The sequence below is a fragment of the Manis pentadactyla genome (assembly GCF_030020395.1).
Source record: "Manis pentadactyla isolate mManPen7 chromosome Y unlocalized genomic scaffold, mManPen7.hap1 SUPER_Y_unloc_3, whole genome shotgun sequence".
Classification (NCBI taxonomy): domain Eukaryota; kingdom Metazoa; phylum Chordata; class Mammalia; order Pholidota; family Manidae; genus Manis; species Manis pentadactyla.
In genome coordinates, this window is record NW_026644608.1 from 388893 (window position 1) to 533071 (window position 144179).

General features: G+C 40.6%; 1 protein-coding gene, 1 long non-coding RNA gene and 1 pseudogene across 2 annotated transcripts; 1 reads left to right on the forward strand and 2 right to left on the reverse strand.

The window, feature by feature from the left end:
* Positions 1 to 24461: 24461 nt before the first annotated feature.
* LOC130682311 (uncharacterized) lies at positions 24462 to 32513 on the reverse strand. Its single transcript, XR_008995537.1, has 3 exons — positions 32461 to 32513; positions 28501 to 28593; positions 24462 to 25024 (listed from the first exon to the last, which is right to left on the reverse strand). It is a non-coding gene; the product is annotated as an uncharacterized LOC130682311 (long non-coding RNA).
* A 12822-nt stretch (positions 32514 to 45335) lies between these two features.
* On the reverse strand, positions 45336 to 80954 carry LOC130682307 (vesicle-associated membrane protein 7-like). Its single transcript, XM_057496694.1, has 5 exons — positions 80852 to 80954; positions 65480 to 65634; positions 52413 to 52470; positions 50204 to 50321; positions 45336 to 45346 (listed from the first exon to the last, which is right to left on the reverse strand). Exons 2-5 carry the CDS (start codon positions 65623 to 65625, stop codon positions 45336 to 45338), a joined length of 333 nt encoding a protein of 110 aa, XP_057352677.1. The 5' UTR covers positions 65626 to 65634; positions 80852 to 80954.
* On the forward strand, positions 74149 to 74769 carry LOC118929500 (cysteine dioxygenase type 1-like; annotated as a pseudogene).
* Positions 80955 to 144179: the final 63225 nt, after the last annotated feature.

The window sequence follows — 144179 nt, forward strand, 5'->3', positions numbered from 1 at the left end:
CACACACACAAACACACAGATACACACAGCCGGAAGACATTTCTGACCAAACGTAAACCGAATAAAATAGATCAGACGCACACACACACAAACACACACACACACAAACACACAGAGAGAAATAGCTCAGACACACACACACACACACACACATAAAAACCGGAATACATTTCTGATGAAATGTAAACACAATAAAATAGCTCAGACACACACACACACTCACATACACACACACACACCCGGAACACGCTTCTGATGAAATATAAATACAATAAAATAGCTCAGAAACGCGCACGCGCACACACACACACACACAGTAAAAAAGCTCAGCCGAACACACACACACACACACACAACCCGGAAGACATTTCTGATGAAATGTAAACACAATAAAATAGCTCAGACACGCGCACACACACGAACACACACACACACACACACACACAAACGGAAGACATTTCTGAAGAAATGTAAACACAATAAAATAGCTCAGACGTGCGCTAACACACACACACACACACACACACCCGGAAGACATTACTGATGAAATGTAAACACTATAAAATAGCTCACACACACAAACACACACACACACTCGGAAGACATTTCTGATGAAATGTAAAAGGAATAAAATAGATCAGACGCACACACACACACACACACACACACACACACACACAAAATCCAGAATACATTTCTGAAAAAATGTAAACACAATAAAATAGCTCAGACGTGCGCGAACACACACACACACACTCACAGAAAAAAATTCTTATGAAATGTAAACACAATAAAAAAGCTAAGACGCGCACACACACACAATAAAATAGCTCAGACACACGCACACACACACACATGCATGCACAGACAAGGAAGACATTTCTGATGAAATGTAAACACATTAAAATAGCTCGAACGCATGCACACACACACACAGTAAAATAGTACAGATGCACACACACACACAATAAAATAGCTCAGACAGACACACACACACACGGAAGACATTTCAGATGAAATGTAAACACAATAAAATAGCTCGGACGCACACACACACACACAACCTGGAAGACATTTCTAACGAAATGTAAACACAATAAAATAGCTCAGACACACACACACACACACACGCACACACACACATACAGCCGGAGGACATTTCTGACGAAATGTAAACAGAATAAAATAGATCAGACGCACGCACACAGACACACACACATAGTAAAATAGCTCAGACACACACACACACACAAACAAAACCCGAAATACATATCTGATGAAATATAAACACAATAAAATAGCTCAGACAAACACACACACATGCACACACACACAAACACCCGGAAGACATTTCTGATGAAATGTAAAGACAATAAAAAAGCTAAGATGCGCGCACACACACACACACAATAAAATAGCTCAGACACACGCACACACACACATGCACGCACAAAGAAGACATTTCTGATGAAATGTAAACACACTAAAATAGCTCGAACGCACGCACACACACACACACAGTAAAATAGTACAGATGCACACACACACAATAAAATAGCTCAGACACACACACACACACACACAATCCATAAGACATTTCTGATGTTATGTAAACAAAATAAAATAGCTCAGAAACACACACACAAACACCCGGAAGACATTTCTGATGAAATGTAAAGACAATAAAGTAGCATAGACACACACACACACACACACAACCGGAAGACATTTCTGATGAAATGTAAACAACAAAATAGCTCAGACGTGCGCACACACACACACACTCACGGAAAACAGTTCTTATGAAATGTAAACACAATAAAAAAGCTAAGACGCGCACACACACACAATAAAATAGCTCAGACACACGCACAAACACACACATGCATGCAAAGACAAGGAAGACATTTCTGATGAAATATAAACACATTAAAATAGCTCGAACGCACGCACACACACTCAGTAAATTAGTACAGATGCACACACACACACAATAAAATAGCTCAGACACACACACACACACACAACCCATAAGACATTTCTGATGTTATGTAAACAAAATAAAATAGCTCAGAAACACACACACACACACGGAAGACATTTCTGATGAAATGTAAACACAATAAAATAGCTCGGACGCACACACACTCACACAAACTGGAAGACATTTCTAACGAAATGTAAACACAATAAAATAGCTCAGACACACACACACACACACACACGCACACACACACACACACAGCCGGAAGACATTTCTGACGAAATGTAAACAGAATAAAATAGATCAGACGCACGCACACAGACACACACACACAGTAAAATAGCTCAGACACACACACACACACACACACACACAAAACCCGGAATACATATCTGATGAAATGTAAACACAATAAAATAGCTCAGACACACACACACACACACACAAACACCCGGAAGACATTTCTGATGAAATGTAAACACAATAAAAAAGCTAAGATGCGCGCACACACACACACACAATAAAATAGCTCAGACACACGCACACACACACATGCACGCACAAAGAAGACATTTCTGATGAAATGTAAACACACTAAAATAGCTGGAACGCACGCACACACACACTCACAGTAAAATAGTACAGATGCACACACACACACAATAAAATAGCTCAGACAGACACACACACACAACCCATAAGACATTTCTGATGTTATGTAAACAAAATAAAACAGCTCAGAAACACACACACACACACACACGGAAGACATTTCAGATGAAATGTAAACACAATAAAATAGCTCGGACGCACACACACACACACACACAACCTGGAAGACACTTCTAACGAAATGTAAACACAATAAAATAGCTCAGACACACACACACACACACACACACACGCATACACACACACACAGCCGGAAGACATTTCTGACGAAATGTAAACAGAATAAAATAGATCAGACGCACGCACACAGACACACACACACAGTAAAATAGCTCAGACACTCACACACACACACACAAACAAAACCCGGAATACATATCTGATGAAATGTAAACACAATAAAATAGCTCAGACACACAGACACACACGCACACACATACAAACACCCGGAAGACATTTCTAATGAAATGTAAACACAATAAAAAAGCTAAGATGCGCGCGCACACACACACAATAAAATAGCTCAGACACACGCACACACACACACATGCACGCACACACAAGGAAGACATTTCTGATGAAATGTAAACACACTAAAATAGCTCGAACGCACGCACACACACACACAGTAAAATAGTACAGATGCACACACACACAATAAAATAGCTCAGACACACGCACACACACACATGCACGCACAAAGAAGACATTTCTGATGAAATGTAAACACACTAAAATAGCTGGAACGCACGCACACACACACTCACAGTAAAATAGTACAGATGCACACACACACACAATAAAATAGGTCAGACAGACACACACACACAACCCATAAGACATTTCTGATGTTATGTAAACAAAATAAACCAGCTCAGAAACACACACACACACACACACGGAAGACATTTCAGATGAAATGTAAACACAATAAAATAGCTCGGACGCACACACACACACACACACACAACCTGGAAGACACTTCTAACGAAATGTAAACACAATAAAATAGCTCAGACACACACACACACACACACGCACACACACACACACAGCCGGAAGACATTTCTGACGAAATGTAAACAGAATAAAATAGATCAGACTCACGCACACAGACACACACACACAGTAAAATAGCTCAGACACACACACACACACAAACAGAACCCGAAATACATATCTGATGAAATGTAAACACAATAAAATAGCTCAGACAAACACACACACACACACTAGGAAGACATTTCTGATCAAATGTAAAGACAATAAAATAGCATACACACACACACACACACACACACACACACACACACAACCCGGAAGACATTTCTGATGAAATGTAAAAACAATAAAATAGCTCAGACACACACACACACACACACTAGGAAGACATTTCTGATCAAATGTAAAGACAATAAAATAGCTCAGACCGGTACACGCGCGCGCACACACACACAGAAACACACAACCCGGAAGACATTTGTGATGAAATGTAAACACAATAAAATAGCTCAGACACACACACACGCACACACACACACACACACACACACACACACACACACACCCGGAAGACGCTTCTGATGAAATATAAATACAATAAAATAGCTCAGAAACGCGTGCACACACACACAGTAAAAAAGCTCAGGAGCACACAAACACACACACAACCTGGAAGACATTTCCGATGAAATGTAAACACAATAAAATAGCTCAGACGTGCATGAGCACACACACACACACACACACCCAGAAGACATTTGCGCACACACACACACACACACACACACACACACACGGAAGACATTTCTGATGAAATGCAAACACAATAAAATAGCTCAGACACACACACACACACACACACACACACACAAATAAAATAGCTCAGACACACACACACACACACACACAAAACCCGGAATACATTTCTGATGAAATGTAAACACACTAGCTCAGACACACACAGACACACGAACACACACACACACACTCGGAAGACATTTCTGATGAAATATAAATACAATAAAATAGCTCAGACGCGCGCACCCACGCGCGCACACACACACACACACACACACACTACCCGGAAGATATTTCTGATTAAATGTAAACACAGTAAAATAGCTCAGAAGCGCGTGCACACACACACACACACACACACACACACACACACCCGGAAGACATTTCTGATGAAATGTAAACACAATAAAATAGCTCAGAAGCGCGTGCACACACACACACACACACACACACACCCGGAAGACATTTCTGATGAAATGTAAACACAATAAAATAGCTCAGACGTGCGCACACACACACACACACCCGGAAGACATTTCTGATGAAATGTAAACACAATGAAATAGTTCACACACACATACACAAACACACGGAAGACATTTCTGATGCAATGTAAACACAATAAAATATCTCAGACGCACACGCTCACACACACACACACACACAGCCGGGAGACATTTCTGATGAAATATCAACACAATAAAATAGCTCACACGCACACACATACACACACACAATAAAATAGCTCAGTCGCACACACACAAATAAAATAGCTCAGACACACCCCACACACACAGACACACACACATGGAAGAAATTTCTGATGAAATGTAAACACAATAAAATAACCACATAAAGAATCACTTGGCCATACAAAGCTTTCCTCGCCTTGGTCTCCAAACATGGAATCTGGGGGTTTGGGGAGCTGCTGTCCACTGATCACTTTCAGGATGAGCTGCTTTTTGGGTTTGGCAGGAAGTGGATCACCTGAGAAAGGGTTGAAAGTACCTAAGCCAAGTAAAGTGGACGTCAAACTCTAAGGTTGCAACACACACTCTTTCAGCTGTAAAATGCAAATACTACAAATGCTGAATTACTAATGTTTCTTAGAGCAAAGAAATTATCACACAACTACTACTGTGGTTTGCTTAAAGGCAACGCCAGCTGGCATTTCCACCCCATGGTTTTTGTTAGAACCCATGCCCCCGAAGGTCTGAGGAATGCACCAGTACCAATTTCAATCAGGTGTCTGCGTGATTATGAGAGGCAAGGGGAAAGAGCAATAATTTATTTGAATAATATAGAGAAGAGTCAATAGAATTGAGAAGGGGAACAGTTATATCAGATTCAAACAATTTTCTAAACTAAACTATTTCAAGTACAGATGGCAAAGGAAAAAACATACATTTACAAAGCATACAACCCAGATGGCATATCTGTCAACAATTTTTTTACCTGAATTGTTAAAAATCCCATTTGGAGAATTTTAATGAGCAGAACCAGAAGAACGTGTTTTTTTTAATCTAACACTAAGTTATCTTTTCTTTCTTATTAGCACTGTTTTGTAATTGAACTACACTGACTAAAAAGGCTTGATAAAATTATTTCAGGTAGTTATTTTAATTTTGCCATCAGGCTTCAGACTCACACACCCTAAGAGAGCTTTGCTTTTGTTTGTTTTCTCTAAGGATAGCTATAAAACTTTTTCTTCTTAGTGTGATCTATAGTTCAGGACTTTTCTTATAAGAGTCTCAGAAAGATACGACTCAGGCCATAGGAGGCAGTACGATTTTGTAAGTAATGCCCAGTGAATATCATGCCTGGGCACTGGATTTCAGATAACATCCCATTGCTATCCTGTCCATATTTATATGCATAACTTAATGGAAGAATTTTAAACATCATGCTAAACAGTTGTGTGAAAGAGTTCTAATTTATATTCCAACACCTTAACCTATCTCTTTGGTAAAAAATCAGGTTGCAAAATACTGGAACATCATACTTTACAGAGAGTTCCTTCAATAGAGGGTCCCTGCACTCAGACAAATGACTGCAAAATTGACACACACCTTTGCACATTTGCTGGGGTTTGAGGACGTAGCCACAGATGCCATTTGTCTTGAATTTGGCTCGATTTAACTGCATCATTCATCCTTCAGACTGGTAGTTCAGTGCCACTGTGCAAGTTCAAAGTTTGAGAGAATTAGGCAAGACAGCAGCACCGAGTCGAGACAGAGAACTGTTCCTTTGGGCGGCATACACACCGAGCTGGCAACCAGCATTCCAGGAGGGCAGAGGATTGAAGTTCCTGGATTCAATGCAGTAGGCGGAGGGGTAAATCCTTGTGAGCAGCTTTTGGTTAAATCATGAATTGCTCTGATTTTTGATGAACCACCTGATGTGCTCTCCTTTCATTGAATGATAACACATTTCCTGTGGTTCCTGGCAGTTTTTAATAAAGAAAAAAGCAAAGTGAGAACTACAGCCAAAGAAACACTAGTCACAAAAGACCTCATAATATGTCAGAGTATACCCATACTAAAAGGCAGAGCAAAAGACTGAATTTGAACACAATAGAGGTAGCTCTTCACTAAGAAAGACCATAAAATCCCATCTTGTGACTCCTGCCATTTTGAGGCCCAATCAGAGTTGTGCATCATGCTGGGATAACTGCTTATTTTGGGGGTCCGTATTCTCTCAAGTGTTCAATCATCTCTCTCATTCATGTCTATCTGGCTAGTATGAAGAAGGCAGGCAGGAGAATTATTTTCTAGGTGTATGATTCTAACAGAACAGCTTTGATAGATATAGGCAGTTATGGATAAATAAAATTATCTTTGTAACTTATTCCTGATAATAGGAAGATATTCATTGAAGGCATTTATCTAAAAAGCACACATGTGAAACACATCATAACAGACAGCATTCAGGGTCCAAGAAAATAAAGATAAAAATAAAAGCAATTCCAAAAGTCAAATATTGAGGTTTAACATTAATTTGAATAGAATTATGGAATCAGTCAAAATTTGTTTGGGAGAAGGAATAATGATAGAAAAGGAGCTCAAAATAATACAAAAAAATACAGTTTCAAAACAAGAACAATCATCAGCCAAGCCACGCTTATAAACAATGGAAAAAAGAAAGGAGGGAAAGTAACAGGAAACCTATATTCAAGTTTCTGCCTGGACAATCATTGGGCAGGGTCAATCCAGGGCCAACGAAGCTGAAAGTCTGCAGGTCATGATGGAGTATACCTCCATATATTTAACATTCTACCTTTTCATCCAACCCCATCTTTTGTTCCATGTCTACAATGCCTCACACCTCCAACCCCTTCACTAAAAATCAACAGTCCACCCCAAAAAAGTCCACCGGTATGTCCTCTGGACCAGTCCGAAGAGGCCAGGCTTTTGGCCTACAGACCCAAACTTTCCCAGAGCCCCATCCCATTCCAGCGCATACTATGACACGCTGAGAGTGTCAACCCAGAATGAGGGACATGGCCCACGAAACTGGGGAGTTGAACTTGAATCTTGCTGGGCCAGCTGGGCCTGAATTGTACCCAGACTGCATGCTTATTAGTGAAAATAGTCTCCCTTGGCCCCTAATACATTCAGGGATATATCCCCTCAGACAGTAAATGCTGGCTAAATAACTAACCCTAACCCTATCCTAACCCAATCCTAACTAACCCTAACCCTAATCCTAACCTAATCCTCATAACCCGAACCCAAACCCGAACCCAAATCCTAAGCCACATCTAAGTTACCCTAAACCTAACCCTCAGCCTAACCCTAAATGCTAAACCATGAACAGGAACCCTAAGGTTCACCCTAACAACCATATCCCGACCCTGAACCTCACCAACATGTTAGCCCAAAGCTAATCATAACACCCTAACCCTAACCCCTAATCCTAACTCAAACACTAACCATAACCTAAGCAGAACCCATACCCTATCTGCAACCCTAATGGCAAACCAAACCCTTACCCATAACCTTCACCCTAACCCTCACCCACTTGTTATCCTAAAAATAATTCTAACACTCAGCAAAACTCTGAATGCTAAACCTAACTCTAAAAAGTAAACAGCTCACCCTCACATGAAGACTAAATCTCACCCTAACCCTAACCATATCTGCTGACCCTCCCCGTCACCCACACCTCAGTGAGCTGAAAGCTAAACTTAAAACTCAACCTAACCCTAATTCTGAACCCTATCTCAGATCCCAACTTCACACTAGCCCCAACCCTATCCCTTACTCTAACCCACTCACTCCAACCTTCACCCTCACCCACTTCTACTGGTTACTCTAAAACTAAACATAACCATCAACCTAACCCTGAACACCAAACCTAACTCGAAGCCTAACCAGAAGCTCACTCTCACCCTAACCCTAACCCAACCCTGTCCCTATCTGTAACTGAAAATTTAGCCCCACACCTTTATCCTAACCCTAACCCACATCTAACCATTACCCTAAACCTAAACTTCCCCCAACCCTAATCCTAACTCTAAGAGTAACCATAACCAAACAGTCACCCACACCCTTACCCTTAGCCTAACCTTAACCCTAACTATAACCGTTAACTCACCCTCACCCACACCTCACTGTTAGCTGAAACTAAACTTAACCATCACTCTAACCCTAATCCCTAGCCCTAACTCAATCCATAAACATAACTTCACCGTAACCCCAACACTATCCCTAACCCAAACCCAAATCCTAGCCCCTCACCTTCACCCTCACCCTCAGCCACATCTAGCCATTAACCAAACCTAAACCTATCCCTCCTAAACCTAAATACTTATCCTAATTCTAAGCCTAACCATAACCTCACCCTATCTTATCCCTAACCCTAACCACCAAACCCAAACCCATATCCATACCCTAATCATACCCCTACTGTAACCCAAACTCCCAATACTAACCCATAACCATAACCCTTATACCTAACCTTCTAAATGGAACCCTAACCCCTCCCACCCTTAACCTCAACCTCTTACCCCTAACCCATCCTCTGAACCATAACCCCTCCTCTAAATCCTACCCTCATCCTAATTCAAACCCCTAAAGCCAGATCCTAATCCTCACTGTGGTCCAAACCTCTATCCCTTAAAATCTAGGAATTAGTATGCAAATCCTAATCTAAATCATTAAATCCCAAAGCTCTGAACCCTTAAATTCCAAAATTTAAGCTAGTAAACTACCTGAGCAAAGTTACAATAAAAAAGACCAGGGCACAAGCATGTTTTATTGGTACACATTCACAACGAGTAATCTCAAAGGCAATTTATTTAAATTCCGTATTTTAAAACATCAACATTAATAAAATACTTAGGAATAGACTTAAGGTGCAAATCTTGTACATTGAAAATTACAGAACACTGGTAATTTAAAAACTAAAGAAAGCTAAATAAATGAAAGGTCCACCAACAGTGATGGAACACTTAATATCACTATGATGGCAATGGCACAAATGCAAACTACAGATTCAGGGCGATTCCTGTGAAAAGTCCCAAAGGCTTTTGGAAAGAAACATGCCAGCTGAACGTAACACATATGGAATTTCAAGGGACCCCAAATAGCCTTTGAAATCAATCTTGAAAAAGAAAATCAAAGCTGGAGGCTCATGCTTCCCAACCTCAAATCTTAGTACAAAGTAACAGTAAATAAAACACTGTGACACCAGCAAAAAGATACACAGTTGACCCTTGAAACAGTGTGGACTCCGCAGAAACTCAAACATAGAATTAACATATGATTTATTCCATTTCAGGGAGTTTGCACAAATGACACAAAAGCAGGGACTTAGATATTTGCACACCCATGTTCACAGCAGCATGATTCACAGCAGCCAAAAGGTGGAGACAACCGGGTGTCCTCAAGCAAAGAGGTGAACAAAGAATTGTCTCTACACAGTGTAGTAAACAAGGAAGTCCTGGCACCTGCTGCACGGATGGACCCTAAAACCACTATGCTCAGGGAAATGCACCCCTCACAGAAGGACAAATATGTGATCCCACTTACGTGAGGTGTCTAGAGTTCCATTGAGGTAAAGTCTGCAGAACAATTTCATAAAAAGGAAACAGAAACAGAATGGAAAAACTTGTGCATACAGTTGGGGTGGGCGGTCACAGCTGTGGTGAGTCTGTGCACTGGATCATCATGTGCTGACCCTAAAGCTTCCCTCATTTGGGATCAGGTGGTGGCTGCCTGGGAGCATGACCCTGCTTTGGGTAGACATTGCAGCATTTTTTGTGAAGACGCAGGTGTGATAAATTGGGACAGCTGGGGAATTCAGAGATAAAGAGTATCTAAATTGACACTGCAAGTCCTCTGTACACGTGAAATTCCCAGAAAATAAATTACCACTTTGCAAAACAACCATGTCAGCCCCGCCCCAGAAAAGCAGGGCAGACATCACACCTGGTCCGAGAGGCCAAGCCCTCCTCGGTCCAGTTCACCCAAAGTGGGGCGCTACTCACCTTGCAGGGGTTCAGGGGTCATTAGGAAGCACCTGGGAGTCGTCCCCTGTGGCTACGAGATCTTGGGTGTTGGTAAGGCCTGGGGCAGAAACAGGACGCAGGGAGGCCCTTCCGCAGGGGGACGTTCTTTGGTGGTTTCGGGCCGCGGGGTGGGGCGGGTCCAGGGTGATGCTCGCGGCATCCAGCGCGTCTTCAGGAGCTCGTCTCTCCACGCCGCACACCCCAGACCCCAAGCAGGTCTGTCAGCCGCACCTGCGGGTTGACTTCTGGGCTCTGGCTCCAAGGATCCGAGTTAAGCATCCCCGCCTCATCCCACACCCCGAACTCGCCAAAGACCCAGGTCTCCACTGCAGGCACTTCCTGCCCGGTCCCTCAAGGCGCTCAGGAAGCTTCTCCTCACACGCCTCACTTCTCCCCACTTCTCTTTTCCTCCCACGCAGGCACCTCCCTGTGTCCTGAGGAGACCAAACACCCGTCAGCACGACACGGCCCCCGATTGTCCCCAACCCGAAAGAAACCACGGGTCCTGAGGAGACAAACTGTCAGCCCAACGCAGAGCCAAGCCCGGGAACTGGGCGCATGCGCCGAGCTGATCAGCGTTCTGCGGCGGGCGCCCCCTGCGGGCCCTGGGGGCAGTACAGACTGGGCGATCCACAGCTCGGAGGAGGGGTCGTTCCTGCGAGCTGTGCACCTGAAGAAACGGGAAAATCAAACTGACAGGGAGCCAAACATCCTGTGCCTTCTACACATACAGTTGATGAACAACTCAGGGGAAGCCATATGGAATGAAATGAACGTTGACACAGACTTAACAACTTACACAAAAATTTACTCAAAACTATTCATACACACATTTAAATTGCAAAACTGCACAAATTCTACAAGAAAACAAAAAAGGAAAGCTGCAGGACCTTGGGCTTGGTGATGAGTTCTAAAACCCAACACCAAAAGCCTGTCCACAAAAGAGAAAAATAACATGGACTATGTAAAGTTAAAATGTATCTCTGTAAAAGACGTTGTTTAGAGAACCTAAATACATGCCACAAACTGGAGGAAACTGTTTGCAAAACATATATGATAAAGGATTTGTACTCAGAATATATAAAGAACTTTAAAACAAACAACCCCATTAAAAATGGGTGAATATCTGAACACACACCTTGCCAAGGAGACACAGATGAAACATGTTCAACATCACTTATCATTTGGGAATTACAGGTTAAATGGCAATCAGCACTGCACACCTGTGAGAACTGCTCATCTCAAAACCATGACACCGACTGATGGAGTCCCCCAACTGACAGCAGGGGCTACCCCCACTGCTGGTGGGGCTGCCTGCATGCACAGCCACTTCGAGGACAATGTGGAGCTTAGGATGCAACAATTGCACCTCAAGTATTTACACAACTGCTTTGAAAATTTGGTTCCATACAAAAACCAGTATGGATTTATGAACAGATCTGTTCAATGTGGCAAAAAAAGGTAAAGTAAGGATGTCCTTCAATAGATGAATACATAAATAAATTGGATACATCTGTTAGAGAGCAAGAATTTTCCTCTGCCTCTCAAGGTTCCTCTAGCTGGTGTTAAGAATCAAATTAACATGAGAAAAAATAAGTTTAATTGTATTTGTACAGGGAATCCACAGACATAGATTTCTAAGGCAGTTAGGAACAATGAGGTACTTTTGTCATCCTGAAGAAAGCAGAAGGGGGTAGGAGTCTGAGACTTCAAAGGAAAAGAGAAGCAATTCACAGGAATATGAAAGAGTAAATATTTGGTAAACAAATGTTTGCTGGGCCACACAGAAACCATGGGACATAGAGAGGAACTTCAGCACTCTGCCACATCCCTCCCAGACTACCACACCCAGGTAATAATATGATGTAGCTCTCTATGATGATAGCTCTCTTCCTGAAGCAGGTCCTCTACCGGAAATCTTTTCCTTCAGCTGAGGGAGGCATCTTCTTCTTTCTGAGTCTTTGGGTCTTTATTGTTTTCAACTCTGAAATAATCTGCACATCACAATGGCATAAGTCAGGGCAGCATGCTCTTGGCCCCTACACATCCATGTGAAGGAGAGAAGACTATGCCACCCCAAAACAGGCCTCTGTGGCTTAAGAATTATTTTTGATCTGGTTAACTTTTAAAAATAGCAGACATGAGAATCTCTGAAAACCAAGTGGAAAATACCCTTTCGTCAGTGAAATCTACACCAGGGAAATCTCCCTTTTTAAAGGTGTCCCCCTCACTAATCCAGGAGTAGAAGGGTGACTGAATCTCAAGACACTGATCAATGGAGAAAGCCTAGATCTGCTTAACAACTATGTCCTGGTTTATGTGCTTTGCCAGATAACCTCCCACAACTGGCTTCCCCTCCCTCCAACATATTTTTTTAGCTCAAAATGAAATTAAAGGTGATAGCTTGGGCTATTTCAGGGAGTTCCTAAGTTTTCCTGGGCACCTCTCACAAATACAGGGGGTATACATGTTATTAATCTTCTTACTGATGTAAAATAAATTAATAATATCTTTAAAAATAGAAGTGAACAACTGCAAAAGTCAAGTCTGACTGGATTTGGGTGTGGCAGGTCCAAGGGCTCACACTCTCCCAGTGTGAACTGGACCCTCTCCAACCCTCTGCCCTGCTAAGTGCCTTTGGGATGGCCACATTCACAGGCACAGTCTCTCTCTGTGCATCCGGGGCCTCCAGCAGTTCCAGGTTGACACTCACTCACCGTTCATTCTACCAGGAATGGTTTCTCTTTCCCTAGGGAACCATAAAAAGCCTTGAATTTAGAAGCCTTTTGCCTGGTTTACACATTCCCATCCCTGAACCCATCAGGGAACCCAGAGGATGGAACATGCGGGTAGCTAAACTTGGATCACACACGCATCTTCAGGGCAAGCAGAACATGGGGCAGAACTGCTTGGACTGGAGCAGGGAGACATAGTTCCCAGGAAGCTGAAGTACTGGAGTGGGCATGATAAAGATGCTGGGCGGGGAAAGCAGCAGACTGCACGTCACTGGCGGCCCAGTGCACATCTGAAGCCCAAGAGGAAGGACTCGCTTAGGGCTGTGCCTGCGGCCACCCATCTGCTGCTTCTGGTGTCCTCCCACAGCTGCAAGAAGCTCTCTGACTACAGAAAAAGCAGTGCTCCTGGAGGTGGTAAATACAAAACTCCTACCTCAGGTATAGGGTCCCGGCATCTGAAGGTCCCGTGGGAAGGCACAGACCTCATCCACATCCCTGGGAGCTAAAAACTCTGATCCCTGACACTTGACCCCAACCCAAATCCCTATTTCAACTAATTCTTGAAGCATAAAATCACTTCGGGGAGTGTCTTGCAAATGGATTTCAGCCCCGGGCAAGTTCACTATGGATTCAGTGTGACCAAAGAAATGACAGTACATTCTTGGGGTGAAAGGGTTATACCCAACTTTGTTCCCACGGTGGCAGGTCAAGCACCAAAATCCCATTCATTGAGAGCGAATCTACATGCAGTAAGCCGGTCTCTGCCCCTGGGCCTCTCTGCCTGCACAGCCGTCCCATGCTCTGTCCTCGGCGCTGCCACCACTCCAGCCTCTGCTCTGCTCTCCTACACTCTTGCAGATGTGCCACCATGTGGCCAGATCACTGGGCAGGGATCTTTATATATGCATTGTCCACACGTGTGTAGTGAGCTAGCCAACCAGGGCCAGGTGAGAATCCGGGCCACAGGAACCTTCATTTTATCCACACTCCACCCCTCCAGGATTCTTGCCTCTCAATTTATGTGCCCTCAGTCCTCTGCAACGGTCCCTGTGCAAGGAAGCTGGAACACTGTAACCAAATTCCATAATCTACTGCAATATACAAATAACAAAAATTACAACAAATTATAATAACCCTCAAGCCTGATGAGATCCACGGCCACCAAGTGGTTATCCTGGCTGTATTCAAACCAGTTCTACTCAAATGAGTTAACCAAAAGGACCATGGGTGAGCCTTACAATACCCACCTTCTCCAGCCTCTCCAGGGGAAAGTTGTGCAGACACACAGGCTGATCTTGTTGCTTTATCTCTGCCTCTGCTTCATCCTCAGCAGCCAGAACCGCTGCTCTGGTCTGTTGTTGCCACAGCTCCAGTCATCCAATTTCTTTGCTCCTGCCTTTTTATCTGGGTCCTGGGGCCCTTTAAATTCCTTCAAGAAGCAGACCGTATTTCCTTTTGTGCTTGAGCTTGAGGATAGAAGCAGAGCATGGAGTGCTGCACAACCTGAGGAGGAGGCTGCACTTCTCCTGAAAGAAGCTGCAGTTGCCGAGTCCTTCTGGCTTTCCACCAGGTGGGGTCTCAACCAAGGAGGGGCCGATGCCTCTGGCACTGGCAAGGACTCCATCCCCACCCGTTAGTGAAACCTCCACTGCTCCACTTCTGGGGCTGACAGCTCCACTACATCTTTCTCTTGCCCCACAGCACCTGGCAGCCTGCACTCCGACACTGCTTCTTATGCTGCTCTTTCTCAGGCTGCTTTCTCTTGGGCCACAGAACTTCACAGTGACACCATTTCAGTTAGCTTTCTCTTGGGGTGGACCCCAGTCCTCCACCCCTTCACAGTACCACATGTCCACAGGGGATACTCAAATGTCCCCCCGTCCATAGGTGCAGCCTGCTGAAGCACTCCTTCTAGGAGGGCAATCTGTTCATTTTTCTTCAGTCACCAATGAGCCCTACCAATTGTCACCAATTGTCTTGCCAATGGGTTTCAGCCCTGGACAAGTTCACTATGGATTCAACGTAACCAAAGAAATGAGAGCGGAATGTTCTTGGGGTGAAAGGGTTATACCCAACTTTATTTCCATGATGGCATGTCAATCACCAGAATCCCATTCACTCAGAGCAGGTCTGCATGCAGCCAGCCAGTCTCTGCCTTTGGGCCTCTCTGCCCACACAGCTGCCCCGTTCTCTGTCCTCAGCACTGCCACCACTCCAGCCTCTGCTCTGCACTCCTGCAGCCTTGCAGCCATGCCACTGTGTCATCCAGAGCACTGGGCAGGGCTCTTTATATATATAGAGTCAATAATGATACATTGCCCACACATGTAGTGAGCTAACCAACCAGCCCTAGGTGAGAATCTTGGCCACAGGAACCTTCATTTTATCCACAATGATGATCATATATGTGTTGTAGCATAACAACCCACCCCCAAATTTAGTGGCACAAGCTTGTCCACACCAAGGCCAAGATACTACAACCAAGCAGAAGCTCTTCCCCAAGGCCAGGTGTTTGTGAGAGCTCACATACATGGAACAGAATGGAGAAACTATACAACTGCTGCAAAGATCGCTTTACTTTCACAAAGAAATCCAGGACATATCATTTTATGGAGAATAGGGCATGTGTTGTACGAGCAGAAAAGCAATGTCAGTCCATCCCGTAAACATGTATTTCCCCATCATCATCATCCCACTTGAATGTACTGTCCTGCCCCTTCCTGAATTTTCCATGGAAATTTCCCATAGAATTTAAAAAAAGAGGAAACCTACTGAGAATATTGAGGTCCTTGTCTCCTCCCTCTTGACGAATGCAGAATCATTCCATTTTAAACATTTCTACATGTTCCCCACCCCTAACCCTGCACACTCTGGCCCACATCTCTTGCTTTTTGTCTGGAAACAGACCAGGTAGTGATGTATGAGACAGTCCCCGAGGTTTTGTCTCCTGAGTCCCTTTAAAGAGGACAAGGGAAATCACTCTGTCCTGGGGAAGGGCAGATAGAGACCTCCCGTCTACTACCCCTCTTACGTCCTCAGAGCCTCCCGCTTATAAAGCAGACCCCAGTCTCAGGCTGAAAGCCCAGCCCTGGGCAGGGGAGCCCCAGTCTTCTTCTCACCAAGAGCCCCTCACAGGATGATAGGTGTCCTGAGGCTGCTTCCCAAGGTAAGTGTCTCTGGGACTTTAGGAAAGGGACCTGGGCATGCAGTTTATGGTGTGCTGACTGACAATGATGCTCCTTATTCCCAGGTATCCTGTCCCAGGTGCAGCTGCAGGAGTCAGAGTGTGGCCTGGTGAAGCCCTCACATACCTTCTCCTTCACCTCTCTGTCTCTTGGTTCTCTTTAACCATCTGTGGTGTGAGCTGGATCTGCCAGGCTCCAGGAGAAGACTGGATTGGGTTGGTGTGATATAGGGTGATAGAAGCCAAACTATAATCCCCTTAAGTCCTGAATCAGCATCACCAGGGACCCTCCAAAAGCCACATTTATTTAACACCACGCAGCCCCAGAATGGAGGACACAACTGTATGTTACTGTGAGAGACACAGTGCAGGGAAGTCACTGTGAGTCCAGATGCAAACTTTGCAAGGAGACTACAGGATGCTGGGCTGAAGTGGACACTCAGGACGAGGGGTATCTCAGGACCACCAGAAAGTATTCAGGACCACTAGGGTACACTCAATACTACCAGGTGAAGCTCAGGACACAGCAAACACAGAGACCAGCCCCAGAAGAGGTTTGGAGGGGAGTGAGCATTTCCTGTTGAAGTACTGGTTTTTCCTTGCTACTGAGCTACTTGTGAGGGCTTTCTTCCCATTTGATTAATGATTTCATGAAGAGACTCAGTACTTTCATCAATTTTTTGGACCCACTCCCTATGCAGAGTGAGGGCCTCCTCCAGCCCATATGTCCTCTTCCATTTCCTTCCTCCACTAAAGGTCTATTTGAATTTTAAGGGTACTTTCTAAATGTTTCCCAGATAATTGTATCTTTTTCCTTCCTACGTTTGCTCCAGTCATTCAGGCTTTACAAGTAACCTGAGTGTAATAAAATCCCCTACATCAATCATCTTCCATCCTCCTAGAGCAGAAATCCAACCTTCAAACTGAAGGCAGTGTGAAATGATCTTATATCGTGTGTACCTGGCCCATTCAGTCCTTTTACATTACCAGAGATAAGCGTTTCTCCCTATTCTACATGCACATTCCCCCATCAAAATAGCCTGTCTAGGCATTGGTGACAGCCTCACTTTGAGCAGACAGCACAGTGCAATGATGTTCACCTCTGACAAATGTTCAAAAACATGATCAAGGTGCATAGTCAAGCATCAGTGTGACCAACTCAGTGCAAACTTGTCTGAGTCTGTAGTGGGCTCCCTCAGGCCTCATATCGAGTAAGGGATCATAGGATCCTGCCTCAGGGAGATGATCTTATCAGACCACAACTGAATGGAGAAGCCTCTGGATGAGACCTATGAGACCTTGACATGAGAAGACACTGGGGCCAGGACAGCTGTGTGGAAATGCCTGGTATGCAAAGACCCTGAGATGGTGAGAGGAGAGCTTGCCCTCCATCTGAGCATCACCATTCCTTCAATTCTAGTTTCTGGGCCTCCAGCACTTCCAACACCACCCCAGCTTCATGTATTTTTGTCTCTGAAGCTCAGGGATAGCACACCTTCAGAAAGTCAGTATCTCTGCCAATTAGTAGAAAAAGAAATGATGCTTACTGCCATAGCCTCATGCTCTCTGATGCTTCTGTTCTGGAAGGATCTGTGAAAACAGAAGCTGTGTTCACCCTGAATCACAGCTAGCACCCTCCTCCCCAGACAGTCCCAGACAAAGGGACCAACCACTAACCCTTCCAGGCTTTATGTACAAACATGGCATCCCACACAAATAATGCTCTGGGACCCATGGTGAAAACAAAGTACCTCTGCTACTCAGTCATCTTCCTGGATAAAGTTCTCTGGCTTCCATGTGATTTATCCAAAAGAACATGAAATGCTTCTGTTTATTCCTCCTCTTGGTAATACATCTCAACCGTGAGCAACTCTGGATCCTAAGAATGGTGGTGAAGATAAAGTCTGTCAAGTGGGTGGCTCAGTGTTTCTCCTGTTCTGCCTGTTCTGTTCCAAGTACAGTTGTAGGAGGTGGGCCCAGGACTGGTGAAGTCCTCCAGACTCCCTCACCTACTGTCTCTGGAGTTCCCGTGACAGTAAGTGATTACTGTTGGCATTGGATCTCCTAGCCACCAGGGAAGGGACTGAAGTGGATGGAGTGCATGGGTGCCAATGGAGGGAATACTTTAGCCCATGCTTCCAGAGCCACACCTCCATCTCTACAGCCATACCCAAGAACTATTTATCCCCACAGCTGAACTCTACCACTGCTGAGGACATGGTATCTTGTATTATTGTACAAGATACACATGAAGGGACATCAGTGTGAGCCCAGACACAAACCACCCTGCAGGGACCTAGGAGGGGTGAGCTGCAGGAGGCGCTCAAGACCCACCAGGGAGTTCAGGACTACCAAACACAGTGGCCCAGATCAGGAGCAGGTGCCCAGAAGCAATGGGGAGGGGCTTCCTATAAGGATCATTGGCTTCCTCCCCACTTGTAGCTCTCAACTGCATCCTGAGACATTTCACGGTTTTTTCTTTGTGTCTCTAATTTCTCACACTCTCAATGTACCCATTAAAGTGCAATAACTCTGCCTGCATTTGACTGCTCACTAGGGTCCTTATTTTCACCATATTCCTATGTTATGTTTTTCCTGACTGACAAACCATTCTACGGATTCTCAGAGTGTTCATTGTGAAATATTTCCCCAAGCTACAGAGCAGTGCTGTGCCATGCATCTGTGACTGTGCCTTCAGGAAGGCAAATAACCCCACATGAGCAGGATCAGCCCCCACAATTTCTGCCTCTTGAGGATCCCTGTCCTTCTGGGGGCACTTTAGCCTCTTGCTTTTCACCCACAAGGATGAACATTGATGCTCAGGGTTTGACACTTTTAGTGGCTGTCCCTCAGTCTCTTGGATGGAGAAGGATTGAACTTGAGAACCTCACATGGCTCTGAGAATTCTCCACGAAGCAGTCAGAAGGGCAACAACTGCAAAATGAAAACCTGTCATAGTCCTGCTGGGCCATGTTCTGAGACAGGTATCTAAAAGCAGTCCTGGGGACTGAGCCCTAAGACAAGTCTCTCAGCTTAGAGAATCCACATGGATAATAGGAACTAGGTGGAATAGATTTCTGATGCCTGCCTACCTTTTGCTGTCCCTCAGAACACCCGCCCCAAATCATCCTGTTTTCTACTGTCCAAACTCTCACTAAATCTGCCACTGAGCTCCATGAGGTTGAAGCCCTTCTCCCTTCTTCCCAACTTTCCCTTGAGTGCCAGGTACAGAGGGGAGCCTTGCTAAAGTTGGGGCATAAAGGTATCCCCACTTCATCTCGTAATACCCATCTCATGCAGTTGTCTATCCCTGAGCTCCCCAGGGCAGGCTACACTCAGGTGGCCTGCAAATGGCCTCTACCACCCTACTGAGCCCACATTTTGTGCACACATGATTCCTGGTCACATAGCTTCTATTGCAGAATAGGCTTGTGTTAGGTGGAGACAGCGCTGGCTGCTGATCTCAGGGCACCTCTAACTACTCACACATTATTCTGCTGAGAGAACCTCCAGACTGTCCCATGAACTGCAGAGCATCAAGGGTGGACAACCCCATTGGTGACTGAGGTCTGACAGAGGTCAGAGAATGGTCTGGTTGGCCTTCTCATTCCAACATCATCCATGTCCCTATTGACCATAGTCCAAATACACAGGCAAATATCTGTAAGCCTGGAAGTGTAGGAACAGACCTAAAGTGGAACTGAGAGGAATCCACAGATTAAAATCTGTTAGGGAAAATTTAATAAATAGCAAAAAGAAATGATCTAAGAAATGAGCTCTAAGAAGCTGGACAAAAGATAAGGTGTATTAATGAGTGCATGTCTTAGTTTAAACAGTAATCCTGTTGCTTTTTATTTATACTCACATTCTCTAAAAGTACCAAATAGGTTATACACCTACTTTGCAAAAATGAAATCAGATACTTCCACTAGTGTAACTAATAAAAACACTACAAATGTTGCAAGGTATTCATCCTTTTCGACCTCCTGTTCCTCTCTTCACAGAGTCTGCGGTAGAGGGTAAGGCACCTGGGTCTCACACATCTGCATATCTCATAGTGACCCCTAGGGGACACTGTCACCTCCAAAATCCTGTACCTGCACATCTCCAGAGTGGTTTTATTAGCAACCTACCCTGGAGAAGCTTCAAAATCCCACTTCTTATCGAAGCGATAAGTATCTACTACTCTTGATAGAAAAACTACTAGAGTTGAGTAAGCAGCAGAGTTAACCCTCAGCATCCAGTCCCAAGAATCCTTTGCCACCTGTAACTCCATGTAATCCCGAGGCAGTGGAGGCACAAGCCTTGCTGGGCAGCGCATACAGGTCCCACCAGGGAAAGACATGCAAATGTTCCCCCCGATTCATGAAAATCAGCTCACCTCCTGTCCCTGAAGATCCTGCTGAGCACTCATTCCCAAGTCTGTGCCCTTCCTCAGTGTCCATTCCATTGGGTCTGTGCTGACCTGGGCTTCCTTTCTCATCACTGTCAAAAGTGAGTTCTCTGAGCCTCTCATACAGAGGGTACACAGGTCTGCCAGCTTCAGGGCAGGGACTGGAATGGGTGGCACAAGTAGCCAACCAACCAGAAAAAGTCCATGGTAAGCTCCATCAGTTCAAGGAAGATTCACAATTTCCTGAGACAACCATACAAGCAGTTTCTCTTAAAACAACCAACTTGAAATCTGAACAAGGATATGTATCACTGTGTTAGAAGCATGGTGAGGGAAACAGACACAAACCTCTCTGCAGGGAGAGAAGAAGGGGCTGGGCTGCATGGGGTGCTCACATTCACTAAGGAGGCTCAGAATACCCAGGGGGAGATCAAGACCACCAGGGGTGCTCAGGACAGACTGAACACAGGAGCAGGTACAGTGTATATGCAAGGCTTCATTTTACACCCTGGTGTTTCCTGTCTCTTAAGCAAAAGTTTTATCCAGAATTCTTGTTTTCTCCATTGGTAACCCTGGTTTCCCACTTAACAGTGGATACTGGAGAACAAAAATTAAATTCAATTCTCTTTATATAATGATGAAATTCATATACCATTAGGTTCAATATTTAACCATTTAAAATTGTACAATTCAGTGGTCCTTAATATACTGATACCATTCTGTTACTATCACCACTATCCACCTGCAAAAAAATTTCTTCCTCCTCAAAATGAAATGTCATACTGTACAAGCAATCACTTTCCATTCCTCTCACCCAAGCCTCTGGAAACCATTCATCTGCTTTCTTTCTCTAGGGATTTGCCTCTTCGGGATATTTATATGTGACCTTTTGCATCTGCTTTCAACCAGTATGTTTTCAAGGTTGTCCATCCTATAAGCAATGCCTGACCCCTAACCCAGACTCTAGCACTGACCTCGACCTAGACCCTGAGTATCTGTTTCCAAGAGCCAACAGTGCCAGGGTTCAGAAACCCTGGTCTAAGCAAGACCTTTCTACTCTACCTAATACCATGTGAGTCAGGAAGTTTACCAGTCCATCTGGTGGGTACAGGCAATATTCCTGGTCCTGTATGAGTGTAGGATGCTGGTCCAACCTTTTCTGAGTTCCTTCCTTGGCACTGGGTAGTTTCTTTAGATCTCAAGTCCTCTCTCTGCAGCTCTCTCCTCTCCAGTGCCCTGCTGTGCAAAGACAATAGTCTTGGAAATCTCAGTCATGTGTGAACCAAGGGAATTTGCCAGGCTCTTCCTTGATTCTTCCTTACTAGATCATGGCCTGGATACTCTCTCAACATAGCAAGCTGTGGCTATCGTTGGGTTCACCTCTTTAAAGTATCACTGCCCTTCACAGCCAGGAGTCCAGTGTCTTAAAAAGTGCTGTTTCATACATTTTGTTATTTTTTTAAGTTACTTAAGGCAGGAGGGTAAATACAATCCCTGTTTCACTCCCTCTTGACCAGAAGTGAAAGTACAAAAGGGGTGTACTCTTGAATTTAATGTTTTCTCCTTGTGCATGAAACTCTTTAAAGTTTTCTTTATGCTTTTCTAAAGTTGGAATCAGAATAAAAAAGGTAAGTCAGGGTATGAACCTGTAAACATGACTTTCTTATATTGTCATGGTTTTCATTCTCTTTGGAAAAGAGATGTAAAGAGTTACAACATATTTCAGATTTAGGTAATGTTTTGGTTTAATAAATAATAATCCACGAATCCAAAATAATTTTGTACAATGTACTCTAAAAAACAATGTTTCAACTTACCCAGAGGGCCCCTCTGTTTCTCAGAGATAAAAGCAGTTGAACTGATCTAATGAAGAAATTAGATTCCAGGAAGAAATTCTAAAACAAAAACTTACTGTATTACTCTTAAATTTTATTAGTGCCTTCAGTATGTGCATCATTTAAAACAAGGTATGTGCTTTCAAAAGCATTCTTATACATAAATAGACCAAGGGACGGTTAAGTAACTTATCCCTAAAACATGCACATCATTTTTAGTCAGGTGTGTATAAGAAAGGGAAATAAACTTGAAGGTTTTTTTCTTTGGATTAAAGACATTTGGGAATTCTTATTCAGGAATGTCAAATGTTTTCCTATAACAAACGTGTTTTCCAATAGGAAATGGTAATGTAATTAAAAAGCACTAGTGTTGATAAAAAAAAGACTGAAAAATATTTTCACTATGCATGATCATCAGGAAAAGTTCCACAGGGCCTAAAATATATGTCAAATAAATCAATCAGGTGGTATGAATTGAAAGGTTTGGATGGAAGAACAGGTAACATGAGCCAGATTATGTATTCAAGGCACATGACTAGGCTAAACAGGTAGGTAGGTTTTATAGACTAAGTTATTCTTTCATTGGGAAAATAGTCAAATGTAATATAATTTCCATTTATTCATAAGTAAATGCAATTACAACTAGGGTAGCAAATGTTCTCTATTCAGATACACACCAAAAATACATACTAGCTAACAGATGCTACAGTTGCTGAAGCAGCATGATTATACTCCAGTTTTCTCACACTGCAGTTGAACAGATGTTAAACTGTCTTACATTTCTTTTATACATCATACTGTCTACTCTCAAGTTTCACAAAAGAAGTCTTCAGATTAGGCAGATTAGAGAACTTATTCAACCACAAAAGGATGCTCAAACTAGTATTCAACAGCAGTCAAATACAAACCTCGCAGCTGACTGTTAACTATGTTCAATTTGGACCTTGCCCAGACTGAAAAAAATTTCCCTCACTACCTCCCTTCATACATCTAAAATGTTAACACATCCTGTGTTTCTCTTCTTTTCCTTCGGTGAACCAGAGGAATTTGCCTCTCCACCTCCTCCAACACCTTAATACCCACCAAAGAAAAAGAAATTCATAAGAAAAAACAACCTTCAACAATATTTAAACCATCATCTCAACTCAACTGCCAATGGGGAAACAGAGGAAATCAAGTTCCACAGGTTGTAAATGGTCAAAACTTTCTTCCTGAAAGTGAGTATTAGAACAAGGATAATTCTGTGTGCTTCTAAGGGACTAGTGAAATGTTCCCCATCTGACTGAGATAAAATGTTGAGTACTTACCTGTCTGGGCTCTTAGAAATAAGCAGCACCAGCAACTCAATTACAATTCCCCAAATAATGATTATCCATTTATATTGTTTTCAAGCACCTACAACTCTTCAATAACAAAAGACATTAAGATGAGATGTTAACAGTTTTATCTCTCCTGAATACTTCTGTGTGCACATACAAAGTTTATCCACAATTTAGCTCTTAAGACTAGTGGTTTCTATCTTGGTGCTAGCTTTGTGCAATGACAAACAAAAATGTTTCTCTAAGCAGATGACACTAGTTAACAAACCCAAGAAACAAACAAAAAGCCTTTTTAAGAATATCGCCACAATAGATGGTTCAATCTGAAGTGCACTGGAGTAAATTGGTTAACAGGGCAAAGATAAATCTGGAGGCATAGAACAAGATTTAAAAAAATAAAAAGAAGAGGGTTGAAGAGACTGGCAGATACCATCTGTCAGTATCAAAAGGCCTGAATCACAAGGATTGCTTTTAACTCCTCATTCTCTCATATCCTTGGTTAAGGAGAACTTTCTCTTATTTTTATTTCTTCACACAGCTTGGCCACGTAAATCCACCACACAGAGGTGACACAATGGTATAGATGAACACCTAGAGGGAGGGGGAAGGCAATTTTATTTTCTTGCATCTATCACATGTTCTTAAATAATACATAAAGCAAAAACCTATTAACAAATACTGATTCCAATAGAGTAGCAGTTGTATAATAATACAAATACACTAATCAAGTATTTTCAAAGGTAGAAGTGGAGTTAAAATTATCCTTTCTGATACAACTCTCACCCACTTGAATTCCACTGTGCTTTCTTCAGTTGCAGAGAAAGTAATGGGGTTGCTTTTCTTCACTGGGAACTAGGCAAAATCAAGGTATATGAGCAACTCTTACCAATAACAGAATTAATAGTCATCAAGATCACAAGTGACCAAAACTTCCTGGAAGAATTATTTTATTATTAAGTACATTTTTACTTTGATACATGGATTAATTTTTCGTTATTGGAACGATAACATTAAAAAGCATGAGTAGAGACTCTACATCTCTATCACCTATGAGCAAGAATGTTGCTATGAACATTTCAGTGACACAATAATTATAGTTACCAAATGAAAGGAAAGCTGATGATACAAATAACACAGCAAAAATGCTAGTCCTATTATAGATGTGTTAGCTTTTAAATTATAGTATTGTAATTTAAAATTATGATATCTCAAAGTTATATACTTGTGCACATTAATATATTCCAAAAAATTGATTTATTTTAAACATAAGGTTCATTAAAATAGTCATTTTATTTTGCTTGACATTACAACTTTTGAGATCTTTAAGTGACTGGTTTCATTACTCACATGCTTGGAAAAAAATAGTTATGAATTCCATGACCCCTCGCAAAAGTCAGCAAGGTTGTTTGCCTTACTTCTCTATAAATGTTGGGGGTAGGGGTGGGAGTTACAGCAAATTCTGGTCATTAATGAATGAACAGAATAGTATGTCATATTCATGTATGTGTGCATGCATGCATACGGCAGGTGTGTGCACACACACATGTACATACACAGATAATCTGATTGGCTATAAAGCTATCTGCCACAGTTGAAAATACAAGGATTTTTAAAGCTGAAGTACAAGCTAAAGTGACAACACCTTATGGCAAAGATTGATAGTGCATGTAGAGCAGTCTTCTGCATGTAATAAGTAATAAATATAATCTGAATTTAACAATAATCCAGCTTCACAAATCAATCTAAATTCTCAGACCAAAGAAGAAAGAAAAAGGTAACCTGAGAAAGCCTAGAAAGTACCACCTGAGTATTCTGAGCAAGAAGACCTTCAAGGCCATGGCATAATTTCCAGTATAACATTCATAGATCTATGGCTGCCCCTCTCTGTTAGGTAGACCCAGCTGTCTAAGGTGGAGGACCTTCAAGGGGGAGTTGAGAAGTGGAGCTGAGTCAGAGGTACCTGCCCAGAGTTAACTTTGGGCTTCTGCAAATGACAAGAGGACAGGGAGGGAAGGCTGCTTTGTCCAGCCACAAAGTACTCCCAAGGAAAAGCACATACCCTTGTTTAGACCAGCAGCTCTCACTTTTGGTTTGGGACCTCCTTACACTCTTAAAAATTAGGACTCCAAAGAGCTCTTATATTTAGGTGGGTTATAACTATCAACACTTACCACATTAGAAATGAAAATTTAAAACATACCTATATAATTCATTTAAAAATAAAAATAATAAATCTATCACATATAAACATAACTGTATTTCTGTGAGGTCAGTTTTATCTACCACCTTGGCTAGGCTACAGTGTGCAGTTATCCAATCAAACACTATCTAGGTGTTGCTGTATTTTGTAGATTTGATTAAAGCTCATAATCAATTGATTTTAAATCAGGCAGATTAGCCTACATAATCTGAATGAGCCTGATTCAATCAGAAGGCCTTAAGAGCAGAGCTGATGATTCCTCAATGAAGAAGAAATTCTACTTGTGAATTACAGCTCTGCTCCTGCCCTACAAGTCCAGCCTGCCCTTCCTAACAGCCTGCCCTACATATTTCAGACTTGCCTAGCCAGCTCCCACTATCACGTAAGCTAATTTCCTGTAATGTATCTCTTAATATATGTCCAGAGAAATTCAAGAGGGCACATCTGTTAACAAGTTCCATGAAAAAAAGGTTAAACTAAGAGTTCTTAGAAAGTTAAAGCATGGCTGTGAAAAATAAATAAGCAGAAGAGTTGGACAGCAGAATGAACAGAGCTAAAACTAAAATAACTTTGCTGGAAGAGTTAGTGGAATGATTCTTCCAGAATTCAATGCAAAAAAGGGAGTGTAAACATATTAAAAAGGTTATTAGACATGCAAGATAGTTCCAGAGGTTCAATATCTGTTCATGTAGGGGTTCCAATAGGATAATAGCATATAGACTAATGTATATTTAAAGACAAGAGAGCTACTAAATAAATATTAGCAAATTGAACTCATGATGAATTAAAAGACTACATAATGACCTCTTAGTATTTATTCCAGAAATGAAAGTTAATTATATTTATTAAAGTTATTGAATACAATAATATCAAATGTAAATAGTCACATTATCAGTTCATTGGGTAGAGAACTATCATTTCCTAAAATCAAATGCCCAACCCTGATAAAAACTTTTAGCAATGTAAATAGAAAAGTAAAGTTCTTTAACTTGGCAATAAAAATCTAACAAGAACTTATAGTAAGTATCACTCTTACAAATGAAACATTAGAACCATTCCAATTAAAAGCAGGAACTAAATAAAGATGTTCATTGACACCGCAATTATTCAACATTGCTAGTAAATGCAATATGTATGTATGTAATATAAAAAATTATATATACTGTGTGCAGGTATGTGTGTGTACATATATAAAATCATTAACAGACTTATCATAATTTCATGTACCTATAGCGCTGGGGTCAGCTAACTACAGCTCTTGGACTACGAGCTAAGAATGGTTTTTATATTTTTAAAGGGTTATTTTTTTAAAAAAAAAGACTATGTAACAGAGACTGTATGCAGCACTCAAAGCCTGAAATATTTACTATCTGGCACTTTACAGAATGTTTGCTGACTGCTGACCTACAGCATACAGAAGAATCAACTGACAAAACTATTAAAAGTAGTAAGAGTTTTGCAAGGTTGCCAAACACAAACAGATCAACTATAAAAGAGAAAACAGAAATAGAGAATGGAGTCAACTAGAAAATATAAATACAATTTAAAAATATGGAGTCATTTAGAAAATGTAACTTTTAAAGAATCCCACTTTGGTAGAGACAACATTAAATATCCAAGTATATTTGAAAAGCCTTGCATGACTCCTTACATACATACAAGAATTTTCAGTAGGGAAATGGGGTTTAAAGTAGTGATAGTATTTCGTAGTGACTTCATAGAAAAGCTACTGCTTGGTTCATGTATTTCACCACTAAAAGTTATATGTAGCTCATTTTATAGTGCTAATCATTGAGAAAGAATTCCATAACCTAATTTCTTAGAGATTGAAAAAATAAACTCACACACCAAAAGAACAAAAACTTACGACTGATACAATGATGACAATGATAGTGAGCTTGAGATTCTTCATAGACATGGCTCGGGCAAGATTTCTGCTGGTTGTTTTGAAGGTGACAGACTAGAAAAGAAGCAAGAATTGTTTGATCTCTGGCACTGACTATATGATTGATTCACAGTAATACCTGTTAAATTTCTACTTTTGTTAGTCCTGTTGAAGTCTTAACATTCTTGACCCCTTTTCTTTCTTCACAGTTACAGACTGGCCATTCATAATCATTGGTTCCCCAAAGCATGAATCCGCCAGTCTCTGGCAAGCAGTATGAGCCCACTGAAAAGGCTTCCTTCCCTCCTTTTGCTTCACCATTGAAGCAATACACATGACTGATGTTAAGCAACAGAAATGGCTCTTCCTGCTAGTGGAATCCTTTCCCTCTTTATGCTTCCAACAAGAAAGGCTCCTTCTAAGCCAGCTGCCTGCAAATACATTTGCTTCTTCTGCTCAGTATAATCCTGGAATTTTGAGCCATAAAAACGTGCTCAGTTTCCGGACAAACTTGTAGTTGGTATTAGAATTGAGGGTAGTCTTGGGGACTGTGCCCTCTAAACTGTATATATGGTGAACTTCTTAGTTGCCTAAACCCTGCAATTACTCACAAACTAAACCACAGTAAAGAACCCAAGAAAAAGGAAAATAATGTGGATGAGAAATAGTAGTGAGCAATGAAAGTCATAAAACTAAATATAGTCATGTGATTCAATAGGTTGAGGTAACAATTCCTCCACAGTCCTTAGGTCAATATTTGAACATTGGCAAATCACCTATATAAAACCAGTTCAGCTATAAAGTGCAAGTATTACACCTTACCAAAGCTTCCCTTGGGGATGGGGTGGGATGGATAGAAGAGAACAAGATAGAAAAATAACTGTGAGGATGACAAGGGCAAGCTGACCAGCCTGATGGCCTCTTCAATTCTTGTAGATAATTTCATTAGCACCTGATGATACCCTATTAAAAAATGGGCAAAGAACTTGAATAACTTCTCCAACAAAGATGTAAAAATGGCCAATAAGCAAATGGGAAGATGCTCAACATCATTAGTCATCAGGGAAAATGCAAGAAAAAACCACAATAAGATACCACTTCATACCCACCAGAATGGCTATAATAAAAAGATGGAAAATATCAAGTGTTGGTGAAGATGTAGAAAAACTGGTACCCTTGTACATTGTTGGTGGGAATATAAAACAATGCAGCAACTACGGAAAACAGTTTGGCAGTTCCTCAAAAGCTAAACAGAATTATCATATGACCCAGCAATTCAATTCCTAGGAACAGACCCAAAGGAACTGAAAGCAGTGACTCCTACAGATACTTGCACACTAATGTCCATAGCAGCATTATTCACAATAGCCCAGAGATAAAAACAACCCAAAGGTCCATCAGCAGATGAATACATAAAATGTGGTATAGACAAACAATGGAATATTATTTGCCCATAAAAAGAAATGAAGTTCTCATACACGATACAACATGGACGAAACTTGAAAATATTGTGCTAAGTGAAATAAGCCAGATGTAAAAGGTCAACTACTGCAGGAATCCACTTACATCAGGTACCTAGAAAAGGCAAATTCATAGAGACAGGAAGTAGATTAGAGGTTACAAGGGGCTGGGGTACAGGAAACAGGGAGTAATTATTTAATGGATGCAGAGGGTACATCTAGGGTGAAGAAGTTCTGGAAATAGATGGGTGTTGGTTGCACACCACTGGAACTGTAACTAATGTCACTGAATTATATGTTTAAAAATGGTTAAAATGGCAAATTTTGTTACATATATTTTACTACAACTTTAAAAGTTATAATGTAATATACCAAAACCCACTGAACTGTACACTTTAAATGGGTCCACTGTATGTTCTGTGAATTATTTACCAATAAAGAAATAATTCAATAAGGCAGTTAAAAAAACCAAAAGGTGATAAAATTAAACATTTTAAAATGAAAAAGAAAGAAAAATAAGGACAAAGAGGACAGGACAAATAAAAATCAAAGAGCAACAAAACTTCTTAAATCCAACTCTATCAATATTTACATTATATGTAAGTAGAATAAACATTTCAATTATAAATCTACTTCATATATTCAAGAAGGTAGGGGAAAGCAAGCACCTGGTAAGGAAACACATGGAAGATCCAGATCAAACTTCTAGAGATGAAAAACACATGAAATGGGAGTAATAGCATATTATAAACTACAGAAGACAAGATAAGTAAACTTGAAAACAGCAATAGAAACTATCCTAAATGAAACACAGAAAGACAAAAGAGGAAAATGGATAAATTATAGTATGTAGATTTATACAATGGAACAGTACAATAAAAAGGAATAAACTATCAGTATATTCAACATGGATGAATCTCATAGGAACAATGGTGAGTGAAAGCAACCAGACATGAAAGAGTATGTAACATATAATTCTATATACATTTTAAGAATAGGCAAAGCATTATCTAGGATGATGTAAGTCAGAAAAATGGTTACCTCTTTGGGGGATTATTAACTAGAAGGGGTATGAAGGAGCATTCTAACGTACTAGAAATGTTTTATACCTTGACCTAGGTGGCGATTACATGGGTACAGACATATGTAAAAAAAGTTACTGAGCTGCACAATTAAAAGTAGCATACTTGCTGTATTTTATTGTATATATGTTATTCCTTCATAAAGAGAAACACCTGTTAGTTAATGACTACCTTTTATTATTCTGTGTCATGTAGTCAACAAAATTAAAGTGATTTTTCTTTGGAAAGTACAAACTATATACTACTACTAGTCAAACACAGACCATTCCACTTAAACAGGGTAATCTTCACAGATTAAGAGTAGCTAAGAAATGGACTGGAAGTACCAAAGAATTTGGTCTAAAGATCTGGGATCAGATACATCTTTGCCCTCTTTGCCCCCCAGCAATGGGTTACAAAGTGAGCCATTATAGAACCCCAGTGTTTTGACTTGCTGTATGGTGCCATCCTTCTTCCAATGACCATGTGCTTTGATGAAAAAAACTGTTATTCTCCTAGGACCTACTGTTAATAGATGTCCCTGTGAAATCGACAATAACAGTAAACATTTAAATGGCTCTTACTGTATTTTACATGCATTATCTGATTTAACCCTTGAAACACTATGAAGTAGGTACATTTCCATTTTACTAAGGCATAAAGAGGTTAAATAACTTGTCTAAGGTCACATAACTAGTTAAGTGGCAGAGACTGGATTCAATCACAGGCAGCCTAAGTCTAAAACTTGTGCTCATAACCTTGAAAAACTCACTGATCAGTTTCAAAGTGTTAATTTATCTGCATTTAAATTTGTAATTGTGTAGACCTAAGCTATAACTGATCTATATGCCCTCCTTCTATTTCCTCTACATCTATCATCTTTCTTAAAAACCTTCATCCACTTAAACCAGATGGAAAATGCAAAGACACATCTAACTGTAGCATAAGTAGGTCACAGGGACACAATGATTCCTTTAAGACTCATCAGCCCTTCCTAATCTCTGACTCTTGCTTGATACAAGGAAAGCTCAAGCTATCACAATAAGCAAAAGACTGAGTGAACTGACCAGTTTTCAGGATTCACAGTGGGTGGTAACTTTCTTTTGTTTCGTGTTTTAAAAGATGTACAGAAACAGCAGTGTATGCAACTTAACTGCTAAATTATGTAAGCATCATTCCAAAGCTTAAAAAAATTGTTTCTGTATATTGACTATGTTTTCCACAAAAAAACTTTCTTAATGGTTTGTGGATTTTTTTTCTATTCCTCATTATTGTCCTCATTATCACAATTCAAATTACATAATGGAGGTTAGAGAGAAAAAAAGCAGTATTAAATTTAACACATTTTCCTATTAAGTTAGCCATCAACCATAGTTTCTCTACTTCACAACCTGAAAAGTGTTATTATATCCCATACTTACTGAATCCATGAGATTTTCTGTTTTATCTATCAGTAATTCCAATCTTTCTCCTCACTGAGCTACCAGATCTGAAAATGTTGGAAAAACAGAAAATATCACGTTCATATTACAAACCTGCTTTTATCATTAAGCAAACTCTGATTTTAATTACAGTTGGTATTCTTAACAACTCACATTTACTACAAAAGCACTTATATATTTAATTAATAAAAGACTTTGTTAAAGACTATCAACTAAAGTATGATTAGCAGTTTTTTTCCCTGTAAAGGGCCAGATACTAAAGATTTTTGGCTTTGTGTGACAAACAGTCTTGGTCACAATTACTCAACTCTGTCAGACATAAAGTGTATATGAATAAGTGGGCATGACTGCTTTCCTACGAACCTTTATGTAGATTTGACCCACAAACTATAGTTTGCAAAACTCTAAATTAAAAAGGTATGATCTGGTCTTGGGGAGAGGGGCGGAAGATGGCGGCGTGAGTAGAGCGGCGGAAATCTCCTCCCAAAACCACATATATCTATGAAAATATAACAAAGACAACCCTTCCTAGAATAAAGACCAGAGGACACAGGACAATATCCAGACCACATCCGCACCTGAGAGAACCCAGCGCCTCGCGAAGGGGGTAAGATACAAGCCCCGGCCCCGCGGGAGCCGAGCGCCCCTCCCCCCAGCTCCCGGCGGGAGAAGAGCAGGCAGAGCGGGAGGGAGACGGAGCCCAGGGCTGCCGAACACCCAGCCCCCGCCATCCGGGAAAGAGCGCAGACACAGTGCGTGGGCAGGGGGCCCTGGATGCTAGGGAAACAGGGCAGCAGGACCGGTGAGCGGGCATCGGAGGCCGGGCGCCGGAGGACATAAGAAAAGCGAGCGACCAATTTTTTCTTTTTTTTTTTTTTTTGCTGTTTAGTTTTGGCGAGCGCTTCTTGGAAGTCTTAAAGGGATAGGGACCCCAATACTAGGGAAACAGGGCAGAAAGAGTGGTGAGCAGAGGACTGAGGCTGGCACTGGAGAATAAAGAAAAACGAACAACGTTTTTTTTTTTTTTATTTAAAATTTTTTTTTTTTTTTTTTTTAATGGTCGTTGTTTTGTTTTGTTTTGGCGGGTGCTTCTTGGAAGTCTTAAACGGGCAGGGCGGGTCACTTAATCCAGAGGTAGGGAATCTGGGATCTCTGGGCACCCTAACCCCTGGGCTGCAGGGAGCAGGGAGGCCCCTTACGGAGATAAATAGCCTCCCAGCCGCTCCTGCTCCAACGCGACTCCACCATTTTGGAGTAGCTGCCCGAGCCAGGCCACGCCCACAGCAACAGCGGAGATTAACTCCATAGCAGCCGGGCAGGAAGCAGAAGCCCTGTCTGCGCGCAGTTGCCCAGCACAACCCACTAGAGGCCGCTGTTCTCCCAGGAGAGGAGGGCCACAAACCAACAAGAAAGGAAGTCCTTCCAGCCGTCACTCGTCCCAGCTCTGCAGACTATTCCTATCACCATGAAAAGGCAAAGCTACAGGCAGACAAAGATCACAGAGACAACACCAGAGAAGGAGACAGACTTAACCAGTCCTCCTGACAAAGAATTCAAAATAAGAATCATAAACATGCTAACAGAGATGCAGAGAAATACGCAAGAGAAATGGGATGAAGTCCGGAAGGAGATCACAGATGCCAGAAAGGAGATCGCAGAAATGAAACAAACTCTGGAAGGGTTTATAAGCAGAATGGATAGAATGCAAGAGGCCATTGATGGAATTGAAATCAGAGAACAGGAACGCATAGAAGGTGACATAGAGAGAGACAAAAGGATCTCCAGGAATGAAACAATATTCAGAGAACTGTGTGACCAATCCAAAAGGAACAATATCCGTATTATAGGGGTTCCAGAAGAAGAAGAGAGAGGAAAAGAGATGGAAAGCATCTTAGAAGAAATAATTGCTGAAAACTTCCCCAAAGTGGGGGAGGAAATAATCGAACAGACCACGGAAATACACAGAACCCTCAACAGAAACGATCCAAGGAGGAAAACACCAAGACACATAATAATTAAAATGGCAAAGATCAAGGACAAAGAAAGAGTTTTATAGGCAGCTAGAGAGAAAAAGGTCACCAGTAAAGGAAAACCCATCAGGCTAACATCAGACGTCTTGACAGAAACCCTACAGGCCAGAAGAGAATGGCATGATATATTAAATGCAATGAAACACAAGGGCCTTGAACCAAGGATACTGTATCCAGCACGAATATCATTCAAGTATGATGGAGGGAATAAACAATTCCCAGAAAAACAAAAGCTGAGGGAATTTGCTTCCCACAAACCACCTCTACAGGACATCTTACAGGGACTGCTCTAGATGGGAGCACTCCTAGAAAGAGCAAAGCACAAAACACCCAAAATATGAAGAATCGAGGAGGAGGAATAAGAAGGGAGGGAAGAAAAGAATCTCCAGACAGTGTATATAACAGCTCAATAAGCGAGCTATGTTTGGCAGTAAGATACTAAAGAGGCTAACCTTGAACTTTTGGTAACCACGAATTTAAAGGCTGCAACGGCAATAAGTACATATTTTCAATATTCACCCTAAATGTTAATGAACTGAATGCACCAATCAAAAGACACAGAGTAATAGAATGGATAAAAAAGCAAGACACATCTATATGCTGCTTACAAGAAAATCACCTCAAACCCAAAGATGTGTACAGACTAAGAGTCAAGGGATGAAAAAACATATTTCAAGCAAACAACAGCGAGAAGAAAAAAGGGGCTGCAGTACTAATATCAGACAAAACAGACTTCAAAACAAAGAAAGTAACAAGAGATAAAGAAGGACACTACATAATGATAAAGGGCTCAGTCCAAGAAGAGGATATAACCAGTCTAAATATATATGCACCCAACACAGGAGCACCAGCATATGTGAAACAAATACTAACAGAACTAAAGGGGGAAATAGACTACAATGCATTCATTGTAGGAGACTTCAACACACCACTCACCCCAAAGGATTAATCCACCGGGCAGAAAATAAGTAAGGACACGGAAGCACTGAACAACACAGTAGAGCAGATGGACCTAATAGACATCTATAGAACTCTACATCCAAAAGCAACAGGATATACATTCTTCTCAACTGCACATGGAACATTCTCCAGAATAGACCACATACTAGGCCACAAGAAGAGCCTCAGAAAATTCCAAAAGACTGAAATCCTACCAACGAACTTTTCAGACCACAAAGGCATAAAACTAAAAATAAACTGTACAAAGAAAGCAAAGAGGCTCACAAACACATGGAGGCTTAACAACACGCTCCTAAATAATCAATGGATCAATGACCAAATCAAAATGGAGATCCAGCAATATATGGAAACAAATGACAAGAACAACACTAAGCCCCAACTTTTGTGGGACACAGCAAAAGCAGTCTTAAGAGGAAAGTATATAGCAATCCAAGCATATTTAAAAGAGGAAGAACAATCTCAAATGAATGGTCTAATGTCACAATTATCGAAATTGGAAAAAGAAGAACAGATGAGGCCTAAGGTCAGCAGAAGGAGGGACATAATAAAGATCAGAGAAGAAATAAATAAAATTGAGAAGAATAAGACAATAGCAAAAATCAGTGAAACCAAGAGCTGGTTCTTTGAGAAAATAAAGAAAATAAATAAGCCTCTAGCCAGACTTATTAAGAAGAAACGAGAGTCAACACAAATCAACAGTATCAGAAATGAGAAAGGAAAAATCACGACAGACCCCACAGAAATACAAAGAATTATTAGAGAATACTATTAAAACCTATATTCTAACAAGCTGGGATTCCTAGAAGAAATGGACAACTTCCTAGAAAAATACAACCTTCCACGATTGACCCAGAAAGAAACAGAAAATCTAAACAGAAGAATTACCAGCAACAAAATTGAAGCGGTAATCAAAAACTATCAAAGAACAAAACCCCCGGGCCAGATGGATTTACCTCGGAATTTTATCAGACATACAGGGAAGACATAATACCCATTCTCCTTAAAGTTTTCCAAAAAATACGAGATGAGGGAATACTCTCAAACTCATTCCATGAAGCCAGCATCACCTTAATACTAAAACCAGGCAAAGATCCCACCAAAAAAGAAAACTACAGACCATTAACCCTGATGAACGTAGATGCAAAAATACTCAACAAAATATTAGCAAACGAAACTCAAAAATAGATCAAAAGGATTGTACACCGTGACCAAATGGGATTCATCCCAGGGATGCAAGGATGGTACAACATTCGAAAGTCCATCAACTTCATCAACCATATCAACAAAAAGACAGATAAAAACCACATGTTCATCTCCATAGATGCTGAAAAACCATTTGACAAACTTCAACGTCCATTCATGATAAAAACTCTCAGCAAAATGGGAATAGAGGGCAAGTACCTCAACATAATAAAGGCCATCCATGATAAACCGAAAGCCAACATTATATTGAACAGCAAGAAGCTGAAAGCATTTCCTCTGAGATCGAGGACTAGACAGGGATGCCCACTCTCCCCACTGTTACTTAAGAGAGTATTGGAGGTCCTAGTCATGGCAATAAGACAAAGCAAAAAAATACAGGGTATCCAGATTGGTAAAGGAGAAGTTAAACTGTCACTATTTGAATATGACATGATACTGTACATAAAAAACCCTAAAGACTCCACCCCAAAACTATTAGAACTGATATCGGTATAGAGCAAAGTTGCAGGATACAAAATCAATACACAGAAATCTGTGGCTTTCCTATACACAACAATGAACCCACAGAAAGAGAAATCAGGAAAACAACTCCACTCACAATTGCATCAAAAAAAATAAAATACGTAGGAATAAACCTAACCAAAGAAGTGAAAGACTTATACTCTGAAAACTACAAGTCATTCTTAAGAGAAATTAAAAAGGACACCAACAGATGGAAACTCATCCCATGCTCGTGGCTAGGAAGAATTAATATTGTCAAAATGGCCATCCTGCCCAAAGCAATATACAGATTTGATGCAATCCCTATGAAACTATCAGCAACATTCTTCAATGAACTGGAACAAATAATTCAAAAATTCATATGGAAACACCAAAGACCCTGAATAGCCAAAGCAATCCTGAGAAAGAAGAATAAAGTAGGGGGGGATCTCACTCCCCAACTTCAAGCTCTACTAAAAAGCCATAGTAATCAAGACAATTTGGTACTAGCACAAGAGCAAAGCCACAGACCAATGGAACAGACTAGAGAATCCAGACATAAACCCAGACATATATGGTGAATTAATATTTGATAAAGGAGCCATGGACATACAATGGCAAAATGACAGTCTCTCCAACAGATGGTGCTGGCAAAACTGGACAGCTACATGTAGGAGAATGAAACTGGACCATTGTCTAACCCCATATACAAAAGTAAACTCAAAATGGATCAAAGACCTGAATGTAATTCATGAAACCATTAAACTCTTGGAAGAAAACATAGGCAAAAACCTCTTAGACATAAACATGAGTGACCTCTTCTTGAACATATCTCCAAAGGCAAGGAAATCAACAGCAAAAATGAATAAGTGGGACTATATTAAGCTGAAAAGCTTCTGTACAGCAAAAGACACCATCAGTAGAACAAAAAGGAACCCTACAGTATGGGAGAATATATTTGAAAATGACACATCCGATAAAGGCTTGACGTCCAGAATATATAAAGAGCTCACACGACACAACAAACAAAAAACAAATAACCCAATTAAAAAATGGGCAGAGGAACTGAACAGACAGTTCTCCAAAAGAAATACAGATGGCCAACAGACACATGAAAAGATGCTCCACATCGCTAATTATCAGAGAAATGAAAATTGAAACTGCAATGAGGTATCACCTCACACCAGTAAGGATGGCTGCCATCCAAAAGACAAACAACAACAAATGTTGGCGAGGCTGTGGAGAAAGGGGAACCCTCCTATACTGCTGGTGGGAATGTAAGGTAGTTCAACCATTGTGGAAAACAGTATGGAGGTACATCAAAATGCTCAAAACAGACTTACCATTTGACCCATGAATTGCACTCCAAGGAATTTACCTGAAGAATGCAGCAATCAAGTTTGAGAAAGACCAATGCACCCCTATGTTTATCGCAGCACTATTCACAATAGCCAAGAATTGAAAGAAACCTAAATGTCCATCGATAGATGAATGGATAAAGAAGATGTGGTACATATACACAATGGAATACTACTCAGCCATAAGAAAAGGGCAAATCCTACCATTTGCAGCAACATGGATGGAGCTGGAGGGTATTATGCTCAGTGAAACAAGCCAAGTGGAGAAAGAGAAATACCAAATGATTTCACTTATCTGTGGAATATAAGAACAAAGGAAAAACTGAAGGAACAAAACACCAGCAGAATCACAGAACTCAAGAATGGACTAACAGGTACCAGAGGGAAAGGGAGTGGGGAGGAGGGTGGGTAGGGAGGATAAGGGGAGGGGAGAAGTAGGGGGGTATTAAGATTAGCATGCATGGGGGGTGGGAGAAAAGGGAGGGCTGTACAACACAGGGAGGCAAGTAGTGATTCTACAACATTTTGCTATGCTGATGGACAGTGACTGTAAAAGGGTTTATAGGGGGGACCTGGTATAGGGGAGAGCATAGTAAACATAATATTCGTCATGTAAGTGTAGATTAGTGATAACAAAAAAAAAAATGGCAGTTCCTGTGTGGTAACCTCCAATGAGTTCTACACAAGGGTATAAAGGGCATATAAAAGTGTAGGCAAAGGGCTTGTTTGTGTTTATACAGAGGATCAAAGCCTAATTGGGCTACCCCGAATATGAACTAAGACACGATATGAAAAAGAACTTCCAACATCAGCACTCTCTGGAAGACTCATGACAGAAGATGATCATCAAAAAACCGCAACAAAGATGCACGCACTGCTACAGCTGTAGATGCACTCATCCCACCAGCTCCTGGACTTGCCATGGGAATGAGGAAGGAGATATCTAAGCTGGCCTGTGCATACAGTAAAACAAAAAGTTTGACTGGATCTATACTGTTGGAACTCAACCAAGAATTAGGAGAAGTGCAAATTGTAGTGCTCCAAAATCTTACAACTACAGACTATTTACTGTTAGAAGAACATAAGGGATGTGAACATTCCCCAGGAATGGGTTGTTTTAATTTGTCTGATTTCTCTCAGACTGTTCAAGTTCAGTTGGACAATATCCACAATATCATAGATAAGTTTTCACAAATGCCTAAGGTGCCTAACTGGTTTTCTTGGTTTCACTGGAGATGGCTGGTAATTACAGGTGTGCTTTGGTTATGTAACTATACTCCTATTATGTTAATGTGTGTGCGCAATTTAAGTAGTAGCTTAAAAGCTATACATGCTGAAGTTACTCTACAAGAAGATATGTCAAAGAAATAATCAATCTTCCCAGGTTTTCTGCTGCCTGCTACTTCTATAGCTTTTCTTCTTCCTTCCTAATTACAATCCTTAAATAGAATTCGTGCCTCATATCAAATTTACCGAGTATCATAATTCTTCCAAGTGGTAAAGATACCTCAAGACAAATGCTGGGCATAGAAGCCACAGGGCATAAATATGCAAAGAAATAAAAAGCTAAGCATTTCAAACAATAAGGCTTCTCTCTCACTTACCAACTTTACATTTCCCTGTATGCCCCCGGAAGATGACTGGTTAGCCAGAGACGGGTAAGATTCCTCAAGGGAGGAACAACCTAAGACAGGCACAGTCGCAGGGGGTCATCAGGTGAGAAATTGGGGATCAACAGAGGTGTGGCTTAGAACCTCACCCCGCCCATTCTGAGAGAAATCTTCTGCATATGTGGATGTTTTATTGCCCTTGTCTAGCTTGGATTAACACATAGTCTACAGGCACACACCTGATCATCTACATTTGCTCTCTTACAACACTAAACTATATTTTCTACCATTATCTTGTATCTACCTACCACTTCAGCATTTTATTAAAAATAATAATAATAAAGAGAGAAATGTTGTATCCACATATAAATGAAGTATAAAAATCAAATGAGTATTCATATTTGAATTGACTCTTTATAGTTCATAATGCATGAGCAAAAATCGAAGGTTTCTGTGATGACTGCCCTTGTACTGTTCACCATGTAACTTATTCACCAGGTAAGAATTTGTTCTCCATGTAACAACTTGTTTGTTATGCCTCAGAAGATTGGAGACTGATGAAAATTAGGCTTGGGGTGGATTAATGATTGTGCATTGAGCATTGACTCCCCTATACAGAATTTTATTGTTGTTAACAACCATTTGATCAATAAATATGAGAGATGCCCTCACAAACAAACAAACAAACAAAAAAGTACACACTTCCAATTGTAAAATAAATAAGTAACCGGGATGTAATGTATAGCATAAGGAATATAGTCAAAATATTGTAACAACTTGGTATGGTGATAGGTGGTACCTAGAATTATCATGTATATAAATGTTGAATCACTATATTGTACACCTGAAACTAATGTAATGTAATACTGTGTGTCAACTATCCTTCAATAAAAAATAATTATCTACAAAAAAAAAGGTACCATCTATGACTAAAAATATATGTGTATATATATATATATATATATATATATATATATATATGTATATGGAACCCTGAAAATGAGTTAGAGTTGTGCACTTCTAGAATCAGTGTGAAGAAGCTCCACCAATCCTCTCTCCAACAAAACCACCATAACTGGCCAAAATTATAAAGACAAACAGCCACCATTTAAAGTCTGTGAAAACCATGAATGTCCTATGGGCATTCAGCAAGTAAGAAACATTTCTACAAGAAAATAAACTAACTCTCAGTAAGAACAGTGAAAACTCTGGCATTTGAGCCATGACCTGCTCCATCCCTTAGCTCACTGAGATGGAAGCTTTAATTTCAAGTAAAGCCTAAGGGCTCTCTTCCCCCTCCAGGTCCCAGTGAAGGAGTGCTTTCTCCCCAGGAGGGCAAAGTCAGCGGCATTTCTCCTCCCACCTCACCCCATCCTCAGCCCCATGATGCAGAAGCTCTATTCCAGGCAGGTATGACTGATACATCTGGGGTTCTCTTCCTCCACCAAGCCCCTACACACAGGGCAGAGGCTCTACCTCTGGTGGCAAGCCAAGAATACTGGGCCTTGATTGCCCCTGTACCAACTTACTCATGGAGTGGAGATATCATGCAGGAAAGGCAAACCATGGTTACCCAGCACTCCACTGGTAGATCATGCATGGGTATCATTCCCACAGAAACAGTCCACTGTCCCTATCCACAGCTCTAGAGCAGTGGCTCAGAAGTTGTTCCCAGGGGAAGAGGCAGGCCTTAGTAACAGAGGGCTTTCACAAGAAATACAGACTTTATTTTGAGAAGAGTATGGGGACATTCAAGCCTAAGGGTTGGGTGGAGACTCTGAAGGTAAGCAGTTAAGATGAGACGAGGAGCTTCAAGAGAACTAGCTAAGCCACAAGCCAGCTAAAACTTTAACTGAGAGGACAAGGGGGTAAAGAGAGCTAAGAACTCTCCTGCGGTCAGAACAAGCATCTAAGATTGGTCTCAAAGACAAAGGAGCCCAAATCTAATTAGATCAGACTGGAGCAATTTATGTCTAGGGACCCTGTCAGGGAAAAAATAGAGCAATTAGACTGTAATTAGCAGAGGCTAACAGCTGAATAAGACACCAAGAGAGGCAGACCAGCTAGAAGCTTAACAGGAAGATCAGGAAAACAGATACTCCAAGAGAGTTGTCATTCCAAGGTGACCATGCACATGCTCGAGGCTGTTCCCTTTGAAAATTGACATTAAAGGCTATATACTATGGGAAAATTTACTTCAAGAAAAATGTCCAGTCCAGTCACAAAATAATAAACAGGCACACAACAAACTGTGGGGGGATGGGAATCAGTATCTAGAGTTGCTATAACACATTATCTAAAATGTCCAGTTTTCATCAAAGAATTATGAGGTAAAAGAAGAAACAGGAACGTATAACCAATACACAGGAGAAAGAGCAAATAAATTTACTTTGAGGGGCCTCAGCTGTTGGACTTGGCAATGGAATGAAATTAGAAATTACTAATAAAAGGAAAAACTATGGGATGAAGCAAAAGCAGTAACAGAAGAACATTTATAGCAGTAAACACTGATGTTAGAGACTGGATTGTGTCCCCACAAATAAATATATTGAATCCCTAACCCCCAATGTGATGGTATGTGAAGATGGGGGCTTTGAGAAATTATTAGATTTAGATAAGGCCATGAGGGCTTATGACAGGATTAGTGCCCTTAGACACCAGAGAACTTGCTCTCTGTCTCACTTTCTGTCATGTGAGGACAGAGAGAAGGTACCATCTGCAAGCTGAGAAGAGGGCTATCACCAGAATCTGACCATGCAGGCACCCTGATCTCAGACTTCCAGCCTCCAGAACTGTGAGAAAATAAGTTTCTGTTGTTTACGCCACCCAGTTTATAGTAATTTCTTATTGCAGTCTGAGAAGACAAAGACAAAAGATCTCAAATTCTACCTTAATGTAATTGAAAAAGAAGCACAAACTACATCCAAAGCTAACAGAGGGAAGGAAATAGTGATTAGAGCAGAAAAAAATACAGAAGAACAATAGAGAAAATAAATGAAACCAAAAGTAAGTTTTTTGAAAATATCAACAAAATTAACATACACCTTTGCATAAATTAAAAGACTCAAATTACTAAAGTAATCACTATTAATTTCATACAAATGAAAGTGATCATAAGAGAATACTATGAATAAGAGTATGGTCAACAAATTAGGTAACTTAAATGAAATGGATAAATTCCTAGAAAGACACACAACAGATTCAAGAAGAAATAGAAAATCCGAAAAGAGCTACAACAAACAGACTGAATCAGTAATTTTTAAACTTTGCACAAACAAAATCCCAGGCCCAAATGGCTTCAATGGTAAATTCTACCAAACATTTCAAGAAGAATACTTCTTTTTCACAAACTCTTCCAAAAATAGAAAAGGAAGGAACACATCTCAAGTCATCTTATCAGACCGTTAATACTCTAATAACAAAAACAAAATACATCACAGCAAAAGAAATCAACAGATCTCTTGTAAATACAGACATAAAAGAATCCTCAATTCCCTAAATTGACCTATAGATTCAACACAATACCTATCAAAATTTCAGCTACTATTTTTGCAGAAACTGAGAAGATCATCCTAAAAGTGTTCTGGAAATGAAAGGTACCCAGAATCCTCAACAAGTATAACAACGAAGCAAAACTGAAGGAACAACATAGCAGCAGACTCAAAGATTCCAAGGTACTAGCAGTTACCAAAGGGGAGCGGGGGAGAGGGAGAAGGGGATTGTGGGGTATCATGATTAGTGCACATGGTGTGTGTGGGGTCACGGGGAAGACAGTGTAGGTCAGAGAAGACAAATAGGGTCTCTGTGGCATCTTACTGCACTGATGGACAGTGAGTGCAATGGGGTATTTGGGGGGACTCGAAAATAAGTGTGAATGTAATAATCACATCATTTTTCTTGTGAATCCTTCATAAGAGTGTCTATCAATGATATCTTAAAAAAAAAAGAATCCTCAACAAAATACTTGCAGAATGAATCCAGCAATATATAAAAAGGGTTATACACCATAAGAAGTGACATTTATTTCATAAATGCAAGGTTGATTCAACATCCAAAAATCAATTATTGTAATATGCTGTATTAACAGAACAAAGGACAAAAACCATATGATCATTTCAATTTGTTGTATGATTTTCCAACAAATGCAAAAAAGTACTTGACAAATCCAACACCTTTTCACTATAAAACCACTCAAAACAAAACAAGAAACAGAAGGAAAGTTCCTTAACCTGATAAAGGGCATCTATGAAAGACCCACATCTGACATTCTAATTTACTATAAAAGACTCCCCCTAAGATCAAGAAAAGACAAGGATGTCTACTCTTGCCATTTTTATTCAACATTGTACTGGAGGTGCTAGCCACAGCAATTAGGCAGGAGAAAGAAATGAAAGGCATACAGACTGGAAATGAAGAATTAGAATAATCTCTTTTCAGATGGCATAATCCTGTACATAAAAAATCAGAAGGAACTGACTAGAAAGCTATTAGAAGAAACAAATTCAACAGGGTTGTACACTACAGGATCAATATACAGAAATCAATTTTATTTCTATACATTAGCAATGAACAATTCAAAAATGAAAGAAAAAATACATTTACAATAGCATAAAAAATACTTGGGAAGCAAAGTAAGAAAGATGTTCAAAGAGGGACACTATTAAATAGAAATTATTTTCACACTCCTCAAAAATAGTAAGGAAGGAAACAATAACGATACGTTCAAAGTGTTCAAAGCAAAAACTGCCAACCAAGACTACCATAAGCAACAAAGTTATCCTTCAGATATGAGGGAGAAATAAAGATGTTCCTAGGCAAACAAAAAAAATGAATTCAACAACAGATTAATATGATCATATGCCATGACCAAGCGGGATTTATCCCTGGGATAGAAGGGTAGTTCAACATATGTAAATTAATATATGTGAGATATACCACATTAATAAATAAAACAAAAGATAAAAATGTATGACTATCTTAATAGGTACACGATATAGAAAAATTGACAAAATACATCATTTCACTATAAAAACCCTCTAAAACTTGATCATAGAAGGACATAATTCAATATAATAAAGGCCATATACGACAAATCCAGTTAATATCGTACTCAACAGTGAAATATAAGTCCAAGGACTTACACATCAAAGGTAGACGATGAGGAACTTGATCAGCCATCAAGGGTGATCAGCTATCAAGGGTATGGGATTGACTTAGCTGGATTCTTTGACAACAGGCCAAAGACAAAGTCAAAGAATGAGGCCTAATCAAAATGACAGCTAAGAGAGGCCTAATGTTTGGTGAAGGAGAAAGTTTTTCTCATGTAAGATCTGTACATTGAAAACTACAAAACACTGTGAAAAAAATTAAAGATGACCTAAAGAAATTAAAAGACATCTCATGTTCACAGATCAGAAGTTTGATATTGTTAAACTGGCAATGTTCCCTAAATTTATCCATAGATTCAACACAATTCCTATCGAAATTTCAGCTACTATTTTTTCAGAAACTGACAAGACCATCCTAAAAGTCTTCTGGAAATGAAAGGTACCCAGAATAGACAAAGCAATCTTGAGAAAGAATAATAGAGTTGGAAGATTCATACTTCCAAATTTTTAAAACTTACTATAAACCTATAATAATCATACAGTGTAGTACTGGCATAAGGACAGACATATACATAAATGACACAGAACTGAGAGTACAGAAATAAACCAATGGATAATAGAAATATTATCTACTATATTATCTATTATATTATCTATATTATCTATTATCTATAAATATTATCTATCTATCATAGAACTAAACCTATGGATAACTGATTTTTCATAAGGGTGAAAAGAACATTCAGTAGGGAAAGAAGTCTTTTCAACAAATGTTGCTGGGACACCGGGATATACATATTTGAGGGAATTAAGTTGGAACCCTTCCTTACCTTATAGACAAACATTAATTCAAAATAGATCATAGACCTAAATGTAAGAACTGAAACTACAAAACTCTTTGAAGAAAACACAGGAGTCCATCTTTGTGACCCTGGCTTAGGCAATAGTTTCTTACATATGACATCAAAAAACAGAGAGAAAAAAAAATTAATCGAATATCAATATTTAAAACTTTGTCCTCCAAAGTTCACTATCAAAAAAGTGAAAAGACAACCAATAGACTGAGAGAAAATATTTGCATATCATGTATCTGGTAAGAGTCTAGCATCCAGAATATACAAAGTAGTCTTACAGCTCAACAATAAGACAAACCACTTAAGAAATGACAATGGATTTTGAACAAATATTTCTCCAAAGATATACAAATGGCCCATAGCTCATGAAAAGATGCTTAACATCATTAGTCATCAGGGAAATGCAAATCAAAAGCACAATAAGTTACCACTTCATACATACTAAATTGGTTATAATAAAAAAGACAGATAATAAATTTTGGTAAGGATGTGGAGAAGCTGAAATTCAAACACTGCTATTGGGAATGCACAATGATGCAGTCATATTAGGAAAGTATGGCCTTATTCAAAATGTTAAACATGGAGTTCCCACGTGACCCAGCAATTATACTCCCAGGTATAGACCCAAGGGAACTGAAAACATATGCTCACACAAACACTTGACAAATGTTCACAGAAGCACTACTCATATTACCCAGAAAGTGGAAAGTACCAAAATGCCAAACAAATGATAAATGCCTAAATAAGACATATCAATATATGAAATACTATTTAGCCATAACAAGGAACCAAGTACTGAAACATACTACAACATGAATGAATCTCAAAATCATCATGTTAAATAAAAGAAGCCAAGATACAAAAGGCCACATATTATATGATTCCATTTATATGAAATGTTCAGAGTAGGCAAATCTATTGAGACAGAAAGATTAATTGTTGCTAAGGTCTGGAGATTGAAGGAAAGAGGAATGATTATAAATGATTGCTGGATTTCTCTTTTTGGGGTGATGTTCAAAATGTTCTAAAACTGATTATGGTGATGATTGCAGAATTCTGTGTATTTACTAAAAACCACTGGACTGTATACTTTAAAGGGGTGAATTGTATGGTATGTGAATTATACCTTACTAAAGCTGTTGAAAAGTCTAAGGGAGATGATTAAAAATGTTTCTGCTACATTTTTAATTTCCTGTTTTTGTAACTATAAAAATAAATAAGTTGTTTAAAACAAGTTGATTAAAAAATTAATTTTTGGAGATTCAAGATGGTGACATGAGAGTTGAGACAGAGAACTCCCCCCGAAACCACAAATAGTATGAAAATATAGTAAATGAATACAACTAACCCTAAAACAGCAACAGGAAAGAAGGCTGAACCAGACTGCATACAGACCTCACGAAAAGAGCAGACCTCACGAAACAGGGTAACGTACCAAAGCCTTAATATGGTGGGATCCAGGCCCTTCCTCCACCCCAGCTCACCGGTGGGAGTAAGAGAAATGAAGCAGGGAGGGGGTGGAAGCCTGGGACGGCTGAACACCTAGCCCTGGAGATCTGCTTTGGAGCACAGACCTACACTGTGTGGTGCTCTGGAGGTTGGTGGGGTTGGGGAGCTGGGACAGGCAGAGTGCTTGAGAGACTGAGATTCCAGCCATTTGTGGAGGATGGGGATCCACATCTGGCCGCTCTGGGACAAAGGAAAGGTGGGCGGCCTGAGAGGATTCCTAGCAGCTAGGCAGCTACTGAAGGGGTGGGGTTTGCACAGAGCTTGCACTGTGGGGGAGGGGAGACCTGAACAAGGTTGCCTGGGTGTGCTCTTCCCAGCTGGTTGGGAACTTTCAGGAGCTTCAGGCACCCATCCCCCTGGCTGCTCAGCTCCGAGGCCCCCCACTGTGACATGCAGCCTGCTGCACCTTCCTCCTAGCCTGCTGGCACCAGTACGCAAACCAGCAATCACTGCGCTGGCGTCAGACTAGCCAGAGGGAGGCCCCGCCTACAACAGCTAGAGATGCAAAGTGCAGAGGCTCACACCTGTGTGCTCGGCCCACTGGCTCTGACACTGGAGACAGGCAGGGCACACGGGAATCAGGAAACAGCTCTTTCCTCCCCCCAGGCACCAGCTCCGCTCCCCTACGACCCCAACCTCACTCTAGGGGCTGAGCAGCTCCAGAGACTGGAGCTTCTGGGCTCTAGTGGGCACCACACAGAAACAGGAAGCGTCAAAAGAACGTGGTTCAGACCAAAATCTCACAAACCCCAGATAAAGGGCCAAATGAACTGAACTCACCAATCTGCCTGAAAGAGAGTTCAAGATAAATATCATAAACATGCTTATGGAGATACAGAAAAATGTTCGAAAACTCAGGAACAAAATTAAGATGGAGATTCAATCATTAAGAGATTCCATATCTGAAATGAAAGATACAATGGAGGAACTTAAAAGCAGATTAGATGTAGTAGAAGAGACGGTAAATGGAAGAGAAATTAGAGAAGAGGAACGCAAAGAAGCTGAGGCACAGAGAGAAAAAAGAATCTCTAAGAATGAAAGAATATTGAGAGAATTGTATGACCAATCCAAATGGAACAATATTCACAATATAAGGATTCCAGAAAAAGAAGAGAGAGGAAAATGGACAGAAAGTGTCTTTGAGGATGTAGGTGCTGAAAACTTCCCCAATCTGGGGAGGTAGATAGTCTCTCAGGCCATGGAGATGCACAGATCGCCCAACACAAGGGACCCAAGGAAGACAACATCAAGGCATATAATATTTAAAATGGCAAAGATCAAGGATAAGGACACACTTTTAAAAGCAGCTAGAGAGAGAAAAAAGATCACATACAAAGGAAAACCATCAGGCTCTCACCAGATTTCTCAACAGAAACCTTATAGGCCAGAAGGGAGTGGCATGATATATTTAATGCAATGAAGCAGAAGGGCCTTGAAACAAGAATACTCTATCCAGCAAGGATATCATTTAAATTTGAAGAAGGGGTTAAACAATTTTCAGATAAGCAAAAGCTGAGAGAATTTACCTCCCACAAACCACCTCTACAGTACATTTTAGAGGGACTCCTATATATGGAAATATTCCTAAGGCTAAAGAGATGTCACCCAAGGGACAAAGAGTACAGAATATGATTCATAACATACAAAGAATGGAGGAGTAAGGAAAAGGAGGGAAAAAAAGAACCTTTTGGTTGTGTTTGTAACAGCATACTGAGTGAGTTAAATTAGAGTATTAGATAGTAAGGGAATTACCCTTAAACCTTTGGTAACCATGACTCTAAAGCCTGCAATGGCAATAAGTACATACCTACTGATAATCACCCTAAATGTAAATGGTCTGAATGCACCAATCAAAAGACATAGAGTCACTGAATGGATAAAAAAATAAGACCCATCTATATGCTGCCTACAAGAGACTCACTTCAAACCCAAAGAAATGCACAGAATAAAATTCAAGGGATGGAAAAAGATATTTCATGCAACTAATAGGGAGAAAAAAGCAGGAGTTGCAGTACTTGTATCAGACAAAATAGACTTCAAAACAAAGAAAGTACCAAGAGACAAAGAAGGACATTACATAATGATAAAGGGGTCAGTCCAACAAGAAGGTATAACTATTATAAATATCTATGCACCCAACACAGGATCACGTACATGTGTGAAACAAATACTAACAGAATTAAAGGGGGAAATAGAATGCAATGCTTTCGTTTTTGGAGACTTCAACATACCACTTACTACAAAGGACAGATCAACCAGACAGAAAGTAAGTAAAGAGACAGAGGCACTGAACAACACACTACAACAGATGGACCTAACAGACATCTACAGAACACTCCATCCAAAAGCAACAGGATACACATTCTTCTCAAGTACACATGGAACATTTTCAAGAATCATATATAGACCACAAAAAGAACCTCCATAAATTTAAAACAACTGAAATTGTACCAACCAGCTTCTCAGATGACAAAGGTATGAAACTACAAGTAAATTACACAAAGAAAATGAAAAATCCCACAAACACATGGAGGCTTAATAACATGCTCCTAAATAACCAATGGATCAATGACCAAGTAAAAACAGAGATCAAGCAATATATGGAGAAACTTGAGAACTCACTATTCATGGCATATGGGAGTGCTGTCTGTGCTCTTGAACCATATGTAGTCTGGAACCTCTTCCTTATCTCATTTAGAAAATTAAAGGCTCGGGAACGCTCAAAATCCTGAAAAGAGACCAACACAGAGTTCACATTAGAAAGGAAACAAAGATGATATGCATGCATGATTAACAACAACCGTAAGAACAAATAACATTTACTGAGCAATGGTTCTATAAAGAGGAAGTAGCACTGACCTCACTTTATAGATAAGGAAGCAAAGGTTCTGAAAAGAAAACTAACTTGCCAAAGGTCAAACAACTAGTAAATGAAAGAGCTGAGTGTCCACTCCAGATATGTTTGGTTATTGCCACCTGAAAATAACAACACCTAGGTTAGCTTCCTGAGAGATGGAATTGGGTTTTACTTCCTCCATATCTTCCATGGGATCTATTATTAGAAGGCCTAGCACAAGATGATTAATAAATCCATAATAATAGTCTTTCACACATTAAGATAACACTACTGCCATAAAGTGTGAAATAATTTTTATCAATAGTGTTGGTACATTTAAAAAGAACAAGTGATGTACTCTTGCCTACTCCCAGCCATTCAAAAAGTGTGTGTGTGTGTGTGTGTGTGTGTGTGTGTCGATCAAACAATAGCTCAGAAAAATGTAAGGCTAATCCACCATCCCAAATTTAGTGATATTTCTCATCTACTCTAATTTTTATATCAGTTATTTCAGATATGGCTGGATTTTTAAAATAATTGAATCCAGGAATAAAAATCATTGAGATGATCACTATGATTGACACTCATCTCCATTTCACCCAAGATGATTAGTCTAAGCCAAGGGTTCTTGAACTGGGGTCAATGGTCCAAATTCATGGGGCCAATATACTTAGATAGAAAAAAAATTACACTGTAATTTTCACCATCTTGAAATTTCAATTGTGAATGTAGGAAACAAATCAGAGTAGTATTACACAGTACCTATGATTCTGTCACCAACAGAAATCTTTTTTTCATACACTATCAGCTTTAGACATCTTGAAATATCATTTATACTCATTACCACTTCAAAATTATTAGTTACTAGACTCATAATTAGATCTTATTTAATGAATTCATAAAGAAGCATCACCATATCAATTTTTAGAATACTTTGACTTCAATATAATTGGTTGCACTGATAAGCATGTGCTTTTTTTTATTAGGGTATAATTGAAATACACTCTTACGAAGGTTTCACATGAAAAACAATGTGGTTGCTACATTCATCATTATCGAGTTCCCCTCCCCCATATCCCATTGTAGTCACTGTCCATCAGTGTAGTAAGATTATAAGCATGTGTTTTATTTCAAACATTTTAAGACATTCTGGGAGGGGTCCATGAGTATCAAAGGTGTCTATGACAAAACAAAGGTTAAGAACCCTGACCTATGGTAATCATGCAAATTTCATGCCTCTTGTCAGTGATCAATTAAGAAATAAGCATGTAACCTATTCCCAGCCAATAAGACATGAAAGGAAGTCCATACTGAAGGCAGGCGTGTACACTGGGAGAAGTTTCCTCATTCCTACAATAAGATACTCGGGAAGACATAGTCCCTCTTCTCTGGACATGAATAAATAAGCACGAAGCTCCATGCAACCATAAGGGGAATGTGTCTAGGAGGAAGCTGACACCAACGATACCAAAGAGAAAGGACCGTGATGGTGCTGTTAAGTTTTTGAGCATTTTGGATCTAAAACCTACAAACATTCAAAAAGCAACCTAAAAATGTGACAGAATTATAAAGCTGACAATGTATTGTGATTTTGATTTCCCCAAATCTACATACATTAAAATATTCATTATTAATTAGAGTATGAAATAATATATTTAATATTTCAGATAAATTTAGAAATGATTTGATACCAAAGGGTCATAATTATGAACATCAATTCTTACTACATGAAAGGACAAATGTGGAAGTCACAAGAGGTTAAGCTAAAATTCTACCGAAAGTGAGCTGATTTGCATATAACCAGATTATCAACTTTTCTTGTCATTCGCTGCTCTATATGATAAATGCAAAGTATAGAAAAAAATTTCCAGCTATGGACAGTTACATTCACATCAGCTTTACCCACAACAGATACAGATAATTAGGAAACTGACTCTATTAACAGTAACATGTTAAACAGCAACATGTCTTCAAATTACTTACATCATCAGTGATACAAAGATACACAATCCTGTCTTGGCAGATGTAATGAAACAAATAACTGTAGAATAAAAGACATAAAACTTATTGTGGTTATAAGCAATATCTCTTTCACTTCTATCTTTTATATTGTAAGCAAATTTAGGACTGTCAAGGTGACCATATTATTTACAGATATTGTCTATTCTCTTTCCCTCTCCTATATACCTGTTTACCTCAAATCAAACTGATAGGAATAAGTAAGAAATTAAATGGTCTCTACCCTAGGTATATAGCACATCACCCCTTAAAATGGTAGCTGAAAGTGTATAATTTGGACTCTGAAGGCCTGAACAACAGATGACATTTCAGAAGGGACATATAATTAAAATTAATCTCCAATGGGCCATGAGGTCTTCCTTGCCTTCTTCTAAAATATCAAAACAAAGACTTTTTCTACCAAATACTTAATAACATTTGTTTGGTATATACTTTGAGCCAGTTACTGGGCTGCATCTAAGGATACAAAATATGCAAAACCATCAGTCCCTGTCTTCACAGAGATCACGGTGAAGAGATTACAAAGAAGCATGGTAATGAGGATGATGGAGAGTTAAAAAGACAGTACGTGGAGCTCTGTGAACATACAGGAGGCACCTAATAGAGTTAAGGGTAACATGGAAGACATCCTGGAGCAAGTTTTGTCTGAGCTGAGACCTGAAGAATGAGTAAGAGATAGCAAAGTGAAAAGCAAAAGAAGAGCGTTCCAGAGTGAGAGACCAATAAGCATAAAGGCCTGTAGATAAAAGAGCACATAATGGGTTTAGAAAGTAAAACTAGTTTCCATTACTACAGTATAGAGCTTTGACGAAAAAATTAATTGCCTGTGACACTAGAGAAGTAAGCAAATACCAGGTTATACAAGACTATTAAACCTCAGTATGCATTATCCTAACAATAATGAAAAAGCATCAGAAGGTTTCCGCCTGGGGAGAGTGTGATCAGATTTGCCATATAAAAGAATACTTTGGCTAGAATGTGGAGAACTGACATAAAGGAAGACCAGACAGGAGACTACTGCAGCACTGCAAGTAAGAAATGATAAGACAAATAAAGAAGAGACAGAGAAGAAACAGAACTGAACTTGGTGATTGGCTGTTGGAAGATGCAGAGAAATAACTCGTTTGCTTCCCAGATTGCTACCTTGGGCAAGTGGCTAGACAGGAGTACTTGTTGAATTCTATTATTAATGTTCACATAGAAGCTTGCTAAGAATTTCGAGGAAGCATGGGAACTCAGGCAAAATGTCTTCCCTTATTACTCTGAAACTGTTTACATCAGTTACACCAATGACTTCCACACTGCCGTATGGCTCTCTCTGAAACGTATAGAGTTCACTACTTCTTTCTTCTGCAAAATATTTTTCTCTCCACTAGATTCTTTATACCAGGCTTGCCTGGTTTATGCAGTAGTCTCCCTCTTTGTTGATGTTTTCCACTATCCTCAGCCCCCTGGCTTTTCTAACAAACACTCCCTGGGGGCAGCATCCTTGCTCATGTTTTATTGTTTGTTTTCAGCTACCACAATTACAATCATAATTCTCAAATCTGTATCTGACTGAAAGGAAGACCAGACAGATGACTACTGCAGCACAGGAGACTACTCCTGAGCTTCAGGCCTGCATATGCCACTGTCTACTACCATATCCACCTAGGCATACCACAGACAACTTAAACACATGTCCAAAATGGAAGTCATCATGTTCCCCACAAAAGTTTTTTGTCCTTCCTGGGAATAACTTGGTGCAAAAATACCAAAAGCAATGAGGTATGGTCCCTGCCATCAGGAAGCCTATAGTCAGGAAACAGAGAAAAAAAATAAAGAGAGACTTCAATTCTAATACACAGTGGTAAGTGCTACAATATGAATAAACACAGGATGCTATGGAGACAGAAAAAGGATGCACCTGACCCAGTATTTGAGTTCAGGGGTTTCTAGAAAAGGAAACATCTAAGCTCAGGAAGACAGTCAAGTTTTTTGTTTTTTTATTGTAGATAATTATTTTTAATTGAAGGGTAGTTGACACACAGTATTACATTACATAAGTTTCAGGTGTACAACATAGTGATTCAACATTTATATATATGACAATTCTAGGTACCAGCTATCATCATACCAAGTGTTACAATATCTTGACTATATTCATTACATCCAGGTTACTTATTATTTTACCATTGGAAGTGTATACTTTTTTTTTTTTCCTGAGGGCATCTCTCATATTTGTTGATAAAATGGTTGTTAACAACAATAAAATTCTGTATAGCGGAGTCAATGCTCAATGCACAATCATTAATCCACCCCAAGCCTAATTTTCGTCAGTCTCCAATCTTCTGAGGAATAAAAAACAACTTCTTACATGGAGAATAAATTCTTACATAGTGAATAAGTTACATGGTGAACAGTACAAGGGCAGCCATCACAGAAACCTTCGGTTTTGCTCATGCATTATGAACTATAATCAGTCAATTCAAATATGAATACTCATTTGATTTTTATACTTCATTTATATGTGGATACCACATTTCTCTCTTTATTATTATTATTTTTAATAAAATGCTGAAGTGGTAGGTAGATACAAGATAAAGGTAGAAAACATAGTTTAGTGTTGTAAGAGAGCAAATGTAGATGATCAGGTGTGTGCCTGTAGACTATGTGTTAATCCAAGCTAGACCAGGGCAATAAAACATAGACGTATGGAGAAGATTTCTCTCAGAATGGGGGGGTGAGGTTCTAAGCCTCACCTCTGTTGATCCCCAATTTCTCACCAGATGACACCCCTGCGACTGTGCCTGTCTTAGGTTGTTCCTCCCTTGAGGAATCTTACCCGTCTCTGGCTAACCAGTCATCTTCCGCGGCCATACAGGGTAATGTATAGTTGGTAAGTGAGAGAGAAGCCTTATTGTTTGAAATGCTTAGCTTTTTATTTCTTTGCATATTTATGCCATGTAGCTTCTATGCCCAGCATTTGTCTTGAGGTATCTTTACCACTTGGAAGAATTATGATACTCGGTAAATTTGATATGAGGCACGAATTCTATTTAAGGGTTGTAATTAGGAAGGAAGAAGAAAAGCTATAGAAGTAGCAGGCAGAAGAAAACATGGGAAGATTGATTATTTCTTTGACATATCTTCTTGTAGAGTAACTCCAGCATGTATAGGTTTTAAGCTACTACTTAAATTGCACACACACATTAACATAATAGGAGTATAGTTACATAACCAAAGCATACCTGTAATTACCAGCCATCTCCAGTGAAACCAAGAAAACCAGTTAGGCACCTTAGGCATTTGTGAAAACTTACCTATGATATGGTGGATTTTGTCCAAATGAACTTGAACAGTCTGAGAGAAATCAGACAAATTAAAACAACCCATTCCTGGGGAATGTTCACATCCCTTATGTTCTTCTAACAGTAAATAGTCTGTAGTTTTAAGATTTTGGAGCGCTAGAATTTGCACTTCTCCTAATTCTTGATTGAGTTCCAACAGTATAGATCCAGTCAAACTTATTGTTTTACTGTATGCACAGGCCAGCTTAGATATCTCCTTCCTCATTGCCATGGCAAGTCCAGGAACTGGTGTGATGAGTGCATCTACAGCTGTAGAAGTGCATGGATCTTTGTTGGGGTTTTTTGGTGATCATGTTCTGGCATGAGTCTTCCAGAGAGTGCTGATGTTGGAAGTTCTTTTTCATATCGTATCTTAGTTCATTTTCGGGGAAGCCCAATTACGCTTTGATCCTCTGTATAAACACAAACAGACCCTTTGCCTACACTTTTATATGCCCTTTATACTCTTGTGTGGAACTCACTGGAGGTTACCACACAGGAACTGCCCTTTTTTTTTTTATGGTATTGCTAATCTACAGTTACATGATGAATATTATGTTTACTAGGCTCTCCCCTATACCAGGTCCCCCCTATAATCCCCTTTACAGTCACTGTCCAGCATAGCAAAATGTTGTAGAATCACTACTTGCCTTCTCTGTGTTGTACAGCCCTCCCTTTTCTCCTACACCCCCATGCAAGCTAATCTTAATACCTCCCTACTTCTCCCCCCGCCTTATCTCTCCCTACCCACCCATCCTCCCCAGTCCCTTTCCCTTTGGTACCTGTTAGTCCATTCTTTAGTTCTGTGATTCTGGTGCTGTTTTGTTCCTTCAGATTTTCCTTTGATCTTATATTCCACAGATAAGTGAAATCGTTTGGTATTTCTGTTGCTCCGCTTGGCTTGTTTCACTGAGCATAATACCCTACAGCTCCATCCATGTTGCTGCAAATGGTTGGATTTGCCCTTTTCTTATGGCTGAGTAGTATTCCATTGTGTATATGTACCACATCTTCTTTATCCATTCATCTATCGATGGACATTTAGGTTGCTTCCAATTCTTGGCTATTGTAAATAGTGCTGCGATAAACAGAGGGGTGCACTGATCTTTCTCATACTTGATTGCTGCATTCTTAGTGTAAATTCCTAGGAGTGCAATTCCTGGGTCAAATGGCAGGTCTGCTTTGAGCATTTTGATGTACTTCCATACTGCTTTCCACAATGGTTGAACTAACTTACATTCCCACCAGCAGTGTAGGAGGGTTCCCCTTTCTCCACAGCCTCGCCAACATTTGTTGTTGTTTGTCTTTTGGATGGCAGCCATCCTTACTGGTGTGAGGTGATACCTCATTGTAGTTTTAATTTGCATTTCTCTGATAATTAGAGATGTGGAGCATCTTTTCATGTGTCTGTAGGCCATCTGTATTTCTATTTTGGAGAACTGTCTGTTCAGTTCCTCTGCCCATTTTTTAATTGGGTTATTTGTCTTTTGTTTGTTGAGGCGTGTGAGCTCTTTATATATTCGGGACGTCAAGCCTTTATCGGATATGTCATTTTCAAATATATTCTCCCATACTCTAGGGTTCCTTTTTGTTCTATTGATGGTGTCTTTTGCTGTACAGAAGCTTTTCAGCTTAATATAGTCCCACTTATTCATTTTTGATCTTGTTTTCCTTGCCCAGGGAAATATGTTCAAGAAGAGATCACTCATGTTTATGTCTAAGAGGATTTGCCTATGTTTTCTTCCAAGAGTTTAATGGTTTCATGACTTACATTCAGGTCTTTGATTCATTTTGACTTTACTTTTCTATATGGAGTAAGACAATGGTCCATTTTCATTCTCCTACAAGTAGCTGTCCAGTTTTGCGTGCACCATCTGTTGAAGAGACTGTCATTTCACGATTGTATGTCCATGGCTCCTTTATCAAATATTAATTGACCATATATGTCTGGGTTAATGTCTGAATTCTCTAGTCTGTTCCATTGGTCTGTGGCTCTGCTCTTGTGCCAGTACCAAATTGTCTTGATTACTAAGGCTTTATAGTAGAGCTTGAAGTTGGGGAGTGAGATCCCCCCTACTTTATTCTTCTTTCTCAGGATTGCTTTGGCTATTCGGGGTTTTTGGTGGTTCCATATGAATTTTTGAGTTATTTGTTACAGTTCATTGTAGAATGTTGCTGGTAGTTACATAGGGATTGCATCAAATCTGTATATTGCTTTGGGCAGGATGGCCATTTTGATGATATTAATACTTCCTAGCCATGAGCATGGGATGAGTTTCCATCTGTTAGTGTCCCCTTTAATTTCTCTTAAGAGTGACTTGTAGTTTTCAGAGTATAAGTCTTTCACTCCCTTGGTTAGGTTTATTTCTAAGTATTTTTTTTTTGATGCAATTGTGAATGTAGTTGTTTCCCTGATTTCTCTTTCTGTTGGTTCATTGTTAGTGTATAGGAAAGCCACAGATATCTGTGTGTTGATTTTGTATCCTGCAACTTTGCTGTATTCCAATGTCAGTTGTAGTAGTTTTTGGGTGGAGTCTTTAGGGATTTTTATGTACAGTATCATGTCATTCATCTGCAAATAGTGACAGTTTAACTTCTTCTTTACCAATCTGGATTCCTTGTATTTCTTTGTTTTGTCTGATTGCCGTGGCTAGGACCTCCAGTACTCTGTTAAATAACAGTGGAGAGAGTGGTCATCCCTGTCTAGTTCCCGATCTCAGAGGAAATGCTTTCAGCTTCTCGCTGTTGAATATAATGTGGGCTGTGGGTTTATCATAGATGGCCTTTATTATGTGGAGGTACTTGCCCTCTATTCCCATTTTGCTGAGAGTTTGTATCATGAATGGATGTTGAACTTTGTCAAATGCTTTTTCAGCATCTATGGAGATGATCATGTGGTTTTTGTCTTTCTTTTTGTTGATGTGGTGGATGATGTTGATGGACTTTCGAATGTTGTACCATCCTTGCATCCCTGGGGTGAATCCCACTTGGTCATGGTGTATGATCCTTTTGATGTATTTTTGAATTCGGTTTCCTAATATTTTTGCATCTACGTTCATCAGGGATATTGGTCTGTAGTTTTCTTTTTTGGTGGGGTCTTTGCCTGGTTCTGGCATTAGGGTGATGTCAGCTTCATAGAATGAGTTTGGGAGTATCCCCTCCTCCTCTATTTTTTGGAAAACTTTAAGGAGAATGGGTATTATGTCTTCCCTGTATGTATGATAAAATTCCGAGGTAAATCCATCTGGCCTGGGGGTTTTGATCTTTGGTAGTTTTTTGATTACCGCTTCAATTTCGTTGCTGGTAATTGTTCTGTTTAGATTTTCTGTTTCCCTCTGGGTCAATCGTGGAAGGTTGTATTTTTCTAGGAAGTTGTCCATTTCTCCTAGACTTCCCAGCTTGTTAGCATATCAGTTTTCATAGTATTCTCTAATAATTCTTTGTATTTCTGTGGGGTTCATCGTGATTTTTCTTTTCTCGTTTCTGATACTGTTGATTTGTGTTGACTCTCGTTCTTCTTAATAAGTCTGGCTAGAGGCTTATCTATTTTTATTTTCTCGAAGAACCAGCTCTTGGTTTCATTGATTTTTGCTATTGTTTTATTCTTCTCAATTTTATTTATTTCTTCTCTGATCTTTATTATGTCCCTCCTTCTGCTGACCTTTGGCCTCATTTGTTCTTCTTTTTCCAATTTCGATAATTGTGACATTAGACCATTCATTTGGGATTGTTCTTCCTTTTTTAAATATGCTTGGATTGCTATATAGTTTCCTTTTAAGACTGCTTTTGCTGTGTCCCACAGAAGTTGGGGCTTAGTGTTGTTGTTGTCATTTGTTTCCATATATTGCTCGATCTCCATTTTGATTTGGTCATTGATCCATTGATTATTTAGGAGCGTGTTGTTAAGCCTCCATGTGTTTGTGAACCTCTCTGCTTTCTTTCTACAGTTTCTTTCTAGTTTTATGCCTTTGTGGTCTGAAAAGTTGGTTGGTAGGATTTCAATCTTTTGGAATTTTCTGAGGCTCTTCTTGTGGCCTAGTATGTGGTCTATTCTGCAGAATGTTCCATGTGCACTTGAGAAGAATGTATATCCTGTTGCTTTTGGATGTACAGTTCTATAGATGTCTATTAGGTCCATATGCTCTACTGTGTTGTTCAGTGCTTTGGTGTCTTTACTTATTTTCTGCCTGGTGGATCTGTCCTTTGGTGTGAGTGGTGTGTTAAAGTCTCCTAGAATGAATGCATTGCAGTCTATTTCCCCCTTTAGTTCTATTAGTATTTGTTTCACATATGCTGGTGCTCCTGTGTTGGGTGCATATATATTTAGAATGGTTATATCCTCTTGTTGGACAGAGCCCTTTGTCATTATGTAGTGTCCTTCTTTATCTCTTGTTAATTTATTTGTTTTGAAATCTATTTTTTCTGATATTAGTACTGCAAGCCCTGCTTTCTTCTCGCTGTTGTTTGCTTGAAATATGTTTTTCCATCCCTTGACTTTTAGTCTGTACATGTCTTTGGGTTTGAGGTGAGTTTCTTGTAAGCAGCGTATAGATGGATCTTGCTTTTTTATCCATTCTATTACTCTATGTCTTTTGATTGGTGCATTCAGCCCATTAACATTTAGGGTGACTATTGAAAGATAAGTACTTATTGCCATTATAGGCTTTAAATTCGTGGTTACCAAAGGTTCAAGGATATCCTCTTTAGTATCTTACTGCCTAACTTAGCTCGCTTATTGAGCTGTTATATACACTGTCTGGAGATTCTTTTCTTCTCTCCCTTCTTGTTCCTCCTCCTCGATTCTTCATATGTTGGGTGTTTTGTGCTGTGCTCTTTCTAGGAGTGCTCCCATCTAGAGCAGTCCCTGTAAGATGTTCTGTAGAGGTGGTTTGTGGGAAGCAAATTCCCTCAGCTTTTGTTTTTCTGGGAATTGTTTAATCCCATCATCATGTTTGAATGATAGTAGTGCTGGATACAGTATCCTTGGTTCAAGGCCCTTCTGTTTCATTGTATTAAATATATCATGCCATTCTCTTCTGGCCTGTAGTGTTTCTGTCGAGACGTCTGATGTTAGCGTGATGGGTTATCCTTTACTGGTGACCTTTTTCTCTCTAGCTGCCTTTAAAACTCTTTCCTTGTCCTTGATCTTTGCCATTTTAATTATTATGTGTCTTGGTGTTGTCCTCCTTGGATCCTTTCTGTTGAGGGTTCTGTGTATTTCCGTGGTCTGTTCGATTATTTCCTCCCCCACTTTGGGGAAGTTTTCAGCAATTATTTCTTCTAAGATGCTTTCCATCTCTTTTCCTCTCTCTTCTTCTTCTGGAACCCCTATAATACGGATATTGTTCCTTTTGGATTGGTTACACAGTTCTCTTAACATTGTTTCATTCCTGCCTTTTTATCTCTATGTCGGCTTCTGTGCGTTCCTGTTCTCTGGTTTCAATTCCATCAATGGCCTTTTGCATCCTATCCATTCTGCTTATAAACCCTTCCAGAGTTTGTTTCATTTCTGCGATCTCCTTTCTGGCATCTGTGATCTCCCTCCGGACTTCATCCCATTTCTCTTGCGTATTTCTCTGCATCTCTGTCAGCATGTTTATGATTCTTATTTTGAATTCTTTGTCAGGAAGACTGGTTAGGTCTGTCTCCTTCTCTGGTGTTGTCTCTGTGATCTTTGTCTGCCTGTAGCTTTGCCTTTTCATGGTGATAGGAATAGTCTGCAGAACTGGGACGAGTGACGGCTGGAAGAACTTCCCTTCTTGTTGGTTTGTGGCCCTCCTCTCCTGGGAGAACAGCGGCCTCTAGTGGCTTGTGCTGCGCAGCTGCGCGCAGACAGGGCTTCTGCTTCCTGCCCGGCTGCTATGGAGTTAATCTCCGCTGTTGCTGTGGGCGTGGCCTGGCTCGGGCAGCTGCTCCAAAATGGTGGAGTCGCGTTGGAGCAGGAGCTGCTGGGAGGCTATTTATCTCCGTAAGGGGCCTCCCTGCTCCCTGCAGCCCAGGGGTTAGCGTGCCCAGAGATCCCGGATTCCCTACCTCTGGATTAAGTGACCTGCCCTGCCCCTTTAAGTCTTCCAAGAAGCGCTAGCCAAAACAAAAAACAAAAGAAAACAAAACAAAACAAAAATAAATGGTCGCTCTTTTTTCTGTTGTCCTCCGGTGCCAGGCCACCGGTGCCCGCTCACTGTTCTTGGTGCCCTGTTTCCCTAGTATTGGGGTCCCTATCCCTTTAAGACTTCCAAAAAGCGCTCGCCAAAACAAAACAGCAAAAAAAAAAAAAAATGGTCGCGCACTTTTCTTATGTCCTCCAGCGCCCGGCCTCCAGTTCCCACTCACTGTTCTTGCTGCCCTGTTTTCCTAGTATCGAGCGCCCTGCACTCTGGCCCGGATGGCGGGGGCTGGGTGCTCGGCAGTCCTGGGCTCCGTCTCCCTCCCGCTCTGCCTGCTCTTCTCCCGCCGGGAGCTGGGGGGAGGGGCGCTCGGCTCCCGCGGGGCCGGGGCTTGTATCTTACCCCCTTCGCGAGGCGCTGGGTTCTCTCAGGTGCGGATGTGGTCTGGATATTGTCCTGTGTCCTCTGGTCTTTATTCTAGGAAGAGTTGTCTTTGTTATATTTTCATAGATATATGTGGTTTTGGGAGGAGATTTCCGCTGCCCTACTCACGCTGCCATCTTCCGCCCCCTCCGACAGTCAAGTTTTTAAAAAGTAACATAAACATATTCTAGTAAAAGGTAATACCTATTGGAGAGACTAGTTATTAAGAAAGAACCCAGCACTGAAAGGCAAATTAGTACGTATGGGTGGAGAACAAAATTGAGGGCTAAAGTAGCAACAGTTGGGGACAGAGAAGGAAAACAGGGCCAGATCCTGAAGACTCTTTCAGGTCATGTTAAAGAACTTTATTTACCCCAAGGTTTGGGAGTACCTGCTTATGTGAGCACATGATCAGAATGGTCCTTTTAGAGGGATTAAAGTGGTAATAAGAAAGTATTTCATTTGGGACCTATAAAATGAGAAAAAGTTTACCAGGAGGCCTAGGAAAGAAAACATATTCCAAGATGCAAAAGCATGAAAAAGCTATACCAAAGATCAAAATAACACAGCTAGGTCAGGGAATGGCAAGGAGTCCTACAGAGATAAGGATAAAAGGTCAGGAGCAGACAAAATGGTGAAGACCAAGTTTGGACTTTATTCTAAAAGCAATGGGTTTTAAGCAAGAGAGTATTATCATAGGAATGTGATATACAAATTTATGGAAGGAGTGACTAGAAGCAGAAAAAGCAGTTAAGAGGAAGCTATTAGAAATGAAAAACCATAAAGACCCAAAGTAACAGTACAGTGAGTAGGGATAGAGAAGGATTGAACTGAAAATCCTCTTGTAGGAGATTGGCAAGGATTTGGTGAAGAAGTCAAATATGTTTCTGAAGTTTTAGATGCAGCCAACTGAATGGCTGGTGGTGATACTGTTAAAGAAGAAACGAATAGTAAGTGGAAGGTCATATTTCAGGGGGGAAATGATTGTCATGCAGATGGATAACATCACTTTATTGTACTGTAACATTTTCATTGGATTACATATTCTAGTTTCCCTGATAGCTACATTCAGCTATGTGACTAAGTTCTGGCTGATAAAATATGAGTGAAAGATGCATGCCCTATTTTCCAGTCTTGCCTCTAAAAGGACTTCATGTGCTCTCCCTCGGCATTTTCCTAGTAATTTACTAAAAACACAAAGATCATAAACCTAATGTTTTCGAAGAAACTATGAAGGCACAGTCACAAGAAACTGGGATTATTTACCCCTAAGGCAACCTCTGGGCCCCTAAACTATATCGCTAAGCAACAGACTAGAAAACCCGTGCAGTTCCAAAAGATGACACTTTCTCTAACTCCCACTCTGGATGTGGCCCGAGAGGATAGTGGACCAGGAATATCCTCCTGGAAAACAAAGCCAGGAGTCAGGAGGAAATGAAAGAGGTCCTCCTATAAAGCAGACCTATTACCCACTCCTGTATCAGAACACAGAATATTTGAAATTGTTGTGAAGTAGTTATTTGAACACCGCTAGGAAGCAGTGACCTCTATGTCCTTCTCATTCTTCCCTTTTCTAAGTAGGAGTTTATAACCTCCACTGTGATGATGATGTTCTTATTCCAGTAGCTATTGCGTTGGGCTGGAAGAACAGGGGGAACCTAGGATTTGTCTTTAGGTTGATGGTCAGTGGGCCACAGAAACAAGCCCAGGTGCCTGTTGAAGAACCCAGACTCTGTGAATCTGGAGCTGGACACAGTGACCAGATGAATCTTTGGGATCACCTTCTACAGAAAGGAGGTATGTCCTATGTTTCAGAAGAACAGTACACCCAGGTATCTGGGTGAACCAGAAAAGTACACTGGAAGATTAAAAGCTGTCTCCTGATACCCCTTAACTTCTTGCAGAGTAACAAAGTTTTAGCTGAGAATATGGCTACACAGCTATAAATGACAATTCCAGCCTCCCTTCCAGGTGGTTTAGCTGTGCAACTATGCAGAGAATAAAATGTAAACATGTAGCTTCTGAACAATAAATTGTCAGGCTACTACTGGATTTTGCTTATATATATATATATACACTTTTGTGTGTGCATACTGTAATGGGCAAACACTGAGAGATACCAAAAGCTGAAGGAGTTCCTTGGCCAGAGCTGGGAGATAGCAGAGTCATCCCCACTAACCCCAAAGTACACATCTCTGGGATATCTCATTTAAGTTAACATTGTATTTTGGGGTCTCTCTGTTATAGTAACTTACACTAGATACTAAATTTACAAGGAGTTAGTCCCTGGAAAGCAGTAAGGAACTCTTTCTGAGATAAGAACCAAGGAAATGAGCATGGGTTAAATGACAGAAGTTTCTTAAGTATTGATGAGAAAGGTTGAGTCACTTTTTATCTGATTACTAAGATTCTCCATCTGTGCCCTTTCTGTTCCATTTTCCAACCAGTCACCAGGGTGATCTTTCTAAAGCAAAACCTGATCATATAACACCCTGGCTGAAAACCTTCAATGCCTTCCCACTGTCCACAGGGTAAAGTCCAATTTCTTAGCATGGCCTATGAGGCCCAACATGACTTCTCTCCACTCATCTCTGTAGCTTTATTTTCATCATGTTCTGTACCAGTCACAGAGAACCACCTGAAGTTCCTAAAATATGCCCTATGATCTCATGCCTCCATACTTCACTACCAGCTGTTTTCTACCTAGAATGCCATCCCCCTGGTCTACTACCTCCTGCTATAATTATCTATGGATTTGACTGCTCTTTCATTAAACTATAACCTTTGTGAGGGCAAATACTGTGTAATTTCTTAATGTATCCCCAGCACCAAGAAAAGTGCCTGGCAAGGGCTCAATAAATAATCAAAGAGTGAAGGTGTATTATTTATCTTACCTGTATCAAGTTTCCCATATCCTAGAGCTCTGTAACAGTCATTTTTACATCTAACATTCCCATATCTTTAAAATATTAGTATCACTTCTATGATAGAATAAAATAATTTCAAGTTAAATTTATAATAGTACCAGACATTTTCCATGCCGATAAAAGTTACCATTTTGTCAACTTATTCAGGTTATCTTTACCAAGAATATTGTTTTCTAGTTTTCTACCGTTCTGATTATAGTACAATTCACTTTTTTCACGCCCTACCCATGCAGAGCAGAACTCACTTGCCATATGAGTACGTTAGTTTGTTATTTTCAGAAGCTATCTTAGCCAGAATCTGCTCTGTCACCTCCAGGAAGTTTCCTCCACACCAAGCATGTTTGGCAAGGATAGTGGTTCCCCTGGCAACAAGAGCAAAAAGAATGGCCATGACTTCAATCTATTAAAAGGAAAAAAAGACACACAAGACTTAGAATATTTCTTTGACATGATCTTTCAAAAGTAAGTTACTATCATTTACCAACATCTACCTGGAGACAGTATTGCCCAAGGCACTATAACATTAATATCACAGACTTAATAATGGGCTTAACAAGGTCACAGTCTTGTACAAATTTCTGACCTAAGCCACACTGATATGCATACACACATAAACATACCAAATATGTATATATATACTTTTGTGTGTGTATAATGTAATGCATATATGATACACACACATACATTTCATTAATAGGCTGCCTTTATAAATTGTACACCACAGACTAATATCACCCTTTGAAAAGTATTGACCTTAGACAGGAAAGGGACATAACGATGTCTTCATTCCTTAATACAGTAATCCCCTCCTGATAAATTAATCCTAGGTTAACAGTTAAATGGAAGTTAGACTCTAGATTTACAAAGATACCTATTACCAGTAACAGCCCATATTTATTAAGTGCTTACTGTGTGCTAGGCACCACTGTAAGCACTTCACAATTATTAACTCATTTAATTCTTACATCAGTGAAATTACAGACTTTATGATACATTAAAATGAAGAAACTGAAGTATGGGTAGCCTAAACAATTTGCCCAAAATTACACAGCTAATAAGTGCTAAGAGTTGGGATTTAAACCCAGGCAGTGTGGTTCCAGAACACACAATCTTATCACTATACTGTGCACTGCCTCTCTTCCAAAGGCATTATCCATAATACAAACAAGTGAAAATAACCCAAAATTTCCACAAGAGAAATGGTTCTATAAATCATGGAAAAATCCTTCATTAAAAAACATTTCTAAAACAATAAACTGCATGAGTTTAAGATTACTTTTCTCATGAATATGAAATTGTACTATTTTTCCAATGCTCAGTTTTTCTTATGTAACAGCACAAACTTATAAAAACAAATTAACAAATGCCTTCCTACTCTTCAACCTGTGTTGACATGTTCAGTTTCATCCAATAAACCAGTGGTTCTTAAACTGTACTGTGAATGAGTTATCTTAGGTGACAGAGTTAGAGACACTCGGTAAAAAATAAAATTCTTGGCATCATCTCTTAAAATTCTGATTTAGTAGGCCTGAGGTGGGGTTCTAAAATAAGTATTTAAGGCAAGCCTGTCTGGATACATTTGATTCACACAACCATATTTTGTGAAACACCTTTACGTCAGGGAATCCACTGACTGCTTCTTGGAATCCCAGCACTGAAGGACAGCACACTATAAAAAATGCTCATCTGTCTCTTGGGCTGAACTCCTCTCAGGGTCTCTTCATTGAGGGTGTTCTCCATAATTATGTCCTCAGTCATCTTTCTGGATTTATCCTTACGCATATGTAGCAAGTTGTAATCTCCAAATCGCTTCCTCATACATTATATTCCTTGATCCCAAAAGCCTCCAATGATCCTGTAACATTCTAGGTACTGCTCCATTTCTTAAAATCATCATCTGCACATTATCTCTGCTTATGTACCTCCTTTTAACTCTTCAACTTACTATAATCTGGCTTTTGCTCTCAACACTCCACAAAACCATCCTTACTAAGATCACCAACAGCCTCTATGCTGCAAAATTCAGTGGTCACTTCTCTGTTCTCATCTCACTTGACCTCTCACGAATAGTCAACCCTGCTAAAGCTCCTTCTTGAAATACTCCTACATACCTAGCTGCTCCTTCTGTTTTCTTGCTGAGTCCTCCTCTAGCTGACCTCTAAATGTTGATTTGTGGGGAATGGTTCTGCACTCCTTGATCCTTAGATGAGCTCATCTAGACCTGCCATTTTAAACATGATTTACTTGCTAAAGATATATTGTATACAGAAAAAAACTAAAAGCACAACCAAAACTGAGGGAAAACCAAAGATAAAACCTAAAGTGCAATAGATAGTTGAGGGAAAGGCAGATGAATAGGGACCCACAAAGAAGACTGAGAAGCATCAACTGGAAAAGTAAGAGGAAACCCAGAAGAGTATGATGGCCTGGAAGCCAAAGAGAAAAAAGATTCAAGAAGAAACAAGTGTCAGCTCCTAGCTGTGTTCACTGATGCACAGAATGGAGACTGTAAAAGTCACTGAATTTTTTTTTATGTACAAAAACTTTCATTGCAGAGCTATTTATCATAACAAAAATTAGGAAACAACCTAAACTTCCAACAAAAACAGACTAGGGGGCAGGTCCTAAATAGTTTTCCATATATCTTTTTAAAATTTTGTTATCATTAATCTACAATTACATGCAGAACATTGTTTACTAGGCTACCCCCTTCACCAAGCAAAGAGCAGTGGAGCGGAACAAAAACACAAAGAGAAATAGGTAGAAGAAATCATATAGTCCCTGAGGCCTACAGATGAAAGAGTAGCAACCTCAGTCCCTTAGCCGCTTCAAGAGCTAAACTGACTTTGGTAACAATACAAAAAGACCTAGTGTCTTATGAACTGAAATGAGGCAATTGCTTAAAATGCTTATGTAATCTTCAACTGTATTAAGAAATGTGGGTTTGCGCACAGGTGCCAGTGTGGAAGAAGAAGCGGCAGGCTGCTTACCGTGGTGAGGGGAACTCGGGGCTGCATTGCCAGCCAGGGGATAGGAGAACCTAAAGCTCTTAAAAGTTCCCAACCTGCTGGGCTGAGTGCGCCACTATACTTTGTGCTAGTTAGAACACACATGTAATACTGAGTTTAATTCCAGGTATAGCATTTCAAGATTGCACGAAAGAACAACAGCATAGGTAAAAGACATGGGCACTGTATCATTTGAAGAATAGCTAGAGGCACTAGAAATGTTTAACATGAAAAAAAAGACTTAAGGGAACATGACAGCAGTCTTCAAGTTTATATAAAGCACAGACATATGGAGGAGGAAAAAAGATGGCGGTGTGAGAAGTGAGGCAGAAATCTCCTCCCCAAACCACATATAATATGAAAATACAGCAAATACAACTATTCCTAAAAGAGTGACCAGAAATAAGATTGCACCAGCCAGCCTACATCTGCAAAAAGAGAATATCTCATGGAAGAGGGCAGAAAAATAAAACTGCGACCCAGCAGGACCTGAGCTCTCCCCCCACCCCAGCTCACCAGTGGTAGGAAGAGAATCAGTGCAGGGAGAGAGTAGAAGCCCAGGACTACTAAAGATCCAGCCCTAGAAATCTACTGTGCGAGCACAAACCAACACTGCATAGTGCTCTGGAAATTAGAGGGGCTGAAAACCAAAGTCAGAGACTACAACTGAAGACAGGTTCCCACAACTGGCTGCCCTGGGACAAAAGAATGGTGAGTGCTTTGAAAGACTTCCCAACAGTGACAGGACTCCTTAGAGGGCAAGGATTCAGGAGAAGGAACAAGTGGACAAAATCGTCCCGGCACACTCAGCCCAGCAGGTTGGGAACTTTCAATAGCTTCAGGTACACCACAACATTCCCCTGCTCCCATGAGGGGCAGCCCTGAGGCCCCTCACCGCGATCAAGCAGCCTGCCGCTTCTTCCTCCATGCCAGCAACTGTGCAAAAACCCACTGCCCCTGTCATCACTCCTGACGGAGCTGGAAGGCAGCCAGCCTACAGCAACTACACAGCTTAACACCAAGGCTGCCCCCTGCATGTGGCTCAGAGGTCCTGACAGCAGAGGCAGGCACTGTGGCCAAAAAGCAGGAAAGGGCTTTGCCCTCCTGACAGACACACACGCTGTTTGCCTGTGACCTCGGTCATAACTCCAGGCCAGCCAGAGGGCAGCCCTGCTTATGGCACCTTAGGGCCTTAATGCAGAGGCTGCTCCCTGACAGTAGGTCAGTGGCCCTGACAGAGGAGGCAGGAACTGTAGCTGGGAAGCAGGAAAGGGCATGCTTTTTAGGGCAGACACTGGCACCACTCAGCTGCAACCAATGCCATCACTCCAGGTAACAGGCAGCTCTGAAAAGCAGAGCTTCTGGGCCCTAGGGGGCACTGCCTAAACAAACCTAGTATTTCTCACTATCCAATACGATTATGAAAAGGCAGAAGAACCTTGTTAATTCAAAATCCCTGAAAAACCAGAAATAGGGCTCAGTGAGACTGAAATCACCAATATTCCTGAAACAGAATTCAAAATAAAAGGCATAAGTATGCTAATGGAGCTACAGGAAAATATTCAAGAGCTACGGGATGAATTCAGGAGGAAGATAAACACGTTAAAAAATACAGTAGATGAAACATAAAATGGACATATTTAAAAGAAGATTAGATGAGGTTGAGGAGACAGTAAATGAAATAGAAATGAGAGAACAGGAATACAAAGAAGCTGAGGCAGAGAGAGAAAAAAGGATCCCTAGGAATGAAAGAATATTAAGAGAACTGTGTGACCAATCCAAATGGAACAATATTCACGTTATAGGGGTATCAGAAGAAGAAGAGACAGAAAAAGGGATAGAAAGTGTCTTTGAGGAGGTAATTGCTGAAAACTTACCCAATCTGGGGAAGGAGATAGTATCTCAGGCCATGGAGGTGCCCATATCTCCCAACACAAGGGACCCAAGGAAGACAACACCAAGACATATAATAATTAAAACGGCAAAGATCAAGGACAAGGACAGAGTATTAAAGGCAGCCAGAGAGAGAAAAAGATCACCTACAAAGGAAAATCCATCAGGCTATCAGACTTCTCAGCAGAAACGTTACAGGCCAGAAGGGAGTGGCATTATGTATTCAATGCAATGAAACAGAAGGGCCTAGAACCCAGATTACTCTACCCCGCAAGGTTACCATTTAAATTTGAAGGAGAGATTAAACAATTCCCAGATAAGCAAAATTTGAGGTAATTCACCTCCCACAAACCATCTCTACAGTGTATTTGAAAGGGACTGCTCTAGATGGAAATGCTCCAAAGGCTAAATAGCTGTCCCCATAAAAAATAAAACCACAGTAAAGGAAGTAGGCCAATTAATTACTAGCTAAATGCAAAATTAAATCAGCTACCCACAAAGTCAGTCAAAGGATACACAAAGAGTACAGAACATGACACCTAACATATAGAGAGTGGAGGAGAAACAAAAAGAAGGGAGAGAAAAAAGAATCATCAGATTGTGTTAATAATAGCATAACAAGCGAGTTAAGTTATACGGTTAGATAGTAAAGAAGCTGTCCTTGAACCTTTGGTAACCACAAATCCAAAGCCTGCAAGGGCAATAACTACATATCGATAATCACCTTAAATGTAAATGGACTGAATGCACCAATCAAAAGACACAGAGTCACTGAATGGATAAAAAAGCATGACCCATCTATATGCTGCCTACAAGAGACTCACTTCAAACCCAAAGACATACACAGACTAAAAGTGAAGGGATGGAAAAAGATATTTCATGCAAACAAGCAAACAATAGGGAGAAAAAAGCAGGAGTTGCAATACTTGTACTCCATAAAATAGACTTCAAAACAAATAAAGTATCAAGAGACAAAGAAGGACATTACATAATAATGAATGGGTCAGTCCAACAAAAGGATACAGCCATTATAAATAGCTATGCACTGTACATACACCAGCAGTTAAACTTGCTCTAATTTAGTTTCTGCTTAAGCTTAATCTATAGTCAAAACCAATCTAAGAGAAAGGAACAATAGGTGCTGCATCTTGGAATCTGGTGAGTCATGAGTGGTGTGACAAGGACTGAAAACAGTTCTCGTGATCCTTTCTGAGGCACAGGCAGATAAGGAACACACCTTGAGACTCAAGTGGTGGATGACTTGAGGAGACAGAAACTTTAAGAGGATTAGTTTGCAACTGTTTAGATGATGATAAAACTTATCCTATAATCCTGTCTTTTTGCTTGCTGTAACTTAATAAAAGCACAGGGGAGCACTGACTTGGTGTTTAGTCTCCAGAGGAAGTCTAAGCTCTCTGCATTAAATCTCATTCTGACTCGGTTTCTCATTTTCACGGTCCCTGACCGCAACAATGCACCTAACATAGGAGCACCCAAATATGTGCAACAATTACCAACAGAATAAAGGGGGAAATAGAATGCAATGCATTCATTTTAGGAGACTTAACACACCACTCACTCCAAAGGACAGATCACCAAGACAGACAATAAATAAGGACACAGAGGCACTGAACAATGTATTAGAACAGATGGACCTAACAGACATCTACAGAACACTCCACCCAAAAGCAACAGGATACACATTCTTCTCAAGTGCACATGGAACATTTTCCAGAACAGATAACATACTAGGCCACAAAAAGAGCCTCAGCAAATTCAAAAAGACAGAAATTGTACCAATCAACCTCTCAGGTCACAAAGGTATGAAACTAGAAATAAATTGTACTAAGAAAACAAAAAGGCTCACAAACACATGGAGGCTTAACAACATGCTCCTAAAAAACTTCTGTGGGATGAAGTGAAGGCAGTTCTAAGAGGAAAGTATATAGCAACTCAGGCCTATTTAAAGAAGGAAGAATAATCCCAAGTGAACAGTTTAAATTCACAATTAATGAAACTTGAAAAAGAAGAAGAAATGGGGCCCAAAGTCAGTAGAAGAAAGGACATAATAAAGATCACAGAATAAATAAATAAAATTGAGAATAACAAAACAATACAAAGAATTAATAAAACCAAGAGCTAGTTTGTTAAGAAAACAACAAAATAGATAAACCCATAGCCAGATTTATCAAGAGAAAAAGAGAGTCTACATACATAAACAGAATCAGAAATGAGAAAGGAAAAATCACTATGGACACCATTGAAATACAAGGAATTATGAGAAAATACTATGAAAAATTATATGCTAACAACTTGAGTAACCTAGAAGAAATGGACAACTTTCTAGAAAAATACAACCTTCCAAGACTGACCCAGGAAGAAACAGAAAATCTGAACAGACCAATTACCAGCAATGAAATTGAGTCAGTAATCAAAAAACTACCCAAGAACAAAATTCCCGGACCAGATGGCTTTACCACTGAATTTTATCAGACATACCCATGCTCCTTAAAGTTTTCCAAAAAGTAGAACAGGAGGGAATACTTCCAAACTCATTCTATGAAGCCAGCATCACTCTAATACCAAAACCAGGCAAACACACCACAAAAAAAGAAAATTACAGACCAATATCCCTGATGAACATAGATGCAAAAACACTCAACAAAATATTAGCAAACTGAATTCAAAATACATCAAAAAGATCATACACCATGATCAAGTTGGATTCATTCCAGGAATGTAAGGATGATACAACATTGGAAAAATCCATCAATATCATCCACTACCACCACATCAATAAAAAGAAGGACAGAAATCACACAATCATCTCCATAGATGCTGAAAAAGCATTTGACAAAATTCAACACCCATTCATGATAAAAACTTTCAATAAAATGGGTATAGAGGGCAAGTACGTCAACATAATAAAGGCTATACATGACAAACCCACAGCCAACATCATACTTAACAATGAAAAGCTGAAAGTTTTTCCTGTAATATCAGAAACAAGACAAGGATGCCCACTCTCCCCACTGTTATTCAACATAGTACTGGAGGTCCTAGCCATGGCAATAAGATAACACAAAGAAATAAAAGGCACCCAGATTGGTAAGGAAGAAGTTAAACTGTCCCTGTTTGCAGATGATATGATATTGTACATAAAAAACCCTAAAGACTCCATTCCAAACTACTAGAACTAATATCTGAATTCAGCAAAGTTGCAGAATACAAAACTAATACACAGAAATCTGTTGTACTCCTATACACTAACAATGAACTAACAGAAAGAGAAATCAGGGAAACAATTCCATTCACAATTGCATCAAAAAGAATAAAATACCTAGGAATAAACCTAACCAAGGAGGTAAAAGACCTATACTCTGAAAACTACAAGACACCCATGAGAGAAATTAAAGAGGACACTAATAAATGGAAATTCATCCCATACTCTTGGGTAGGAAGAATCAATATTGTCAAAATGGCCATCCTACCTAAAGCAATCTACAAATTCAATGCAATGCCTAACAAAATACCAACAGCATTCTTCAAAAAACTAGAGCAATAGTTCTAAAATTCATTTGGAACCACAAAAGACCCCAAATAGCCAAAGAATAAAGCTGGGGGATTACACTCTCCAACTTCATTCAACCACTATTACAAAGCCACTATAATCAAGATAATTTGGTACTGGCACAAGAACAGACCCATAGACCAATGGAACAGAGTAGAGAGCCCACATATAAACCCAAGCATTTATGGTCAATTAATATATGATAAAGGAGCCATGGACATACAATGGAGAAATAAGAGCCTCTTCAACAATGATTACTGGGAAAACTGGACAACTACATGTGAGAGAATGAAACTGGATTGTCATCTAACTCCATACACAAAAGTAAACTTGAAGTGGATGAAAGACCTGAACATAAGTCATGAAAACATAAAACTCTTAGAACACAGGCACCGAGGCTTTCCCGACCCCAGCGCTGCGCCCGGTCACCCAAAGGTATACCTGAAATTTTGTGGATCAAGGAAATGGAAAATTTAATCTAATGATTCTATGTTGGGGTGAAGGACATGGCAGCAGTATCCATGATCACGCAAATTCCCACTGCTTTCTGAAGATTCTGCAGGGAAATCTGAAGGGAGACATTATTTGCCAGGCCTGACAAAAAGTCCAATGAGATGATCAAGAACTCTGAAAGAACCTGAGGGAAAACCAGTGTGCCTACATTAATGATTCCACTGGCTTACATTGAGCAGAGAATATTAGCCATATGGAACCTGCTTTGAGCCTTCACTTGTACAGCCCACCTTTTGATTCATGCCATGCCTTTGACCAGAGAACAGGACATAAAAACAAAGTCACCATGACATTCCATAGCAAATCTGGAATCAGGACTCCATTTACAACTTCAGGATCACTGGAGAATAACTGAGGAGGACCAGATCCTCTGAGCTTTTACTTTAAGATCCGCTGAAAGTTTTGCCTTTGACAACAGGGCTTCCCACCATTTGCTGTCCAATAATATACTTTACAAAGCCAATACTTAGATCTTCAGTAAGGAAGATGCTAATTATAGGGCGTTAAGTAAGCAAATAGTGCCCTAAGCTACTGCAGAAGAGAAATCCCATAAAAAAAGAGGTTTGTGACTTTTAAACGCCAAATCAAGTGCTCTCCTGTAATTAGCAATAAATAAAAACCAGAAACTGCAGACATCAAATGCCAGCCTTGTTACTTGGAGGACTAAATGTATTAATAACATACTTTGTATGTTATTAATATTTGAAGAGGATTTTTTGAATCTGTGGATTTTATTTTTTCAATCTTATTTTACAAGTTCCTCTTCTATAAATAATAGGGTATTGTAGATAAACTTCAGACTCTTTGCCATTTGGTAAGGAAATGAAGTCCAGAAGACTTAGAAAAGTACATGTACCCAAACCCACAACAAGCCAAATATATAAACTCGTATTTTTGTGTCCAGTGCTTACAAAGACTTTGTATTATTACCAAAATTGCCAAATAATTTTAATAAAGCTGGATTTGAACACACACACACACAAAAAAAAAAAAAAAAAAAAGCAAAAATCTCCTGAATATAAACATGAGCAACTTTTTCTTGAACGCATCTCCTCGAGCAAGGGAAACAAAATAAAAAATGAACAAATGGGACTACATCATGCTAAAAAGCTTCTGTACAGCAAAGGACACTATCAGCAAAACAAAAAGGCATCCTACAGTATGGGAGAATGTATTTGCAAATGACACATTTGACAAGGGATTAACATCCAAAATATATAAAGAACTCACAGGCCTCAACACCCAAAAAGCAAATAACCCTATCAAAAAAATGTGTGGAGGATATGAACAGACACTTCTCCAAAGAAGAAATTTGGATGGAAAACATGCACATGAAAAGATGCTTCACATCACTAATTATCAGGGAAATGCAAATTAAAACCACAATGAGAAATAACCTCACACCAGTAAGGATGGTCAACATAGAAAAGACTAGGAACAACAAATGCTAGCAAGAATGAGGAGAAAGGGGAACCCTCCACTGCTGCTGGGACTGTAAAGTAGTTCAACCATTGTGGAAACAGAGGTCCCCCAAAATACAAAAAATAGAAATATCATTTGACCCAGGAATTCCATTCCTAGGAATTTACCCTAAGAATGTAGGATCCCAGTTTCAAAAAGACATATGCACCCCTATGTTTATCGCAGCACTATTTACAATAGCCAAGAAATGGAAGCAACCTAAGTGTCCATCAGTAGAGGAATGGATAAAGATGTGGTATATATACACAATGGAATATTATTCAACCATAAGAAGAAAACAAATCCTACCATTTGCAACAACATGGAGATAGAGGGTATTATGCTCAGTGAAATAAGGCAGGCAGAGAAAGACAAGTAACAAGTGATTTCACTCATCTGTGGTGTATAACAAAGCAAAAAGTGAAGGAACGAAACAGTAGCAGATTCACAGAACCCAAGAATGGACTAACAGTCACCAAAGGGAAGGGGGTTGGGGAGGGTGGGTGGGAAGGTAAGGAGAAGGGGATTAAGGGGTCTTATGATTAGCACACGTAATATGGTGGGTGCACGGGGAAGGAAGTATAGCACAGGAAAGACAAGTAGTGACTCTATAGCATCTTACTATGGTGATGGACAGTGACTGTAATGGGGTATGTGGTGGGGACTGGATAATATGGGGAATGTAGTAACCACAGTGTTGCTCATGTGACCCCTGAGCATAAGATTATATATCAATGATACCTTAATAAAAAAAATACAGTCACCTGGAACATGGAGGTTATATGGAATATAAGTAGGAACAATGGATTTAAGTTATAGAGAAGCAGTGTTTTGTTCAATAAAAGTGGTCCCCAATTTAAAAATGCCTGTTAAACACTATATACACAGCAAAGAGAAACTTTACTTTCCTCTTAGATGTCACTAATAGTAATTTCTTACTCTCTTCTATACTGTTAAAAATCCCACCTATATTCAAGTCTCACCTGCTTCCACTGTAACTCTCACAATAGAATCTGCAAATGTCTTAATGAGTACTGGAATAATAGAAACAATTGTGGCAGAAAGAATACTGAATTTAAAGTCAGAAAACCTGCCTCTGGCTAATTATTGGCAGTATGTGAATGTCTAACAAACCATAAAGTGCTATATAAATATAATATTCAAGAAGAAAAAAGGATGATGAGATAAGCCAGAGAGAGAAAAAAAAAGATAATAGAAAAGAAAGGAAAGCTGTGTTCCAACAGTGTTCCTCCCTATTCTCTTATTCACTCCTCACTTGGTCCCAGAGCCACCATCCAATTCTACTTCATTCCTATTAAGAATCCTCTTTGAGTTTCCTGTGGCTGCTGTGCCAAGTGCCAAATGCTGCAAGGCTTAAAACAACAAATTTATTGTCTCACCGTTTTGTAGGCCAAAAGCCTCAAATCAAGATATTGGCAGGGCCATGCTTCATCTGAAATCTGTAGGAAAGAATCCTTCCTTGTCTCCTCCTAGCTTCTGGTGGTTTGCTAACAATACCTGGTGTTCCTTGGCTTGCATATCCATCTCTGACTCCATAGTCACATGGCATTCTCCTGTGTCTCTTATCTTGTTATGAGGACATTCTGTTACTCGAGTATGACTTCATTTTAACTTACATCTTAATTACATCTGCAAAGACTCTATTTCCAAATAAGGAAATTACATACATTCACAGGTACCAGGGGTCACAATTCAACATATCTTTTTTGAGGACACAACAAACCCTCATCTTAGAAGCTCATCACTCCTCCCAAATCACTCCTACTCTCCCCTCTCCACATATTCATAACACCCCTACTTGCCTCCCTCTTCTCTCCAAAATCTCTCAAAATCTCTTTCCTTAATCACAGTAGAGGTCTGCCCTTAGAGCTATGGGCCAGAAGGGCAACTTCCAACAGCTTGGAGTTAGAAAGGTATGTTTCTATTGCCGAGAAGGTTCCAAGAGAAGAATATTTTTGTTGCAGTTGCCAGGATTCAAAAAATAGATGGTACGGGGGAATGCAGGTGAGAATTACGGAAGCAGTTTTTTATAAAAGAACTATTATAAATTGTAGTAAAGTTTTTAAAGTCCATTAACTTAGCTGTTAAGTAAGGCATACTGATTGGCCTAACAACTGAAATGTCATGAACAGCATTATTTATAGAGGAAAATGCATCCAGAGTTTCAAACAATAATCTTACAAAGGAACTTTTGGAATATATCCATTTTTAAGCAAGGGACTGCCTGTATTGAAGAAAAAAAAAAGTAACAAAATAGTTTGGCAATGATGCCAGCACTCCTCTTCAGTGGAGAGAGACCTCTTCATGTGGAAGACAGTTTCAGGGAACTGAGCAAAGAAAAAAACCAAGTCAGCATTTCTCACACTTAAGTCCATGTATTCTGAGGAATTTTTAAATTTTGTATTTTTATTTTGATAACATTAAAAAACGTATATAAGTATTTTGGATCATCTATATTCATACCTTATGAATGATCTAACACACACAATCTGGTGCTATACTTGTGTTACGAGGGCACAGGTGCCAAGAAATTCCCTAAAATGACAATGCTTAATTTTTAATGTTTTAGAAGCATGTCTGGCTGCTCTGAGGTTGGTACATCATAAAATCATGATAATCATGACTCAAACACTCTTGTATTCCTGTTGTGTTTTTAAATCAGTTATAAAGACAAAATTTATCCATTGCCATAACAATTTACAATCGAAAAATATATGCATGGGAAAACACTTTTCAAGAACTGAGAACTTTTATCTGACATTCTGAAAATGATAGTGTGGCAGAATATCAACATGTAAGTTATCTCAGGCAAAGGAAAAAAGTAATACTCAAAGATGTGTTTATACCAGGTAGAAACCAAATGATACCATATTGTGCTGTATGAATAAACATTGTGAAACTGTTCAAACTGAAAAAAAGAAGTGTAAGAATCAACTCGTAACATACCATATGGCACTAGTCGATGCAAAATCAAAAGAAAGCTTTCTGAATCATTATTTATATTATTGCAAAGGGATGTATTCTGTTAATTACATATGTTTAACATGTATGTTAAACATTCAGTTCATTAATAGAATGTTTCATAGGAAATACACAATGGAAAATAGATTTTTTCTACCCTTGCTTCATGGGGCATACTATTAGTCTGGTCAATTAAATTAAATGGGGGTGGAGGCATTGAAAGCTCTTAAGAAAGAAATGCCAACTCATTTTCCGGGAAGCTATGGAACAAGAGAAGGCATAGAAGTGAGAACAAGCTAGGGAAGGTAAATAAACCAGTCTGATGAGATAGAATGGTCCACATTTGGTGAATGAGAAGTTTAGGGATATGTTTAATGGTCTCATATACAGAAGACCTTGTATAAATTAATTTGGGTTGGATCAAATAGTTTTCCCACTTCAGTTCACAATGCATTATAAGGGTTTACTATACGGCAGCCAGTATAGTAGGCACTGGAGGTATGAAGGCCGGTAAGAAAGGACCTCTGTAGTCAGGGGAGCCACAGTACAATAGGGAACACAGACAATAAGTAAATGCAATAAAGTATAATGAGTGGATAATCTAAAAATGTACACAACTGTTCAGGACTTTCTTACAAGTTTGGTGGTTATCTCACCTTGGATGAAGGAATAAATAAGGCAGGTGCCAGCCTACATATTAGGAATTTCCTCCATATACTGTTACAATTATTTCTCCTAGGAAGAGAGCTCAAAGTGTCTATTTCATCTTCACTACATTCCCAGTGCCCAGCACAGCACCTGGCATATAATAGTCCCTCAATTAGTTGAATAAATGAATGAACCCTGAGCATGTTTTGGTTTTAAATATACTATAAATGATAGATAACTTTATATTCAGTAGGTAAGAAGAATATTTTCTATCTCCCCAAGTAAGACAAAGCAATTGAGCTGAGAGTAATCCAAACCCCAACCCTTCTGTCTGGGTTTTAGAAGGAAATACCACCAATTCAAATGTAATAACCTTAGAGAAGACAGAAGAATGAGAAGCAAACATTGATAATGACAGAGGAAAAGAGGTGTTTATGAAAAGCCTGAAGTCTGGTCACAGATCAAGACTATTCTTTTTGGTATTACAAACAGTCTTTTTCTGTGATGCTGTAAGACCAAACCCAATCCCTCTGATTTTCTCAGGATAGATGCCTACCCGGTCAAGTCACCTACCTGTTCAACTTTCCATTAACCACTAACACCATCTAATATCATGTTGATTATTCCTGTTTGCCCCCTCACACATACAAATACATAAACTACTGAGAATAGTGATCTCCTATGTCTTATTTTTAGCGATATCCCTTGCACTTAGAAGTGTCTAGCACCTATTAGCCATTCAATAAATACTTGTTAGACATATGAGTGGGTCTGCTTTCAGCCACAGCTATTCAAATGTAAAGAATGTCCCAAACATGGCAGCGTCCTCTGGGTTCAAGGGTGGGAAAATGAAGGTACAGGTAGTCCAGAGCAATTAATAAGTAAGAAAGGAAAGGAAGGAAGAGAGAAAAGGACTTGATAACTGATTGCTTGTGGGGGTTTTGGGAGAGTAAGATGTGAAGTGTTTACCAAAGACAGTACATGGTCAGAGTTTGTTAAATATTGGTCAAGAATAACAAAAACATAAGGGTCTGATGCTGAGGGAAAACTGCGCGGAGAGACACAGAGTTCCTATCCGAACTGAGAAAAAAGAGGAATGTCAACACTGGGAGGTGGAGGAGAGGCACACAGAGGGCTAGAAAACCACGAAGGATCTCAGAAGTAGGAGGTGAAGCAGAAAAGTGACGTCACTGAAGCAAGGGCGTAACGATTTTTTATAAGACTCCAGGGATTTTAACAGATTCAAATGCTACGGAAAGGTCTTGCACAATGCGAACGGAGGGAAAGTTATTTTTTTTTCCTCGTGTAACAAAAATTAAGTGACGCATTCTGACAGTCTTTAACTCGAGGCCATTTCCGCACCATCAAACGCACTTCGCCAAAACTAGACCTGGCCGACAATTCGAACAGTCGACACCACAGAAGCCCGAGTCACCCCTGCACTGCCACCTCACTCCACCCTGGCACCTTCTCCTTAACACCTCTGGCCACCCTCCGCCGTCGTCTCCCCGCCTCAGACCAAGCGTGCCTCACTCCATTACCTGCCCAGGCACCCTCTGAGAGCGCGCGGACTCGGAACAGAAGTGAGCGGCTCGACGCGGGGTCGCGAACTGCCCGCTCCCAAAGGAGGATGGGACCAGACGCCACCGGCTTCCGCATAAAGCGCCCGTCGGCGCGCGGCCTCCTGGGAATGCGAGCGCTCCTCCAATGGGAGCGGGCGACGGGGCGGGGCCTATGCGTACCCAGCTCCTGCACGTCCCAAGAGCCGCACTGTATTCCGGGAATGGTAGTTCTGACTAGTATGTCGCCGAGATCGCCGCACGTTGGGTCAATACCGCTTGTCGTAAGCAACATCTAGCGCAGTTTCTCCGGTAAAAGAGAGGGTACAGGGCCAGAAGAAGTCCACCATCATTGAGTCGGCGTAGTAAATGAAGAGCGGAGCTTGTCCTGCCATCTCCACATTTAGTCTCAGAAGGTAATACCGCCTGTGACTTCACAAAACAGAATTGATCTGACCGGAACTCTCAATTCTTGCCACGAAATTTTCTAACCTCCGTGGACCCCTCAAAAACCCTTTTTCTCATCCTTGCAATAGTAATAATCATTAAATATTACAATATTATTATTTTATATTATACTGTTACTATTTTAAGAATTATTTTTTTTAAAACTACTCTTCTTTGATCTAAGCTCCCCGTGCCCTTTACATCCCTATTCTCCCTTGTCAGCTCAGAGTCTAGCTCTGATAAACCCTTTTGACTTGTCCATGGCTCCATACTTCCTGCTTCTTTATTATAAGCATTTAAAGAATGTCAAAGTTTCTAAAACATTCTGAAGTCTCCTTTCTCACCCCACATCCGCCGAACTCCCACCACGTGCAAACTTAACCCGGTGGTCTCTCTCCCACTTCTTTGCACTCAAAATTCTCAACAGTTTTATGAAAATAAACGGACAATTTTCAACCATTAACATACTTCAACTCTGCAGGATTTTACATTGATTATTCCCTCCTTCTTGAAACCATCTGCTTTAGTTTGAGCTGCTTTGACAAAATACCATAGACCAGATGACTTAAGTAACAGAAATGTATTTCTCACAGTTCTGGAGGCTGAGAAGTTTTAGGCCAGGGTACCAGTATGATCTGGTTCTGGTGAAAACTTGCATCCTGGCTTGCAGACTTAAGCCTACTTTCTGTATCCTCCGTGGTGGAGAGACATCATCACTCATAAAAGCACTAATCCTATTTATGAAGTCTCCACCCTCATGACCTTGTCACCTCCCCAAAGTCCTGAGGATCAGGGCTCCAACATAAAAATTTGGTGGGGAGGAGAAACCATATTTATTTCATAGCACTTTCTAAGATGCTACACTCTCCTGGTTCCCTTCCCGTTTCTGTGGCATCTCCTCATTTTCCTTTGTAATGTTGATGTTCTGTAGGGCTCTGCCCTACACACTGTTCTTATTCTTTACACTTTTCTTCGGTGATCTTAACCATTCCCATTGCTTTGGTTGTCATCTGTATGGTGTTTTCCTCATACAGAAGCCCAGACAAGATATCTGTAACACAGACTGAAATACCTAGTGAGAGCTGAGCATCTTAAAACTTAAGGTAACCTCAAATGACCTAAAATGTTTCTACTCTTCCCTCTCCCATAACATGCTCCTTCTCCTGTAATGTCATCTCAGTGAAATGGCACAACCATGCAATCAGTTGTCCACACCAGAAAACTGGGTATCATTTTGAATGCTTTCACTCCCTCAAAGCTTTTATCCAAGCAATCAGGAAACCATATAATTCTATCTTCTAAATATCTCACTTGTCAAGCTTCAGTTTTCTCTTCATTAAAATGACTATAATAATAGTACCTTTTTTCGAAGATTGTTGCAATGGTTACTGAGCAATAGTGCCAGACAGAGAGTAAGCACTCAAGGACTCAAGTGTTGAGTAATACTCAAGTATTAATTGAACAAGCATCATGTTTGTCATGAGTTTTCCTTCATTAGGCTTTACATAATGTTAGCTAGCATTTACTTTTATTTAGCTCATATTTAGAAAGAAAGAAAGAAAAGGAAAAACAAGAAATGGTGAGAAAATCAAGAAATAATGTAAAAATTACCCCCACTCAATTCCTCAGTGTTTTTCCAAGCATGACAAAATATAGTACTAGTCTTGAGGAACTATACACATGGTTCTACTCTAATAAGTGTAGGATATACCTTAGTTATTGTTATCAGCTATGAGTGGGCTATACAGACCCTGAAGTACATTCAAAGAATTGAGACTAAAATGATGTGGACACTAAACATCAGCAGAAATGCCTCTGTACTGTAGTATCTCCTTCACCATCTTCCCCCTCCCCAAACTCATTGTTACTTGAGATTGCTCTATCTAAAACAAAATCTGACCAACTCCAAACCTAGTTAAAACCTTCACTGGCTCCCCGTTATATAGAAGGTAAAGTCTAGGATTCTCAAAAGAGAATACAAGGCCCTCTGTGATCTGACCTTTTTATACCTATCCTGCTTAATATTCTTCTCTCACCCACACACCCTATGTTCAAGCCATGTTCCTGTATGGTGGAATTCACCCATTCATCTATCCATTCCTTCAACACATACTAAGTGCCTGGTATGATCCAGGCCTGTTCTGGATACTGGAGATAGATCAGTGAACAAGGCAAACAATGCCCTTGCCTACATTGAGTTAACACTTCAGTAACATACTCTTTCATGCCTCAGTGCTTTTGCACATGCTGCCTCTTCTGTCTAAATAGTATTTATTCTTCAAGACCTATCTCAGTATTGCTTCTTCATTTTACAGCAAGGTATGTTTCTTTTTTCAGCTCTATCTACTCAAAAGTAAAAACGGTTTGCTTTTCATATTAATATTGATTTAACTTAATATTCTACACAGCATAGTATCTTAAAATGAGTTTTGAAGCCAGACTGTCCTGAGTTAACAACTCTGTGAACCTTAACATTGCCTTAACTTAGAGGTTTTAGAGCTCTATCAAATCTCCTCTACTTACTCCATATTCCCTCCTAAAGTATCTCATCCATGCTCCAGAATTTGTATCTCTAGCACAAGCTTTTACACTGGGAAATCAACGAAGGTCCCTGAGGAGGTAAGATTTTAGCTGAAGGCTGAATGTCAGGAAGGAATCAGCCACAAGAAGAAAGGAGGGAAAAGAAATAAAGCCAGAGTGACTGTAAGGTAGTGGAAGTGAGGGGTGAGTGATAGGGGAGGAGCTCACACTGGCCTTCTTCCTGCTTCTCCAGAAGGTACTTCCCACTTTCTGATCTTTGCACCAGTTCTCTCTGCTTGGAATTCTTGTCTTCTTGTGGCCAGAGAGTCTTTCAAGGCTGTGTAAGCCAGGAATAGGAGTTTGGATTTTATTCTAAGCATAATAGGGAATCACTAGAGGTGTTCAAGCAGAAGAGTGTTATGATATGATGTATGGGTTTAAAAAATTATCTGACATTTTTTAGCATGGCAATACACTGTCTACCCTGGTAATAAATTAATGTGTACAATTTTCAAAATATGTTGGGTAGTTTCCAAGAAAAGTGCTTCTGAGCGTGTACACTGAAGTGCATGTAGAGCCATTTAAATAGATGGCTTTATAATTTTACAATTTTTGAATTCAGGGGTTCTGTTACCATTTCTTCAAGTTGCTGAAGAATGGAAGCTCTTTCTTTATAATCCAGGCTTTTAGATTGAATTTGTTTCAACTTCATTTCATGTCCTGGAACTACAAAGCCTGCAATTATAGATGATGATGGTTTAGATGACCTAATCCAGTCACATAATTGTGCACATGAGAAATCTTCTGTCTTGACAAAGATTACAAAACTAAGAGATGGAGCTTGGATTAAAAACCAGCTCTCATGTACTCCGTGTTCCAGAAATGTCTGTTGGGCTAAAACAAGAGATTTATATCACTCAACTTCAGTGTCATATCAGACAGACCCTGGTTTTACATTCTGCTTAACAGGATTGGATCCTGATGTGTTATTTTGTAGTTGTAGTCACTGTTGCTTTAGCATGAAAATCATTCACATAATTGTAATTTATCATGACCACCAGTGCTGTTTATGCTTCTTTTCTCCTGGATATTTGGGTTTGGGCAACTTTTCTTCCTGCTGACTATGCTCAAAACAGATCTACCTCAAGAATGCCTGTTCTCCTTTGAAATCTGTTATCAGCAGAATGAACTAACATGTTATCAGTATTTACAAAATCATCAACATTTGAGTATGAGATGGTTTGTTTCTCTTTGCAGCTCATTCTAGTCAAAGTCATTATGTATCCTGCTCCGTTCATCTGAGCCATCAGTGGTTCCAACATCAGCTTTGGCAAAGCAATTGTAGATTACATCTGAAGTGTGTATCCCATCCCACATAGCAATGAAATATTTTATCAGCATATCAGGAACATGACATTTATTTACATCTGCAATACAACAATGCTACATAGCTGTAATGTTGGTAGGCAAAAATAAAAATAAAAAAGACTACAGACTTGTTTTCACTTAAACCTCTAGTGTCTGTGTGCAGCAATAAGTAATAGAATTTTCACATTCTGGTAAGACATTTTTCTCTCATTGTAGGAGCCATTTCACAAAAAACCTGCCACACAATGCATTTTTGTTAATATTATGTACACACAGGAAAGGTGTGCATACAAAGGGAGTTTTCAAATTTCCACATAAGTGATTCTGATTTCTTTGCTCCTCTAAGCACTGTAACTGAGGAAAGCCAAAGAACCATATCTTTTTATAAAATATATTTATTTTTCTCCTGGACAACATTCTTCTGTCAGAGTATGCCTCTGGTTAGGCTTCAGACTGTAGAGGTGCATTGGATGTGCTCTCATGGACACATCTATTCTGATTTGGCTTCCCATTTTCAAGATGATCTTTGACAAACAAGGCTATTGCAGATGCTTCACTTTTTACATGAAGTGACATGATATTGTGATAATGCTGAAAACATTGTTACTATGTCCAAGCAACTTTCACAATAGTATGCAAAACACAGTCCCTGCCTTCTTAGGGATCACATTCCTTGAGTTCCTACTAAGTATCAGGCAAGCTTTCTTACATTCTGGGTTTTTAAAAAATATACATGGTCTCAGTTAATAGTCCAACAACTTTGGGTAGTATCCTCTTAAGGTCTATCTCTTGAAATTTCAGCAACAACTATAACTTTTTTAAAAAGTCCATAGACATCTCCTTATGAAGATATAAAAGGATGCAGTGAAAAGTGAGAAAACTTAGATTTAAACAGGTTAAGTACCTTGTTAAAGGTTAATAGCAAAGCTGAAATTCAAATGCAATGTCTCTTTTGACTCCAAAGTCCCCTGTATACCTTTATACAATGCAGCTTCCTGTGGGACCAAGCCCAGACTGACTTCACAAACAGCATCTTAAAGGATGAGTGGGACAAGAGCATAATAGAGAAAAAGCTTGCTATTTATGTAATATATCCCACAGAAGGAACCCTTTTTTCAGTCAGAAAGGTAACATTATTCAGTTGTCTAGACTTATTGAGAGAGTTTTTATACAATTTTAGCCTGTCAAATTAGAAAGGCCAACATTCTAGGAATTTTTTTTTACTACCTGCAATTAAACAGAACAGTTCAGTTCAACAAACTTTTACTGAGGTATTATGTGCCAAGAAGTATGCTAAGTACTAGAGGTACATGTGCTCAAGAACTCAAATTATACACATAATTGGTGCATTAAAAAACATGCAAGTATAAAAGTCATTGTGTCCTGGATTTTGTTACAACTCTGGTTTCAATACGATTCATATGACTTTACTTTTCTGACTGTAAATTTATGAGGTTGAATTGTATTACCTGGTCTTCAAGAAAAATTTTTATGATCAAGCTATATTGGATTCTGGCAAAAATACTGCTTTAAGTCATTGCTTTTCTCTTTCGAATTTTGCTACATTCTATTGTTTAGCAGTTGACACTGAGGAATAACAGGCATCTTCTGCTTTCTCTTGATTGGCAGGTGCCAGCATTTGATACAGACAGAAATTTCAACACATTTGTATTACCCATGGAGAGCTCTACCTTAAGAAACTCTCTTCATCATATGCTCATGAAGAAGTGAGTGTAAATGTCTATTCACCAAGAGTTTGGTGGTTTCCTCTAGAACAATTGGACTAAAACATTGATTCTTTTTTTAATTTTTATTTATTTATTTATTTATTTTTTATTAAGGTATCATTGATATACAATCTTATGAAGGTTTCACATAAGCAACATTGTGGTCACTTACTACATTCATCCATATTATCGAGTCCCCCTCACCCCACCACAGTCACTGTCCACCAGCCTATCAAGATGCCACTGTCCCTACTTGTCTGTGTTACACCATCTTCCCCATGATCCCTCCCACACCATGTGTGCCAATCATAATGCCCCTCAACCCCCTTCTCCCTCCCTTCCCCCCCCACCCTCCCCCACCCCTTCCCCTTGGAAACTGCGAGTCCCTTCTTGGAGTTGGTGATTCTGCTGCTGTAAAACCAGTGTATGGATAAGTCTACATCAAAATCAACTGGATGTTAATTGTTAACATAGATTCCTGGCCTACAGAGTCACATTTTTGAAGGGTGGAAGATGGCGATCTGTATTTGTAGCAAGAGACCAAGGTGATGGTGATAAGCTTAGAAAACAATGGAAAAGCAGAGACTATGGAAACCTACTTATTTAATCCCCCAATCTCAACATAGAATCAGATTTTTCAGTTTATGGTAGTGCCTATCAGAGTTAAAAACACAAAGTGTCAGAATGTTATTTAGTAGGTATAACGTAAATCTTTCATTCTGCAGCTTCAAATCTCTTTACTATCCCTGGCAACTGGTACCCTATAATTCTGGGCTTAATGACTCTAGGATATATTGCTTCGAAGGCCTAATTTCAGTCTCCAGTTTGTAAAATCAATGCAAATGAAATATTATTCAAAGCTCACTTCCATTTGATAAGTGATAGATGTTTTTGTTATGCCTGCTCATCTCTGGAGCATGCCTACACTCCTTCCTTGAGTGTGTACTTTGCTTTATTAAACTACTCTTTACTTGTACCTGCTCTGCCTGCTTGTGAATTCTTTCTCGATCAGAGTTAAGAACCCTCCCACGGATTGAGGTCTCACCTAATATGCAGGAAGATTTCGCAGATTGGATTGCTCAACAACATTTTGGCAACCACAGAGGGACACTTAGCATGGTACTCATTAGTGGTCTAGTAGCTGGGCTTGGTGGTAGAGATACAATGAATACAGAAGTTTAACTTTGGTTTTATTTTTCAGGATGTATTTATTTTATTAATATTTTTATTTTTATTTTTTAAATTTTTTGTGGTATCATCATTAATATACAATTACATGAGCAACATTGTGGTTACTAGATCCCCCCCATTATCAAGTCCCCCCCACATACCCCATTACAGTCACTGTCCATCAGCAGCATAGTAAGATGCTATAGAATCACTACTTGTCTTCTCTGTGCTATACTGCCTTCCCCACTACATTTGTGTGCTAATCGCAATGCCCCTTATTCCCCTTCTCCCTCCCAGCCCACCCACCCGCCCCAGTCCCTTTCCCTTTGGCAACAATTAGTCCATTCTTGGGTTCTGTGAGTCTGCTGCTGTTTTGTTCCTTCAGTTATTGCTTTGTTGTTAGACTACACAGATGAGTGAAATCATTTGGTACTTGTCTTTCTCCACCTGGCTTATTTCACTGAGCATAATACCCTCTAGCTCCATCCATGTCATTGCAAATGGTAGGATTTGTTTTCTTCTTATGGCTGAGTGATATTCCATTGTGTATGTGTATCACATCTTCCTTATCCATTCATATTCTGATGTACACTTGGGTTGCTTCCATTTCTTGGCTATTGTAAATAGTGCTGCGATAAACAAGGTTGCATATGTCTTTTTGAGACCGGGAAACTGCATTCTCGGTAAATTCCTAGGAGTGGAATTCTTGGGTCAAATGGTATTTATATTTTTATTTTTTTGATGAACCTCCATACTGCTTTCCACAATGGTTGAACTAGTTTACATTCCCACCAAAAAACCTCCATACTGCTTTCCACAATGGTTGAACTAGTTTACATTCCCACCAGCAGTGTAGGAGGATTCCCCTTTTTCTGCAGCCTTGCCAGCATTTGTTGTTCCTATTCTTTTCTACATTGGCCATCCTAACTGATGTGAGGTGATAGTTCATTGTGGTTTTAATTTCCATTTCCCTGATAATTAGTGATGCGCAGCATCTTTTCATATGCTTGTTGGTCATCTGAATTTCTTCTTTGGAGAAGTGTCTGTTCATATCCTCCACCCATTTCTTAATAGGGTTATTTGCTTTTTGGGTGTTGAGGCATATGAGTTCTTTATATATTTTGGATGTTAACCCCTTGTCAGATATGTCATTTACAAATATATTCTCCCATACTGTAGGATGCCTTTTTGTTTTGCTGACAGTTTCCTTTGCTGTACAGAAACTTTTTAGCATGATGTAGTCCCATTTGTTCATTTTTTATTTTGTTTCCCTTGCCCAAGGAGATACGTTCAGAAAAAAGTTGCTCATGTTTATATTCAGGAGATTTTTGCCTATGTTTTCTTCTAAGAGTTTTATAATTTCATGACTTACATTCAGGTCTTTGATCCATTTTGAGTTTACTTTTGTGTATGGGGTTAATTCTCTTGCATATAGCTATCCAGTTTTGCCAACACCAGCTGTTGAAGTGGCTGTCATTTCCCCATTGTGTATCCATGGCTCCTTTATTGTATATTAATTGACCATATATGCTCGGGTTTATATCTGGGCTCTCTAGTCTGTTCCATTGGCCTATGAGTCTGTTGTTGTGCCAGTACCAAATTGTATTGATTACCGCGGCTTTGTAGTAAAGCTTGAAGTCCGGGAACATAATCCCACCCCCCACCCCTGCTTTATTCTCCCTTCTCAGGATTGCTTTGGCTCTTTGGGGTCTTTTGTGGTTCCATATGAATTTTAGAACTGTTTGCTCTAGTTCATTGAAAAATGCTGTTGGTTTTTTGATAGGGATTGCATTGAATCTGTAGATTGCTTTAGGTAGGATGGCCATTTTTTATTTTATTCTTAATTGAAGTATTGTTAATATACAATCTTATATCAGTTTCAAGTATACAACACATTGGTTCAATAGTTACCCCTACTATTAAATCCTCCCCCCAACTAGTACAGTATCAGTCAACATAAGAAAATGTTACAGAACCACTGACTCTATTTATATTCTCCCTGCTGTACTACTATTCCCATAACCAATCTACATTATGATTGAGAATTTTTGTGCCCCTCTATCCCCCTCAACCTCCCTATCCACCCACCCTGACACCTCCTTCAAGAAAACAAAATTCCTGATTTGAAAAGCTATATGCACCCCTATGTTTACTGCTGCATTATTTACCATATCCAAGACATGAAAGCAATCTAACTGTCCATCAAAAGAGGAATGAATAAAGAAGATGTGGTGTATATACAAAATGGAATATTATTCAGCCATATAAAAAGTTAAAATTACTTATTAAGCAAAAATGTGGATTCAGAAAAGTTCCCAGGAAGATTGAATCTCAAAGATAAGACACAGGAATAAATGGTAAAATATATAAGTGCTTTGATTCTTCCTGCAGAAGAAACAGTCTTTTATCTTTCTCTCTATCCCATAAGGACTCTTGCAAAGACTTTGTTTTCTTTATGTTGGGTTTACAGGCTGTGCATTTGGGTCAGCTGCTATCTGGCAATATGAATCACTGAAATTCAGAGCCCAGAGTTATTTTACCTGTATAAAAGCTGATTGGTTCGACAGCATAAGACCACAAAAGGAAGGAGACTTCAGAAAGAGTAACAAGTGGTGGAATAACCTAAGTGATGGCCAGCAGACTGCGACAGTGTTATTTACAGTGTAGTTATCTCCCTTTTTACTTATAAGGAAACTAGCTTTCAGAGAAGAAACTTTTTGAAGGTCATGCTGCTAGTTTGGGTAAGAGCAGTTCAAATCATAAGGGTATGATACATGTAATTTATTTTAAGGTAGAGTCCAGTCAGTGGTGAGGTGAAAAACCCCTCTCACATCCTACCTTCTCCCCTTCACTTTATTCCAGATATACTGGCCTTCTCTCATTTCCTAAACATACCAAGTTTTCTCCTGCCTCAGGCATTTACCCAGGTTAGTCTATCAAAACAACCCCCTTAACATAGCTTGCTGCTACCCATTCTTTAGATCTCTTAACTATCACCTTTGGTCTGGTCCCTTGAAGACTAGATTATACACTTAGAGCTCTCACCACTGGTAATTATCTAATGAGATGTGATTATTTAATCACATGCTTATTTCTTCTACTGCTAAAATATAAACTTAATGAGGACAGGGATAGAGACTGTGTTGTCTTTTGTTGTGTCCTCACTATCTGGCATACTGTAAAACTGCTGGAAAAAATAACACATGTCAATGTACTACAGTCTACTCCACTGATAAATAAGAAGTTTCTAAGTATTTCTCATTATAGACGATTAATGTCATTACTCCCTTATGCTAACGCATAAAATTGAGAGATAAATGTATTTCAATCATGTCTATGTATGATACAGACCTAAATTTAATTCTCTTTTACAACCCTATCATAAAATGTGCCAGGGTTGTTGACTCACAATTTTTAATTCCCATTATGTACTGCTTAAAATTCATGCATTATTCATTCAGTGTCAAAATGCCCAGAAGCACTTTTTTTTTGTAGATAATTATTTTTTATTGAAGGGTAGTTGACACACAGTATTACATTACATTAGTTTCAGGTGTACAACATAGTAATTCAACATTTATATACATGACAATTCTAGGTACCAGCTATCACCATACCAAGCTGTTACAATATCTTGACTATATTCATTACATCCCGGTTACTTATTATTTTACCATTGGAAGTGTATACTTTTTTTGAGTGTGTGGGAGGGAATCTCTCATATTTATTGATCAAATGGTTGCTAACAACAATAAAATTCTGTATAGGGGAGTCAATGCTCAATGAACAATCATTAATCCACCCCAAGCCCAATTTTCATCAGTCTCCAATCTTCTGAGGCATAACAAACAAGTTCTTACATGGAGAACAAATTCTTACATAGTGAATAAGTTACAGAGTGAACAATACAAGGGCAACCATCAAAGAAACCACTGGTTTTGCTCATGCAGTATGAACTGTAAACAGTTCAAATATGAAGACTCATTTGATTTTTATACTTGATTTATATGTGGATACCACATTTCTCTCTTTATTATCATTATTTTTAATAAAATGCTGAAGTGGTAGGTAGATAGAAGATAAAGGTAGAAAATATAGTTTAGTGTTGTAAGAGAGCAAATGTAGATGATCAGGTGTGTGCCTGTAGACTATGTGTTAATCCAAGCTAGACCAGGGCAATAAAACTTCCAAGTATGCAGAAGATTTCTTTCAGAACGGGAGGGTGAGGTTCTAAGCCTCACCTCTGTTGATCCCCAATTTCTCACCTGATGGCCCCCCTGCGACTGTGCCTGTCTTAGGTTGTTCCTCCCTTGAGGAATCTTACCCGTCTCTGGCTAACCAGTCATCTTCCGGGGCCATACAAGGAAATGTAAAGTTGGTAAGTGAGAGAGAAGCCTTATTGATTGAAATGGTTAGGTTTTTATTTCTTTGCATATTTATGCCCTGTAGCTTCTATGCCCAGCATTTGTCTTGAGGTATCTTTACCACTTGGAAGAATTATGATACTAGGTAAATTTGATGTGACGCACGAATTCTATTTAAGGGTTGTAATTAGGAAGGAAGAAGAAAAGCTATAGAAGTAGCAGGCAGCAGAAAACCTGGGAAGATTGATTATTTCTTTGACATATCTTCTTGTAGAGTAACTTCAGCATGTATAGGTTTTAAGCTATTACTTAAATTGCGCACACACATTAACATAATAGGAGTACAGTTACATAACCAAAGCATACCTGTAATTACCAGCCATCTCCAGTGAAACCAAGAAAACCAGTTAGGCACCTTAGGCCTTTGTGAAAACTTATCTATGATATGGTGGATATTGTCCAACTGAACTTGAACAGTCTGAGAGAAATCAGACAAATTAAAACAATCCATTCCTGGGGACTGTTCACATGCCATATGTTCTTTTAACAGTAAATAGTCTGTAGTTGTAAGATTTTGGAGCACTACAATTTGCACTTCTCCTAATTCTTGATTGAGTTCCAACAGTATAGATCCAGTCAAATTTGTTGTTTTACTGTGTGCACAGGCCAGCTTAGATATCTCCTTCCTCATTCCCATGGCAAGTCCAGGAAATGGTGGGATGAGTGCATCTACAGCTGTAGCAGTGCATGGATCTTTGTTGGGGTTTTTTGATGATCATCTTCTGGCATGAGTCTTCCAGAGAGTGCTGATGTTGGAAGTTCTTTTTCATATCGTATCTTAGTTCATTTTCGGGGTAGCCCAATTAGGCTTTGATCCTCTGTATAAACACAAACAGACGCTTTGCCTACACTTTTATATGCCCAATATACTCTTGTGTAGAACTCATTGGAGGTTACTACACAGGAACTGCCCTTTTTTTTGGTATCACTAATCTACAGATACATGATGAATATTATGTTTACTAGGCTCTCCCCTATACCAGGTCCCCCCTATAAACCCCTTTACAGTCACTGTCCATCAGCATAGCAAAATGTTGTAGAATCCCTACTTGCCTTCTCTGTGTTGTACAGCCCTCCCTTTTCTCCTACTCCCCCATGCATGCTAAACTTAATACCCCCCTACATCTCCCCCCTCCCTTATCCCTCCCTACCCACCCATCCTCCCCAGTCCCTCTCCCTTTGGTACCTGTTAGTCCATTCTTGAGTTCTGTGATTCTGCTGCTGTTTTGTTCCTTCAGTTTTTCCTTTGTTCTTATACTCCACAGATAAGTGAAATCATTTGGTATTTCTCTCTCCGCTTGACTTGTTTCACTGAGCATAATACCCACCAGCTCCATACATGTTGCTGCAAATGTTTGGATTTGCCCTTTTCTTATGGCTGAGTAGTATTCCATCGTGTATATGTACCACATCCTCTTTATCCATTCATCTATCGATGGACATTTAGGTTGCTTCCAATTCTTGGCTATTGTAAATAGTGCTGCGATAAACATAGGGGTGCACTGATCTTTCTCATACTTGATTGATACATTCTTCGGGTAAATTCCTAGGAGTGCAATTCCTGGGTCAAATGGTATGTCTGTTTTGAGCATTTTGATGTACTTCCATACTGCTTTCCACAATGGTTGAACAAGTTTACATTCCCACCAGCAGTGTAGGAGGGTTCCCCTTTCTCCACAGCCTCGCCAACATTTGTTGTTGTTTGTCTTTTGGATGGCAGCCATCCTTACTGGTGTGAGGTGATACCTCATTGTAGTTTTAATTTGCATTTCTCTGATAATTAGCGATGTGGAGTATCTTTTCATGTGTCTGTTGGCCATCTGTATTTCTTTTTTGGAGAACTGTCTGTTCAGTTCCTCTGCCCATTTTTTAATTGGGTTATTTGTCTTTTGTTTGTTGAGGCGTGTGAGCTCTTTATATATTCTGGACGTCAAGCCTTTATCGGATGTGTCATTTTCAAATATATTCTCCCATACTGTAGGGTTCCTTTTTGTTCTATTGATGGTGTCTTTTGCTGTACAGAAGTTTTTCAGCTTAATATAGTCCCACTTATTCATTTTTGCTGTTGTTTTCCTTGCCCGGGGAGATATGTTCAAGAAGAGGTCACTCATGTTTATGTCTAAGAGGGTGTTGCCTATGTTTTCTTCCAAGAGTTTAATGGTTTTGTGACTTACATTCAGGTCTTTGATCCATTTTGAGTTCACTTTTGTATATGGGGTTAGACAATGGTCCAGTTTCATTCTCCTACATGTAGCTGTCCAGTTTTGCCAGCACCATCTGTTGAAGAGACTGTCATTTTGCCATTGTATGTCCATGGCTCCTTTATCAAATATTAATTGACCATATATGTCTGGGTTAATGTCTGGATTCTCTAGTCTGTTCCATTGGTCTGTGGCTCTGCTCTTGTGCCAGTACCAAATTGTCTTGATTACTACAGCTTTATAGTAGTGCTTGAAGTTGGGGAATGAGATCCCCCCTACTTTATTCTTCTTTCTCAGGATTGCTTTGGCTATTCAGGGTCTTTGGTGCTTCCATATGAATTTTTGAATTATTTGTTCCAGTTCATTGTAGAATGTTGCTGGTAGTTACATAGGGATTGCATCAAATCTGTATATTGCTTTGGGCAGGATGGCCATTTTGACGATATTAATTCTTCGTAGCCACGAGCATGGGATGAGTTTCCATCTATTAGTGTCCCCTTTAATATCTCTTAAGAGTGACTTGTAGTTTTCAGAGTATAAGTCTTTCACTCCCTTGGTTAGGTTTATTCCAATTGTGAATGTAGTTGTTTTCCTGATTTCTCTTTCTGTTGGTTCATTGTTAGTGTATAGGAAAGCCACAGATTTCTGTGTGTTGATTTTGTATCCTGCAACTTTGCTGTATTCCAATGTCAGTTGTAGTAGTTTTTGGGTGGAGTCTTTAGGGATTTTTATGTACAGTATCATGTCATCTGCAAATAGTGACAGTTTAACTTCTTCTTTACCAATCTGGATTCCTTGTATTTCTTTGTTTTGTCTGATTGCCATGGCTAGGACCTCCAGTACTCTGTTAAATAACAGTGGAGAGAGTGGGCATCCCTGTCTAGTTCCCGATCTCAGAGGAAATGTTTTCAGGTTCTCGCTGTTGAATATAATGTTGGCTGTGGGTTTATCATAGATGGCCTTTATTATTTGGAGGTACTTGCCCTCTATTCCCATTTTGCTGAGAGTTTTTAAGATGAATGGATGTTGAACTTTGTCAAATGCTTTTTCAGCATCTATGGAGATGATCATGTGGTTTTTGTCTTTCTTTTTGTTGATGTGGTGGATGATGTTGATGGACTTTCGAATGTTGTACCATCCTTGCATCCCTGGGATGAATCCCACTTGGTCATGTTGTATGATCCTTTTGATGTATTTTTGAATTCGGTTTGCTAATATTTTGTTGAGTATTTTTGCATCTATGTTCATCAGGTATATTGGTCTGTAGTTTTCTTTTTTGGTGGTGTCGTTGCCTGTTTTTGGTATTAGAGTGATGTTAGCTTCATAGAATGAGTTCGCGAGTATCCCCTCCTCCTCTATTTTTTGGAAAACTCTAAGGAGAATGGGTATTATGTCTTCCCTGTATGTATGATAAAATTCCGAGGTAAATCCATCTGGCCCGGGGGTTTTGTTCTTTGGTAGTTTTTTGATTACCGCTTCAGTTTCGTTGCTGGTAATTGGTCTGTTTAGATTTTGTTTCTTTCTGGGTCAATCGTGGAAGGTTGTATTTTTCTAGGAAGTTGTCCATTTCTCCTAGGTTTCCCAGCTTGTTAGCATATCGGTTTTCATAGTATTCTCTAATAATTCTTTGTATTTCTTTGGGGTCCGTCGTGATTTTTCCTTTCTCGTTTCTGATACTTTTGATTTGTGTTGACTCTCTTTTCTTCTTAATAAGTCTGGCTAGAGGCTTATCTATTTTTATTTTCTCGAAGAACCAGCTCTTGGTTTCATTGATTTTTGCTATTGTTTTATTCTTCTCAATTTTATTTATTTCTTCTCTGATCTTTATTATGTCCCTCCTTCTGCTGACCTTTGGCCTCATTTGTTCTTCTTTTTCCAATTTCGATAATTGTGACATTAGACCATTCATTTGGGATTGTTCTTCCTTTTTTAAATATGCTTGGATTGCTATATAGTTTCCTCTTAAGACTGCTTTTGCTGTGTCCCACAGAAGTTGGGGCTTAGTGTTGTTGTTGTCATTTGTTTCCATATATTGCTCGATCTCCATTTTGATTTGGTCATTGATGCATTGATTATTTAGGAGCGTGTTGTTAAGCCTCCATGTGTTTGTGAGCCTCTCTGCTTTCTTTCTACAGTTTCTTTCTAGTTTTATGCCTTTGTGGTCTGAAAAGTTGGTTCGTAGGATTTCAATCTTTTGGAATTTTCTGAGGCTCTTCTTGTGGCCTAGTATGTGGTCTATTCTGGAGAATGTTCCATGTGCACTTGAGAAGAATGTATATCCTGTTGCTTTTGGATGTAGAGTTTTATAGATGTCTATTAGGTCCATCTGCTCTACTGTGTTGTTCAGTGCTTCGGTGTCCTTACTTATTTTCTGCCTGGTGGATCTGTCCTTTGGTGTGAGTGGTGTGTTAAAGTCTCCTAGAATGAATGCATTGCAGTCTATTTCCCCCTTTAGTTCTATTAGTATTTGTTTCACATATGCTGGTGCTCCTGTGTTGGGTGCATATATATTTAGAATGGTTATATCCTCTTGTTGGACTGAGCCCTTTGTCATTTTGTAGTGTCCTTCTTTATCTCTTGTTAATTTATTTGTTTTGAAATCTATTTTTTCTGATATTAGTACTGCAAGCCCTGCTTTCTTCTCACTGTTTTTTGCTTGAAATATGTTTTTCCATCCCTTGACTTTTAGTCTGTACATGTCTTTGGGTTTAAGGTGAGTTTCTTGTAAGCAGCGTATAGATGGATCTTGCTTTTTTATCCATTCTATTACTCTATGTCTTTTGATTGGTGCATTCAGCCCATTAAGATTTAGGGTGACTATTGAAAGATATGTAGTTATTGCCATTGCAGGCTTTAAATTTGTGGTTACCAAAGGTTCAAGGTTAGCCTCTTTAGTATCTTACTGTCTAACTTAGCTCGCTTATTGAGCTGTTATATACACTGTCTGGAGATTCTTTTCTTCTCTCCCTTCTTATTCCTCCTCCTCGATTCTTCATATGTTGGGTGTTTTGTGCTGTGCTCTTTCTAGGAGTGCTCCCATCTAGAGCAGTCCCTGTAAGATGTTCTGTAGAGGTGGTTTGTGGGAAGCAAATTCCCTCAGCTTTTGTTTGTCTGGGAATTGTTTAATCCCACCGTCATATTTGAATGAGAGTCGTGCTGGATACAGTATCCTTGTTTCAAGGTCCTTCTGTTTCATTGTATTAAATATATCATGCCATTCTCTTCTGGCCTGTAGGGTTTCTGTCGAGAAGTCTGATGTTAGCCTGATGGGTTTTCCTTTATAGGTGACCTTTTTGTCTCTAGCTGCCTTTAAAACTCTTTGTCCTTGGTCTTTGCCATTTTAATTATTATGTGTCTTGGTGTTGTCCTCCTTGGATCCTTTCTGTTGTGGGTTCTGTGTATTTCCGTGGTCTGTTCGATTATTTCCTCCCCCTGTTTGGGGAAGTTTTCAGCAATTCTTTCTTCTAAGATACTTTCCATCTCTTTTCCTCTCTCTTCTTCTTCTGGAAGCCCTATAATACGGATATTGTTCCTTTTTGATTGCTCACACAGTTCACTTAACATTGTTTCATTCCTGGAGATCCTTTTGTCTCTCTCTATGTCAGCTTCTATGCGTTCCTGTTCTCTGGTTTCAATTCCATCAATGGCCTCTTGCATTCTATCCATTCTGCTTATAAACCCTTCTAGAGTTTGTTTCATTTCTGCGATCTCCTTTCTGGCATCTGTGATCTCCCTCTGGACTTCATCCCATTTCTCTTGCGTATTTCTCTGCATCTCTGTCAGCATGTTTATGATTCTTATTTTGAATTCTTTGTCAGGAAGACTGGTTAGGTCTGTCTCCTTCTCTGGTGTTGTCTCTGTGATCTTTGTCTGCCTGTAGCTTTGCCTTTTCATGGTGATAGGAATAGTCTGCAGAGCTGGGACGAGTGACGGCTGGAAGGACTTCCCTTCTTGTTGGTTTGTGGCCCTCCTCTCCTGGGAGAACAGCGGCCTCTAGTGGCTTGTGCTGGGCAGCTGCGCGCAGACAGGGCTTCTGCTTCCTGCCCGGCTGCTATGGAGTTTATCTCCGCTGTTGCTGTGGGCGTGGCCTATCTCGGGCCTCCCCTTCGTGGGGCTCTGTGTTCTCTCAGGTCCGGATATGGTCTGGATATTGTCCTGTGTCCTCTGTTCTTTATTCTAGGAAGGGTTGTCTTTGTTATATTTTCATAGATATATGTGTTTTTGGGAGGAGATTTCCGCTACTCTACTCACGCCGCCATCTTCAGCCTGAAGCCGAGTTCCTTCCCATTCTTAGGCTTCCTGCGACTTGCCTTGGCTCGTGCACGAGGTTGCCTGATTGCCACAGTGCCTGCGTTTTCTCCCCTGCGTCAGTCACGCTGTCTCCGCACAACAATCTATGGTCTCCCCTCGGCTTCCTTGCGAAGGTGCGATGCCCAGACACAGCTGGCCACCCAATGCCAGGCGGGACGTGTCTTCCCACTCCGCTTGGGCCCCCACCTCTCACAGGCAAGAGGATCATGGACGAGCCCCCAAACTGTGAGAAACACACTCACTGATCCAAATTCAATAAGTGGACATGGAGACAAAGAGATCAGCGGAGCGAGGCTTTAATGACGGTCTTACAAGATCAGGTGTCTGGTGGGCAGGCCCCAGAAGCACTTTTAATTCTTCCTTATTTCCTACTGTCATTTTTCAAATCCTGCTGGGTCAGTCGGCACTGACTCATCTTAGAAAATATGCTCATTTGACTTCACTTTGACTTTCAAATAGGAGTTCCTTATATATAAAAAAGAAAGAAACATTTTCTCCTCTCTTCTCTCTTCTCTTGGATACAAAGCCAAAACCAATTCTGTGTTTCCTACAAGAGACTCTTTTTATTATAAAGACACCGATAGATTAAAAGGAAATATGTGGTAGGTGGTATACAATACAAAAAATAATCCAAAGAAAACTAGAGTGGCTATATCAATATCCCATAAAATAGATTACATAATAAGAAATATTATCATGAATAAAGATAGACATTCCATAATTACAAGGTCAATTCTCTAGGAAGACATAGCAATGCTAAATGTGTATGTACCTAAGAATAAAGATTGAATATAAATGAAGCAAAAAACAACAGAAATGAAAGTCAAAAGAGACAAAATACTATAGTTGGCTACTTCAACACACTTTTCTCAGTAACTGATGAAACAAGTAGACAGCATCAGTAAGGATATAAAAGATTTGAAGAATTCCACCAAGCAACATGATGTAATTGGCATTTATAGAAAACACCACTCAGAAAGACCAAAATGCACATTCTTTTCAACTGAACATGGAACATTATTTGACCAGAGTGGAATTAAATTAGGAATCTGTAACAATAAGATATTTCAAAAACCCTTAGTATTTGGAATTAGAAACACACATTTGTGCATAGTACATGGGTCAAAGAAGAAAGCATAAGTTAAATTATAAAATATTTTTAACTGGATGAAAATGAAAACATGGCATACCAAAATTTGTGGGTTGTAGCTAAAGCCATGCTTAGGGGACATTTATGGTGTTAAGTGCTTATTATATTAGAAAAGAAGGAAGTATTCAAATCAACAATCTAAACTACCATAATAACTAGAAATAGAAGAGCAAATAAAGAAAGAGAATGAAAGAAATTGAAAACAGAAAAATAATAGAAAAAATCAGTAAAACCAATAGCTGGTTATTTGAAAAGAATCATAAGCCTTAACTAATATGATCAGAAAGAAAAAGGGAAAACAAGCTATGAATACTAGGAATGAAAGAATGTCATTCAAGTCCTACACATATTAAAAGGATAAAAGGAAATGTTATGAACAGCCTTATGTCAAGATATTTCACAACTTAGATGAAACTGACAATTCTTTGAAAAACCAAATTTTCCTAATTAACTAAAAAAATAGAAAACTGAGTAAGCTATATTTTCTAAAGAAAGTGAATTCATAATTTTAAATACTACAGGATCAGATGGTTTCACTGATGAATTCAATGAAACATTTAAACAAGAAATAATATCAATCTTACACAAATGCTTCCAGAATTTAGAAGACAGAATAGTTCACAGGTAATCTTTAGGCCAGGATCACTTTGATATTAAAACCGGACTAAGACAACAAAAGAGAAAGCTACAGAGAAACATCCCATATGAATAAAGATACAAAATGACTTAACAAAATATTAGCAAATTAGATCCAGTAGTATCTAAAAAGGAGAACGCATAATGACCAAGTGGGGTTTATTCTGGCAATGCAAGTTGTATTAACATTTGAAAACAAATTGTTGTAATTCACCATATCAATAGAATAAAGGAGAAAAGCCATGTGATCATCTTAATAGATGCAGAAAAAGCATTTGAAAAACAAATCAAGACTAATTCATGATTTTAAAAAAGGAACGCTTAGCAAAAGAAAATGAAGGGTACTTCCTTAACCTAATAAAGGGCATTCACAAAAACAAAACCTTACTGTTTTACCTTTAAGATTGAGAACAAGGCAAGGATGTTCACTCTTGTCGTTACTTTCCACATTGTACTGGGGGTCCTAGCTATTGCAATAAGGTCAGTATAAAGAATAAAAGAGATAAAAATGAAGAAAGAAAAACAACACTATCTTTTACATAGAAAATCCTAATGAATCTCCAAAAAAACTATTAAATACATAAGTGAGCATGGTCACATGATATAAGATTAACATATAAAATGACTGTAGTTCTAAAAACCTGAAAAGAACAATTTGATATTGACATAAAATGGCCATTACATGTAAAATAGCATCCAAAAACATGAATTAGTTTACATTTAACAAATTATCTACAAACTTGTACATTCAGAACTTCAAATTTTGCTAACAAAAATTGAAGAAAACAACTAATTGGGATTGCTCTGAATTAACTTCCATGTAAAATGAAAGGGTAAGTGATCAAAATGTGCTAATTTGAAGGTTACATATAAATTGTTAAAAGTAAGTCTTACCAGTCAACAATAACAGCATCAAATATTTAGAACTTAGTCCAATAAAAGATATTTTATCAATAAAAGGATGTGAAAAAGAATCTCACACAAATATTAAGAAAAGGAAAATGGTGTGCCTACATTTTGTAGATTTCAGATAAAACAGACTTTTACACAAAAATAATATTAGGTATAGAGAGGATCATTACCAAATTGTAAATGTTGAATTCAAAATTTAAATATACTTATAACATCAAAATGTGAAGCAAAAATTGATAGAATTACAGAGAGAAGTTGACAAATCTACCACACAGAGGGAGAATCTACCACATTTCTCTCAATTAGTGTTAGATCAAGGAGATGAAAATAATTCAGAAAAATATAAAAGATACCAATATCACAATTAAAAAGTTTTACCTTAACATACAAATACTGACCCAAAAAAACAAATAATTTGAATAGTCCTAGAATCATGAAATAAATTAAAGCAGTATTTTAAAATGTTCCTCCAAAGAAAGCATAGGCAAATTTAATGAAATTTCAAGATCATCCTAATTTTAATCAAATTCTCGCAAGCCACAGATTTAAAAAGGAATAATTCTTAACTTATTCTTTGAAGATAGTATAATCATCATGATACCAAAACCAAAGACATCATGTGAAAGGAAAATGATATGTCCATTTCATTTATGAATATGAATATTAAATTCTGTGTGAAATATTAATAATTGAATCTAGTGGTTTGTTTATGCTGGAGTTGCAAGAGTGGTTTAATGTATAATGTATAAAACTTATTCAACATATTAACAGATTAAAAGAGAAAACATGATAATAGACATTTACTATCAAAAAATCCTTTGAAAAAATTTTAACTGTGGGATGCAATGTAGTCTATTTTCCACTAGACAGGAACAAGGAAGGATGTAGTCCTGATGTGTGCCAGTAGCTATCTTATGACTTTAAAACATACCAGCTTTAAGACAAATCTGACACCATGGATGGAAGAATTCAAAAGAGAGATTTGAACAGGAGATACACATTTTGTATTATCAGCATACAGGCATACTTTGGAGATATGGTGGGTCCCATTCCAGACCACTGGAATATCATGATAAAGTAAATATTTCAAGTAAGACAAATGAATTGTTGGTTTCCCAGTGCATATAAAAGTTATGTCTACACTATGTTGTAGCCTATTAAGTGTGCAATAGAATAATATCTTTAAAAATGCACATAGAAGAAGGCGGCATGAATAGGGTGGTGGAAATCTCCTCCCAAAACCATATATATTTTGAAAATACAGCCCATACAACTATTCCTAAAAGAATGACCAGAAGACACAGTATACCACCTAGGCTACATCTACATCTGTGAGTACCCAACATCTCATGGAAAAGGGTAAGATACAAAGCCATGACCTGGGGGGACCTGGGCACTCCCCCAACCCCAGGTCACTGGCAGGAGGAAGGGAATCAGAGTGGGGAAGGAGTGGAAGCACGGGACTGCTAAATAACCAGCCCTGGTGGTCTGCCCTGGGAGCACAGACTCACATTGCACGGTGCACTGGATATTAGAAGAGCAGAAAAGCAAAATCCAAGATTAAGACTGCAAACAGGTTCCCACAGCCAGCTTGCCCTGGGACAGAAGAAAATCAGGCACTTTAAAAGTCTTAAATGTACAAGTGTTTAGAAGGTGGACAAAGTCGTCCTGGCACACTCAGCCCAGCACACTGGGAACTTTAAGGAACTTCAGACACCCAAAAACCCTGGGTGGCAGCACAGCTCCGGACCCTCTCATGGCGATAAGCAGCCTGCCATTCCTTCCCCCTAAGCACTTCAAGCAAACCAGCTGACCTGCCATTGTTGAGGAGCAGCCAGGGAACAGCCCTGCCTACAGCAACCACACAGCTTAGCACAGAGGACTCTACCTGCACGTGGCTAACTGGCCCAGACTCAGAGGCTGCTCCCTGTGTGCAGTTGGCCAGCACATCAGCAGAGACAGGTGCAGACACCAGAAGGCACAAAGGGGCTTTGCTCTTGTGGCAGAACACATGCCGCTGGCCTGCAACCCCTGCCAGTGGCCTAAGCCATCTTGAAGGCCATCCGCCATGGCAGCTTAGGGGACTAAACCAGAGGCTGCTCCCTGTGTGCAGATAACTGGTACAGACAGTGGAGACAACCAAGGCTACCAGCAAGAAGGAAGGAAATTTTTTCCCAGCTCACACATGCGCCACTCGCCAGCAATCACTCCCATCACCACGAAAAGGCAGAAGAAACTAGTCCAGTCCAAAATCACTCAAACACTAGAGAGAGGGCTTGGTGGGACTGAAATCACCAATCTTCCTGAAAAAGAATTCAAAATAAAAGTCATAAGCATGCTGATGGAGCTGCAGAGAAATATTCAAGAGCTAAGGGATGAATTCAGGAGGGAGATAACTGAAATGAAACAGACAATGGACGGATTTAAGAGCAGACTGGACGAGGTGGAAGAGACTGTTAATGGAATAGAGTTCAGAGAACAGGAATACAGAGAAGCTGAGGCAGAGAGATAAAAGGGTCTCTAGGAATAAAATAATTTTAAGAGAACTGTGTGACCAATCTAAATGGAACAATATTCACATTATAGGGGTACCAGAAGACAAAGAGAGAGAAAACGCTATAGAAAGTGTCTTTGAAGAAATAATTCCAGAAAACTTCCACAATCTGGGAAGGAAATCGTCTCTCAGAACATGCAAGTCCACAGATCTCCCAACACAAGAGACCCAAGGAGGGCAACACCAAGACATGTAATAATTAAAATGGCAAAGATCAAAGACAAGGATAGAGTATTAAAGGCAGCCAGAGAGAGACAAAAGACCACCTAGAAAGGAAAATCCATCAGGCCATCATCAGACTTCTCAGCAGAAGCCTTACAGGCCAGAAGGGAATGGTATGATATATTCACTGCAATGAATCAGAGGGGCCTTGAACCAAAAATACTGCATCCAGCACAATTATCATTTAAATTTGAAGGAGGGATAAACAATTCCCAGATAAGCAAAACTTTAGGGAATTTACTTCCCACAAACCATCTCCACAGTGTATTTCAAAGGGACTGCTCTAGATGCAAGTATGTCTAAGGCTAAATAGCTGTCACCAGATAAAATAAATCAGAATAAAGAAAGTAGACCAACCAAATACTAACTAAAGGCAAAATAAAATCAGCTATCCACAAAAATCAGTCAAGGGACACACAAAGAGTACAGAATAAAACACCTAACATAAAGAGTGGAGGAGGAAGAAAAAGAAGAGAGAGAAATAAAGAATCATCAGACTGTGTTTATAATAGCATAATAATGAGTTAAGTTAGATGGTTAGATAGAAAAGAAGCGTCCCTTGAACCTTTGGTAACCACGAATTGAAAGCCTGCAATGGCAATAAGTATATATCCAACGATAACCACCCTAAATGTAAATGGACTGAATACACCAATCAGAAGATGCGTGAGTCCAGCTCCAGCCTAGGGGTGGGATGCCTGAAGGTGCAGGGTGGAGTCAGCGTATGGAGAGACAGGACACGGAGTCAGCTGGAGGAGTTCTCTCAACAAAGTGCCAATGACAGCTTTCTTTATGCCGTTTTGCACAAGGATATGATTCGTTTTTAATGTTCTATTGATTAATTGGTATAGGCAGTTGATTAATAAGTATAGGCAAGCTTTTTCCTTTCTATTTCTTTCTAATCTGTACATGGTTGGTCAAGTGTTAGACAGGTGATCTTTTTTCTTTTCTCTGACCGAAACTTCTCCTAGCAACATGTACTCTTTTATGTTTTATATTTCTATGCAACGCAGTTTCTAAGTAGTGCATGTGACTGCAGGAGCATGCAGTATGTAGCAGTGACTATGGAGTCTATTGGCTCAGGGTGAAATACAAGTCACCTACTGCCACAGTTAGCTAGGATTCTTTCCCACAAAAATTATTCTTACAGGATTTAATAAATTTATAATCAATCTAAAATCATAAACTCATATATTCATTATACACCAATTTATAGGGCACAGTAGGCAGCAAACTAAATTTCCCTTTCTTATCTATATTTCTCTTTCTTCTGGGTGGATAACAAAATCTCCATGACACATAATATGTAGGTATTTATGACTCCACTACTGCAGGAACTAAAGTTTTTACATGATGAACAATGCAAGGGCATTCATATCATAAAAACTGTTTCTGTTTTGACTACAAATTTTAAACTATAAACAATCAAGTCAAATATGATGTATAATTATTCATTTGATTTTTATACTTTATATGCGAATCTCACATTTTCTCCTTTACGTCTCTAATAAAATGTTGACGTAGTAGGTATATGCAAGATACAGATAGAAAGCATGATTTAGTGCTGTAAAAAGGCAGGTGTAGATGGTCAGGTCTGTGCCTATAGACTAAGTATTAATCTAAGCTGGACAAGGGCAACAAAACATCCACGGGTGTAGAAGAAATTCTCCCAAAATTGCAGGGGGGGGTGAGGTTCAAGCCCCACCTCTGTTGGCCCCCATTTTCTCACCTGATGGCTCCCCTGCGACTGTGCCTGTCTTAGGTTGTTCTTCCCTTGAGGAATCTTACCTGTCTCTGGCTAACGAGCCATCTTCTGGGGTTGTACAGGAGATGTAAAGCTGGTAAGTGAGAGAGAAGTAACATTTTTTGAAAAGGTTAGTTTTTTACTTCTTTTCAGATTTATGCCCTGTGGCTTCCATGCCCAGCACTTGTCTTGAGGTATCTTTACTTCTTGAGAAATTATGGTATTTGGCAATTTCACATATGGGGCACAAATTACATGGCTGTAATTGGGAAAGAAGAAGAAAAGTTGTACAAGTAGAAAATAGAAGAAAACATGAGAAGATGGATTAATTGTCAGACAGGGTTATTCTATTCAATATTCTCTCATAACTCTATTTATATAAAACACTCCACTAGTTTCACTAGCATTGTGATAAAAAAAAGGGGGGGTGCATTCCCATTTAGAGGAGATGGGCAGTCAATGTTTGACTAACAGTAAGTTTCAGTATTTTATGCCAAGATCGCCATCTGGCCTCTGCATGTTCCATTCTTCAGGAGCACCACCCTGAAAAGCTTCCAGGAAACTTATGTTCTTATCTTCTCCGCACTGTTCAGCAAAGGTTAGTTAACCCTTGGCAAAAATGCAAGCAAAAGCAAAGCCAATAGTATAATGGAGGAAAACAAAATCAAGGTGGGTAATAGGGGGAGCAAGCTGCGAAGGCCCCTGCTTTGTGGGGGTCTTCCTCCAGCCTGAGCTTTGCTACACAGCTTGAGTAGCATGGCTCCCACCAAGAAGACGCAGAGTAATAGAATGGATAAAAAAATAAGAACCATCTATATGCTGCCTTTGAGAGACTCACTATAAACCCAAAGACATACACAAACTAAAAGTAAAGGGATGGAAAAAGATATTTCATGAAAACAATAGGGAGAAGAAAGCAGGTGTTTCAGTACTTGTATCGGACAAAATAGACTTCAAAACAAAGAAAGTCACAAGAGAGAAAGAAGGACATTACATAATAATAAAGGAGTCAGTCCAACAAGAGGATATAAGCATTAGAAATATCTATGCACTGAACACAGGAGCACCTACATATGTGAAACAAATACTAACAGAATTAAAGGAGGAAAAAGAATGTAATGCATTCATTTCAGAACATTTCACACAGCACTCACTCCAAAGGACAGATTAACCAAACAGAAAATAGGTAAGGACACAGAGGCACTGAACAACACATTAGAACAGACGGACCTAATAGACATCTACAGAACTCTACACCCAAAAGCAGCAGGATACACATTCTTCTCAAGTAGACATGGAACATTTTCCAGAATAGACCACATACTAGGCCGCAAAAAGAGCCTCAATAAATTCAAAATGATTGAAATTGTACCAACCAACTTCTCAGATCACAATGGTATGAAACTAGAAATGAATTATACAAAGAAAACAAAAAGGCTCACAAACACATGGAGGCTTAACAACATGCTCCTAAATAATCAGTGGATCAATGACCAAATGAAAACAGAAATGAAGCAATACATGGAGACAAATGAAAACAACGGCACAAAGCCCCAACTTCTGTGGGACACAGAAAAGGCAGTTCCAAGAGGAACGTATGTAGCAATCCAGGCATATTTAAAGAAGGAAGAACAATCATAAATGAATAGTCTAAATTCACAATTATTAAAACTGGAAAAAGAAGAACAAATGAGGCCCAAAGTCAGCAGAAGGAGGGACAGAATAAAGATTACAGCATAAATAAATAAAATTGAGAAAATTAAACAATAGAAAAAATCAATAAAACCAAAAGCTGATTCATTGAGAAAATAAACATAATACATAAACCCCTAGCCAGACTTATTAAGAAAAGAAGAGAATCTATGCATATAAGCAGAATCAGAAATGAGAAAGGAAATATCACTACAGACACCTCAGAAATCCAAATAATTCCTTAGCGAGTACCATGAAAATCTATATGTCAACAAACTGGATAACCTAGAAGAAATGTACAACTTCCTAGAAAAATACAACCTTCCAAGACTGACCCAGGAAGAAACAGAAAATCTAAACAGACCAATTACCAGCATGAAATTGAATTGGTAGTCAGAAAACTACCTAAGAACAAAATCCCTGTATCACATGGCTTCACTGCTGAATTTTATGAAACATTTAGTGAAGACCTAATACCCATTCTTCATAAAGTTTTCCAAAGAGTACAAGAAGAGAGAATACTTCCAAACTCATTCTATGAGGCCAGCATCACTCTAATACCAAAACCAGGCAAAGACACCACAAGAAAAGAAAAATACAGAGCAACATCCCTGATGAACAGAGAGGCAAAAATACTCAACAAAATATTAGCAAGCTGAATTTAAAAAGTACATCAGAAGGATCATACACCATGATCAAGTGGGATTCATCTCAGTGATGCAAGGATGGTACAACATTCGAAAACCCAACAATATCATCCACCACATCAACAAAAAGGACAAAAACCACATAATCATTTCCATAGAGGCTGAAAAAGCATTCAACAAAATTCAACATCCATTCATGACAAAAACTCCCAACAAAATGGTTATAGAGGGCAAGTACCTCAACATAATAAAGGCCATATATGACAAACTGACAGCCAACATTATACTTAACAGCAAGAAACTGAAAGCTTTACACCTAAGATTGGGAATATGCCCACTCTCCCCACTGTTATTCAACATAGTACTGGAGGTCCTAGCCACAGTAATCAGAAAAAACAAAGAAATATAAGGCATCCAGATTGGCAAGGAGGAAGTCAAACTGTCACTGTTTGCAGATGACATGATATTGTACATAAAAATCCCTAAAGAATCCACTCCAAAACTACTAGAACTAATAACTGAATTCAGCAAAGTTGTAGGATACAAAATTAATACACAGAAATCTGTGGCATTCCCATACACTAATGGATGAACTAGCAGAAATATAAATCAGGAATACAATTCCATTCACAATTGCATCAAAAAGAATAAAATATCTAGAAATAAACCTAACCAAGGAATTGAAAGACCTATACCCTGAAAACTACAAGATACTCTTAAGAGAAATTAAAGAGGACACTAATAAATGGAAATGCATCCCATGCCCTTGGGTAGTAAGAATTAATATTGGCCAAATGGCCATCCTGTCTAAAGCAATCTACAGACTCACTGCAATCCCCATCAAAATACCAAGAGCATTCTTCAAAAAAACTGGAACAAATAGTTCTAAAAATCATATGGAACCACAAAAGACCCAAAATAGCCAAAGCAATCCTGAGAAGGAAGAATAAAAAAGGGGGTGATCTTGCTTCCCAACTTCAAGCTCTACTACAAAGCCACAGTTACCAAGACAATTTGGTACTGGCACAAGAACAGACCCATAGACCACTGGAACAGAATAGAGAGTCCAGATATAAACCCAAGCATATATGGTCAATTACTATATGATAAAGGAGCCACGGATATACAATGGGGAAATGACAGCCTCTTCAACAGTTGGTGTTGGCAAAACTGGACAGCGACATGCAAGAGAATAAAAATGGATTATTGTCTAACCCCATGCAAAAAAGTAAATTCGAAATGGATCAAAGACCTGAATGTAAGTCCTGAAACCATAAAACTCTTAGAAAAAAATATAGGCAAAAATCTCTTGGACATAAACATGAGCAACTTCTTCATGAACATATCTACATGGGCAAGGGAAAGAAAAGCAAAAATGAACAAGTGGGACTATATCAAAGTAAAAAGCTTCTGTACAGCAAAGGACACCATCAGTAGAACAAAAATACATCCTACAGTATATATATTCATAAATGACAGATCCGATAAGGGTTGACATCCAAAATATACAAAGAGCTCATGCACCTCAACAAAAAAAAAGCAAATAATCCAAATGAAAAATGGGCAGAGGACCTGAACAGACACTTCTCCAAAGAAGAAATTCAGATGGCCAACAGGCACATGAAAAGGTGCTCCACATCGCTAATCATCAGAGAAATGCAAATTAAAACCACATTGAGATACCACCTCATACTAGTTAGGATGGCCAACATCCAAAAGACAAACAACTACAAACGTTGGTGAGGATGTGGTGAAAGGGGAACCCTCCTACTCTGCTGGTGGAAATGTAAATTAGTTCAACCACTGTAGAAAGCAGTATGGAAAAAATAGCTCAAAATAGAAATAGCATTTGACCTGGGAATTCCACTCCTAGGAATTTACCCAGAGAATGCAGGAGCCCAGTTTGAAAAAGACAGATGCACCCCTATGTTTATCGCAGCACTGTTTACAATAGCCAAGAAATGGAAGCAACCTAAGTGTCCATCAGTAGATGAATGGATAAAGAAGAGGTGGTACATATACACAATGGAATACTATTCAGCCATAAGATGAAAACAAATCCTACCATTTGCAGCAACATGGATGGAGCTAGAGGGTATTGTGCTCAGTGAAATAAGCCAGGCAGAGAAAGACAAGTACCAAATGATTTCACTCATCTGTGGAGTATAAGAACAAAGAAAAAACTGAAGGAACAGAACAGCAGCAGACTCACAGAACACAAGAATGGACTAACAGGTACCAAAGGGAAAGGGACTGGGGAGCATTGGTGGGAAAGGAGGGGAAAGGGGGAAAGGGGCACTACAATTAGCACACATAATGTGGGGAGGGGCACAGGGAAGGCAGTATAACAGAGAGAAGACAAGTGGTGATTCTATGGTTAGAAGTGCTGAAATGGATGCCAAAGTTACAAAACAGAAAAAGTTTGCAGTTTACAAGGACACTTCACACATTTTAGATGAAGAAAATACAGTCAGGATACTGATCAGCACTGCCCTCATGGCTCTTCGTAGGCTAGTATGATGATGGCAGTGGTATTACTACTAAGTGGGTTGTCAGAGCCCCAGACACCATGCCAGGAGCCATCTAGCACACTTAGAGACCAATCTGGACAGCAGGCAATCCCAAATGTGTGCTTGTGGAAAAAGCTGTTGTAAGTTTTGTGAAGCCTTGGATTTGCTAAAGGAAGGGTTTAAGAACACTATAAATTGAGGCCTTGTGAAAGGATGGGGTCAATTGTTAATTATCCATAAACTGTAGAGAAATGTGGATGTTCAGCTGTTGGCTTTGCCTTTTATTCCTGCCATCAAGGACAAAGGCACCCATGTCACACACCACCTAGTCAGGTCCTGAGGCAGAAATTGGGACCCTCATTCTATTTAGTGACCATATACCTTGAAGATACCATCTCCAAGAATGAATTGCTGTTGTGTGTTTGCCCTGTAGGACTCAGCTGCCAAGGGCAGATGAATGATTTATTTTTTAAATGCAACAATACTGACAACAAAAGTCTCTATCAGAATTTTCTACACTGTCAACAGAGCCATGGAAATGTTAGGTTTATGAGGGTCTGGAAGTCCTACAACTGCAGGCTTTTGTTGTGCAGTGATGACGCTAAAGCTCAAAGAAGCAGATGACCTACAGGAGCTGCCACAGCAGAGGAGTACGCTGCCTCCGTGCCCTGAGCACAACCACCTTGCCCTCTCCGCAAAGGGAACCTTCTTCCTCTACCATGACGATGGGGGTGGGTGGGAATCTAGCTCTGTCTTGCCCCAATCCAGTGAGCTTCCCCATACAGCCAGGACACCATTAAACCCACAGCATTAAACTCAACCTGAGACAAAAGATGTATGAACATGCCAGGGGATACCAGTCCTTCCCTCTGCCTCGGAGTTACTTTTGTTCATCATTGAGGCCTCTCCAACACCCCCAAAGATGCCTCGTCTTCTGAGAAGCTCCTTGAAAGCAGCTCACAGGGGCACCCACTCCCTCCACCCAAGGTGTGGGGAACATGGAAGGTAAAGCCTGTCATCTTCTCATAAGGAGTTGAAGAGCCAAGGAGGGAGTCCTAACAGGCATAACTTTTTATTTAACTACTGCCCCCAGTGAATTCCCTTATTATTAGCCTCTTAATGGTCTAGCCTCAGATACAAAGTGCCCAAAGAAATGGGGAAATAAAGCATGATCAGGAGAGCCTGCGACAAGAAGAAACTCAAATAACATTCTCTGATAGTACCCAGGGAGTTAGAGGTGTGGGAGGACAGGATCTGTTACTTGTGCAGGTCAGCTGAAATGTGTTCCCAGAACTTGGGCTAAGCCTCTTCACCAGGATGCAGATACCTGGGGCCAGAATAACCACTGATTAGTCCCCAGAAACCACAGAAGCCAGGTGAGTGCAGAGGATCTGCAGGAGTGGGTGTCAGCACCTCAAAGTGGGAAGGAGGCTTCCCTTAATGGCCCTGCTTCAGCCTCTACTGCATCCCTTCCAGGGATGAGCACAGAGCCTGTGTTTACTTGGAATCTTCCAGGCTTTCTGCCCCTAATTAGATAGGGCCAAGGGGTGCAGGGTGTCATTCTCAGCTCCAGAACACACCAGTTAGAAGCCAGCATATGGTAGTGGTTAGGATACCAGGAACCATATGCCTCATTCAAAACCTGGTTCTGATGCTTTCTGTGTGACCATGGACCAATTAGTACATCTATCTGTGCCTCAACTTACTCATAAGCAAAATGGAGGCATCACTGGGTTGTTGTTTGGATTCACGTATGAAGTACTTATAAGAGAGCCTTGTATATATTGAGTGTTATGTAAGTGTTTGCTGTTATCATCATTTTCCTCTGGGGCTGTCATGTGTTGAATCCTACTACCCAAATGCACAGGAAGCTGCTGTATTAGCCAGAAAGTCAATGCATAATTTTGCATTGAGACATATACCAGCAAGTAGATGGGAAGTCAGATTAGTTGGATAGTATATTTTCATTCATGTAAGGTACATCTACTTGAGAAACCAGATTAAAACTAAAAAGTTGCTTTTTGAGCCCCAAATCAGATCATCCCAGTGGTCAAGCAAAGAAAGGGTGAGACACCTTTCCACTCCTAAGCATCCCTGCCAAGTGGGCCTAAATTCTGTGTCAGCTGGTCAGGACACACTCTGCCCTAAATGTGCTAAGAGGCAGAGGGACCACCTCTTCATGCTCAGTCCTTTTTGTTGATATTCCATTCCATGTTGAGCATTGGGAAAGTTTGGTTTTGGCTTACTCATAGTAAGACAGCAGGTTTTTCTGAGAGGGAGAAGACAGAAGAGGAGCTGTTGAAAACAGGAAGGCTAAAGCACCATAGAATCAGTGTTGTGCCCAGAGAGGAGGGTCACGGCCAAATGCCAGCATCCAGAGTTGTCGAGGGCAGCTGCACTGAGGACTGTGTATTTACCACATTGCTTATACAGATACTATCAAAAGTTTGTGAACTTGAAACTTGAACGTCTGCCCATCTCTGCTTTGTTGCCAGGCCACTCTGCCGTGACTACAGAGGACCAACTTGTAAGCATATCTACCCGGTCTGGATTCAGGGACCCCACCTAGGTGGCTTTAAATCAGCCGTGTTGGTAGGGTTTTTTTGTTATCATTAATCTGCAATTACATGTAGAACATTATGTTTACTAGGCTCCGCTATTCACCAAGTACCCCCACACACACCCCATTACAGTCACCATCCATCAGTGTAGAATCACTACTTGTCTTCCCTGTGTTGCACTGACCTCCCCATGTCCCACCACATGCTAATTATACATGCTAATCATAATACCCCCTTTCTTCCCCCCCTTATACCTCCCTTCCCACCCATCCTCCTCAGTCCCTTTCCCTTTGGTAACTGTTAGTCCATTCTTGGGTTCTGTGAGTCTGCTGCTGTTTTGTTCCTTCAGTTTTTTTTATTCTTATACTCCACATATGAGTGAAATAATTTGATACTTGTCTTTGTCCGCCTGGCTTGTTTCACTGAGCATAATACCCTCAAGCTCCATCCATGTCATTGCAAATGGTAGGATTTGTTTTCTTCTTATGGCTGAATAATATTCCATTGTATATATGTACCACATCTTCATTATCCATTCATCTACTGATGGGCATTTAGGTTGCTTCCATTTCTTGGCTATCGTAAATAGTGCTGCGATAAACATAAGGGTGCATCTGTCTTTTTCAAACCAGGCTACTGCATTCTTAGGGTAAATTCCTAGAAGTGGATTCCTGGGTCAAATGGTATGTCTATTTTGAGCATTTTGAGGAACCTCCATACTGCTTTCCACAATGGTTGAACTAATTTACATTCCCACCAGCAGTATAGGAGGGTTCCCCGCTCTCTACAACTTTGCCAACATTTGTTGTTGTTTGTCTTTTGGATGGTAGCGGTCCTTACTGGTGTGAGACAATATCTCATTGTGGTTTTAATTTGCGTTTCTCTGATGACTGGTGATGTGGAACATCTTTTCATGTGTCTGTTGGCCATCTGAATTTATTTTTGGTGAACTGTCATTTGTGTCATTTGGTGTCTGTCATTTATGAATATATCCTCCCATACTGTAGGGTACCTTTTTGTTCTATTGATGGTGTCTTTTGCTGTACAGAAGCTTTTCAGCTTGATATAGTCCAACTTGTTCATTTTTGCTTTTGTTTCCCTTGCCTGGGGAGATATGTTCATGAAGAAGTTGCTCATGTTTATGTCCAAGAGATTTTTGCCTATGTTTTTTTCTCAGAGTTTTATGGTTTTAGGCTTACATTCAGGTCTTTGATCCATTTTGAACTTACTTTGGTGTATGGGGTTAGACAAAGATCCATTTTTATTCTCTTGCATGTCGCTGTCCAGTTTTGCCAACACCAACTGTTGAACAGGCTATCATTTCCCCACTGTATGTCCATGGCTCCTTTATCATATATTAATTGACCATATATGTTTGGGTTAATATCTGGACTCTCTATTCTGTTCCACTGGTCTGGGGCTCTGTTCATGTGCCAGTGGCTTTGTAGTAGAGCTTGAAGTTGGGGAACGAGATCCCCCCACACTTTATTCTTCCTTCTCAAGATTGCTTTGGCGATTTGGGTTCTTTGGTGTTTCCATGTAAATTTTTGAACTATTTGTTTCAGTTCGTTGAAGAATGTTGTTGGTAATTTGGTAGGGTTTGCATCAAACCTGTATATTGCTTTCGGCAAAATGGCCGCTTTGATGATATTAATCCTTCCGAGCCAAGAGAATGGGATGAGTTTCCATTTGCTAGTGTCCTCTTTAATTTCTCTTAAGAGTGTCTTATAGTTTTCAGAGTATAGGTCTTTCACTTCCTTGGTTAGGTTTATTCCTAGGTATTTTATTCTTTTGATGCAGTTGTGAATGGAACTGTTTTCCTGATTTCTCTTTCTAGTAGTTCATCGTTAGTGTATAGGAAAGCCAAAGATTTCTGTGTGTTAATTTTATATCCTGCAACTTTGCTGTATTCCGATATCAGTTCTAGTAGTTTTGGAGTGGAGTCTTTAGGATTTTTTTTTATATACAGTATCATGTCATCTGCAAATAGTGACAGCTTAACTTCTTCTTTACCAATTTGGATTGGTTGTATTACTTTGTTTTGTCTAATTGCCATGGATAGGACCTCCAGTACTATATTGAATAACAGTGGGGAGAGTGGGCATCCCTGTCTTGTTCCCGATTTCAGAGGAAAAGCTTTCAGCTTCTCGCTGTTTAGTATAATGTTGGCTGTGGGCTTATCATATATGGCCTTTATTATGTTGAGGTACTTGCCCTGTATACCCATTTTGCTGAGAGTTTTTATCATAAATGAATGTTGAATTTTGTTGAATGCTTTTTCAGCATCTATGGAGATGATCATGTGGTTTTTGTCTGTCTTTTTATTGATGTGGTGAATGATATTGATGGATTTTCGAATGTTGTACCATTCTTGCATCCCTGGGATGAATCCCACTTGGTCATGGTGTATGATCCTTGTGATGTATTTTTTAATTTGGTTTGCTAATATTTTGTTGAGCATTTTTGCATCTACGTTCATCAGGGAAGTTCATCTGTAATTTTCTTCTTTGGTGAGGTCTTTGCCTTGTTTTGGTATTAGGGTAATGTTGGCTTTTTAGAATGAGTTTGGGAGTATACTCTCCTCTTCTATTTTTTAGAAAACTTTAAGGAGAATGGGTATTATGTCTTCTCTGTAAGTCTGATAAAATTCTGAGGTAAATCCATCTGGCCCAGGGGTTTTGTTCCTGGGTAGTTTTTGATTACTGCTCCAATTTCTTTGCTTGTAATTGGTTTGTTTAACTTTAGTGTTTCTTCCTTGGTCAGTCTTGGAAGGTTGTATTTTTCTTGGAGGTTGTCCATTTCTTCTAGGTTTTCCAGCTTGTTAGCAGATAGGTTTTCATATTATTCTTTAAGTATTCTTTGTATTTCTGTGAGGTCCATCGTGATTTTTCCTTTCTCGTTTCTGATTCTGTTGATGTGTGTTGATTCTCTTTTTCTCTTAATAAGTCTGGCTAGAGGCTTATTTATTTTGTTTATTTTCTCAAAGTACCAGCTCTTGGTTTCATTAATTTTTTTCTATTGTTTTATTCTTCTCAATTTTATCTATTTTATCTCTGATCTTTTATTATGTCCCTCCTTCTGTTAACTTTAGGCCTCATTTGTTCTTCTTTTTCCAATTTTGATAATTGTGACGTTAGACTATTCATTTGGGATTGTTCTTCCTCCTTTAAATATGCCTGGATTGCTATATAGTTTCCTCTTTAGACTGCTTTCACTGTGTCCCACAGAAGTTAGGACTTTATGTTGTTGTTCTCATTTGTTTCCATATATTGCTGGATCTCCATTTTAATTTGGTCATTGATCCATCGATTACTTAAGAGCATGTTGTTAAACCTCCATGTGTTTGTGAGCCTTTTGGCTTTCTTTGTACAATTTATTTCTAGTTTTATACCTTTGTGGTCTGAAAAGTTCGTTGGTAGGATTTCAATTTTTTGAATTTTCTGAGGCTCTTTTTGTGGCCTAGTATGTGGTCTATTCTGGAAAATATTCCATGTCCACTTGAGAAGAATGTGTATACTGTTGCTTTTGTATGTAGAGTTCTATAGATGTGTATTAAGTCCATGTGTTCTAGTATGTTGTTCAGTGCCTCTATGTCCTTCCTTACTTTCTATCCAGTGGATCTATCCTTTGGAGTGAGTGGTGTGTTGAAGTCTCCTAAAATGAATGCATTGAATTCTATTTCCTCGTTTAGTTCTGTTAGTATTTGTTTCACATATGCTGGTGCTCCTGTGTTGGGTGCATATATATTTAGAATGGTTATATCCTCTTGTTGGACTGAGCCTTTTATCCTTGTGTAATGTCCTTCTTTATCTCTTGTTACTTTCTTTGTTTTGAAGTCTGTTGTGTCTGATACAAGTACTGCAATACCTGCTTTTTTCTCCCTATTGTTTGCATGAAATATCTTTTTCCATTCCTTGACTTTTAGTCTGTGCATGTCTTTGGGTTTGAGGTGAGTCTCTTGTAAGCAGCATATAGATGGGTCTTCCTTTTTTATCCATTCTGTTACTCTGTGTCTTTCGATTGGTGCATTCAGTCCATTTACATTTAGGGTAATTATTGAAAGATATGTAGTTATTGCCATTGCAGGCTTTAGATTCGTGGTTACCAAAGGTTCAAGGTTAGCCTCTTTAGTATCTTACTGCCTAACTTAAATCGCTTATTGAGCTATTATAAACACTGTCTGGTGATTCTTTATTTCTCTCTCTTCTTATAACTCCTCCTCCATTCTTTATGTGTTGGGTGTTCTAGTCTGTGCTCTTTCGTGTTTCCTTTAACTGCTTTTGTGGGTAGTTGATTTTATTTTTTGCCTTTAGTTAGTATTTGGTTGGTCTGTTTTCTTTGCTGTGATTTTATTTTCTCTCGTGACATCTGTTTAGCCTTAGGAGTGCTCCCATCTAGAGCAGCCCCTCTAAAATACCCTGTAGAGGTGGTTTGTGAGAGGCAAATTCCCTCAACTTTTGATTGTCTGGGAATTGCTTAATCCCTCCTTCATATTTAAATGATAATCATGCTGGATACAGTATTCTTGAATCAAAGCTCTTCTGTTTCATTGCATTAAATATATCATGCCATTCTCTTCTGGCCTGTAAGGTTTCTGTTGAGAAGTCCGATGAAAGCCTGATGGATTTTCCTTTGTAGGTGACCTTTTTCCTCTCTCTAGCTGCCTTTAAAACTCTGTCCTTGTCCTTGATCTTTGCCATTTTAATTATTATGTGTCTTGGTGTTGCCCTGCTTGGGTCCCTTCTGTTGGGAGTTCTGTGTACCTCCGTGGTCTGATCGATTACTTCCTCCCCCAATTTGGGGAAGTTTTCAGCAATTATTTCTTCAAATACACTTTCTATCCCTTTTTGTCTCTCTTCTTCTTCTGGTACCCCTATAATGCAGATATTGTTCGATTTTGATTGGTCACACAGTTCTCTTAATATTGATTCTTTCCTGGAGATCCTTTTATCTCTCTCTGTGTCAGCTTCTATGCGTTCCTGTTCTCTGGTTTCTATTCCATCAATGGCCTCTTGCATCTCATCCATTCTTCTTACAAATCCTTCCAGAGATTGTTTCATTTCTGTAATCTCCTTCCGTATGTCATCACTTAGCTCTTGCATATTTCTCTGCAGCTCCATCAGCATGGTTATGACCTTTATTTTGAATTCTTTTTCAGGAAGATTGGTTAGGTCTATCTCCCCAGATTCCTTGTCAGGGGAGGATGTCTGGGTTAGTCTGGTCTGTATCAAATCCTTTTGCCTTTTCATGGCGATAGAGGTAGTTGTGGGGAGCTGTCAAGTGTGTTGACTGGGAGAACATCCCTTCTTGCTAGTTGTGGCCCTCCTCTCCTGGGAGAACAGCAACCCCTAGTGGCTTGTGATGGGCAGCTGTGCACAGACGGCGTGTCTAATTCTTGCCTGGCCACTGTGAAAGAAGCTCTGCCCTGCTGCCTCAGGCTGCTTCTCCACTATGGCGGAGCCACGTTGTAGGGGAAATGGGCAGAAGGGTGTTTATCTCTCTGAAGGGCCTCCGAGCTGTACTGCAGCCCAGGGGTTAGGGCGCCTGGAGCTCCCCAGGATTCCCAGCTGCTGGGCTAATTGTCCCAGGAATTTCCGTCCAGCTGTGGGGTCCTTGTCTCTTTAAGACTTTCAGAAAGCACTCGCTTTTCTTAGTCCCAGGGGTTCCTGCTGCGGGGACCCGCTCACAGGTTTTACTGTCCTGCTTCCCTAGTTTCCAGCACCCCATGCATGCACTGTGTGTCTGTGCTCTGGTGCGGATGGCTGGGGCTGGGTGTTCAGCAGTCCTGGGCACCCTCTCCCTCCCTGCTCTGACTCCTCTCCTCCCACTGGGAGCTGGGGGGAGGGGCTCTCGGGTCCCCCTGGGCTGGGGCTTGTATCTTACCCCCTTTGCAAGGCACTGGGTTCTCGCCGGTGTGGATGTAGCCTGGCTGTTGTCCTGTATCTTCTGGTCTCTCTTTTATGGATAGTTGTATTTGCTGTATTTTCAAAAATATATATGGTTTTGGGAGGAGATTTCCGCTGCTCTACTCATGCCGCCATCTTGGCTCCCTCTCCGCCATGTTGGTAGTTTTTATACCACTGAAATGGGTAAATGCTTTAAAACAACCAGGTGTTAAACATTTACCAGCAAAGGGCTGTTTCACCACTGCTGGACTGAAATAACCCTTAGGGAAGCCAAATGACTTCATGTCTCTAAATCTAATGGATGCTGTTTAGTCTTTATTTTTCTTGAACCCACAAGAGTGTCTGGTGTTGATCGTTTTCTCCCTCTTGAACCTTCTCTCATTCTACATTCTGTGATTCTTTGCCAACATTTATTTCTAAGCACATTTCCTCAGGCTCCACAAGATTCCCTTCTCCCACCAGGTCCAGAAATGTTGGTATTCCCCACGGTTCTCTCACTCTGATCATTGTAACATGTCATTTAAGACACTGAGTCATTGCTTCCTCCAGCAAGACTTCCCTGACCTGTCTGGTCTGGGTTATGCCCATTCCTAGAACACTTCTCTCCTGACCTCCATCACAGATGAATGGCTATCTGCTTATGTGACCCCTCTGCCAGAGGGTAAGGACCAGGAAGACAAGAACTTGGAACTACAATAAAATACAATAATGACAACAAGCTCTCACTGGCACCAACAATCCACTAGGCACTGTCCCCAAGCTCCTTGCATAGATTTTTCCTCTTACTCTTTACACCAATGCATGATTTTTCCCACAAGACAGGTGACAGTGCAGAGTTGAAATAACTTGTCCAAGATTACACCAACTGACATGAACCCCAAAGAGCAGACACTGAGACCAACACATGTAACCATTGCCCAACGATGCCTTTTCTAGTTGTACTGCCAGAATTTGATTCAACACATCTGAGAAAAAAAGATGGAGAGGCAGGTACATCATATAAATGTTCTGCAACATAAATACGAGCTCTTATTCATTACATTGTTGAATAAATGTTCTTTACAACTGCTGTTTTCCAGGTCCATGAGGCTGAATTTTGTATTGTGAAACACAACCTATGGTTCCTACTTACCACTATCTTAGTGAAAGTACTAGTGCAGTATGGAAGAACAAAAAAATGTTACTAAAATCTAACGTTGTTAAATCTTTCCACACAAGAAGGAAAACACGTGAAACTGTGTAAATCTGCTACTAGTTCCACTCAGTCATTGGTATCCATGTATTGTCTCTATAGTGACTCTGTTTTGTTTTTTTTATTAAATTTCAAGTTTCTGAAATATGAAATGAAAAAGTGTCCTCAGAGTCTGAACTCTTGTTAATCTTTGTGACTGGGCAGAAAAGTGCTGTGATACATTGGAGCAATCTGCAGAGCTGTGACTTGCTTCAGATCCTTGGGGTGATTAAAGCAGGCCAGGCACTTGCTGAAGACTTATGCTTTTGTATGTGCAGTGGAGGCAGCGTGTGCTCAGAAATGCTCAATGAAAGTGTGCAGGGGAGACTAATAGGTCACTAAATGGCCTGGGAAGTCCTCTGAATTCCTCTCCTTGCACAACCCACAACACTTCTCAAGAGTGACCTACCCTTTACAGTGATGCTGTGGGATAGTTTACTAGAAAGTTCTGTACAGTCAGCCCTGGAGAATCCTCCACTAATAGAAGGAATGTGACATGTGGGCAATAAATTTGTACTTGGCTTTGAAGTCCAGTGGGAAAGAAAGAGTGACAGGGAGAAAGGGAAAGAGAGAAGGAAGAGGGGAGGAGAAGGGAAGGGGGAGGAAGAGGGAAGGCAGAGGAGGAAGGAAGGGGTAGGAAAAGAGAGAAAAGGAATGCCATTGCAAACATATGTCCTGGATCCAGAAATCAGAACAGAATAGAGAGCCCAGATATAAACCCACATATGTATGGTCAATTAATATACCATAAAGGAGCCGTGAATATACAATGGGGAAATGACAGCCTCTTCAACAACTGGTGTGGCAAAACTAGACAGCTGCGTGCAACAGAATGAAACTAAATCATTGTCTAATTCCATACACAAAAGTAAATTCAGAATGGATCAAATATCTGAATGTAAATCGTGAAACCATAAAACTCTTATTAGAAAACATAGACAAAAATCTTTTGAATATGAACACGAGCAACTATTTCCTGGACACATCTCTTTAGCCAAGGGAAACAAAATAAAAAATGGACAAGTGGGACTACATCAAACTAAAAAGCTTCTGTATGGCAAAGGACACCATCAACAGAACAAAAAGGCATCCTATAATATGGGAGAATATATCTGTAAATGACATATCTGACAACGGGTTAACATACAAATTTTATAAAGAACTCACAAGCCTCAACACCCAAAAAGCAAATAACCCAATTAAAAAATGGGCGGAGCATATGAAGAGACAATTCTCCAAAGAAGAAATTCAGATGACCAACAGACATAGTAAAAGATGCTCCACATCTCTAATCATCAGGGATATGCAAATTAAAACAACAATGAGATATCACCTCACACCAATTAGGATGGCCAGCATCCAAAAGACAAGAAACAACAAATGCTGGTGAGGATGCAGAGAAAAGGGAACCCTTAGACACTGCTGGTGGGAATGTAAATTGGTTCAACCACTGTGGAAAGCAATATGGAAGTTCCTCGAAACACTAAAAATAGAAATATCATTTGAACCAGTCATTCCACTCCTAGGAATTTACCCAAAGAAAACAAGATCCCTAATTCAAAAAGACATATGCACCCCTATCCTTATTGTTGCAGTACTTACAATAGCCAAGATATGGAAGCAACCTAAGTGTCCATCAACAGATGAATGGATAAAGAAAATGTGGTACATATACACAATGCAATATTATTCAGCCATAAAAAGAAAACAAATCCTGTCATTTGCAACCACATGGGTGGATCTAAAGGGTATTATGCTCAGTAAATTAAGTCAGGCAGAAAAGACTAAAAGCAAATGATTTCACTCATTTGTGGAGTATAAAAACAAAGCATAACAGAAGGAACAAAAAGCAGTAGACTCATAGACACTGAGAAGGGATTAGTAGTTACTGAAGGGAAGGAATTGGGGAGGGTGGGTTGGGAGGGAGAAGGGGATTAAGGGCCACTACAGTTCACAATCACAATATAGGTAGGTCAGTGGGACAGCAGTACAGCACAGAGAACACCAGTAATGACTACAGCATTTTACTATATGCTGTAGAGAGTGACTGCAGAAAGGGAGTGAGTGAGGTCTTGATAATATGGGTGAATGCTGAACCACTGTGCTGTGCATGTGAAACCGTCATAAGATTGTATATCAATGATACTTTAATAATAAATAAATAAATTAATAACATCTGTTCTGCCCAGTCTGCAGACCTTCCTGCTCCAGCCTTGTGCTGGGAGCCCAGGAATGAGATCCCTGCAATGATCCCCAGAGTGTAATTCACCAAGAATTTGACCCTATTCCCTTCTTTTCAGAAGAGAGTATGACTTCCTACACATTCTCTCTTGCCCTAGCACTGGATTTTGGTGAAATAAGTCCCTTTACTGCACCTTCACTGAGAGGGGAGGTCTGCCCCTCCACCTAACTGGGATGACCCAGTTCCCGAGGTAGCTGCATTTCCTGCATTATGCACATGAGAAAGCCTGAGTCTCATGTGTCACGTCTGTGATGTGACCGAGATGTGCCTTGTAGGGATGGCGGCTCTAAGGTCACTCCCCTGTCACCACTGCCAGAGGAATGTCAGCACTCCTGGGTTTTAGGGAGCCAACAGATACTGTCTCTTTCTTCTCCTGCTGAATTGACAAAAAGCAGAAAAATTAATTGGAGAAAAGATACAGCAAGGATAGAGAGGAAAGCGTGAGCTTTGCTCCCGATAAGCCAGCAGGGGAACTGGACCTCAGACCTCTGAGTTGGTCAATACTAGGCCTTTGAGTTGACTCCTGAATTCCACAGCCCTGTCCACTGATCCCATGTACCTAAGGACAGCTGCAGCCTTGCTGGCAAAGGATCCCAGGCTCCTCATTGCTCTTCTGCTCCACAGCAAAGGGTGGAAAGGCGGGGAGGCCCCGGTGACCCAGGCTGGGGGAACACAGGTTTTATTTTTAGTGTATTTTCTCCTGGCTACCTCCCAGCTTGGAGGCAGGCCTTTCAGGAAAGGAAGGCTCAGCCTAGTGGGGACAATTCAAAGTCACCCAGGCAAGAAGGAAAGAGGGTGAGCACCAACAGTCCCAGCCATCTGGGCCAGCACTGCCAACATGGCCCCAGCAACAAAGCAGAGGCCGTAATGGCTGAATGATGTGACTGAGCACTGTTTACAGGGAGTATAAGAAAAAGACTAAAGATGGGCTCTTTTCTGATCAATCTTATAGATCTTCCACTAGAGTAAACAGCTTCATTTCTGTAGCCTTCTATCATCCAAGAAGAGAAACAAACCTTGATTAATTATATCATTAGGGATTGCATTCATAAAATGATTCTTCTGATATCAGAAGCCTTTCCAAATAGCTGTCTATGACCTCTGTGTATATCCTCTAACACAGAGGTCAGAGGTTAGAGTTGTCTGGGCTGCAAAACAGTGGATGAGCTCCCACGTGTCCAACCACACCACTAAGTGCTCAGATCCTCTTTCTAAACTTCCTCTGCCTGCTCTAAAGTTCATCAGTTCACAAGATTTCACCCTGCTGGCCCTGTCAGGATATGATGGTAGCAGGAGAGCTAGAGATTTTCTAGAACTACTTGAAGAAGTAGCTGAGAGTAGAAACATGGAATGGGCAGAGAAAATCAAGCACAGAATAACACACAAAAGTGCCAACTAATAGAAATAGGTAACATTTCCTGAGCATATGGAACTCCACTGTTCCTGGAGTTTTATGGGTATTAGTTCATTTTACCTCATACTGACCTTCAGGATAAGCACTACTATTAGCAACTTTGTACAGATGGAGAAATTGAGGCACAGAGACGTGAACTAATCTGATCACTCAGTTTGTATACCCAGCCAGGCCTTCGACCCTCCCCTTAACCGCCATGTTACACTACCTGACCACCATAGTCAGGCACCAGCCTTTAAGGGGAAAACAGCCTCCTCCCTTAGTCCGTCTCAGGGAATGGAAAATTCACCTTCCCTAGTCAAGGAGTAATAGCAAGGCTCTATATTGCTGCTGAGTTACAGAGATTTCTTCTCCCCTGTGTCAGTGGTCAGCTGGAAATTCAACAACTGGCCCAGCCAACAGGCACATGAAATGGTGGTCACATTGCTAATCATCAGGGTGACTGCCACAGTGAGAGATCACCTGTGAGAATGACTATTATCAAAGAGAGAAGAGCTAATGAGGGAGGATATGGAGAAAAGGGAACCCTCATACACTGTTGGGAATGTAAACCGGCACAGCCACTATAGAAAGCAGTATGAAGTTTCCTCCAGAAATTAAAACCAGAATGACCATATGAACCAGCAACCCCATTTCTGAATATATACCCAAAGGAAATGAGGTCAGGAGCTTGAAGAGCTATCTGCACCCCTATGTTCATTGCATTATTCACAATAGCCAAGACATGGAAGCAACTAAGTGTCCATCAGTGGAAAAGTGGATAAAGAAAATTATTCAGCCATAAAAAAAACAAGGAAATCCTGCCATTTGTAACAACATGGGTGAACCTTGAAGGTATTATACTAAGTGAAATAAGTCAGTCAGAGAAAGACAAATACTGTATGTGGCTCATTGATATGTGGAATCCTAAACACAGTAGGACTGATAGAAACAGAGAGTGGAATGGTGGTTGCCAGGGGCTGGGGGTGGGGGTGAGGGAAATGGGAAGATGTTGGTCAAAGGGTTCCAACTTCCAATGATAAGGTGAATGGGTTCTGGAGATGTAACTTCACGTGGTGACTACAGTTAACGAGCTGTATTGTGTACTTGACAGTTCGTAGGAGGGTCTGTCTTAACGTTCTCATCACGACCATAACAGCAAAACAGTAATGATGTGAAGTAGTGGTGGTATGAACTACCCAACTGTGGTAATAATTTTGCAATATACACATATATCAAATCATCATGTTGTATACCTCCAACTTACACATCTCATGTGTCAGTTACATCAATTCTATCTCAATAAAGCTGGAAAAACAAAGACCTGGCCCATTCTAAGAGTAAGTGGCCATTTGCCTACAGGGAGGTGGGTATAAGCCTGGGCCATGGGGACAGAACTGGGCTTGAATATTTGCCACTCCCTTCTGGGGTACCCTGGGCAAGCTGAGCCTCAGGTCCTCATCTGCAAAATGGGTATGACAACATTTTGCTGCCAGTATCCTGACAGTGATTGAAAGAGCTATTACACACAGAGTGCTGGGTGTAGTGCTGCCGCACCATAAGGAGTCAGTTAAGTGGGACCATTATCTCACAAACCACAGGGTTGCAGCAGAATATGTGTGTCCTCTGGGCTGGCTTAGGTCTAGCAGTAGAACAGAAACTGATGGGGAGCATGTTTCCCACATTCAAAACCATCAGGAAGCCTTAAGTTCAAATCCCTGCCTTCTGTTAGGAGCCTTGCTCCAGTTCTCACAATTATCCAGCAGATCTGGGAACAAGGGCCCCTATCTCCTGATGGCTGCTGTCCTCAGAACCTCAACACAAGCTCAGCCAAGCATGTTACGGCAAGTGGGCAGGGCTGGACGGCATGGAGAGGGGCCTGGTCTATTCTCCATGAATTATCCAGCATCCTGGTCTTCCTGGGACCTAGGTTTTCTGCCTATGGGTGTGGTTCCATCTGAGAGGGCTCACAGAGTGGAGAGAAAGCAGTGTGCAGGTCAGTGGATGGGGCTCCGAGGGCTAGCGGTCCCCCTCCTGCAGGACCTCGGTCAGTTTCAGCCTCTCTGCTCAGCTGTGCCATGAGGACAAAGCACCTGCCTCCACTCAAATTACAGAGCTGCTGTGGCTGCTTTCCACTCGAGGTTGCATGGCTGAGACAAGGAGAGAAAGGGCATTTCAGTTGGGTTTTTTCCTCCAACCTCAATCGGCTCCTGGCAGTCAGGACACTAATTACCTGTATGATGCCCAGTTCTGCCCTGTGGTGCCCGGCCCCCAGTGCCCACCCAGAGCACTGCAGACAGTCTGACTGCAGCCGCTCACTGGTCCTGCAGGCCCAGGCCCCGGAGAGAGGCTGGGCTCTTTACTTTTGCTTTCCCAGTAACTCCTGTTTCCAAGAGCTCCCCACCAAAGGGAGAGGAGGGATCTGGCTGCAAACAGCCACATCCAAAGTTCTGTGCTCAGCCCAGGGCTGAGGCAGAACTACAGGCCCCAGAGGCAGTGGGCTCTGCCTCACAGGCCTCCCTGCCTCATGCCCACCTTCACCAGCTCACTCCTGACAACTTCCCTTTTGAGTCATTGCTCTGAAGGCAGTGGACAGGAATTATACTGTCAAAGTTCTGCTTGCATCACAGAACAGAGGTGGGGGAAAGCCACTGGAGGTCACAGAGAACCTGAGTGGCCTGGAATCAACAGGTGCTGGGAGGTTGGGTAGCTGGTGCCAAAATGCTGTGGACAGGTGGGCCAGGTGAACAGATGCCAACACAAATACTATCTACTACCCAGGGACAGTTCTGGCCAAGGTGCATGTGTGAGTGTGTATGCCTGCTTCATACAACCTTCTTTCAGCCATACATTGGGAGCCAAATAGCTCGCAGGGGATGCCCAAACCCAGGAGCAGGCAGACCTGGGTTCCAGTTCTAGCTCTATCACCTTCTAGCCTCCTGGCCTCCACCTGTTCAGGCCTCAGGTGTATGCTCTGTAAAATAAAAATATCATACAGGATCAGTATTTCCCAAAGTGTGATTCTAAGGCACACTAGTGTCCAGGAAAAAGGATCTGGGATCAACTTAGTTTGGAACACCTGCCAAGGCCCACGCATACACACCCTCTGCCATCCCTGGGGATGCACACTGCAACTAGTAGTCATGCCCTTCACTTGTCTCTAGTCCTAGACACGCAAGAGACAATTAACTGAGACTTGACACATTTGAAGCAATTCTTAGAAAAACTCAAAGTAGCATTTGCAAATATGTGGTAAATTCTTACTATTCTCAGGAATGAGTCAGCTTGAGATAATTAAGATCCTCAAATTCCTGGAACTCTGAACAGCATCAAATAAGTGCTTCCAGAAAGTTCCCCAGAGAAGCTACGCATGCTGATTTATGTCTTCAGTGAGACAGAAATTCAGCCTTGTCTGTGCAGATGCTGCCTGACACTTTTGCTAACAAGTCAAAGATTTACTATGTGTTAATATATTTCACTGATTGCTTATCAATGTGTGTCATCTTCAAAGGTGCTGGCACTTGCACTAGTTCCTGTGCCCTATCTCCACCAGCCCAAACTGCACAACACCCATCTCGTAGCATTGCCTGTCTTGCTACATTTGCTCCCCGAGACACAAAGTCTGTACCCGACATGGGATTGGTTGAGCAGTAAAAATTGGGAAATACATGGGCAATGGTCTCAGGCCTCAGAAGCTGCACTTACATCCTGAGAATACAGATAGGTAAACAAGTATCTGTGATAGACAGTGATAGGAGCAGGGACTGCCAGCCAGGACCAAACCACCTATGAATGCTCTGGGAGTCCTGAGAAGGAACCGCCTGGGGCTCTGCCTGCAGATGTGGGCCAGTGGTGCCACGTGGCCACATGGTACAGGCTGTGCAGCAGAAATGGATTTTTCAGGTGAGTGAAAGCACTCAGGCACAAGAAGGTAATGCAAAGTCCCAGAGACCTCCAGATGCACAGTGTGGTCAGTGGTAACATGTATTCAAAGGCAGCAGGGGTAAAAATTTGGATAGGCAGATTGATTTGGGCCCCATTATGACTGATTTGGAGTGTGACACTAAGGAATTTGGTCTTGGCATGGTCAGGTCTGAGGTTGAGAAGAAAATCAAGTGGAAAAGACATGGGACTGAGCTCAGAGAGGTGCTAACCCAGTTAGTCAGCTGTGCTGCTACAGAGAGTTCTCCTTGGGTGCAAATGTGAAGGACGGATTGCAGGAGGGCAGGTAGGAAGGCCAGTTGGAGAGGGGCTGGCTAGTTCAAGTAAGAAGCGTGTGTGGCAGCGGGAGTTGAGAGTTAGGTAACAGACTAAGACATGCTCAGGGGAGAGATGCCGGAAAGACTGAGTAAGTGGGTGCACCAGCAAGGTGGGAGGCAGAGGAGGGGCTCTTTCCCCTGAAAAGGTTGAAGGTGATTCCCAGGTTTCTGGCTTCGACAACTGCATGACTAGTGTCCCTGCACAGTGGGATGAGGAAGCAGTGGGAAAAGTCTGGTTAAGTGGGGACAAGGAATTTGGAGGACAATGCTGGGCTTGAGGTAGCCACAGGAGACTCACTGGGACCTATCAAACAAGCAGGTAGAAATGTGTGTGTGCAGTTCACTGACTGGGCTGGGCTGAGCTCCAGTGTCATCAACTCTAAATTCCACCCAGTACATGGACAGACAGACATATGGGCAGAGCATGTGCACTGGGCAGCCTCCACCCATGTCTGCAGGCCCAGCACAGGGTCAGAGCCTGAGATCAGGCAGGTACTCCACAAGCAAATGTGCGCTCGGTGTTCACAAAACATGCGTTGCTTCTCATTTTGACTTGCATTTCCTGTTCCCCAGGAATCCCAAAGGTAAGTGGACCTAGTGGCCAGAAGGGGTGGAGCTATAGCTCTCATCCAACAGAGCACTCCTGTGCACTGCATTCTGAAGGCCACACGCTCTGGCAGCATATAAAGAGTTTCTGTCACCCAGGAATCTTTCTTGCATTGGAGTTGTTCTCACACCTTTCCTGGGTGGAAAAAGTAATTGGCCTAAGAGATTTTCTTATCTGAGGGCTGCTTTTGAAAGTGAGGTCAGTGAGATTGTGAACAGAGATGACAAACGACTTCATAATGAGCTTTCTGATTACTTTACTGTAATCAGACTTTGCTTTGGATAAAGAACTGATCAAGTCAAACAGTAGGTCCAAGGGAGTCTGGGAAGGCAGACAGAAACATAGAGGGAAGTTTTTCAAATCATGAGACAGGCATTCCCCTTATTCTGGAAGATTCTGAAGTCCCACTGTCTACAAGTGGCCTCAGAACAGAGCCTTTGCACTCAATCCCATTGCCCTGGCCCATGCAGGGGGCTTCCTGTCCTCTCCCAAGAGCTGAGCTCCCAGTCCAAGGTGCACCCAGTGAGCTGACTGGAGGTAGCAAGGTGGTGATAAGAAAGCCCTTTAATGCACTGAGTCCTGTGGACATCCTGGATCTCTGAGCACGGCACTGAGACTCCCATGTGAGAAGCCAGGCCAGGGGCTCCATAAAATTTAGTGAGTGTCAGGACATGTGTCATTTCCATGTGTTTTCAGATAAAGAATGTGCCAGAACAACTATTCAGAGGACACAGAATGCCTGTGGCCTGAAGTTCCCACTACAGAAGGCTGAAAAAGAACATAAGGACCTCCTGAGCAAGCCGCTTGCATGGTTCAATAAATTAGGAGGATAATTCTTTATCAGAAATGTTGTAAAAGGCATAGCCTACCACACTTCCTCAGATCAACATTTGTTAAACAAAGAAGCTTGGGATTTCCTTAGAAGCAAAACACAGGTTCACTGATGCCTCTATATTTTGTCTCAAAAAACAAAACCCCAGATGGGAATGGATTGCAGAGTAGAGACTCTTTACAGGTTCTGCCTTGAAGTACATAAATCATCTGAGTTAAAATGTAGGGGCCATAGTTTCTGAAATCACCCTGGGGTTGAGGAAGTCTCAACGGGAATATTTAATCAGAATCGGGGGTGCCTGTGCAGCTCCCCACTTAAGAAGCAAAGAACTAGAATCAAAAGAACTAGTTTATCCTCTTTTTCTTCTATATTGAGTATTTCTACAACTTTCCACTTCCTTACAAAATGAGTCCACTTATTGATAACAGGCTTTTTGCCTTAATGCATGCATTCAAACATCCTCTAGTTGATCATAAACAATTTATATAATTTATACACCTTTTGGCATTCCTATCCTCTCCAGAGGTGGCCGCTAGGGAGCTCATTGGAGGGTCTCTGTAGCCTTTACCCAGAAGCCTGGCTAGAAACTGTGTTAATACTTCTGGATTCAATATCTCAAATGCCAAAAGCTCACAAGTGCTCATACAAACATGGTATCGCTCTTTTTTTGAATTAAAGTATCATTGATATACATTCTTATGAAGGTTTCACACACACAACACAGTGGTTCAACATTCACCCATATTATCAGGTCCTCACCCCCTCCAGTGCAGTCCCTCAAACATGGTATCTCTCCACCAGACAGAGCAAGACACGGTGGAAGGATTCTCCCTCTGCCCCCCAACCTGATCCTGTTCCTGAATTCACCACGTGATTGGCTTATCATGAAAGAGACTCTGCAGGAGGGGCCTCTGAAAGGGCCCACTGAAGTGCTGCAGCTCCATTCTGGGGCTGTCCTTCTTTACACATGCCTGAGTCCATACAGTTTTTCCTTCGAGGCACACCATGCCTAATCCCTGATGGCAGCTGGGTAACATGAAGTAATGATGTCTCCCAGGATCTAGTGAGCCAGATGTTTGAGTCTCTCTCTCTACACTCCCATGCCCCCTGCACCAGGCTCCAGGAGACGGCTGTAACTACCCAAGAACGTAGAAGTTCCAGCATCTTGCCTGAATTGAGTGCATCTCCCTCTATCAACTCTTAAAATAAGGCAGGAGCTTGAAGGCCCTTCATTTCCAACACTCTAACACAAAACCCAACCCAAGTTTTACAACTCAAGAAAACAGAACGAGTGATCCACATAATCCAAAACAGGTACTAAGTCACCATTACTGCTCAATAAATAACAATGATAAACATTTACTGTCAGCTATAGGACTGGATGGACCCAGACAATCCCAGACATGTGTATTGTCTTCCCTAATTTATAGGGAGATTGCACCCCCTTTCTCAATTCTGTATCTGTGCATTCTTTTCAATTACTGGATAGTAACTTTCTACATTTTTGCTGATCTCTAATTATCTTCTTCCTAATTAGCGCCTACCCCCAATGCAGACATTACATCACATCACACGTATTGAGATATTTTGGCCTGTCTAAACCTAATAAAAATACATTTGCCACACCAGGCATTGCACATATAGCAGATAGCACATCATTTACAGGCCACTTATTAACAGATTAATCTGCTTTGATTTGATTCTGCTTCCACCAGGCTGGGGCAGTCCCCAGATTGCAGAGGTTCAATCGACAACTGAAAAGCAGAGTTTCAGGAACCCATTGGCACAGGTCCTTTATCCTCCCTTACAGCCCACATGAGATTCCAAAGATCATTTGCACTTAGCATTGCTTTATGAAAGTAAGCATTTTTAAGACTATGGCAAATTCAAAAAGGGAACCTAGGGATTTAACTTCTCAGGGAGGTGTTCTAAATCTATAGGGAACAGCCTAGTCCCAAACACACTCCATTTTCTTTTGAAAACAAGTTTGCTTCCTGAGTGTGTAAAGGGGTACCCAGCACATAGTAGGTACTCAATAAACAGTAGTTAAAACCTACTTGAGATTTCTCGGTCCTTTGTTCTCTTTGGTCCCCCATTTGGGTAAAGCTTAAACAGATGTATCTTGGGAGATCTTTATAGGCAAAGTATCTGCATCATTCAAATGTTCTTATGATGGAGAAGAGCTGGAGGAAATGAAGCCATCTCAGGCTGAGGTGGGAGCCCACACATGACCACCTGCTTCGAGAAGATGTGCTGCCATAGAGGTCTACCACTGATGCATGTGAATAATGGAAAAGCAAGCGAATATCCTTTAGTATTTTCCATTTCACAGCAGGGAGCCAGGTTCAGCTATTGCTTGCATGTGGTGACACTGAGAATCAAAGCATGAATGAGGTCTTTTTGAAGCTGAAAAGTGATTATCCTTCACCAAAGAAATGTGAGTGAAGTACTGCACAGGAAGGCATTCTGTAACTTACAAATTCAGGCTGTAGAGCACTGTTTGTCTTGACGCGAGCCCATCAGTGCCTGGGCTCTGCATGTGTTTCTCGTCTGTGGCGTCTAGCATGGTAACATACACACTTGGTGCTAACAGCTGTTGCTGCTCTCTGATAATGATGACAACATCTACATTATGTCCAGGTCACTGTCCCAGGCGTTTAAACAGAGCATACCTCCCAGAGATCTGGTTAGAGCACAAAGCTCCCTAGCTCATGTCAGCAAGTATCAAGCTTCCTTCATCTAGGGAGAGCTCAGCTGGTGGCAGATGGTAAATACAGTCCCACGGCAGCTCAGAAGAACTGGCAAGATGGTATGGAAGAATTGGCCAAGGATATGAATGAAGCAACAATTTAGAGGTGGAATGGCTGCAATATGCAGGAAGGAGCTGACACCATCATTTGGGGGACACCTGGGCCACAGACATGCCTCTCTGTCAGAAGACAAACACCTGTGATGGCTTAGGGTTCAGGTCATAGCCACCCCCTTCCATAACAGTTACTTGAGAGCCAATGTCCTTTGCTGCTCAAGTGCCTTCCAGAAAGGGAAATTCTGTTCCTTCCAGACAGTAAATGCATCTATGGGAGGACACTTTCAACCCAGAAGGCCAACGACCTTGAGTTAGCAGAGCTGTGAACTGCAGGACATGGCCTCCAGAATACCCCAGCTTCAATCGCTGAAGTTCAAGTGTAGTCTCTGCAGCGGGAACAGCTTTAATGTCACAGCTGAGTTCATTTCTCAAGCGGGGAGACAGATATTCCATGACCATGGAGAGCATTACAGATGCACCAACACCCTGCATTCAGGAAATAAGAGCAGATACCACAGAACCCAAGGGTGATTTGCAAAGTGTTGTTTTGTTTTTTCCAAATAGACACTGCTCCCCACAGTGCATGAACCTAGCAAGGGGAGAAGTGCATAGCTTCCCTCTCGAGGCTGCAAATTCCTACAGGAAAGGAGCTGTGCATTTATTATTCAGTGTTCCCACTGACAGGGGCACTGTAGGGGTCCCATATATGTTGAGTGAAGTCAACCCTGAACTCCACAGATAACTTCATAACCCTGTCTTACCATTTACCATGAACATCCTAGGTTACCTGGAGCACTCAAAGGAAAGAACATACTTTGCTCTCCCTTAACAATGAGAAAGTTAATAAAAACAGACAAAATAGCCATGAAAAAAGTGCAGAAAAGAAAAAAATATATGGGTGGGAGAGGTGGCCTGGTGAGCATGGAGGAGAGGAATCTAGCAATAGATCTGAAACATGTCTTAGCCAGGGTTTCCAGAGAACCTCCTGACTTAAATTCTGAGCCTCACCACAAGATTTCAGCATCAGAATATTTGAGGATAAGGATCCACGCATCTCCATTTTCAAACACCCTGCTTCCTAAGGTTAAGCAACACTAATTTACAGACTACAGAAGGAAGCTGGGGGAGTAAGTCCCTCCCTTACACATGCCCCGCTCTCCTCCCTGCCTGTCTCTTGGTCTTGCTGGGCCGTCTCCCCTCTTGGGACTGATGGTTCCCTCATCTCCACCCTTCACAGGGCACCTTATGCATGCCAAAGATGCAGCCCACAGACTACATTCCCAGACTTCCCCATGGCTGCTTCTCCCCCAGCAGGTCCTGAGTCCTAGGTGAGCAGAGGGACAGAAGCAAGGCCGGGGCTGCTGCACACAGCCATGGAGGTGTTAAATTTATCCAGGGCCAGCTACAAAACCTAGAGTTCAGTGTAAAATTAAATGGTAGGGCCCCTTACTCAAAAAGCAGGGGCAAAAGTTTTTTTCCCTTGCATCCACAGTCTCTCTCAACTTGTTATGGTGTCTTTATTTGCTATTTAATGTCACATACCCTTGGGCACAAAGATGCAGGCCAGTGCCCCCATCAACCCCACTGCAGTCACCAATTGTCCCCATGTCCTTGCCCAGGCCAGCACCGTGGGGACTGCCAGTGGTCACTAGGGAGGGGCATGTGGATGGGTGACTGAGAATCCTCCTGGAGAGGCAGTCAGGTGGTAGAGGTGGAAGCCCAGAGCATGTTCATCGGACTTGACTTGAAAAGCACAAATGCAAAGATCAAATGATTAATAATTTCAAGCTGGTCCTGGATTTACCACCCACCACAGCTGCAGATGTCCAAGGGAGCTAGTGGAAGGGCTGAGTCCACAGCCGGCAGCATCTTTAGTGATCCCCCAGATTTAGATCCTTCCCTCCATCTCCCTGGAATCGTTTTGAGAATCATTCCTGGAAGCTCTGCATCTCCTGTGCTTCCAAGTGCATCAGCACCTGCCTCCCTCTGTCATGGGCTGTTTGAGTCTCAGCCCCTAAGACGCAGTGTGAGGGGATCTGGAGGTGGTGTCTTTGGGAGGTAATCAGGTTTAGATAAGGTCAAGAGCGTAGGGCCCTCTGATGGAATTAGTGCCCTTAGGAGAAGTGAAAGAGACTTCAGAGCTTTCTCTCTGCCATGAGGTGCCACAGTGAGAAGGCAGCCATCCACAAGCCAGGAAGAAAGTTCCCCCAGACACCAGACACTGAATGTGCCTGCACCTGATCTTGGACTCCAGAACTGCTAGAAACAAACGTCTGTTGTTTTAAGCTACCAGCTGTGGTATGTTGTCACAGCAGCCCCAGCTGACTAAGGCACCCCGTGTTACTTCCTTTGTGCCTGAACAGGAGTTTCTGCTTCTGCTACTGAACCCTGACCAGTATACTCTATCCTCCCAAAGCCCTGGCTCCTGGTCCCCGGGTGTGGCTACAAGGTGGCTGTCCTACGTCAACCACTTCCTGGGACCTCTTAAGCACCACAAGCAGGCCAGAGCAGATGGGAGCCACAGAATCAACCCCCTGGGAATAGTTTTTTTTTTCTGACCAGGAAAATGAGTGTCTGAACAACTATACATTTCCAAGAAGACAAACGGCTTGTAACATAAACTAGTCTTTAACTTCCTGATCATGGGAGACACTTATACGTCTGTGACACTGAGCAGCCTGAACTCACTGACTCCCTGAAAACTTACTACAGTGTGGTAAGAGCATAAAAGAGGTTTTAAAAGACTGCTTAAAAAGACAGAGCCATCGTAACTCTGAGGGTTCCACAGCCCCTCTAACTTTTGGCTCTGTGGAGACTGAAGCTCAACTGCAAGGTATTCATAAGGCAAGAAAAATACAACTGAGATCAGCACATCCTAAAGTGTAGCTTGGAAATTAGTTACCTATAAAAATAAGGATCACACCTATCGACTTTGGTGTGGTTGAGCAAAACAGACTAGTTTGGTATAAAAGAAATTACTGCACCTTGAAATACTTGGGGTAGGCTTGCTAGGCAGTGGCCAGGTTACTCTAAATCACATTACCAACAATTTGACATAGCCTAGTGTTCCTCCCTGTAATATGAATGCCATCAGGCTCTTTAGATGAGCTCATATCTCATAATGACATACACAGAATTTTACTCCCATGTTTTAATTAGAGAAGAAGGGATCGCAAATTCCCATCTGGCCCAGTAACTGCCCAAAGGTGATCACCAGTTGAATGGCCTAAGCTTAGGAGGGCAGGTAAGTCCAGAAGGCTCAACTGGGGGAAGGGGAAGGAAATAAAGGCCACAAATCACTGAGGATTTTATTTAAAAGAAATATTCAGAGCTAGAAGATAAAGAACGGTTTGGCAAACAGACCAAGGACAGTTGGTGTGTTGTTACCAGAAATCACAAAGCGGACCTCAAGGCCTACTGCATTTCCACCTCATTCACTCATTCACTCACTCGCTCACTTCTTCATTCACTCACTCATTCACTAATTCACTCACTCACTCACTCACTCACTCATTCATTTATTCATTCAATAAATGTGCCCAGCATTCTAGATGCAGAAATGGACACCAATCAGTCCTTGTGTTTGATAAGCTTCTGCCCAGAGGGAGAAAGATAATAGTCACATAATCATACTGTGTAGATTATGTGCCCTAAAAACTGCTGGCAACGGCCTACCACTTGTTTTTGTAAATAAAGGTTTTTACTGGAACTCAGCCCACTCACTCATTTACATATTGCCCATGGCTGTCCTTGCATTACAACAGCAGAGTAGCTGTTTGTATGGCCAACAAAGTTTGATATTTACTACTGGGTTCTTTTCGGAAATGCTTCCTGAGCCCTGGTCTAAGAGAATAACATGGGACCCTAATGTAGACTGTGGTTTTGGAAGTCTTCCTGGAGGAAGTGACACTTAAGAGGCGTCTGAGAGATGAGAAAGAATAAGCCAGGTAGAAAGAAGTGAGAGAGATATCAAGCAGAAGGAACTGTGTGGGTAAATGCCAGAGGTGGCAAAGAGCTCGGCATGTTCAAGGACTGTAAGGGTGAAGCAGACATGGCTGAGAGGTAGTAACAGTTCCAGGATTTCTATCTGTAACAGCAGTAGGAGAAGGTAGCCACCAGAGGAATGGCAGTAGCCAGCAGACACTGAATGGCTATGGGCCAGTCTATGTTCCAAGCACTTAGAACATTAACTTTTCTCCCTTGAAGGGGCTTACGGGTTCAATGTGTTTGGAATGAGGGATTTATAACTGTGTCCGCACAGCACTTTACCTAATGTTGAGAAGATGCCACCTGGTCCTATCAGAGAGCTAGGGGATGAGGCTGGGCCGAGAACTATGGAGGGCCAAATCCCTGTTCCCCGCCCTGTCAAGTATCACCACTGTGGCAGTGTCCTTGTTCAGAGGAACTGACGTGCAAGATCTTGATCCCTGAGGCAAAATAATTTCATTTATTTAAAGTTAACTGTTGACATTCTAAACAAAGATACCGTGAGCCAGTAAATCACAAACTTTATTTGTGATTTCAGATCTTAAATCTGTACTGAAAATACTGAATAATAAGAAAAATCCTGATTTCAAAATAAGAGAAAAGGGTGGACTCCAGAAAAGGAAAAGAGAGTTGATACCTGACATTATCATGCTTGTGAAATTATAGTGTGAGTAATAAATGGGGCATGCAGAAAACATTAAGGTGATGGCTGAGCCATGCCAGCCTCCTTTCCTGTCCTGGCAGGGTCACTGGGGCGGCAGGTCAGGAGAATGCCACGGAGCATATATGTTCATTTCAGCCCAGATGGAACAAAACTTTTGAAAAAGGGAGACACAAACAGGCTTTTAAAACCTCTGTTATGCTTATGTCTAGCTTGCTGCACAATCAAGACCAGAGAGAACACTGAAGTAGGTGGGAATTGTCTTATTTCTGGGTCTTCCTCCACATAGGCAAAGCCCACCCAATGAGAAGCGAAGGCTGGATGCTGAGAGCTAGGCAGAGCAAGGGAGTCAGCCCCACCACTCGCTGATCACCATAACTTGCATTTGAGAGACTCAGAGGCAGCAGGCAGGGGAGTGGGAAAGCTTGGGGGTGACAGGAGTGTATGGGGAGACTCTAAGTGTGCCCTGACTAGAGGCTGTCAGCATGGGGAAGCTGCAAGCAGGGTCAGCTGGAAGTGCGGCATCCTCTGTGGCTGGTTAGGGGAGCATATCGGGCTTTCCCTATGCTGAAAACAAAGACAAAAGATCAGTCAGTAACTGATCAAGTCTTGGCCATTTAGGGCCAACAACCACGGCGGGTATTGCTCGGCTCCCTGGACTGGTTGCTGCAGATTAGGGGTCAGAGTTCTGTTGCTGCATATGGTCTAGCCACTGTCTGTCTGTATCCTCGGTCTTCCACCCACCACATGCAGACAATGGTTAGACTGTTCAGATCGGATTCCTTGAAAGTAGCATGAAGACGTTTTAGAAAGTAGACAGAGGGAAAAAACCAAGCAATTAATTAGCCCTAAATTCAGAGGAGATGAAATTAAAAATCAATTAAATATATTCCCCAAGGACAACCAGGGGCCTCAAGACCGGTGAAATGTAAACGCACCCACCCCGCAGGTTTCCCTGGGGCAGATCCGTGTACGAGCACAGTGGATGCTCGATCACATATGCTGCTTCCGCCACCATGGGCAAGCCACTTGATCTCTATCAGCCATCCCTGCTCACCCGTGAAACTAGGTTGAATTAAAATCTCTCTGGTCCTTTGTGGTGGTCAGATTTTATGGCCTATGGTTCTGGTCACTGGCCAGTTCTTTTATTCTCCATGTGGTCACTTTATTGTTTATCAGCTGGATATGATGATTTGTTAGGAGCTGAATTTGAAAAACAAAGCAAATCACAACTGTGTTTTGTAAAAATGCATTCAGGTAACATCTGATAAAACAGTAATGTGACTAAAGCCTTCCCCTTGGGGCCATGGGAGAAACAAGAGAGAAGACTGAAACCCAGCCACAAAGGGTCATACTTGAGAAGTAAAACTATGCACAAGATTAAAGCAAGAAGCAAAATAGGCTGCACCCTAAAATGGATACAGAAAGGCTACAGAAAATGACAGATACTCCATACAAGCTGAATGCCTTCCCTAAAGGTTATAAAAAGAATGATCAGCCAGTGATTGTATTTTTTAGCATACTGTGTAAAGAATTTTCATTTGCTCCCATTCCTTTTCCCCTGGCTTTGGGGTTGGGGGGTACACTGGAGTTATACTAGGAGGTCTGTACTGCAAAGGACATTTAAAAAGAGAGCTTTGCCAGAATATTGGCAACTCTACACTTTACAGGATGTTCTGGCTAGAGAAAACCTGGCCTCAGAAATGACCGAGTAGATACAATGGAGAAGCACACATGTTCCAAAGAGGCTGATTTTCTTTAACGTCTACGTTCCTTGCAAGTGGTACTTGATGAAAATTGCCATTTCCTGCTACTCTCCATCCACATCTGAACTACTTGCTGTGTTGGAGGGGTGGATTTTTAAAAGATGCAGTTTTGTACCACTAGACTGCCTTTCATTTTCACGAGCAGGAGAGGGGCCAGGGAAGATTATTCACTTGCTCCTTCCTGCCCAGGAAACCTGTTCTGCCATCCAAAAATGCTTCATTTTTCTCCAGTTTAAGAGAAACACATGCAAATTACGAAAACAAAACGCGCTCTCTGCCCAGCACAGCCACTTTATGCAGCCATGCTCTTCAGTCTGTCTCCAGCTGCAGTAAACAAGTCAGCCTCCCTTAAACACTACACAACTCCAACTTAAACTTTACAGTCCACTCCCTATGATGAAAAAGACACAGAAAGAGATACGACTCCCGCACAGAGGGAGACACAACTTCACAGAGCACAAGTCACTTCTTGAGCAGCAGTCAAGAACGGCAATTGGTCGTCCTCTTTTTCTGATGTCCACTTCAACGGGAAAGGCTTTCTTTCTCTAACTACTTCCTCTCCTGGGAGAGATGGTAGCAGGGGCACTGGAGGTAGGGGGAGCTGCTAGCAGGAAACAGGAAGTTCTCAGACACCAGTGGCTCCTGGCTTGTCAATTGCCAAAACAACGCACTCAAATTCTGACTTAATATTTACTAAACCTGGCAAAAGATTTGGAAGACCCACCCGATATTTGGAGTATTTCTTGCAAATCCCCAAACAATTAGCAGACACTTTTTGAGAGTAGGGTTTCTCCTTGTTTCCCTACAAACTCCCATGGGTGTGCCTCCTATTTAAATTATTTGACTGAAAGCCTGGGAGATGATGCTAAGTATGCAGCCAGGGTGCCTAATCATTATTCTTAAGAAGTTCACCATCTTTGGGCAGCCAAACCAGCTGTGGGGCTCTCCCCACCCAGTCACATCTGACAGAGCTCTGTGCCTTGCAAGCTGTCATCCATGTATGAGATACAAAGGGACAAAGAGTAGCTGCAGTCCCCAGATGCCCTGCCAACTTCAGTAAGTACTGAGCTACCCCAGTGTTTTTCATGCCCTTTGGAATAATCACTTATTTTGTACTGATTTGCTATAAACTAACTCATTTCAACACTACACAGATGTGAACTCCTTTACTTAATATTCATGTTCTTCTGCAAAGCTCCATGTAAATATATCTTCTAAAAAAAACCCACTAAGAAAGTCTCTGCTTAAAAGAGCTTGAAGGCACTGTCTTCACTAACTCAGCATATCCTTTCTGCAGCATGGCTATTTCTCATTTATCCCTTGGGTTTACTGACCACAGGGCCATGTAACTACAAAAACGTCTACAGAGATGCACAGGCAACTCTGCATGTTCTCTATTGAGCATGAACAAGAGGTGGTGTGAAAGTATTTTTCTAAATGGTATGTAAAGTGAACTGGTTTATTACAAGAAGAAAATGAATCCATGGCAGCCTCCACACACCACTACACTTGTCCTTTCCTCCAGGGCATCACTGTTCCTGTATGTGTGTGTTGGTCTTGTCCAAGGGTTCTCAACCCTGGCAACACATTAGAGCCACTTGTGTTTTTTTTTTTAATACTCATGTCCAGACCCCAGTGGTTTTAGTATGCAGCCAGAGTCCAGAACACAGGCTGTAATCAAAGCTGGTAAGTCACTGCAATCCATCGCCTAACCCTGATAAACGCAGACAAAGAGAAAGTCCACATGCTGCTAGCTCCTAATCTCCTGGAATTTTGTACACAGGATATTATTAGAGGGGCTCTAAACTGCTGTTTGTGCCTGCTTATTGTGAAAGTCAGAGTGTATTTTAGGAAATCAATTGTGGGCTGGCTATCCCTCAGTTTTTGCTTATTAAATTTAGGTTATTTACCATCACAACCTCTCTCAACATGGCAGAAAGTCTGTTTTACTTTAAAAGGAAAGGAAACCATAAAGCCTGAGTATGGTACTCTGAGATCCTTTAACAACTAGACAAATTTATAAAGGAGGAAACTGAAGCCAGGAGTGAATAAAATGAAAACCACTAGTGGAAAGGCACCCAAGGGAGAGGAAAGCAGGGAAAAAGGATCCACAGTCCAAATTTCCTTTCAGTGGATGAGGAGGTCCCAGGCCAGTCTCGGCCCCTGAATAACTCCGGTGACTCCTGCTCCCTATCAGTGTAGCAGGTGATTGCCAAAGCTGCTCTGAGCACCTGTGTCACGCAAGTTCTCACCTGTCAGTGATGGAAATGGAAAAATCTGTATAGGAAAGGGAAGGGCTTTGGGTTTTGTTTTCTTTTTATTATTTTTGATAAATATTTATTCTTTATTCTGAGATTTCCAGCTTTCCTGTATTTTTAACAATGCAAGGTTTTTTGTGAAATAATTTTCACAACAGATTTAGTTGGTTTGGATGTGTGTCAACAGCATAACTGTTTGACAGATGTTTCCTGAACAACTGAAGTGAAAGCTCCTGCACACGGAAGGAATTGCATACTGTGAGGCACTCTGTACATTTTTTAACCACAAGAGCAGAGATTGTACCCTCTGGCAGGCAGCAGTTAATTTGTACTTCAAAGAAGAGAGAGATCTTTGCTCACCCACCACATATTTCAATGATTCTGTTGTGAGGGTAAGTGACAGAGAGAGCCCTCCCCATGCATGCATGTCGATCTCTCTCTTGATCTGTTGCTCTCCTTCAGTTTCCCATACAAATGCCTCCACTGAAATCCATGAGGAAAAGAGCAGAGGTCAAAACACGGTTTGCCTGAGAAATGAGGTTATTTTTTGCTGTCCATCACCTGGGGCATGAGAAGGGGCCCTCCAGGGACAGGAAGCAAGACCCCAGAAGTGAACAAGGGAAGGGAACCAGTCCTTCCTCTCTCCGCCTACATGTGAGGAGGTCTGTACACCAAGCATATTCCTTCCAGGTGGCAGGTGAGAGAGAGCAGAAGCACCTGGGAATGAGCAGGTCCTCAGACAGACCTACAAGGACTGGACATTACAGCTGGGCTATGGAGAGCAAACTCTACCCCTTGAGGGACAGAAATATCTTGGTTTATGAAACTCTGCTTAACTTTTTCCCTTGTAGTAACAGTCTACACTGGTATCCTCCAAAGTGCCCCAAGTAAGAGAACAAAGGAAGAGAGACCAAAGAAGGCTTTGTTGCCGGCATCCAGGCCCATGCAGAAAGGGACAGCGATGGGTGGTCACACTCCCCATCATAAGACATTGAGCAAAACGTTCCCCTTGGGGCTGTGGAGAGGCCATGTGCCAGGCTCCCTCTCTTTGGTGAGGATTTCCCCTGGAACTAGGTTTGGAGAGCTGGTGCAGTTTTCACCAAAGGAAATCAGACTTCCTGGCCAGGTGATTGGATCTTCGTGCAGCTTTTCTTTCATACATTGCATTGGCTCTCACATAAACGTCCAGACTTTTCAAATATCAAATATGTCATTGGTCTAATTTTATTGAACCTGGGCTCTTTACCACTTGGAGTCCCAGAAGATGGCACCATCAGGGGTACACCAGCTCCCCCTGCCCTGTCCTGCCATCCCCCCACCTTGGAACACTAGGACCTGGGCCATGGCTTTTTCAAATCCAGCCTCCAGCCTTGAGGAAGCCTCTAGCTCTGAGCAGATCCCTAAGGGGCTTAGGAGCCAGGTAGAAAGTGAGTGCTCTGAGTGAAGAGGACAGAAAGGAACTGTCTGGAGCCTGGGCCCTTGCTGCAGCCCCTGCAACACATAGTACCACACAACTCTGGGGGGACCCGGCTGCAGGAGGAAATGTCAGTGCCGTGGGGCTATCACATGCCTGACTCTTGAATTCAAAATTACCTAAGAAGTTCACAAAGGATTAAAAACAGTTACAAACAAAAAGGACATTTTTCATGCAAAAAGTCAGCCAACAGGATGCTCTGCATCTCTCTGAAGGCAGAGACCCTCCTTACAAAGCACCCTTGTAAGAACGAGTAGAGAATTTTACTGTAAGCAGAAACAAGTTCTAAATGCCTCAGTTCCAGTAATTATGCATTTTTAAATCCCTTGAACCCCATTTAAAAGTGAACACACTTTTGAGAATCACATAGGGCAGGGAACTCTTCGTGGGGTGCTGGGTACACAAGGATGCCCCCTTTCTGGGCCCAGGTCCTGAAGCACCAGGATGGGCACCCACAGGCAACAGGTATGCCATGTGAGCCTGACTCTACCTGCCCGGTCCAAGGATAACTCTTGAGCCAAGATAGATCAATGCAAGTTTGGAAAAAGAGAGAGAGAGAGAGACGGATGAGTGGAACAGACTTAGGGTTGAGCTATACTAACAGTTATACCCTGAAAGATGATTATGAATTCCTAAAATGACATTCCAGGAATAGAATTGATTCCAAGAGAATATTGGTTGTTAGTTTTTCCTTTGATTAGCTAAGATAAACTAGTATACCCCTAGTAAATATCTTTTGCTTAAGCTAACTGGAGTTGCTGTTCCTTAACAAAGAAATGCTAAAGGTCCATGTAAGCTGAAAAACAGTGTAAACAATTTAAAGATATTTAAAATATCTTTCATAACTTGTAGAAGACATCATATTGGTTTGGTGGGAGAAAGCCATTGTGTTACTCATCCAAAGCGGGCCTTCCATTAGTGTTGGAGTCTATGAATACTCGTGTCCCCAAGGGCTGTAACCCACGAGGTCACTTATCAGAGCAGTGATCCTGGCAAATCTCTTGTCTCAAAATGCTGAGCAAAGTGGATGGCATTGGTGGATTACCCACCACGGCTCGCTGACCCTCAGTTAAAACTTGGGCCAGGCATACT

Coding starts and splice junctions, on each gene's coding strand:
- LOC130682307 (XM_057496694.1), bottom strand. CDS start 65,625: ATGGCCATTCTTTTTGCTCTTGTTGCCAGGGGAACCACTATCCTTGCC. Junction 52,471..65,479: donor CTAACGTACTCATATGGCAA/GTGAGTTCTGCT, acceptor TTTATTCTACAG/TTATTTGTTTCATTACATCT. Junction 50,322..52,412: donor ATCTTTGTATCACTGATGAT/GTAAGTAATTTG, acceptor GTCTCTTTTCAG/GATTTTGAGCGTTCCCGAGC.